Here is a 117,417-nt window from a genome sequence, read left to right as displayed (position 1 = left end):
CATTTGGAACGGGTCACGATATAAGGTTTTAAACTTAATTTATTCAACACTTCACAAACTTGTACAAAATACACAGCCAATCAGGTCCACTCCCAAGTTTACCTTGACAATGGATGTGGTTTCAATACAAAGAAAAGCCATTATGCCATTGTTAGTTAATGGTGTCCAAAATAAATGGGTCACCCCCCACTCCTGTCCCTCTACACACAAGCAGATTCTGTAGTCTATTCATGAGAGATCTCAGAAAATGATGAAAACATTTGTCCAAACGAAACATCAAACCTCTTATCTTTTGAGGTTTTTTTACTTGCAAAGTTTAAGATAGTGAAATATCTGTAAATCTGTAGATTATCTGTTGTACAACACCAACCATCCCTGTCATTATGGGCTCTTTTTATCAGCATGTAGGCCGACAGGAAGTCAGTCAACTCATTTTGAGAACTGCCATCAAACAATTCTGTCTATCAAAAGTCAAGCAAAATGAACAAAAACTGTTCCAAGTATTTTTTTTGACAGACAAGGTGACTAAGATCGAATCTAATCCAGTCTTAATCTGTGTTTCAGCCTTACGTGTGAGCGTTTGAAACAAGTGTTTAACTGCAATGACTGAAAGATATTACCAAGGAAGTCAGGAGGCAATTATTTTATGCATGTTTTTTTTTTTTTCGATGTAAAGGGCAAACAACCACAAATTTAAATGAAAATACAAGAATTGAGACGAAAAAATGGGAACCTCAGGTTTTTTAATCCCTCAATACCACTTAAGTCACCATAAAAATATAATTTACTCTCATTAAGTCATTCTCAGTAATCATTATGTGTAATTCATGACAGAAAAACAGTGTGTCCAGTACCATTGTATAACAACTTTCTTCCACATAGTTGTTACATTGATTTACTTTATTTAGACATCGAAAAAATGTTTTTAATGAATGTATAAAGACATTGCTGCACGAGGGTATCTACTCAGTAATTCATAAATTCAAGGTCAAAACAACAAAACTATACTCATAATTATTTGCATTCTTGTAGAAGGTCCAAATTAAAGCTTTTTATTTGCAAAAATATTCACACTCTTTAATACGTTGTAGAACTCTCTTCGGCAAAAGCCTTGAATCCTCTTGGCTAAGTCTCGACAGGCTTTGCGAGGCTGGATTTGGACAATTTATTCCATTCTTTCTGACAGATCCTGTCAAGTTCCATCTAACTAAATGTGAAGCCTCTGTGGACTGAAGTCTTCAGTTCTGTCCACAGACGTTAAACAGGTTTAAGTCTTTGCTTTCGCCGGATCGCTCGAGGACAGTCAAAGACTCGTCCTGAAGAATCTCTCGTCTCTGCCAGGCTAAGAAGTGAACCATCGTCCCGGTTTTAAAGCAAAACATTTAGATGCAAGGTCTCGTCTCCTGACTCCCCTCTGTCCCTGCTGCATGGAAACACACCTATAATATAATGGCGCCGTGCAATATGCTTCCCATCAGGACTGTGCCGTTAGGTATTACACAGTGTGCAGTATCTGGCTCGTAACATCACACGGTTTCTCTCTCTCATACTCTCTAGATTCAGTTTGAAAAACTCCAAGAGCCACATGTCACGTACTCGGAGTGACTCCGGTCCTGCTGTTCGAACATAAAGGCTTGATTGATAGAGTCCTACGGAGATGGTCAGCCTTCTCGCAGGTACTGCCATTTTTACTGAGGACTTCTGAAACTCTATTCGATTGACTGCTGGGTCTCTGTCACCTCGCTATTCAAGGACGGACTGGCTGTGCCACGTCGATTACCAGGACGACTGTCTGTGCTCCAAGGGACACTCAAAGCTTTTGAATCGGTTTCATGTCGCTCTGATCGCCGACTCACCACAGATTTACCATGGAAGTGTGGGAAGTACCTGGACTCCATGTTTCCTCCCTTCAGTTCTCCACAGTCCTGTCAAGTTCAGCACATAGTTTCAATGCTTTTGTTCATAAGAAACATATTATTGTCCACACTTAATTTGTAACTGGCAGTATATTGATTTGAGAGATGCTAAATTCCCTCAGTTGGAATTAAATGCATATCAAGTGTACAACAGCTGGATGACTTTACAAGTCCCAGTATGTCCTTGACAGTCATTGAAAAAAACAAAAAACACTTTGCTTTTATAATTATTCACTAATTTCCCTGCCTCCATTCTGAGCATGTTTAAAGGGTTCATATTATCCAGCTTTTCAACACTTTCACATGGGTTTCATTGGTCTAAAACCATTCTATTCAAAGTTTATTGCCCCTTCATTGGGATTGGCTGAACCACCTATGACACTATATAGAGATTGATTTCTAATTTGCTCGTTGGAGCGACACACTTAAAAAAAATAATAAAAAAAACACCAGGAAATGAGACCAAAGACTTTCTTCACTTCTGGGGCGTCATCGCAGGTATGGGGACGTTTATTACTGTTACGTTTATACCATTAGAAAGGGAATTTCGAATAATATGAGCCCTTTAAAGTCCACTATATGTTATGTGGAAAAGCTCCGAAGAAGTTTAGTCGAGATTTCTGTTGTTTGTCCGTCGTGACATAACTCTCATTGATGGGCATCCATCCAACAATCCTCCAGCTGGAGAAGGAGCGGGATTTAATAAGTTTACTTCTTTTGATCGATTATTTTTGATTGTTTTGATGATATTTGATACAAATGAAGTCCATTCATTCATTTTCTATCGCCAATATCACTTCATCTTCAGGGTGATGGGTGCTGGACCCGGTTCCAGCTGATTACTGGTGAAGGCAGGGTACTTCCTGGACATGTCTCCAGTCCATCACAGGGAAAACAGAGACAGACATTCTCCCACACAGTCACACCAATTCAGAGTCACCAATTTACCTTAAATGCATGTGTTTGGACAGTGGAAGAATTCAGGAATACCCAGGAGAAAATCTGTGCATGCACAGGAAGAACATGAAAACTCCACACAGACCGTATGTTGTTATTCTGGTTTTTGTATTTTCCTCCAGTTTGGTTGTTTTCACTTGTTTAGGTTACGTTTTCCACATTTGCAGACTTTTTTTCCGCATTTGAAATCAAATAAGTCTAGAAAGGTTTAATGGTGCGTGCCTGCGTCTTGCCCATTGAGACGAAGTGGACTGTTCCTTTCTCTTGTAAGGATCAACTTACATCACATATAGTCAAAAAAAATTCATAAAAATGTTTCCTTTACAATTTTCTATAATTTGTGAATCCAGTGTTAAACACAATTACCATATTTTGCTTTTGTTTGAAGGAGGCCCACCTCTTGTTCTCTTTCTCTCTGTCATAACATAATTATGTCACTTCCAAATTGTCCCCAAACGATTATCCATAATAATGCTGAACTTCTTCTCACCTTCTGGACTCTTGATTCGGCCTCAGTCTGAGTGATTTTCTCATCATTTCTAAGTCCAAACAGCTCATTGTGGCTCAGGTTTTTGCGCAAAACACGGTCATTATCTCCATGCACATTTTAGGTCAGGCTATTCTTCCGAATTCAACTGTTTCACTGACAACATGACAGAAATCCCTGCTGCGTATCAAAATAAAGCAAATGGAGAGGAAAATGCAGACGGGACTGATGTTGAATAATTACAGCAGTTATGGAGACAGTGCTGCATAAGACACAGTAAAAAGGACGATTGGATAGAGATGGGAGGAAATGGAGGACAGAATCTGTGTGTGTCATTTTGCGGATGATAAAAGAAGCTTTAAAGACGTCAACGAAATAAGTAGAACATTTTGAGCCACTTCGTCTCACCTGTAAGTTTAGTGGGTGTGGATTGTATCCTCTCACGCCTTCATTTTTAAATAATAAAACTTCACATTATTTTAAATCACCACTACCACTTACGTTAGCACCTCTTTGCTGCTAATGTTGCAACATTTTTGATTATTATTATCCAGCTTTTCAACACTTTCACATGGGTCTTGTTGGTCCAAAAACATTATATTCAATATTCATTAACCAAAATCCAGCTTTTCCTTGGATCATTTTCAGAATTTGGTGTGTCTGTGTGACCTGGACTGGCTCCGCCCACACATGCCCATCTTGGGAAGAGGAGGAAGTCCTTCCTCTCGTGGTCCCATGTGCCACAGCAGAACTGCCTAATTATGGGAGGAGTCAAAGGGAGGGCCTACCTTGATTGGATTGGCTAAACCCCCGATGACACTATATAGGGTTTGATCTCTGATTGGCTGGTTGGAGCAACACACTTTTTAAAACCTGAAACAAGCCAGGGAGAGAGAGGACAGACTTTGTTCACTTCCGGGGCGTCATTCCAGGTATTGGGGTGATAATTACTGTTGGAAAACCATTAAAAAGTGAATTTTGCATAATATGACCCCTCTAATTCAAAACATCCTACTTTTATGTTCTAATATTTTGTGTGTATGTTGTGTCCTGTTTTTACTCACGTTTCACACTTGCTCTAATGTTTTTATTTAAGAATTGGAGCTTCATTTCATTGAGAAAATCTGAAGTGGGCACTTCTTTTGTTTCTACATGCTCTCCCTTGTTAGAGCCTGTGATTCACTGCTTCCCCCGCTGTGGCATTCTAATCATCCAGAGCAATGAGACCTTTAAGTAATGGATAATTGAAGCACTTTATAAATCAGTAATAACAGTGGTAGAGCAGCAAGCCTGGAAACATGTAATCCAACCCCAGACAAGGAATAAACAGGCATCTGGGAGGGAGAAACACGTATCTGCAGGGATTCTGTGTTTTGTTGGGGCTCTCATGCTTTTAGGAAAGCATATTGCTGCTACAAGGCTTTACTTCCTTTTATATGGTCGCCGAGAATGAACGGGGTGATGCATTGGTGCAGGGTGCGCCTACTGTACAAACTCTTCACTTGACTTTAGAGGAACATCAGAGGTATTTAGATGAATAAGAAGTACTTTTTTTTGTATTTCGTGCCACAAGAGCACCTTGCCTCATTAGAGGAGCTCAAAAGGGAACAGGAAAAGAGAAAGAGTTGCTATCTTCTTGGAGGGGTGAAAAAAAAAAGCCTCAAATGAGTTTTTCTCTCACTTTACTGGCTAAATTAAAGAGAGGAAATGAAATGAAAGGAAAGGGTGGGAACACGTACGGGACAGTTCTGTTTTTTTTTTTTATCACACCGAAACAGAGAAACAGGTTCAGAGGGACTGAGGACGGATGAAAAGGGTGGAGATGAGAGTGGGCAAGAACTGCTGTGTGTGTGTGTGTGTGTGTGTGTGTGTGTGTGTGTGTGTGTGTGTGTGTGTGTGTGTGTGTGTGTGTGTGTGTGTGTGTGTGTGTGTGTGTGTGTGTGTGTGTGTGTGTGTGGTTGTGTGCATTTGCTCAAAGTTTGTGGGTTTTGAGGAGGGGTCCTCTCAGCACCCTCTTGTCCTCATCACGGGTTCATCTGCCCTTTCACACACACACACACACACACACACACACACACACACACACACACACACACACACACACACACACACACTCTCCAGTCCAAGTCTTTAATTCGAGGGAGCTGTCAGCAAAATGAAGGAGCGGAGACAGAAGTAATGTAATGAGTGCCGTCTCGACACAGGCCCGGCATGTCTCTGCCGCTTCACTGGTCATCACTACATCCCACAGAGAAGCAAGAGTGTTAGCTTTTATCTGACATCGCTCACCTCCTCCTCCTCCTCCTCCTCCTCCTCCTCCACTGCCGCTGCCCGGCCGGTTGCCATGACAACAGCATGAGCTCCACCCAGGGAAAGAGATGTGTATGCTGGGAGAAAGAGGATTATTGGGGTCAGTGGTCCCTGCATGTGTCTCTCCCTCACTCTCTCACGCACATGCGTGCACACACAGGCTTTCCTCGCAGCATGTGACTACGCACAAGCACATAACAATACAACGCACAAGTATTTACCGGATGCTGAGCCGGACAATTAGGGGTTGTTTTTTGTTTGTTTGTATGTGTTGTTTGTTTAATTAATTGGCCCCCTGGAGAGGCATTTTTCAGGAGGTGAGAATTTGTGTTGTGTTTCAGTGATTAGTTTTATTGTTTAAAAATTTGTAGAGGTTGTCCTGGCATTCTTTTTTTTATGTTTCACCAGGGTCTCTAAGGTTCTGTGTGTAATTTCATCTGCGTTTGCATTTTCATAAAGTTGGATAACTTTGCAAATGATAGATTAAATCCAGAATCACAAAATTGGAAGTCGTGAGGACGCTAACCTTTACTTTTAATATCCTTATAGGACTCAGTCCCATCATGCATCTTAATTGATTCTATAATAGCTATAACCGGTCTAATAAATAAACATATTCTAAATTCTGCAGCAAGTCTGTAGCACAAGATATCCAATAAAATGCTTATATTGCTAACCGTACGCTCTTGCCCTCAAATGTTCCACACTTTTACTAACTGGAGTTGTGGCAGATATGCAACATAGAAACTTGTTGTTGGCCATCATATAAGTTACTATAAAAGTTTCCAACAAATGTTCACTTAAAAGTTAAAACTCCACCCGAAACAAACAGAAATGATCTTGTACTCTTCCGTCTCTTCTGAGAAGAGGAGATTGAAGGTATACAGTTCTGGTTCTCAACTCGCCAGTTCAACCCAGACCAACATGTGCGCGTTCACATAAAAAAGGGGCGGGGTTTGCAGCGTCTGACCAATCACACCTGTAGCGCAGTCTCCAGATTACTGAAGGAGCAGTTCTCCTCTAAAACACATCCACCAAGCTAAAAGCAACATTGCCGACTTGTTGACGCGTGACTTGGTGAGATTATACCATATTAATTAATCTGTGATATAAACGGACAGCACGACACGCTGATCACTAAGTTTCACTTTATTACAGCAGAAACGTGTCGGACTGAACTTCCTCACTGATCTTCTTTTAGTTTAGATTTTCCATCCAGTTGATTTGAGGCTGAGTTTCTCTTGTGTTGGAATATTAACTTATCACTGTGACGGCACGAGTAGTTCTGCGTTCCATGAATTCATGTTTCTGCAGTTCTGTCAGGCGTGATCATTAAACTCATTATTCCAGATCAAGCTTCGTGGAGAAAAACAGACTTGGAACAAGTCAAGAACAAAAACATCCTTCAAAGCCTCAGTGACTAGGATTAATTTTATTATGTCAAAAAGGTCTCTAAATTAATTTCTCCTCTCAGCTGCAGCTTAGCACTGAATCCGTGCACCAATCACCATCATTTAAGAATGGGAGGGTCATTTTCTAAGAGATCTGATTGGTCAGGGGGCGGAGCTCTGACCGCTTATCGAGAACGTAACCTGCTCAAGCGCAGGTTAGACATTCAGCGTAAATTGGCGGTGTGATTTATCCTGGTGAGAAGTGAGCGAGCGTCGTAGTACGGAAAACCCAGGGTTAATCCTGCAAGTTATCTCCATAAGAGAAAATCCAGCATCGTAGTACAGGCCTGTGGTAAAGAATCTCATACTGAAGCTCAGTGCAAGTCGCTGTATGCGGTGCAAAACAAACAACATTTTAATGTTTACAAATCTTCAAGATGGTTGTATTGTATATTTTCCCTCCTCGTGTCAAAGATGTGTTTTTGTTGTTGTGGATCAAGGAAGTTTATTCCATTATATCGGTTTCTTGTTATAGTCATTTCTTGATTGTTTTGCAAGCTCTTCAATCTAAAACTAAGCAAAATGGAGAGACTTCCAAGTTTTCTCCTCACGGATTGTCTCAACTTGATTTGCTCATGCTAAACACCGATCAATAAAGAAATTGATAGGGCATTATCCAGAGACAAGTACAGTTTTAAAGGCATCCCCCTGCTGCTTCACTGTTTTAATAGCCATGAACTTTCCACACAGCTAACCTTTTAAGGTTAGAGATGAGGAAGACTCAAAGAAGTTCCTCCCACTGTAGCTCCTGGTTTTATCTCACTGCTGGACCAGGGGAAATTGATCAAGCTGCACTGACGCCTGTAAAGCTGAGTGGGGAATTGAGTTAAATAGTGAGGTTATTTCATTCAGAACAGAAGTGGAAGGAGTTTCCCAAGCTCACAGCGGGGATTAGTGTCCGGTCACAGGATCACTGCTGGACACATTTGCAGCTCATCCACGTTTCCGTGGAGCTGATGACTTGTCGACTAATGTGCTGCTGCTCAACACTTATAAATAGTGGCAACTCGGACTTAGAAGCACGACTGGGGGGTCGATGTTAATAACAGCTCAGACTTTCTTTATGCAGATGCAGTCTGAGCGGGCTGTTTTAGCTTTTAACCTCACACGGTTTATTCTGTACTTGTAGACATCTTTGAAGACAACGTAAGCCTCTTGTATTTTCACCGTCGTTTGATATTAGGTGGAGGATATTTACATGTCGTACGTGGAGCCTCAGCTTGTGCACACATCCAGCGCAAACAGCAAATTACCGTTGGAAGTTTGTGATTGATGAAAAACTAATTGTGCTGTCAGAGACTTTGGATTAGTGCCCTCACTGTCGGAAACTTTCCCAGACAGCTGTTTCTGTAATGACATTTCCATTTTATGACTGACATCGACGTAACAGATGGAGGGGAAGAATGTGTAATCTTATAAATGTCAGGAGTGGCTTTCTGCTCATGTCAGAGGGAACAGGAAGCACAGCTACAAGATTAAACACTTATGGATGGTGTACTTTGAAAAGAAGCGCTGACCTTTCTACATGACTCAGGCAAGAAATAGTTACATCGATTTTTTATTTTTTATTCTTTTTGAGCGACAGACGACGACGTTATCTTTGCTGTACAAACCTGAAAGGACAAATCATGTCAGCACTGTGCGAAATTTCATCCTGATTTGTGTTCCTTCATTCTGCCAGAAGGAACTTCTGGGTGAGACTTTCTTTTTTTCTCGTTTAGGTCCCCCTGAATCACCCTGCTCACATCCTGCACCTTCCGTGAGTTGATGCATGCTGCCATCTTGTGGTCGTTGAGCCACACTACAAACTCCCAGCATTTCCCCCCAGTGAGAGCTAATGAGTGCAGCCCCACAGAGCTGCTCGCCTCACACACTCATATGAATAATGCATTAATGGCACCGCAAGTCTTAATTTATTTAATGGAGGAAAAACACCTGGTGCCCATTCCCAGAGTTAATTGGATCCATCAAGCATGAGATGAAGGAGCACATGAGTGGCTGCGGAGGTGCTGGAGGAGGGGATGTATGTTCATCTCATTACAAACCGAGGAGCTGCATCACTTTGCATGTCAAACGCTGATCCATGTGTCCGAGCATCGCCGATATTTTGTACAGAGAGAGGGAACCAGGGGGGGGGGGGGGTTGTTCTGAACTCACCCCTCTACAGGTGAGAAATAAGTTAATTTAGCTCAAAGTAGGAATTTATTTTGGATGTGAAGCCTTTGAACTGTAAAGAAACAAACTGTTTTTGGTTCGTTAAGAATTTGATGGGGGAAAAGGAAACCGTTCTCAATGACGGGATACGTTGAGAAATGTCACCTTCATCGTGCTCTGACTGACGGCTAAACTGGAGCCGGATGCAGGTGACTTATTGTCTTGGAGTGAGCAGGCCGCTAAAAGAGCGAGGAGGCAGGGCTTCATCCACACGCAGACCAACAAACATGAACTGCTTTCAAAATCTAAAGCCAAACTGTTCCTCTTGGTGAAAGTCCAACCTGTTATTTCTGACAGTGTTGGGAGGAGAATGATAATATTTAGCTGTGTTGTAGAATATGAGACAATATAAGGACTTAAGAAGGGAAGGCAGGGACGAGAGCAGGAGGGTATGTGAGGACAAAAACAAGCAATAAAGGAAGTGACGTGAGAAGAAAGTGATGTGAAAATGTAAAGTGAGAAAAAGGTTAAGAAAAGAAAAAAGAAATGTAATATGATAATAAAACTAAATTGAGACAAGAAGACGTATGAATCTGTCAAAAAAGCGTAAATGCCATTTTACTGATAAAATCAAGGAAGAATTCCCATTTATCTACTGTTGGATGGACGGATGAGTAAAAGAAGTGGATGGAACCAGAGTGATGAGGTTTGTCCTTTAGTTTGCCTTGGTTTTTTTTTTGTTTTTGTTTTTGTTTTCCTGTACAGGTAAATGTTCGGTCATGAGATTAATTAAATGAATTGCCTGTAGCTCTGGATCTGTAGATATCAAGCAACATATGATTCGAAGTCAATTTCTCAATTTGTTACTGGCTAAAATCCCAAACCATGGGTTTATATCTCTTCCCTCTCCCTGGTGGGGGGTCTCAGCTTTTCACCACAATCCAATGAGATTGCTGTCGAATGGTGACCGTGATGAAGCTGGACCATACCCTGTCCTTTGCCTGGTGTCAGCTGGGATATGATCCAGTTCCCCGCGAGCCTAGACCAGATGAAATAGGTATAAAAGATGAATGGATGTCTGAAACTCTACTGGGAGGTTTTCTGTCAGAATCAATTGAAATTCTCACCGTGCTCTTGATGATGTGTCGTCCCACAAAACAATGTTACGGCAGTTATAAATGCTTTCACATGTTTTCTGCATTACATATGCAAAGTCATTTGAAATGAAACCATGTTGCAGAAGCTTGTATGTCAGTATGGAGAAACACTCCTATTTGCATTCAAAAAATAAGACGACACGAAAAATTCTTGTATTGTGGAAGATCACAGCAAGTCATCCAGAATCTTTTTTTCTTATGGGGGGGTGGGGGGGGGTGCAGTAGCTTTATATTCAACCTGCAGTTTCCTGTTGTAGATGTGGGAGGGTTACACATGTCGTCTGGTATAATTTATCACCTTCGGTTGACTTATTTGTCGTGTGTGCAAGAGACAAACTGTTTCCTCCCCTAAAGCTATAGATTATCTATATAGAAATAGAAGTTCTAAACCGAAACTAAAGACAAGCACACTCTCACATTCACACTTATGAGCAATTTAGGATCACCAATCATTGACGTGACGTGCATGTATTTTTGGAGGAAACCACAGTACCTGGAGGAAAACTCACACACACACACAAGTAACATTTCGGCTGCACACAGAAAGGTTTGGCCAGTATTTGAACCCAGATCTTCTCTCTGTGAGACAAGAGCTTTAACCACTGTATCTCCACAATAAAGGAATTCTAGGTTGTCCAGAGATAATAGCAATCAAAACTTCTACTTTGAAACTGAAATCTCGGCAGCCAGTGAACCTGCAACATTTATTATGTCGTTGCAATTCATTTTGTTTGTGATTACATTCGTGACACACATGAAAGATACTTTAATACATTAATAAAATGTTATTATTTCTACCCTAAAGGAAGTTCTACTGTTGATGTTGCTGCTTCAGTCAAGTTGTGCTCAACAAAACTAAGCACTCTGTTGAGTCCAGCAGTGGAAAACTGCTCCCCTGTCATTTCCAAATGAGCGGTTGCTCTCATGCTGCTGACATGATCTGATTCATTAGAGGGAGGCTGAGGAGAAATGTGTCTGACAGTCGCCGGCCTGTCGCGGCCTGCGTGGAGCGACTCAGCCCAAAGTCAAAAGGTCGCTTCTCTGCCGCAGAGTCCCCACGAGGAATGAGAAGGAAGAAAAACAGTCCATCCTGCGCGGCGCCGTGACCCGGTTAGTGTGGCGTGGAGAGACAAACAGAGGGAAATCACAGAGTGCTGTGGCGGCGGAGCGGGGCCTGGAGGTAGGAGGGCCGTGTTAGTTCATCAGCCTCGTGTGAGACGACCTGGAGGCACGAAGTAGACGAACTGTGAGGTCAGCTTAAACAAGCTGTGCAGCTCCATTTCAGGTTGTGATGGGAAGTCATGGATCATTTGGCATTTGACATATTTTTATTAACTACTGTATATTCTTAATTACTCCACTCTTGTGAATCCAGATTCCAGTCTGTCGTCATTCCAATGAGAAATCTCACACACTGACAGATAAACACAACAGATCCTGAAGCTCTTTGCATTTAGTGACTGAAAAAAACCCCAGAGAACCTTAGAGCTGGACGTTCCTCTACAATGAGTCACTGCTGCCACCTAATGCACAGAAGTGTCATTGTTTGAATTCTAAAAACCAATAATTACATACTCGCATTTGATGTGATTATTATTATATATAATAGTGCAGTACCACAAGGTGCCTTTCTTTGTGGAGTTTACATGTTCTTCCTGTTGGAGTTTATATGTTCTTCCTGTTGGAGTTTATATGTTCTTCCTGTGGGGCTTCCTTCCTCAACTCAAACCCATGCTTGCTGGTTGCTGTAAAAAGGCCTGTGCATGAATGATATATTAGTATTGGTATTTTGCCAGCTTCTTCCAGACCTTCTTTTTGTCTCAGTCTTGTAACAAACTAACATGCTATTGCTTCAACTCTTCAATTTGGAATCTTTCAAGACACGTGCAAATGAAGCAATATTGTATCAGGTTTAATAAACTGTATATTTCTATAAAGAGTATAGAAATGTAGTTTTTTATGGAAAAACAAAATCAAAATGATGCTCGATTTGTGACAGATTTGGAAACTTTTGGGTTGTGGAGTGCCCATATGCAAAACTTGGACTGCGGAATGCAGTAAGTTAAACCTATTTCTGCTGCAATAATAATAAAAACGACTGCGCCGTCTGTCTGGTATTGGTGAATGAATCATCTTTGAACCTGCTAATGCATCTTCAACTTTGAGGAATAAGCTCTTAAAAGCTCACAGCTTAACGTTTCACCCACGAGCACAAACTTTATACGCCAAAAACAATAAAGACAACACCTTCAACATTTAAGCAAATCATGTTGCATAAATGTTATGACTCATAGACCGATGAGTCATAACATTATAATCACTTCTATTTAATGAGCACACGCCCTTCGAGGCGTGAACCTCACTAGGTTCTGAACGTGTGCTGTGGTATCTGGCACCATCATCATGTGAGTAGCACACGCTTGTGTATTTTAGTATCAGTGGGACTCAAATGGGAACTTAGAATAACTTGCTTAGAGTGAGACTTGGTTGGCTCTGATCCTGGTACCATTCCTCATTATGGAGGTGTTCGTCATCCTAATCACAATTTCCACCCTGACAAACTCACTCAAACCTTTGCACTTTGGTAATACTGTTTATAACACCCACAAAGATAACAAAACAATATTGTTGACTTCATGTGTCATAACGTTTATGAGTGATCGGCATATCAAGTATGACTGTACTAATGCACAGGTCTGTGTAGCTTCCTGTTAACACCCTCTGAAGGTTCAGCATTACAATGCACTCCTGCTCTCGAAGCAGACCTATGTCGTATTCATTCTTGGAGCTGCGTCACTTCGGAGAATTAAACGTGAACTTGCATCTCTCACAGCTGTCACAGATGTCCTTCAAACGCCTCTTGAAGAGGAGCAGAGTCTTGCTGAGTCTGCTGGTGGGGAGCGACAGGACTCATGTGGGGTCACGGGGTCACCAGAGCTGCAGGTCTCATGACAACACGAATGCTGACGTAAAAGTTTATGTTGATCCACTGGAGTCCAAAACCAGACCAACGCTTCAAGCAAATAAGAAGCCAGCAGCTCTGCCTGTCAGGGTTGACTTTCTCCACTAATATCCAAAAGAAAGAAGCAGAGGCGGAGGTGACAGAATGTGGCAGGTCTACTGCAAAGACAATAGGTGTGATAATGCTTCCTATCACAAAAAAAAAAAAAAAAAAAAAAGGTTTTCTTGAATTTTGCCCCTGTCAAATTACAAGTCTGTCTTTTTGATACACGACAGATGACAGATTATACACTGTTAATAAATATTGGAAAGTGTTTACCCGAGGATGGATTTGAATTTTGGTGATGCGGTTAAAAGGCGTAATGGTTAACACTCTCCCGTTTATGTGACAAGGTTTTCAAGTGAAAATAGAAAACAGCTTCAAAGGTGGAACTTTTTGAAATTTGTTCCGTCCATGTGGAAACCGGAACTTTTCTGAAACGCTGCCACTGCACATGTGCACCACGGCTGTAGTAAATACGTCTTGTGCACATGAGGCAGTGAACCAACACTAACAATGGCGGCCTCCAGAGTGGCATGACTTGGCAGTTTTATAGTCGAGTCACTAATAGCGGTCCAACTTTGTCGTCCGTGCACAAGCCATTGTTAGTGTTTATAGTGTATATAGTATATAGTATTCTCTGTGTACATGTGTGTGTTTTCATTACAAAAACAATCAACAGTGCCAACCAGTGCCCTGGCAAGCTGACTTTGTTTTTAGCATCTCTGCCATTTCTATGTAAATAAATAAACGTTGTTTTCAAAGCATTGTTGTGTAAACACAAATTTTTCTAAAACTCAGAAACCAGTTAAAAAAGTGTGTGAATCTCCAATTTCAAATATGTTATTGGGTTTCTGGGTTCTCCGTGGAAGAAAAAAAAATCTATCTAATCTAATCTGTTGCTGTGACTATGAGCGTGTGTTTCTTTGTGTTTGGTGACCTGACCATTGTACACCCTGCCTTCACCCAATATGAGCAGTTATCCACTTCATTGACTCGCGACCTTGAATTGGACAAAGCCATAACCGAGATGGTTTGGACGAAGTCCTTAATCAATGTGTGAATATCTGAGGAAATAAACACAAACAGAATTTTGGGAGTATTTTTTAGGAATAATTTATTGCCAGTAGGAAAGCGTGAGCTTGTGGCAGTATTCAATAAAAACCTTAACAAGACCATAGCATTGCTCAGACACACACAGACACCTGAAAAAGTCACGTGTCCATGGATAACTCCGCACTATAAATATATTGGGTCCCATTTTCTTGGTGGAAAAATAAAGAGGTTCCAAAGTCAAAATGTACAAACAAACGAAGAAATTTTAAAAAAAAGAAAGAAAAAAAACACAATAATATGCAGTCGTTCATTGAAGACCCTTTTTGAAATGAGCAAGAGACGATAAACTTTACGAGTACACTGTGTTCAGAAAAGCCACGCTCTTCTCTTTATCTCTTTTTTTTAAGTGTTTCTTTTTTTCAGTGAATGTAAGCACAGTAAGGCTGATAATGTCACACCATTTAACTCTTTTTTGTCGAAAATAAAAGCATAGAATATCTACAAAACCTAGTAAACTTTGAAATCAAAACTGTACATTGAAATTTACACTGAACATGAGGACTTGTATAAAAACATTTTGCTTGGTTTCTAAAAACAAAAGGATATTGTTACGATATAATCTTTTATTGTATTTTCTCATGATGCTTTTATTTTTTTTCACCTGTTGTACACTGAAATGTTGATCCTTCACACAATCCACTTCCTGTGTGTGATGACAGTCACTTAAAGCAATGGCACCGCCAACTCATCGGGGCCGGAGTTGGACCGAGGAGACGCGAAGAGGCCGCGGAGTCGCTCCTGCAGCTTCTTTGGGCCGTCTCAGCCTAATGGCCGTCACAACCAGTCTCAACAACCCCTGTGTGATTACACATCTTTTTGTGTGTGCGTGTGTGTCATTGTGTGTGTGTGTGTGTGTGTGTGTGTGTGTGTGTGTGTGTGTGTGTGTGTGTGTGTGTGTGTGTGTGTGTGTGTGTGTGTGTGTGTGTGTGCGTATTTAGTGTGGCCGAAGTATGATGGGTAAGGTGTAGCTGTGGGTTCAGGCACTTTTGTTTGGATCCAGTGTCAGACTTCAGTGTGCTGTTGGGAGTCCAGCGCCGGGATGGCCAGCCGTTCAAAGTGGCCTTCGTCACCGCTCTCGTAGTCGCTGATCATGACCTCGGACTCCTCGCAGCACGCCGACATGTCCGAGCACGAGGCTGTGGACGTGTACAGAGACATGGACATGTTGTCCAGGGCTGACGAATCAAAGTCCCGACTGCACCCTAAAGGGAAGGCCCCTCTGTAGCCGCCCGCGCCCATGGTGGAAGCTGGGGTGATGGTGGCGGAGGTGGAACCGGCGCCCGGCCCCTCCGTATCGCCGCCGTCACTCGGGTAGGAGTGCTGAGGCAGATACTGGTTAAGGCTGTAGAGCTGGGGCAGGGCCGGGCGCTGCCGCACGCCGCCTGGACCGGCCGCCGGCAGGTCCAAGTCTCTACCGAGGGGCCGCAGTGTGTCGCTGTACTCCGGCAGAGGTGGCGGCGGCAGGTCATCGTTGGCGGGGAAGTCCTCTGGCGGCGGAGGGAAATCACTCTCGATATCAAAGCCGCCGGGATAGTAATCGGTGTCGATGGCACTCGGGTCGCTGTACAGAGGAGCGGGTGACTCCACAACCTCATACTGAGGGAACTCCTGGATTCCAGGAAGTTGAACACTTGGCATCCAATCAGATGTGTCCCAGTGATATCCTGTGGGAAGACGATGACACAAACACACAGTCAGGACTGTGTGGCGAAGCTCATTCATACACATTCACCAAATATTGCCATGTTAATGTTAAAAACCCACACCATGCAAGGGGAACACAGGTCAGAGTTACACTAACACAACAAGGTTGCACACTCAACTTCACAATGCTTCGTCAACAGATTCTTAACATACTGCAGACACTCGTCACACAAACTTTAAAAAAAAAAGAAGAAGAAAAACAAGATATACTCCATTCGGCACTGGCAGATGCTCTTTCTGTAGTTGTATTTTCAGGCACCACAGTAATTTGATCTGGCCGACACGAAGCTACACGTGTTATGAACTGACCATTCTGTGACAAACTGTCATAACTTGAATTTGTTCTAATGTTCCAAAAAGTTCCATTTTGTTTGAAGTTATCCATTTTAAATACTTTTATCTATGCGAATAGTTTTTTCATGTGATGAATGAATAAAATGTTTATTCATTGACACAAATCTGCGACTGAGTAGTAGTGAATATTTTCCCACGACTGATTAACATTTGGGGAAAACTCTGCTAAAGCCACAGACCAACAGCAAAATTCTCACATTTTAAGGGCCTGAAAGGAGTCCTATACATTTGGCTTTCAGCACTTAGAAGATGGGGAGGAAGCTCAACACTGTATTTGAACAGCAGAAAGCACTGTAAATGAAGCTTAAGACTTAACGCTTAAGATGATAACCAGAAGAATGCAGATTTAATTTTTACATTTAAAATGTCTTCTTATTCTGTGAAGATGTACGGAAAACTAGCACACACACACACACACACACACACACACACACACACACACACACACACACACACACACACACACACACACACACACACACACACACACACACACACACACACACACACACACACACGCACAAATATATGATAGAACAGGAATACCGTTAGTCACCGGGCAACAACGTTTTTCATATTAACCAATGTGGTCACAGCACCAAAGCCATGCAATAAGGATATTTTGGGGATCTTAACATAAACCAAACAGAAAAACGAAGGAAATTTGTGTTTGGTAGAGTAAATGTAACAATGCTTCCTCGCAGTAAATTTCACATTTTCTTTTCCTTTTGTGAGGACTGTGCATTTGTGGAGTACTTGAGTTGCACCCATAAAAAAAAATCTAATTTCTCTGTCAAAGTCAAACAGTATTCATCCCACAAATGCAGAATCCTTACAGAGGTGGACTCTTTAAAAAAAACATTGTATAAGATTTATTACTAAGAAGCATCGTAATAAGAAATAATCTACCAAACACATATTTCCTTACCTTTCCTGTTTAGTTTAATTTATGACGATACGGCCTCCGCTGGGTGCAGAGACACACCAGCTGTGGAGGTTTGGACTCGGGGACGTTTGAGTTAGTGGTTACAGCCGTGTTCCTCAGCCCTGGCACTCGAAACGCCGTCTCCCTGCTCCAGCACACCTGACTATCACCACAGATCGCCTTCAAGCTCCAGAGAAGCCTGGAGGCGCCCCGTCACTGGTGTCAGGTGTGCTGGAACATCCGAGCCACACGTGGCAGAAGAAGAGTCTCCAGTGCCGGGGCTGAGACCCACTGAGGGCGGGATCGGGGCAAGATCGGGGTGGGAACACCAGCGAACACCAGGCACACAAAGATGAATAAGGAAACGTCACCTCTTGGGTTCTTGAGATCATGAGCCAAAAAAGACTCTTATAAGGTGAAGAAGGGAAGGGAGAGAAAGAGAAAGTCATTAAAACCTGATAGGAAGTAACAATCGGTCCAGAACATGAGTGAAAATGAGGACAGCGGTGTGGTGAAGGGCAAATGATGAGGACAAGAGAGGCAGGTAACTGAACTCACAACAGGATTGCCATTTTCTTAAACAGACTTGTTGACATGTGTAATCAAAAGGTGGGAGGGGTCAATAACAAGGCCAGAAGGCAACATATAAGCAGCCTGGTTAATTCTGTATTTGCATATCTTTTTAATTAGCGGGCTGGATGTGAGGAGGGGAAGACGTCAGGGTTGGATGAGGCTTGTCAGTGTAAGATAATGGCAGCTGGTTCTAAAAACAAACTAAAAACCAACACATCACGACAGCGAGGACAAGCACTGGCAGATGGAAGCTGGAAGAGGCTCCTTCTCCTTCCACCGTGTCAACAACAGAGTTGACAAGGTGGATTACTGTCACTATGGAGGCTTGTGAGCGGCAGGGGAGTGTGTGTGTGTGTGTGTGTGTGTGTGTGTGTGTGTGTGTGTGTGTGTGTGTGTGTGTGTGTGTGGGGGGAGACTGAGCATTAGAGAAAATGCTTTTAATATTTGAAAAGAAAGAGAAATTTAAAAAAAAAAACATGAAACACATGGTGGTGGGAGTGACGCCAACGCAAGCAACACGACCACAGACGTCGTCGTCCTTCATGCGAGACACATTTGTTTTTGGTGTTGCTGCATTAAAATGTCTGAGGCGGGTTTAATGGCTGGGCACAAGACAATGACGGGAGGCAACACGGTATCACGGTTGTGTTTTTGTGTGCGTGGAGGGATTGACAGGGTGTTGTGGGGGGGGGGGGGGGGGGGGGGGGGGGGGGGTTAGGGACTGGATTTGTTCGTGCCAGATAACACACACAACAACAACATACTGAGATGCTGGCGGGTGCCATTGACGGTACAGATGGAAGAATCAGTGAAATTCCCCAGAGATATGAGCGCATTTCCCACCCTGCGCTCAGGGATGAGCGTGTGTTTGGAAAACAAACTGAGGAAAAACGGGACGGTGGAGGGAGGACACCATTTTACTTGTCCCGAGCAAATTCCAATTCTAATTCAAATCGAGCTCGAGCCTCATTTTCAGAGGAAAAGATGAAGGTTTGATGACTTATGAGCAGAACAGTCCCAGTGGTAACAGAGGGTAATTAAGTGTAAAATGAAGGCGAAATGAGAAAAAAATAAAACAAACTGCATGTATACCCCTGTGATATTCTCCTTGATGTTTGCTTTAAACATCCTTTCGTATCTACATTTTCTTTTGGGTGGGGGAAAAACAGAGACAAACAAAAAAAGAAAAAGGAGAAGAAAAGGCATGCTGGTAAATAAAAGTTAAAAAAACGTCAAAATCAACAAAGCAGTGACAACGGCTGTTTGAGTAAGTCATCAAACTCCTTTTGAAGGTGAACTCAGGTAAAACTGGGAGCCGGGCAGAACAGAAGCAAAACAAGGTTGGGATGTTTTGCTTTTGACAAAATCATCCCTGGAGAATCACACAGTGTGCAGTACAGCGATTGCTTCCGTCTGTACCGGTAGTGAACGAGGACTTACAGGTCGGACCCCCCCCTATTTAAAACCGTGTTCTGGATCTGTGGACTGATTTGATCCATATGGGAGCTGAGGCCCCGCAGCAAAAAGAAAGAGAGAAGAAGACATGACCGCTGAGCCACTGGTGGGCCGCCCGCTCCGAGCATGCAGAGAAAAAGTGTTAGCATTTAAAATCGACAAGGCAGATGTGACAGTTGCAAAGACCTGCAGGCTGATTGCACAAAACAATTCAGGATAGCTGTTCACAAACATCCGAAAATGACATCTCATTGATTTACGTGTTAGAAAATACAATGCTGTCTTGGTAGCTAAATTCATGGTTTTTCAAAGTGGGGGAGGACGACGCGCACGTTTGAACCATTCCAACTATGATACTGCAAAGTCGAAACAAGGTTATTGTCAACAGCTGTTGGGACGTAAAGGCAATTAAAAGCAGAACCGCAATTTGCACATATACTTCAATAAATATGTTTTATCGTGCATTGATTATCAAGACTTCTGGAAAAACTAAAATGTAATCGAATAAATGATACGAGAAGGCCTGACCCTCAGATTTAACCCCTGAGCGTACCGTTATCGTCACAGGACTCTGACTGGAAGGAGCTGAGCGACTGGACCTCAGACATGCTGCCTCTGGTGTTGTAGGGATGACAGGCGCTCTCCTCCACCGGCTTCTTGGTCAGGCACGAGTCCAAATCCACCACTTTAGCTAGAAGAGGAAGCGCAGCAGGAGCTTAGTGCAACGAGTCCAAAATCAATTGGCTAAATGACGCAAGTCACACTGAACCAAATCTACTTTTAAAGACCTTAAGTTCCCAGGTCAATTGCTTGCGAGGCGTGAACCAGATACATGCCAATAAAGTGTCCACATTGCATTTAAAATAGTCAAATTGGTGTTTAACTAAAGGTCGTTCCACTGCTGGAAGAGGTAACTGCCTTCACACATCAAACCCTGCAACAGTTTCACAGGGATTAAGTTTTAAAAAATAACTTTTAAGAGCAGATTTTAGTAACACTCGCCTTTAATGTCCTATAATGTCCCACAAACACGGTAACACATTTCCTGGAAAGACCAACGTCATTTTGTACAAATTACAGAGAAAGCTGCCGTTGCCACCTTGTGGTTGCAAAGTTTCGGTTCATAGCCAAGCCTCACCAGGCCTGTATAAAATATATAGTGCAGTAATAAAAAGGTATTTTACGACCTTTGATTACCAGACTGATGGCTTCATCTGGGGTGAAAGTTAACCAAGTTAGTCATTACTGGGACATCATTAAACAGACCTCCTGAAAAGCTGCAGCAAAGAAAAATCTATACGACTGCATTTTAAATAACAAAATGTTTGAGTTTCCGTGATGAGAAACTATCCGTAAATAATCATTATTCTGATCTTCAGATACACCGTTGAACTTTGAACAGGCCTTAAAGGTACATTTAGATGTTTAATAAGAAGGTTTATTTGTTTCACTCAATTTCTAAAACCCCGCATTCCTTCTTGTCGCTTAAGAATGTGCTTTCACTTCTTTGCACTAATTTTGAAATTGCTTTCATTGAAAGGTCACACTAAGTTTTTACTGGTTGCCCCAACTGAGATGAAAGAATGCTTTATGAGGCCCCTGAAGCAAAATGACTCTGACTCTCACTCCTGGTTTCGATAAATTCCGGTTGAGCCTCGTGCGTGTGTACGCATGTGCAGCGTTCTAATGTTGAAGGCACCCAATGAGCCATATTCCCACAGTGAACGAACATCTGCTTGTTAAGTGTCGTCATTATCCACTGTGAAGCAGTAAGAAAAAGCTGATTCCGTTTGCAAACTCACTGTCATAATCGTAGTCCCAGTTAGGCTTCTGGATGGAGTCGCTGTCTGAGACGGAGTTGGAGGGTGGAGGGGGAGGGAGGTTGGGCGCTACGCTGCACACGGCCACCGTCTTGCGGTGTCCGTGCACAGAGTCCGGGTTGAAGGTGCTGAACTCGGGGTGCTCCGGGATGGCCGAGCCCTCGAAGGAGTTCCTGTCCAGGTTGTTCCTCGAGTCGCTGGGAATGCTGGGAGTGTAGGAGATGGGGCGCACGGGCACCTGAGGCGGGATGTCCGAGTAGATGTTCTTGTTGAGCTTGGCGTCGAAGTAAGGCCTCTGGAGGAAGGAGTGAGGCACGTTGGAGCTGCCGGGACGCTTGTCGTCGTCGTCGCTCTTGGACCTGCTGCGGCAGGCCCTCTTGCGGATGATGATGAAGAGGAGGACCAGTATGAAGATGCTGGACACGAAGACCACGATTCCGATCACCTCCTCCAGGCCGATGTTCCAGGAAGTGGAGACGAACTCGTTGCGGACTTCGGCCCGGAGCTCGCACATCGGACCATTGAAGCCCAGTGAGCAGTTGCACTTGTAGGAGCCGTATGTGTTCTGGCACTGGCCGCCGTTGGCACACGGGTTCTTGGTGCACTCGTCAATGTCACTCAGACACCTAAACACAGTGAGGAAGGCCGGAAGATTAAAATAGCAAAATATAATTTTTTGCCAGGTTTAACTGTATATTTAGCAGTTTAAATTCAACAATAGTCAACAAAGTTTGCCATGAGTGAGAAACTATTCCTTTCTACACAAATGTCCAATTTGTCTAAAAACTAAGACGAAGAGAAAAGCTTTAAATTTACAACAAATGAGATCCTTCAATTTCTGGAAACGTATTAAAAGAAACATTTTGATTCATTGAATCCACTAAAACTGACGTACCGGTCCCCCAGGAAGCCTGGTTCACACTCACACACGGGACCGTCCAGGCTGTCAATACACTTGCCGCTGTTTTTACAGGGGTTGTCCCTGCAGTAAGGTCCCAGCTGGCACCTGCAAACAGAATCATTATAAAATCTCTTTTCAATTTCCACAAGGAAATAGGGGATAATTCACTACAAAGATGCCAAAAGAAGGACTTTGTAAAAGCCATCTCTCATCACAATTCATGCAGACTCATTTCCTTAGCAGTGCTGCATGCGGCGAGCAGCGTTCATGGAGCACTGGTGTACCTCTGTCCTGAGTACTGCCCTCTGCACTGGCAGTAGAAGTCATCCGCACGAGGCACGCAGGTGCCACCGTACAGGCAGGGGTTGGATGCACAGGGGCTTATTGCGATCTCACAGTGTGTGCCCATGAAGGAGGCGGGACACTTGCAGAAGTAGCCTGGGGGAGTCAGAGAGACGGAGAGTGACACAGAGCAGGTGGATGTTTTTTGTGGGTCTCAATTCCACAGCAGTGAAGTGACAGCTAATTTTTTTCCCCCCAAGTATACTGCTGTTCTTGAAACTAAAAACATCCTCCAGATGTTCTACAAAAAGCCTTCTGCTGATGGTAAAATAAATAACCCCCACCCCCCACCCCTCCCGAACCACTCGCAGGTCTTTAATGTGAAACAGATGTAGAAGTGTTGAGCTTGCATCAACAGCAAACAGCAACAACTGCAAATTAACACACGGTGAGAACACACGAGGGGAAAAAAAGTCAGGGTGAATTATGATAAAACATACTTAAAAAGCAGAGTAAATGAGAACTATAGGCCTGACTTCGATAGCTAAAAGCCTGGTTCACCTCTTCAGCTGAAAAATGGATCCTACTTCTACTTACAAGCAACAGCAGCTCAGGAACTGTGTAACTCAAGAAGATACTCAGGAAATACTGCAACCAGAGAAGAAATGTAACTCTAGTCCAAGTAAGATATCTTGTACCTCCATTAGGCAGTGACGTGCAGCTCCCTCCGTTGGTACAGGGGTTGCTGGAGCAGCTCTCAGCAGGCGCGAGCGCGCAGCCCGGAGAAACGTCCACGATGTCTTCCAGCACGGCGTGAGCCCGTTGCGCCCTGGTGTTGAGAGGCAGCTCCTGGCCGTTCAGCGCCATGGCTTCCATGCAGCCGCGGAGCCCGTTGGTGATGGGCAGGCTGCGGCCGTGGCGAGCGGAGGCGTGCTGGCGGACGTGACCGCCGAAGTAAATGCTGTTGTCGAGGTTGAGGGTGCGCAGCGTTCCGGGCGCTGTGCCCGAGGCGGCGTGCACCCGGTCCAGCACAAGTTTGGCGTAGTTTCCGTCCACCTCCAGTAAAACGGAGTGCCACTCGCCATCGTTGACCTGAGCGCTGTGGACTGACACCAGGCCGGGGCCACTGCCGCAGTCGAACTTGTACTGTAGGCGGCCGTTCACAATCTGATTTGAGGACACAGAGGGAAGAAAACTTAGACGAAATTGCTCGTTGGTAGTTGCTAGTAGGTTAACGCTGATTAGAGATTAGAGATTAGAGAATAGCCATCTTTTTGTTCCGCTTTGCGAAATCGCAAGAGGAAAACAGAGAGAGATGTGAGGTGGTTCTCCTTGTACAAGAATGTTTTCAAATGAAAAAGGCAAACTTGCATTGTTTTGTCTGTTTGTGTAAATGACAATAGCTGGGAGGCAATGAATTATTAGGCAGAGTGCAGTGTTTTCGAGAATAAAAACACTCCGTCTCTGTGTAAAGGGGTGAAACTTGACTTTTAGTGAAACTCACATTACTGAGGACGTTACCAAATCTTTTGGAAAATGAAAAAATGATGCGGTTTCCATTCCATCGTCATTCTTATGAGCGACAACAATCTCATACAAAAACCTTAAAAACTCGAGTTTTACACCTTTTTCAACATGTCATATTTTTTGTATTTTACAAAAAATCCATTTTATTTAATGGATACATACAGTAGGTTTACCTTGTGATGGCTACTTTAAAGGAACCAACTGTAATAATGTTCATCATGCCGGAGGCTCCTGTACTCAGAGAGCCCCCACTCACATCCCCACCCCACCACAACTGGATCAGGAAGTTGCATGATCTGATTAAAGGATGGATCAAATCTCAGGTTCATTCAGGGCTCAGAGCCTTTATGGGCAGAGTTTGCATGTTGCCTGTGCATGAGTGGGTTTATCTTCGGTTTTACTCCCACAAATGAAGACTAAATTTCAAGTAGGTGTGAACATGATTTCAGGACTGATGACCTACCCAGGATGTATCTCGCCTTTTGTCCATTGTCAGGTGGTAATGGCTCGAGCACCATCCATCCATCACTCAAGTTTGGTGGTATATATATATATATATATATATATATTTTAAAAAATGGCTCTGATACCAGTACACAATAACAATTTCAGATTAAAACAACACCGTTCCCCTTCATTTTAAACTGCTGATCCAAGACACTGAAAGCTGTATAAGGCAGCCTGATGAACAGAATCTGTCTCGTACCCAGCTGGGCTTTTCAGGCTGCTCCACCAGACGAGACGAGAAAAGGAATGTGTGGAAAACTGCTGTCTGTTACCCTCCCACTACTAAAATAGCTCCCGTGTGTGTGGTTTTTGTTTTTTTTTCTTTTTTGACCCACCACCACATTCCCATCGGCCCTCATGTGAAAGGAGTTTTAAAGTGACTCTTTTGAACCCTGCAGCACAGTCGCTTGGTACAAACTGCCAGCTGGTCTCCAGGGACTGCGGGTCAGATCCATGTTAAGCTCTTCTGATTTAGAAAAGCTGGGCAGTAATGCAGAGCTTAGAAATGAAAATTCTGATTGAATTGTTTTCAAACACACACGCACGCACACACGCACACACACCTCCAGGATGCTGTAGTCCGTCCCTTTAGCGTACATGACAGTGGCATGGCTGGAAAAGGTCCTGAGCCTCAGAGAAAGTTTCATCAACTCTTTGTTCTCGTTCTCCATCAGATGGTACTTCACATAGCCGCTTCCGCTGAACGTCAGCGATTGGCCGTCTGAAGAGGAGCAGCACGGACAAAAAGCGTTGTAAATACACACAATCAGACATCAACCACTGCCTTTTGAGCAAGTAGCGATAGATCAAACAATTCAAGGTCGCAGATAAAGAGTCTTACCGGAACATTTTCCCTTTTTGCCTTCAGGACACACACAACTGTACACAGTTTCTCTAGGATCCGCCACGCAGTCCATGCCCTCCGGACAGGGACTGCTCTCACACAGGGTGTTCAACACAGGACATCTGCCTCCTAAATAGCAAAATAATTCCACTGAGTAACCATCTCACAGAACATGAAGTGTGAAGTGTGTGAGGTGCAGTGGTACCTTCACACTGGCAGGTGGCGGCCCGTTGGTGCCGCGGCGTGACGAAGCTGAGGCGGGCCGTGCTGTAGGTGGACATGCTGTTTTTAACCAGAGAGACCACTTCGTCACAGAAGTGCAACGGGCAGTCCAGGCCCGCGCAGAGCTTCTGCACCACGCGCACGATGCGGACGCCCGTCATCTCCTCGATCACGGCGGCGGAGGAGTTCAGCTTACGAAAGACGACCTGGGGGAAATTGAAACATGAATACCAAGCGACTCCATTTTAAGGGGATTAGCACTGAAAATGAGGACTCCGCTAATCCACAGAAAATTAATCAACTGTTTTGATAAATGATGAATGCGTAAAGATATTTAAAGGGTAAAGCTGGAAGAAAAGAGGCAACTAATCAATTAAGAGGAGACCATTTTGATACTTCAGACTCTTTTCATGCAGCTATGTGTTATTCCAAAGTTTCTGCTCTACAAGTCTGGAAATAAAATGTGTCCTGGATCATGATTTCACAAGGGATTAACAGTGTTGGATTTTAGTCAATTTGAGCAATATTTGACATTTTTGAATCAATCTACTTTGCACAAGCTGTAAGTCATCAGTAAGTCTATTTCTTTAATTCATGAGGCCTTACCTCCTGGGACTGATAGGGGCTGCCCGATCTCTCAAGGGTCAACAGGACATCGAGATCTCCATGCTCTGAAGGCTGCAGGCTTACAAGCTGCACCTCACTCCTCCTCACCCCAGCTATGTTTCTGAGTGCTCGCTGGAAATTGCGCCAGTAGTCCCCAACGAATTCCTCAGGGGCGATATTAGCGAAGCGCACAGCGATGGAGTTGTCCAGGGCCTGACGGGTCACTTGCCGGACGTGCACGGTGACATCAGCGGGCGTGGTGAAGCGCCCGTCGGTCACGGTCACATTTAGAGGGTAGTGGCCCACGTCCAGCGGCCGCAGGGCGATCACTTTGCCGTCGGAGGCTGAGACCGAAAACAAAGCGGCGCTCTCGTCCGTGGATGAGGGGGAGGACGGGGCGAGGCTGTAGGTGAGGGTGTCGTAGATATCTTGGTCGGTGGCGTGGATCTTTCCCAGGACGCCCCCGGGGTATTCGTCACCAGCCGTGGACACAAAGATGTCAAGTGGAAGAACAGCCGGAGGGTACACACTCTCCTCGATTATTCGCACACTAATGAAGGCAGTGGAGAAGAGCTGAGGTTTCCCGCTGTCTGACACCTGAGTGTGAGGGAAGGAAACACAACTTTAATCTTATTACCTTTTTCCCAACAGCAGAGGGCAATCAAGCTCTTGCAGTATTCATATCCCGCTTTGACAGTGTTGGCGTGCAGTATGTACATTAGATATTAAAGCCAACCAAACGTTTATAAGATATTTCCGTCACACTTTCAGAGGGATGGTCATCGCTTCTGCAAGAAAATAAACGATGACTCAAGAGTGAGTGTGCTTCTTGTGTGTAACAAGACATCGCACTTACATTTCATATCCCATCTGCCCACACATTCTTTTTCTCTCTCTCCTCTCTCTCTTTCTCTTTCCTCCTGAGGTGACACGTGATCAAGCCAAATCAAAGCAAATGTCTTATTTAAGCTGCTCCTGTGAGAAGCACTGGTATGCAGCAGCTTCCCCATATTTTAAATCAACTTCTCATGTGGAAATGCTTGCAAGGCTTCAAGCTATTAAACATTTGGGAGATTCAGAGAGTAGAACTGCTTAGAGGAGTGCTGACTAGATTGGGAAAGGAGTAAGCATGGCAGAAAAGGTGCAGGCAGGGGAAAGAAGGAGGGCAAATGGCTCAGGTCGCTCTGGCTTGACGGCTAAATCAATACACCCCTCAATTCAGGTTTCTCATTGGCTCCGTGACTCACCTGTGCTTGAAGTAGGTACTGTTCTTTACTTTTCCTTTTCAGTGCTCCCGCTGCCACCAGAGCTCCCTGCTGATTGATGTGGAAGGCATCGCCCTCGTTCCCATCCACGATGGCAAACGTGAAGGGCGGCCCGTTGTGAGAGGCGTCGCGATCGGTTACAGTGAGGTGAAGGACGCTGGTGCCTTGTGGTCGATTCTCCTGCGCGACACGACAGAAGTGTGTTCTTCAATATTTGTGACAAGAGGAGGCAGTTTCTTCACTGAGCTGTTGAATCACTAATGCGTTTAAGGGGATTTGCACTCGCACAACACTGCGGAGCCAGAACAATGACTGGCTGATACAACCTCTTAACGGCAAACACAAAACCTTCAATCTATTTATAAATAAGACATGAAAGTGATGGAGCACAGGGTATCTCCACCAGTAAACAAGCTTTTACAGCTAAAGTATGAGATTTGCACATCAAAATCCCATCGACTTCAGTTGTTGCTTGAGCTCCCCTCTTAGGCTAGCGGCAGGTCGAAATTTTGAGCGACCCTTTGAAAAATCTCACAGTGCCTAAAAGAACCTTCCATTTTTGGGTGGACCCTGTGTAATTTTTGGAACCGAGCGCAGTGCTGCAGAGCAAGTGTGACAGTGACAATCGCACTTTGGTGTGCAACAAAACATTCGCGCCAGGATGTGTAACAACTGCCTCGCACTGAAACGCCTTAAAAGATGTGAGACTTCAATGTGAAGCTCCAAGTTTTGCTTTGAGAGAAGAAAGTAGCTCCGAAGAAAAAAGAAAAAAAAGACGACGTACTTCTGCCTCTTTTTGTAAACTTTGACCAATTCTTCTTCAGAAGTTCCTTTCTCTGGTTTCCATGGCTATGATTATAAAGGATCAAAAGTCTGTGTTTAATACAGTTTGGATTATATTAGGAGGAAAATGACCAACTTCCATGCACCTGTACGTCACGGTCTGAACGGCATCGAGCAAACAAGCTCAACAGACGATGACTAAGTCGTCATCAGCACGTTGTGTGTGAGCAGGAGAAGCCTCATTGTGGTTTGTGGTGTTTGTGAGCTGTCCTTGACCAGCAGCTTGGCCACACTGAAGCTCCTGATGAGCAACAGTAGAAAGAGACTGTCACTTTCATTGTCAGTGCTTTGTCTGTTGCTCGTCTGTCCCTGAATGGGCTTCAGATCTCTCCTTTCTGTTGACTCTTTGAAATCCCCACTCAAAACTCACTTTCATTCTAGAGTGTTTAAAAAAAACAAAAAAAAAACTACTGAGCTTCCTGGTGGATTCGTACAGTATGTGGATGCTCTGTGTGTGTTTTGTCCCATTTTAGTTAGAAGTTGTACTGTACTTTGATCAACGCTCCACGGTAGGTAAAATACAAGCAGTCAGGAGGCAGAACGATGTTTCATCGTGAAGTGCTGGCGCTGTTTGCAGTGTGTGCCATGCCTCCACACAGCATCTCTTCAAATTCTCTCTTTTCTTTACAGTTTTATAAACAAGAGAGGAATCTTGAAAACTAATCGTCTACCACCCTACCTTTAGAAATTGTTTTTTTGATCTTCAAAAATGAAATGCAGGTGAATCTCTTTATCATTCCGCATTCTCATCCCTACAGCGCTTTCCTCCACTTCAGGTTTTATCAGCTTAGTATCTTACATGGTCCCGCTCTCCCTCTCTCCTGCTTTACAGTCCTTTGCCTCTACCCCTAATCTGCATTTTCATACTTAAGATGCAGCGACTGCCTTTCAATTCTGTTGCCTTCCCCCTCTTCCTCCCTTCTCCTTACCTCTGTTCCAGCTCCATCCTCCCACTTGCTTCTTGACATTCCAGTCGCATGCTCTCCTATTATTTCCTCCTGTTAATCCCTCTCTCGGTGTCCACAGCAACCCTGCCCTGCACCTCCCTCCTCTCCTTTCGTTCTTTCCATCTACTTTATTCTCGCTCCGCCTCTTATCAGTCAGCAGCACTGACCCCTTACATCCCTCTCACCTGAATGATGAGGCTGTAGTTGGCCTGGGAGAAAAGAGGCGGGTTATCATTGACGTCTGAGATGTCAATGTTGATCACGGTGCTGCTGGAAAGCGAGGGCACCCCGTTGTCGGAGGCCACCACCGTCAAAGTGTACCCAGATGTCTGACAGGGAAGAGAGAGAGGAGAATTACCATACACAGGCGGTGCTGCTTTTGTAAGCAATAATGCAACAGAGATCGGTAAACAAGCCTCCCTATTAGGCCTGACATGACTCTGATTGGATTCTGCATAGACTGCAATTAGTTCCACGGTGGATTAAACTGTATGTGAACAGTCAGCATTGTGTCTGCTCTTCTCTCTTACCCTCTCTCTGTCCAGCTGGCGGGCGACTTTAAGCTCTCCTCTGACCGGATCGACGGTGAAGGGGCTGCCGTGGTTTCCGTCCACAATGGAGTATCGCACATGGTCATAAGAAGGCCCGTCTAAATCCTCAGCCACAACCTTTGAGTCAATCAAACATTACAGCCATCAATCAATCATACAATCAATCAATCAATCAATCAATCAATCAATCAATCAATCAATCTTTAAGACAAAGTCATATGACATAAAACTGATATAACAGGCTCTGAAAACTTATTTTGTCACTCAGTTTTTTACAAAGATCAATTGCTTCCTAAATAAAGACGTCACACATCTGGTAAATGTAAACAGAAATCTTCCTATGTCACAAGAAGAGACATCATGATTGCTTGTGTTTTATCTGGGATGACACAGTGTGCAGCTGCCATGAGTCAGTTCCTGTCTTAGTACCCATTTTCCCAGTGAGTACTTTTATCCTTCTATCTGTGATTGATATGCCACCTGTGCTCTTTCCATTTGGACTTTCTTTTTTGTTCAAGTAATATATTTTATTTTATTTTGTTACCCATGCGTCTGCATCTCGGCTCTTTCTCCTGAAACTATCATGCTGCACCACTGGCAAACAGAACTTTCTTTTTGCTGGAGTGTAACTTAATGTTTAACCTGAGCATCGTCTTTTGGATTCTCAGTCTCTGTTACATATGAAGACTATGAAGTACGCTGATGAAAATAGCTTCACATGCTCAGTATCACACAGATGTCAGCGACCTAATGCGCCTTCCAATCGACCTCGAGCTCACGTAAAGCTACACACAGGACACACAGAAAGTCTTCAAACCACCAACTGTCACATATTGAGAGGGATCCCCGGGGAAATCAGCCGACAGTAAAGATTTATAAGGATGAGGGAATGGCAGATATTAAAAACTAATTTTCTGATGGATAATTTTTCTCTAGGTACATTAGACACACAGATAAAATGGCCGTAAGCAGCGGGGGGGGGGGGGGGGGGGGGGGGGTTTATGAGGCGAGGGAAAGGGGGTTGGGCTGCCTCGGCAGATAAAAATGGATTGGAGGGAAAATTGATTCACAAAAGGTAGAGAATGCCTTATCAAGGATGGGAGCTTAATGAGTCAAGTGTCTTTTAATTAAAGTTTGAGCATGTGTGTCAGATAGTGCACGGGAACAGGCGTGCAGTGAGCATGAAGAGCATCAGTCCTCATTTAGCTGCTCCACCAGATGGTGATTTGCCACAGGTGCAGATATGCGATGGTGTATTCAGTGAGTAATGGGCAGCGAAGGAGGAGAAGCTATGAGGGAGTAAACCGACGGCTGAGTGAGAAGGTGAAGCGAGTGACAGATTTAGCTGGAGGAAAGTGAAGCGGGGGGGGGGGGGGGGGGGATAAAATATGTCTCGCCCCACATGCAGTCTTATAGTAATTATGGCTTATTTCCCCACAACAAGCACCTGCTGTATACAAATGTGTCCCGTAGTAGGCTGTTTGCATTCTCACCGCCAACACGGTCTTCCCCAGCTCCGCGTCCTCGCTGATGACGGCTGTGTACACGTCCTGGCTGAAGACGGGCCTGTTGTCGTTGACATCAGTCAGGTTGATGTTCACAGTCGCCATGTCGCTGAGTGGCGGCGAGCCGCCATCTGTGGCCTCGATGGTGATGTAGTATTCATGGGAGGCCTCGTAGTCCAACGGCTCAATCACGAAGATGTCACCTAAGGACGAAGAAACGGCAAGAATAGATGCAGGCAGACTTTGCAGGCAGCAGTGGAATTTCTAATTTTACTAATTTCTTGAACACATAAATATATTTACAGAACTATTTTGCAGAGGAGTCACTGTCATACATTTTATACTCCTACATTCAAACATTTTAAGCTTGAATGCCCCTTGAACTGCGATCCATCCGTCATCTGTCACTGACGCTTATTTGAAAATCAAAGATCAGGCCTGCCTGAGGCACACTGTCTTATAATACTGCTTGCAGCAAGAAACCCCCCCCCCCCCAAAAAAAACTAAACCTCCTTTTTTCTTCTCTCGTGTTGCATGGCAAAGCCAGAGCTAACCTATCCCAACGTTGCCAGAAAGACAGAAAGAAAGCCTGCTACCAACTTTGAATAGTCGTTCCTTTGACTTTGATTTTATATTTTAATATCTACACAAAGTTTAGGACTTCGGAGGCACACACCTGACCAACTTCAAACTGGGGATGTCACGAGAAGCAACTCCAACAATCTTTAACACAACTGTAATCATGTGACTATGTGAGTAATAGTATTTTCTGATTGATGCACGCTGTATTCCACCTCCCTTATCGCAGTTAATATTTAATAAAATGTTTTTCAGTATCTCAAAAACTGTGCAATGAAGTCTACAAATAATTACATTTTATGAGCAGCAAGACATTATACGTATTTGAGAAACAGCCACCAAACTTGGAAGTCAGAGTTTCCCACCTCCACAGGAGTTCCCAACTGTAACTGATTTTTAAATTAAATTTTAAATTGGAAACATTAATGAGTGTTTTAGGTGCATTAAAGATGAGGTGAAAAAGTATTACCAGTACGCGGGTCCACGCTGAACATGCCGTGTTCGTTCCCGCTGACGATGCTGTAGGAAATCTCCCCGTTAGCGTCGGCGTCCCTGCTGGCCGCTTGCACCCTGACCACTTGGGTTCCCGCGGCCACGTCCTCGGACATGGTCGCCGTGTATTCGCGGTGCTCGAACACTGGCGGGTTGTCGTTGATGTCCAGGACTGAGACCTGCACCTGACAGAGCGAGGACAGGCGCGGCGAGCCCTGGTCGCTGGCGCGGGCCCTCAGCTCGTACACCGACTGCACCTCGCGGTCCAGAGCTCGCTCCAGGCTTATGACTCCGGTGTGCTCGTCAATTGAGAAGAAGCCGTCTGCAGAGTTGACCAGCGAGTAGAGGATGTTGCCGTTGAGACCTGGAGTGACATCAAAAGACGACACGTCGGTTTAATTTGCAACGTGAATGTTTACAATTGCGTTTGGACGGCGGCTCCCAGTTTACGCCTTCGCCTGTGTTTCTGACCCAGCTTGTTTATTTCCTCCCACATCTCAGCCATTACGCTGGCGAGTAAAATGTTACTATCCACAATGAGAATGATGGCCACATAAACTGAAATGCCCCTTTAAGTAGAAGGCGTAAACAAGCATATTGTTTCCTTATTTTGATGTATTGATTCATGAATGATTAAAACCTTCACCTTCCTTCCTCATTCCAAAACATCCGTCTTTCACACAGGCCCTGATAAACAGGAGCTGTAAATGTCTAATCCATGCCATCCCCATAACTCATGTCCTCCCACAAGCAAGACGGTCCCAGAAACAAGACAGAGACGGATCACAATAATAATCATAATGCTTTTCCGCAGGTGGCCCCCATTTGGAATATGCTATTATATTCCCATTTATCAGGTAAGTGCCCCCATCCTCCATGGATCTCATTATCATCCTAGAGAGACTAAGCAAGGGGAACTCTGCTTATATGGTTTCTCATCACTTTCATCTGGTCTCATCATCCTTGAGACAATTGTTAACGCTGGTTAATTCACTTCTATTGAAATGTGATTGTTTATATTACTCCTTGCACATATGTTTCTGATTGTATGCTCTTTTCAATCTGCAGGTGAAAAGGCCTGAAAAAAGCTGGGACATTCAGTCAGTTTGTATATTTTGAGAAAATCTATAGTGTGACATTCTATGTCACACTATATCACCTTGAGCTACTTTTCTCATTAAAAAATGCATTTTCCCTAACTGTCGCTCTGCATTTGCACATCTTCATCTTGCGAAGGAGTTCATCTGAAGCCCTCTTGTGAAGACCAAAGCTGCCAAGGCTGATAAAACCCTGACAAAAAAATAAATAAATGTTTAACAGAAATTGTGACAAAACTCTCAACAGGTCAGAACGTAAAGGTTTACTGAAACTCCTAAAGACAGAGCATACCAACGATATGGTCGAGTTAAATCCCCAAACCGGATTCAGACAGAATATGTGTAAACACGACTCATTATCACAAGATTTTGCGAAGATGCCACATCCTCAAAAATCAAATGTGACGTCACAGAGCGGAGTGCTGCAGCAGGGGCTGACCCTGTCTGTCTGCATGAAAATTGCATGTTTTCCATGTGCTTGTGGATGTTTTCTCTACTGTGTTCTTCCAACAAGTCGAATAAATGCTTATTAATTTACTTTGTGATGTAAAATTGTCCTTAAGAGTAAGAGAGGGATCTGTGTTCGTCCTGTGATGGACTGGAGATCTCTCCAAGGTTTACCTCGCATTTTGCTCAAGTGCTCGAGGACTTCGGTTTAAATAAAGGTGGTATATATAGAAGATCTTGACCTTTCACTTCGGCAAACAAAAACCGCCTCGATTCCTCTTTGAGAACGAAATTTTATTAAACCCTCAAAAGCCACTCTCTAGAGATTAACTGCTTAATAAAAATGAAACCAACGCACGGACGGACGAAAACAGAACGTCTGCAGCCCGTAGCTGGCAAAATGTGGAGGCAAAAAAAAGCGATAAAAATTTCTCTGTGATGGAGGAAAGTGAAAGTGGGGAATAAGAGGAGTGAGGCCACGAGGAGGGCAAAGAGAGCCACTCAGATCCAGGTAGAGCGATAAAGGACAAAGCAGAATCAGAGGAGGAATTTGGAGGTTTATCATAGATCAAGGGGACCAGTCTGGGTCTGTTCCTCTGTCTGGTTCATAATCACTCCACTCTGATAAGTGCTGCCTGTCAGAGATTGCGGTGGCGGCTGGGACCTGGGAACTGCAATGTGGGTACGTATCAAACATCATAGAAGGATCACAGAGAACCAGCAGATTTGAGAATGAGTCCACTCAGACATCAGCATGGGCAAACGTGGAGGATAAAGTCGTTTCTTTTCTCTTTGGGGGCGGGTTATACATTATTCTTTGCATTTTGATGGCGGGTTGCAAGTACAGTACGGCTGACTGAAGCCTGAGTGAACTGGGTCAAATCTACGCCGAGACGCTGCAGGTCTGCACGGGACTTAAATCAAAAATACTAGACAGACATAAAAAAAAAAAGAAAAAAGAAAAAGCTCCTGCAGTGTGCAATACACGTGTGTGAATGTGTGTGTGTGTGTGTGTGTACTGATCAAATCCTCTTTCTGCTCTCACTCAGTGTAACTCTAAATAATTACTGCCCCTGGCTGCACTGCAGGGTGCACCTTTTTTTCCTCTCCACCCTTCCTTCAACTACCCTTATCCCCGATATTCAAAACTGAAGCAAACGTTGTGCCAGTAAAGCCTCCGGGAAGAAATGTCTTAATGCCAGCTCTTTCCTTATGCTATTTAGCGTGTGTTTTATTTTTTTTTTACCCTCTCAGAGGGTTTCCAGTTCTAGCATCGTTTTCATTCTGTCAAGCTGTCAGTCCCCGACCCCCCCCCAAAAAAAAAAGAAAAGGAGGAAAAACAAGATGTGGGAAATGGGAGGAGACGGTGTCGATTCTGTGCCAGCTTACAGGCTGAGATGGTTGTTCAAGCCGGGGTGACAAGTCCACTAAAAAAAACCTCTCTCAAGTAGTTTAAGTGACTGTTAAAGTGTGCCGTTTAAGCTCATGGCCTTCTTCACATGCGGGCATCTAGGAGATTGGCAAAGTTTGCTAAAAGGAGGAGACGCTGGAGATAAATATGTGGCCCTGCGGCTTTGCACCAGGCAAACAGAAAATTGCAATCATCCCTTTGGAGAATTCGGCTTGAAGAGAGAAGAATTTCATTAGAGTGTAATGGAGCTTTTAATTTGAGGGGTTGATCATTCATGAAATTTCACATTTGTTATCCCTCCCTCTTGCCATTTAGTGGAAAGCAGCTCCACAATGGAACGATAATAACCTGAGCGAGGCGAGTCAGCGCTGAAGCCAAAATGCATCAGCATCTTGATGATGCTCTTATTCTTCAAGCATGTGCTCAACGTATTGTCACTGAGCCTGGACTCACTTTCCAGTGCACTTTAAACAAAGTAACTCAGAGTAGTCTTTATTCAATCCCTCAATCGGCGACTTGCGATGGCACCCGCGTGTGAGAACCGTTGCTGGAACAATAATCTGTAAAGAGGCTGAACAACTCTGTGACACAATGTGAAACAGAATGCGGCAGCATCAGAGGAAGGAAGTCTTCCAATAAACAGACGGGTTTGATCAGCAGGAGGTAAAAGAGATGGGAGCTTTGCTTTGATTGTGAATCCGAGGAATTTATTGTGACGTCTCAGCATCGCACACATTGCACTGCTACGTTCACTCAGATAAAGATCGAATTTCATAACTCGCAATGAGCATTGATTCAGAATAGTCCGTCCTGTGGCTCAGCTTTGTGCAAATTCTTTAAATTCTGTACATGCAGATCTTTAAATTACTGATTTTATTGTCAGGCTGGGCTGCATGGTGGAGCATTAATGACAATGGCCACATCACAACAACAATGAGGAAACCTGTGGCTGATCTGTGGAGAGTTTGCATGTTCTCCCCAAGTCTGTACTCCAGGCTTTGTTCCAGTGATCGCTCTACAGTGCCCTTGAGTGTGAATATGTGTGGTTTTCTCTCTACGCAGTAACACATCCAGGTTATTCCTGCTGTCTTCTGCCCTGTCGTAGCAGGTGTAGCCTCCAGCCTCAGCCTAAGTTATTGGCCATTATTACATGATCGGTTGTGTCTAGCACCTGGACGAGCAGAGCTGGCAGTTGAGAACCTCACAAAGCTAGTATTTCACTGAAGAAAATGACAAGTTAATGAAAGAATATGTATTTTTATTTACTTATTTTCTGAACCTGAAATTTGGAAAAATGTTATCTTGGTTCCGAGACAAAGACTGCCAAAGAAAAAGTGACGCAGAACAACTGTAGCTCGTAAAAAGCTGCTTTCTTATCAAGAGATTTAACTGTAATCAAGCAAAACCCTTGGCCTGAAATAGTAGTGCAAATTTTTTATGACACCCTTTGGGAAAATTAGCTGCCCACCCCTGATCTAGTATTACTGCAAAGTGGAAAAAAGATGGATCAGTTAACAATCGAGCTGCAGTCAACTGTGGAGTACAGATAGACTCTACCATATCGTACAGGCATATGTGAGCTTGTCTTGTCATTTATTATTGCTTCAGCAGACAAAATTTAACCTGGAAAACAGCTTTTTTTTTATTTATTTTTTTTTATCTTCAAGTGCGTTAGCTTTAATAAAGGAGATGATCGGAATGTACGTTTATATTAGGGAACTCTCCATGTAAATAAAGAACATCCTGTAACTTTACATGCTGCTTTTCACGTAACACCAACAGAAAGAATGCATGTTTAAAGAATCACATAAATACTACATATATGCTCACTAACATTAATTTCAACAATCTTTAGAAACACATATGTTCAACTTCATGGTGTCAAAGGTTTAATAACCACATTACTGAAATGCTTTCTCAAACTACCACTGCCTGGTCATGCTTCAGACTTCACCCCATGCTGACACACTGCTGCAGAAATACTGATACTCAGCATTTCAAGAGTTTGATGGGTGGTGTCTTTTCAAAAACTCCTTTCAAAACTTAAGTCATAAAAGCTGATGATCCATGTCTTTTCCACAGATCACTGAAGATGAAGACACTGACTTTTTTGCCGGCGGTGTATATTCTTTCACATTAAAGACCCTTTTTTCACCGGGTTCTTTTGTAAAAACAAGTCAGCTGTGAACACTGAAAAACTTCGCAGGAGACAAAAGCTTTCGACCAATACGTGTGCGGCTTCGTAAATCCTCCTCCATGTCAAAATAAGGGACGACAGGTGACAAGAAATGAAAAATCTGCTTGTACGAACACTTAATATTAAGGACCAAGAGGTTGAAAGTGTAGTTCAGGAGGCACACGAGCATTATAATGCCAAAACTGTCACATAGTTGGTGGTGATGGATCTGAACTAATTCATCCATTGAAATGAAAGCAAGTACAGCTAAAATATTCTTCACTTGAAGTTCTGCTGCAATATACCTCCTAATTTGAATGGATTCACTGACCGCTCCATGAAAGTCAAATGAACACATTTATTCGCTGGCTTACAATCTAAATTTCCCCATTGTGCGACAAATAAAAGATTATCTAATCTGTCTAATCTAAGTCAGATTTCCCAAACCGATGCAGGTTCATCCATCAGAGTAGACTGCGCTCTACTTTCCTCACATTATATTCTAAGTGTTGGACAGGTTTAGCTCACTGATTGAGCCGAAGTGCATGTTGACGTAGAAACAATTGAAAATCAATTTCCTTACCGGTATCGACATCGTTCGCCTGCAGTTTTGCCACAAAGGTGCCCATCTCTGTGTTCTCAAAGACGGTGATGGCGTAGGGGTCGGATGAGAACTGCGGCGGGTTGTCATTGACATCCTCCACCGTGATGTGGACGTCAGACTCACAGTAGCGTCCGCCTCCATCCACTGCCCTCACTTTGAACAGGTGCTCCTCCTGCTCCTCCCGGTCCAACGGCTGCAGGGTCTTCAGCTCCCCTAAGAGTCAGACATGACAGTGAGATCGTTTCATAAATAATGCAGAATTCGCTCCTGGATTTAAAACGACTTGTATGTGGTTAATGAAAACATTGTGGTTGTGAGTAAGAGAACCGCCTCCCTAAAAATGCTGTAACCAGGCTGTCGACCATCTACTAACCAAGTAAGATGCATTCAAACAACTAATGGCTTTTAACTGAGAGGAGGGAGGGATAAATAAGTAATTGAAGCACCAGTGAATGGCAAATGGATGGACTGGAAGGGAAGGGAAGGGAGGGGAGGGGAGGGGAGGGGGGGAGAAAACATCAGAGTTGGCAGTTAGAAGCAGCCTGGAAGTGTTCTGGGATGTGAAGCAGCCAGCATTAGAACAACCTCTCTGGAAAACTCTGGGACCTCTTGGCAATTCTCATCAGCAGTAATCCTACTTGTCTGCACTGAAAAAAACAAAAAAAAGAATAATATTCCCTCTACATAACAGTTGCACTGCTGTTCAGTGCTGACGGTTGCCAAAAGACGGCAGGATGGCATTGAAGCTTTATTGTCTGTCTCAGTGTCGGCTTCGGCATATTAAGTCCGAATACTTTGGGTTTCTATGCAACAGCAGACGAGCCGAATGGCTCCCATCTACTGGTCATCATTGCCTGGCTTGGTTTGTTTTGCCCTTTCATGCCATTATTTTGTGTTTATTTCAGGTTGGCTTTGAGTAGCTGACATTGTCTTTTATTTTCTTACTTTCCACCCAAGTGGCCAGATGGAAGGTCTGATTTAGAGGATGTCCCAGCAGAAATTATTTGCAGGCAAGAAAAATAGCAGCTATAAATTCAAACTAAGTGTGCAACTCTGTACTTTAGAGCCACTGTGAGTCTTTCGTTTGCCCCGCAGGAAGACATTATTGGCTGTGTTAAAAAATAAAGAAAGAAAAGAATAAGTAAATAACAACTGGGCAGAAGAAAACTATCTTGGTTCCTCCATGGTTGACAATGATTCGCACGCACAAAAAGCAATAACGATTTGCAGAGGGATCAAAACGCTCATGTAGAATGTAAAACTGCTGTCATGCTGAGCAGCCCCTTTGATTCTGTGGCTCCAAGCGGAGGACCAACAGTCTTTTTATGCCAGACTTCAACGCCAGTGCCCCACATACCACTCCCTAATAATCAGAATAACCTCCATCTCAGCGGGAGTGAAAATCTGCTCGCTATCTGTGGACGCGCTTGGCTTCGTACAGCAATAAAGAAGGGAATATGAGCGATATTCAATACAAGAGATTGAGACGGCAACTGGAGCAGAAAACACGACACAATTATTGTTCTCTATACAAAGCGATATTTGTGTGAATGGCTATTATTGCACACATACACACCTGTGTCTGAGTCAATAACGAACAGTTCGGATCCAACTCCCTGGAGCTCGTAGGAGATTTGGGCGTTTGAGCGGATGTCAGCATCAGAGGCGGAAACCTGCAGGATGAGCCTCCCAGCAGGGGAGTCCTCAGGGACACTTTCACTGTACACAGACTGGAGGACAGACGTAGGGAAATGGAGGAGAGGAAGAAATTATCGTGAATACCAAGATCAAAAGAGAAGTGGGACTGAAATATCTCCAGAAAGCGGCAGTCTTACCTTCTCGCACACTGGACTGTTGTCGTTGGCGTCGAGCACTTTGACCTCCACCACGGCTTTGGCTGTGAAGATGCCATCACTGGCTGTGATGTTCAGGAGATAATTGTCCTTCTCCTCTCGGTCCAAGGACTTCCTGACTGAGACCTTCCATTCATTTTGAATGTGTTCGATGGCGAATTGGCCGAGTGGGTCACCTCCTGTTTCGGGGTTGAACATTAAATTCATCAATTTTAGCATGACCAGCAGAAGCCAGAAGAAACAATTTACAGCACATCAATTATTAATTACTAAAATTTTATTTACTTACTTAAACATGTATTGCTGTTCCAAAAAGGCAATGTTTAATTTGTAAACCAATTATTATTGGTCCACAAGACAAAACAGACCATGTGCATTAACTAATGATACTGCCGGATTCTGATTCCACTTGATGTTTCCAGACTTGGCATAGATATTCACATTTGCTAATTAGCACCAGAGGAAGTATTTTTCTCCAATCTATTTCAAAGCATTGAGATAATTATACATTTCTGTAGTATAATGACCTAAATATTTGCCTAGAGCTTGTGCAAATTCAGCGAGAACTCAGACTCCTAACAGATAACAGGGCTGTGTAATGTTTCAAAGATGAGATATTATCATCATATTAAGTGGCATAAATGGATAATCTCCCCCAAAGAAGTGTTTATAAAACACTGTTACACAAAGGAGTACGAGTGCAAACTCTGGGCATTTAGTTTATCAGCTACGCAAAAATGATAAAGGCCCACCTGTTATGAAGTAGTTCACTTGTTTGTTGATGTCCTCCGAGTCGTCATCAGTGGTGCTGAGGATGGCGATCACCCCGCTGGGAGGAGGGTCGTCTTCGCTGACCGTGCCTTTGTAGATCTCTGCCGTGAAGCGCGGTGGGTTGTCGTTCACGTCGGCCACCGTTACCTCCACCCTGGCGGCAGTGGCGTGCTGGATTTTGTCGCCTTGGTCCGTGGCGAGAACCTTGATGGAGTATTTGTCCATCGTCTCACGGTCCAGCTCCTTTAAGGTGGTCACCCAACCGGTTTCACTATTAACAGCGAAGAGCTCGGGGATCTCTGGCGATTCCTGCGTGGGGTCCAGGCTGTAGACAACATGGCCGTTGGTTCCAAAGTCGTGGTCGTTGGCTTTGACTTGAATAACTTGAGTCCCACTGGGAAGGCTTTCCACAATGACAGCTTCGTAAGGGTCTGACTCAAAGACTGGCTTGTTATCGTTAACATCTTTCACCTGGATGTTTATATTTACAGATGCGGCTACCTCGTAATTTTCTTGTTTGGATTGGGCCAACAAGGTGAGTTGGTACCATTTGGTCATCTCATGGTTGAGGCTCTTCTGGAGTTTCAATGTGCCACTTTCCTTATCTACAACAAACACTTCATCTTCGTTGCTTTCTGGAGTGTTGCCCCTCACAATGCTGTAAACAACGGGCTGCTCACTCTCAGCCTGGATCACGTCGATCTCTGTGCCGATGGGAAGGTCTTCAGCAATTGTGTAACGATAATGCGGCTCTGCAAATTTGGGAATGGGGATCTCTGGAGCAACAATACGTATGTAGACCTGTACAACTGACTGTTTGGGGGGATTGCCAGTATCTTTCGCCCTTACGAAGAATGCGTAGAGCTCATTTTCCAGTCCAATGAGGCTTTCTTTGGTTACAATGACTCCAGAGGTTGGGTGGATTTCAAAGTTCTCCTCAACATTTTCAACATCTGCTTCAAGTGAATACTCAATGTCAGCGTTGCTCCCTTCATCCATATCTGAAGCTCCAACTTTAACCACAGATGTTCCTCTGGGGACATCAGACGCAATAGAGGCTTTGTATTCAACTGCCTTGAACTGTGGGGCATTGTCATTAGCATCGGTGACAATGACGTTGACAATACAAAAGCCAACTTTTCCACCACCATCTTTAGCTACGAGAGAAATGGGAATCACTTTCTCAGCTGGATTTTCACGATCAAGACTTTCCAGAGTGAAAATTTCACCATTTTCATTGACAGAGAACTTGTCTTTTGCAAAGTCATTGATGATTTGGTATGTAATTTTCCCGTAGATGCCTTCATCATCATCTGCAGCCTTTGCTTCTCCTACCAAAGTACCGGCAGGGGAGTTTTCGACAAGCTCTAATAAATAGTCCTCCTGAGAAAAGGTAGGGTTGTGGAAATTGGCGCCAATAACTGTTACACTGACGAGGGCTGAGCTTCTGAAAACGCTGTCTGTGACTGAAACGTTGAGATTGTAAAGAGGCTGCATATGTGGCTGGCGGTGGTTGGAGATGACAATTGCACCAGTTTGCTTGTTGATGGCGAAGTTCTGATCTTCATTTCCAGAGATAATTGAGAACTCCAACTTGTTCACGTCTGAACTGTCGGCGTCAGACGCCTGGATTTGGGTGATGAAGTGCCCACGTGGAGCCAACTCACTGATCGTGCTTTTGTAGGTGTGCTCTGTAAAGACCGGAGCGTTGTCGTTCAGATCAGTAACGTCGACTGTGACAGTGACATCACTGGAGAGCGCTGGAACACCTCCATCCACGACACGGACTCGCAGCTTGTGTTGCTGGATCTCTTCGTGGTCAAGCAGCTGAGCTGCAGAAATGATTCCCGTGTCCCGATCGATGCTGAAATAGTCTGAACTCTTCCCTCTTTCCTCAACCAACTGAAAGAAGACTTCTTGGTTATTACCGGTATCGGCATCTTTGGCATCGACTTGCAAAACAGATGCTCCGATAACAGAAGCCTCCGAAATGTTAGCACGGTAGACCTTTGACAGGAACACGGGAGCATTGTCATTCACATCTTCCAATATGATATCAACAAACACCTCAGAGTGTGCGCCGGTGAGAGAGTCCGTGGCCCTTACATTTAATTTGTAGGCAGGGTGTGTCTCAAAGTCCAGAGGTTGAATCACATGAATCACACCTGTGTTGAAATCAATCGAGAACTGCTTGAAAGGATCCCCCTCAGAAATGGTGTACACAATGCGAGGGCCTTCAGAGTCATTGGCCTGCACATGAAGCACGGGGGAGTGTAATTGAATGTTTTCAGGGATTTCAATGCTGTAAAAAGGCTTCTCAAACACAGGCATGGCTTTGTTCACCACTCTCACTGGCACTTCGACTTCAGCTGAGAGAGCTGGTTCTCCATTATCCCTCGCCATAACAACAATGACAAAGTCAGCGTTAAGCGAATCCATCTGAAACTTCCTTCTCAGTGAGATTTCCCCAGCGGGGCTTATTTGGAAGTACTCCTGATGCTCCTTTAGGTGATAATGAATGTCTGCATTTGCTCCGATGTCTTTGTCCACTGCTGTGACTTGCCGGATCACCTGCCCTTCCTCTGCATCCATTTGAACAAGAGCGTGATAGGGCAGGTTCACAAACATCGGTTTATTGTCATTTATGTCCTCCACCTGAACGTTTACTACAACGTGAGCTCCGTCATCAGATCTGTCCTCTCTGGTGACCTCCACAACAATGTCGTATTTGTCCTGCACTTCACGATCGAATGGAATTCCGGTGGTTGAGACGACTCCAGATGTGCGGCTGACTTCAAACCTGCTGTCGGGGTTCAAGATTTTATAGAACAGAGGTTCGTTCACTTGGTTCCCGACAACGGCAATAACCGCTAGCGTTTTCTTCTCGGAGGAGTTTTCTTGAATGTAGGCTTTGTAGGATTCCTGAGTGAACTTAAGCTTGCTCTCTTTGTTTTCCTTCACGTTGATTTTCACTGTAGCCACACTGGCAAATCTGCCGTCCGAAACCCTCACCTTTAATTCATACCTGCTCCTGAGCTGAGTGATATTCTGAATCGAGATCATGCCTGTGATTGGATCCATTTTAAATTTATCACCGATATTTCCCTCGGAGATGGAGAAAAGCACTTTGGCGTTGGGGCCGGAGTCAGCATCAGTGGCATTGACTTGAATGACCTCTACGCCTTTGTATGTCGGCACAATGATAGTTGCCTCATAAAGTCTTGGCTGAAAGCAGGTGAGCAGTCATTGACATCAATAACTTCTATGGTCACATTGGCCGGCGTCTCTGCAAACAGTCGTGGCATTCCAAGATCATGGACCTGCACCGTGAAGCGGAAAACTTTTCTTTGTTCGTAATCCAAAGCCGTTGTGACTCTGATGGCTCCCGTGCTCGAGTCAATAGCAAAATAGTTAAGTGCAAAGGGTTCCACAATTTGATAAATGAGCATGGCGTTCTGGTCACAATCGGCATCAGACGCTTGAATGACAAAAGGAGTGTTTCCGTGGGTCAGAACGATGCTGTTGATGGGGGCTGACTCGCTGATTACACCTTTGAATTCCCTCTGGATAAAGACGGGAGCGTTGTCATTTTCGTCCTTGAGGTGAATCAAAAGAGTTGTGTTGCTGGCGAGTCCAGCCATGTTAGTTCCCTGTATGATCAGCTTGTATTGCGAGGCGGTCTCGTAATCTAAAGCTTGCTGTGTCACAACCACTCCTGAATTTGGGTTTATGTCAAATACGTTGTTGATGTTGCCACTTTTAATCTGATAGAAAACAGAGGACTGGCTGACAGCGGTGACCAAGCTGACGAAGCTTCCTGTGAGCACCGATTCACTGACTTCTGCAGAAAACTCCTTTTCAGTGAATCTGGGGGCTGCGTTGTCAGAAATCGTTACTACAATGTGCACAGTGGTTGTAGCTGACAGGGGAGGTATTCCTTTATCTGAAGCCTTTACGATGAGTTCAAACATGGTCTTGCTGCTGCGATCGAGCTCTTTGCCAACTGTTATGGTTCCAAGGACGGAGTCAATACCAAATGAGTTTGCCACATTTCCTGTAAGAGAGAGAAAACAAAAAAAAGTTTTATTTTATTGTTGCTAAACCAAGTAAATTGTCTAAAGGGTGTTCAAACTGCAAGTTTCCCCAGATATTCTAAATCCAAGGTTGTCCAGAATCAAAGCAGGCTACAATTCAGTTGCATTAGATCATCTCTGCGATTTCAAATATGCGTACGTCCCAACTAAAATGTAACTGCCACATGTTTCCTTTTTTTCAGACAACAGCTTATTGTGCGAGAAAAACCATCGTGGGAAAATCTGACGGCAAGCTGCGCATCTCTAACATTTCTTTTCAGATCCTTCAAAACAAAGTCTTCAATATTCTCCGACGCCTTCGTAAAGTATTTCATTCATGAAGATCCAGTGGGCAGCAGTGCCAATGACTCATACATTTTTCTATGAGCTTTATGTTACAAAGAAACGCTTTCTGCTTTCATGATTAGCGGAAATAGTGGCTTAAACTGTGAGCCACACTAAGTAAGCAGTCATTTACCTGATTCAATGCTGTAGACGACCTCTGCGTTGGAGCCCTTGTCCTTGTCGAGGGCCGTCACTTGAAGAACCGCAGAGCCTATAGCAGCAGATTCAAACACGCGGCCGGAGTACGGTGTGCCTACAAACCAGGGCGCGTTGTCATTGGTGTCATCCACATCCACAATAACACGCACGAGGTTCCTCTTCACTGGAATGTCCTGGTCTCGAACCTGCAAATTATAAAATATGAAGAAAGGAAGAAAAGAGAAAATAAAATAAGAGGCAGCGTGAAGAGCCCCTCGAGGGATACTTCATTCTTCAAGAGTGGCATAATTGAAGAGAAAACTATTCACATTTTAGAAAGCACAGAAACAAACAGGCTTATCTTAATTCCCTGGGAATTTCTCTTTTGAATGCAGCAACAAAAATAAAAAGATTCCTAATGAGTACTATTTAGGAGCTTCTCATAATCTATGGAAGAATTGCTGTTAGTGTTCACGTGTTCATTACCATGACGGTGAGGACGTGACGATGCATTGTCTCATGATCCAGTCGCTCTGTGGTGTAGAGGATGCCACTTCCAGGGTCCAGACGAAACTTCCTCAGACTGAAGGGATCTGTGCTGCTCAGGAGTGTGAAGGTCAGCTTGTTCTTCTCGTCCCTGTCCACTGCGTTGATCTGCAGGACCGCAGAGCCGGCTGGTTTATCCTCAGGGACGTTCACCATGTACACTTGCTGAGAGAACTGCGGCCGGTGGTTGTTGGTGTCGATGACTCTGATCAGCACCTAAATGAGGAAGTGAAATATGTGGATAGCATATTAAAATTTTTAAACCACATATAGTTCATTTGTACCCAAGTGGTAGTTTTTGGTTAAATATAGGACATCACTGCTCACCGCTCACTGCTGTTAGGCTCCATAGGCAATAAGAAGCAGATTTGTTAACTTTTGTAGTACTTGATAGATGTATAGAACTTGAAATAATTGGTAAGCCTTTATGCATAGTTTGGACTTTAAAGCTTTGCAGTTGACGTTATTTCATAAATTTGTGATGTTTGCAATCAATTCAGTTCTAAAAAAAGCTGCAACTTTTCATTCAAGACCCCCAACCAGCAACTATGGGTCACGGTGAGTGTGAAATCATTTAGAAGGACAAATGCTTCATCAATACTGAACTCAAGAATTGTGAACGTAAATCAAATTGTTGGTTTTAAACATGATAATGATAAGATTATCACAATATGCAACACGCACACACCGGACCATTTCCTGAGCTCCACAACAAGCAGCGCTGCCTTACCCCAGTCGAGATCGATACATATGACTTAACTGAATGGCCCCACGACACGGCTAAATGTGAAAACAAGAAATCAATGCTGAATAAGCACATAGTATCAAAGAAATTCTGAGCTACGTGAGAGTGGGTGGGGTGGGGCGGGGTGAGGTGGAGTGGGGGGTTGAATCAAGAGTGCCTGCATCGAAAAACTAAAAAGTCAGAAGTTGTCAGTTGTCAAACTCAGAGAGGTCCAATGGTCTTAAAGCAAGTTGGCTACACATATTTTAGTGTTGCTGTTTGCTGATTTATTCACAAACAAAAGTCCAGATTAAATCCATGCAACCACTTTTCAACACCATTTTTTTGCTTTGGGCAGCAAAAAAGTGAGGCTTTTTTTTTTTATTCTTTTTTTTTTTTTTTTTGTGCCTCGCATACAGAACAAACAGTTGAACATCCCCAAACTATAAAATGCCATTGGGAGCGTGTTTTATCAACACCAGCCACCCGTCTACTGGACTTCCGACAGAGGATTATGGAGAGCTGCTGGAATGCCATCTCTGCTTCCCAGAGCAGCGAGGGGCTTCTACCGTTGCCAAACATGGGGAACAAAGGGATCAGCCCAGATTAGACACCTGCATACCAGACACCAGGGGGTGATGTCCCGTAAGGAAACTGTGGAAACCGAGCTGCTGGGTGCTTGAAGGCTGAAGGGCTCTAGTCACAAAAGCTCTGACCAGGTGATGGCTCAGTAGCTGACCAGGTTTTTGTCACATCTCTGGTCAAAACAACGGCCCACTGTTGTTTTTGCCGTAATGCTGTTGGTGGAGCACGATGAGCCTACATCAGAGACAAATATAGACTCAACCTGACAGGACTGATAACATTTACAATCTGCTGTGTGCTGTGATTTTGGCAAAGCTGCTGAGGCTCACAGATGTCATCTTGCTGGGGGAGCATGGGGCCGCCGTGCTATCTGTCCGCGCCGCGATCTGGCAGTTCGCCACGAGCAGTGTGTCATGAGCGACGCATGTCACACCGCTAATCAGGACTTAATGTAAAATAAATACATGTCTAATGTGACAAACCTGGAAGAGCCTGTGAAATCGGGGCCTCCGGTGTACGGTGCACCCTCAGCGACGTGACAATCTATCTCACTCCAAGCAGATCTGTGATGCCTCACAATTCACCTCTTTACACACTCTCACACGCGCGCACACACACACACACACACACACACACACACACACACACACACACACACACACACACACACACACACACACACACAGGCTGCCCAATGCGTCTCAATCTGGCCAGCGTCAGATAACACATCTTGTGAATAGTGAGTAAGGTGGCGAGAGCTGATACCGCCGTCAAGAAGCAAAGAGGAATGGAGCCTGGTCACTAGCATCTACATCCAGCCACAATGTAGCATTTCATTTGCTTTAAAAGGCCACACAATAGGCCTTTCACTTTGCCACCACATACCCCACATAGGCAAACTTGCCGTTCCTTTTTGCAAGGAGGCGCTCCACTTCAAAGGAACTTTGCCCCAAACATCACAAAGCTGCACCATGCAGGCCGACTGCAGCAGAAACGCTGGTGCGGATGAGAAAGTCTGTATTCTCTCGTATATAGTTTCCTCTGGGAATGCTGAGCAGAAAAAAGACTTGGACTGAGACAAAGACGTGACAGATGGAGATGGTAAAGGGAAAAAATAAAAAAATATAAAAAAATATATGCTGTGATGGTGAGATGAGAGCGAGAGAGAGAGAGACAAATGACAGTTAAAAAAAAAAGGGAAATGGTCAAATTTAGAAAACATGACTTGTTTGTGAAAATCAAAAGAAATACACGAACCAAAGGTGTGACTGAGAATAGTACACTTGCAAAGAGACGAGGTTCAGGGGAGAAAAAGCCCCCCGATACAATAGTCGAAAGCAAAACGTGCAAGTTTGAGTGAATAAACCGAACCTGTGAAGGAGACATAAAGACAGCCTTTGTGTTGCTGACTGAGATAACATGAGAAACAGGAGACCACAAGAACAGATTGTGAGCAGAACAGCTTGAGGTACTTCTGCACAGCCAAAGGAGGATGTCATATAGCTGAAGGGGAGGGGGGGGGGGGTCCCGGGCTACGAGCCGAGGCTGCCTTCTTGGCACAACTCCGGGCTATGAGGTGCCCGGGCTGGAATGCAGCACCCCTCGTCTGCATCAGCTGATCCTTCAGAAACGCCTTCACAGAACCACAACGGTCAGATGGAAAGCAGGCGACAGAGTGGCTGACTGTTTTCAACGGACCTCCCACGAAACTAAATCCCTCGCGCTGATACTGGCCACTGCGGCCCCTGGTGGGTTGAATCAGAAGTCAACTCTCAACTCAAATTTTTTTATTTTAACTTAGAAAAAATGCAGCGTGTTTTCAATTGGCTCCTTCTGAATAATGAAAGACCTTTCATGTGGTTTCCAGGGCAGGGAATGAGGAGACTTTGGTTGTGCTCATTGTCCTCCTGCGCCATGTGTAGGCGAGGAAGCCCCCCTGCCAGGTGGCAGGTTTTGGGCAAAAGAAGGGCACTGGCATGGAGCGCTTCCAACATGTTCCCAAAACAGGATTAGCACTGGCCACTCGCCACAGAGGTCCAGCACCCTTGTTTGCACTTAATTCTACCCAAACAGAATAATCATCTTCCCGGCAAGCCGGGCCCAAAATGTGGACTTATTTTTTTATTTTTTTCCCTTTTCAAAAAAACAAAAAAGGGAGAGGAAGAATCTCAGAAAGAAAGACAAAAGGGGGATAAAGAGAAAGAGAGAACAAAAGAAGGGGGAGAAAAAAAAAGCATTCCTGGGAGAGAGAAAATAGGCCAGCCCGTCTGGCAGCACAGCTTCCACATGACTTTGATTTGAGGAATAGATAAGCCCAACGACTGAGCTTTCACGAGGTGCACCAATAGTGTGTGTGTGTGTGTGTGTGTGTGTGTGTGTGTGTGTGTGTGTGTGTGTGTGTGTGTGTGTGTGTGTGTGTGTGTGTGTGTGTGTGTGTGTGTGTGTGTGTGTGTGTGTGTGTGTGTGTAAATTCGAATTTGCAGTAAAGATCTGCACGAGTTGTCTTACAGAAAAAAATAACACGCTGTCTCCATACATCAAAAAGGAGTCATTCACAATAAGAAGGAGTGAGCAACTCATTACCATGCACATTTGTATTGAAGTTTTTGGATTCATTAGATGTGGCTGCGATTCAGAAACTGATTAGTCAGCGTAATCTTCCTGACTTTCACATTTACAGGTTTTAATGCCGTGCTTTCAAATATTTGATTACTCAAGTGGATTAGCTGGTTGTTTTTAAGATCTTCACCTGCTCAGAGAAACACAACAAACAGACAAACTAACAAGTGAATCACCCCCCCCCCCCCCCATGAAACGTATATCAATATATAGTCAGTGTTATTTAACACATCATTTTAAAACCCTTAGACACAGTTACAAAACAGCTATAAAAACCTGCATTTCTCAGCAGGAGGTGAGTTGACAGTCTCTGTTAAACCTCCTGCCAGCAGAGCAAATACACTCAATGCTATGCTATCGAATAAACAAGCTTGTATCCAAAACAGCACGAGCTGAAATGTGTTGAGACACACCACGCTCTAAATTCTCGGGACATTTAAGGCTCGATTCGAAAATAAAACCTAAGTCCAACCAATGAATGCTATATGATATGTCAAACCTGCGAATAACACGTGCTGCTTCTGGGGATTTCATTCTACTTTTCTGTCGAGAATATACCGGCTCTCTTTCAGTTCCAGTAGCCAATCAATTCTGCTTCTGTCCGCCGGTCACCACTTGGCTGTCAGCACATCCCAAGCAGCTGGCCCACATTGCGACGCTCAGTTCGTGGAGCATACAGATTCAGTAAATCCACAGAATACAACTGACCTGCAGTGGTCAGCCGAGCGTACAGTATCATACTCACGGGCAGTCGTCTGCCAAAAGGGCAGATCAGTCACAGCTTAAATGATACGTACAAAGTGATGCACAGTAAATAGCTGGAGGAGTCCAGAAAGATAATGCTGCCGCTGTCAAATATAAAGATGTGGGATGATTCTCTCGTCAGTTTAGCAGATAACTACTTTACTAATATTCTTTTTTTTTTTTTTCAACCACACAATCTTGCAAAGAAAACTGTCACATGCCATTTCCAAGTTGTTCACTTTCTTTGGGAATAACACAATTATATGGAACAATTACACACCAAAAAAAAAAAAAAACGGTTTTGCGAGGGGTGTTATCTCCTGCGCTGTGCTAATACAACGGGTCCCACTGAAAATCAAGCAGCTCCGTGAATCAGACCTTTTCAATGGGTTAACCTTTGAATTTGATTAATTTGACTTAAAATGTCACTGCATGCCGTATTGCAGAGAGGCTTTTAAATAAGTGTCTGTTGCCAAGCCTTTTAAGAAAGTGCTTTAAAGGAAGGGAGGGAGCATTAAAAAAAAAAAAAAAAAAACCTCATAAGTGAGAAAATAGGAACTCTGGCTGTTTTTTCGAGGCTCTGCGCTAAACTAAAGGACGTGCTGCTTCCGCGGATGAGCAGCGAAATGCCGGCGAAGGCGGCACTTCATCCAAGGCTCAGTGGAGCACAGCAGCCAGATGATGAAAGGCTTTATTCATACGGAGTGACAACAAATAGATTCTTTTCCAGCTACAGTTCTCTGAAGCTCCTCTTTGAGGACAAAGGACAAAACATTTTGAATGTGGGCCATCCCATATCATCCAAACGACCATGTAAAAACGTTCAAAATCTCATCGACAAGGCATGACCATCTTAAAAAAAAGCCTCGATCAGAGCAGTTCAGCTATGGCATCTGCCTGGGCGCAACATTATCTATTCAATATTTAGTTATTCAGCTCATTCAGGAAAAGGCCAAGCCGGTGAGTGTCTTTCTCTCTGGGAAAAGTGAGAGAGGGTTCACATGTTCAGAGGGAGACGGAGCAGCACAGGGGCGGAGGGCAGAATGCATACTTATTAAAAAAATGAAAAACCCTTGGCCAGACAGCACCATCATCACAACAGCTTGGCATCAGAAATGAGACAATGGAAGATTCCCAGAGCTCAACTGAGGAGGAAGACAGCTGCTTGCCCGCATGATGGCTTGAGCACACAGTTTAAGCAAATGTTATTCTTTCTTACAGCAATAAAGGATGCGGTCTCCCTTCGTTCCTTGTGGGGATGCATTTATTTGCTTACTAACATCAGGTGGATCAGAAGGTTGATTGCACTCTTTCATTTTTTGACTTTATATATGAAACTACAAATATAATATTGTATCATAAAGGATACAAATAAGAGACAAGATACTTTGTTGCCAATACTCATAACAGTAAAGGTTAATGAATACACACAGGCTGAGATAAATAACATTTTGATATAATTAATATGAAGTCCATGTCAAAAATGGAGACAAGCTGAACACAGCATGAATGCTCTTCCAGAATCTATCCATTTACAAACTGCGCCCACAATAAGTGAGAGGAATGATCCGACACTGACTTTGCTCCAATACTGAGTGTACCGAGCTGAAACACAGTGGGAAGATGTGCGGTGGCAGTTTTCCAGCATGCTTCAAATCCTAATTAAAAAAAGTTATAGGGGAATCGTATTCATTTAAATGTATTGAATACATATTTGACTTTTCGCAGTAAAAACTTCAGTGAGACTTCCAACATTTTATTTCCTCTCTTTGGTTTTTAATAACCATTAACAATATGTGTTACTGTAATAAAGTATGAGTGGTGTATATGATTAAAGCTAATCATGTAAGTTTCCCTATTGATTTCCCTCCGCGTCACTATGATGGCACTACTACATAGCTTTTCATATTGTTTATCCATCCCCACGGAAATCAACTGAATGCAAACCAAGTGAAGTTTGTGCGCTCTTTGATCGTTATACTCGATCAGATATTAAATTACATGAAAATCAAACACGGTAGTTTAACACACCATGACGATGTGAGCTTCAACAACTTGTGCGGACCTTCAATTTGCGCATCTTGCCAAATCATTCTGTTGTTTGACCCTTAAATAACGTCTCGACAATCCACTCGACTGACTAGCAAGCAGCTTAACATGGAGACGCGGCTCGCCCGCGAGCTTAGCTGTAATGTGCAGTTTGCCACATGTGCCGCATACGGTGCTGATTATTGTGAATGATAGTGTTGAGGGAAGCTCTGCTGGAGTGTGATGACACCTGAGTTGCCACAAACATGTTCATTATTTTCAACAGAGGAATTTCTCTATTGCCGCGTATTGGAAACATGAAGGGTGGAAACTACATCTGTGGCATATCCGTCTCAGTCAGTGTACCTCGCCAGCCGATAAATCAATAAGACAAAAGGTGGGGAGAAACATCTGGTCTTTCTGAGAGTATGACGTCTTGTGAGCATCGCGACAGTCAGACGATCCTGAAGCTCAACAGCAACGGAGACTTTAAAAAAACATAGCTGATAAGTGATCCCACACACAACCCAGGGAGAATCATATCTTGTCTTTTACAAATAAAATCCTGAAACGCTAAACATCTTCCCCTGTTTGTGTTGATGTGTGAATATTCAAACACAGGTCCACTGATGGCATAAGATGCACCCTGCACGTATTCCTTCTCATATTATCGTGCTACGCATTCGTTTGCAAAGCATCATTGCACAGTTAGAAGTCAGGTCATGCGGCTCCGTGAATTAGACTCGGACCCATCAAGTGCTATTTTTCCGCCGTCAGTTTGAACAGTGACGGCTTCACTGCGTCAGCGGCGCTCAGAACAAACAGAGCAGTTTGACCACTGCTTCAATCGTCACCCCCCCCCCCCCGGTCTCTCTCCAGAACTGCTGCGCCCGCCCGCCTCATCAGCCTCCAACCGTTTCATTAGTGTTTCAATTACCTGGGTGCTGACAGTTCGCGTCCCGTCTGTAGCTTCCACCGTCAGGTTGTAATTTGATTTCTGCTCGGCGTTCAGGGGCCGCGCTACGATCAAGGTTCCACTGGCCTTGCCCACGTCAAAACGGCTGTCATAATTACCACCTGTGGAAATGTTTGTTTGGAAACAAACAAACAAGGAGAGACAGAGAAATTAGAAGCCGTGTGTGTAGAAAGGTTACACAAACACTAAATTGGATGAACACGTGAACATGAATTTTGAAGATACAATAATGTCACATTAACAATTTATTGCTTATTTATTTAGTTTATCTCTGCATTTTTCACCTAACAGCTGTTTTTCATGCATTTAACCCAAACATCAATAGTATGTGTACACAAAGTAATAGACAGCAGAGTTACTGGACAGAATAAATCTAAAATCACAAGGATAAGCCTCGTGAAAGTGGGTCCGACTTCAAATTGCGATTTCCACAAAGTGAAGACAGAAGCTTTTTCCGACCCTCGTGAGACGTCTAATCAGGTCACAGGTTTACGGGGAGAAAGAATGTGGCACAACATCAATCCGGTGGCACAACACAAGTCAACCACAGCCAACAGGCGGCACCAACAGACAGTAGGGGATGATCTCTTAATACAGCACAGCCTATTAAGAGATCCCAGCAGCTACCTTCTGCTGTACAGTTGTGGTCACAAGCCATCTGAAGGATGTAAAACATCTGAGTATCCTCTATGCCGTCTTGCAAAAATCCAACCAAACAGAACATTCCAGAGGAAAAGAGGAAAGCAGTGAAAGAGCACAGACAAGGAAGAGAAGAAAAGAGAAGTGTCAGTCAGACATTGATTAGAGGGAAGGCAGGCTGGGAGGAAAAAAGGGAGAAGAGGCAAAGCAATACTGAAAGTGTTATTTTTAATCTTCTGGTGCACACAATGCCTACTGTAATTATAAGACATTATGCTTCAACTCACTAAAACACGAATGGTAATTTTATAACTGTAAGAAAATGAGAAGGTAGCTATACATCACACAAAAGAATATTCATTTTATTTCATTCTTTCTGAAGAAATTCAAGTACAATTCTGTCAATTCAAATGCACAATAAAGCCATGAAGCAGAAACTGCATTTTCAAAACTCATTTAGAGTCAACAGTTGTGTCACAACACACGCATGTGTGCTTCAAAGTGCTAGAAAACGCTGTTTTTCTTCTAATCATTTTTTTATAGTGTTCTTCTATAAGTCAAGACAGCACACACACACGCCCTACGTTAGTGCGTAAGATTCTCTTCTCATAAAGAAACACTGAGCATTTAACTGGCGGCCGTGCGCGCGACAACAAACATGCACATAAAAAGAGGCGGTACCTGTGATTTCAAACCACACGGGGACGTCTGAGGATTCGGTGGCGATGACGCCCACCATGTGAGCCACCGGGTCGCTCTCCATCACCGAGAAGGTGAAGGGCGACTCCTCGAAGAGCAGCGGGGCCGCGTCGGCCGACACGTTCACTTTGTTGATCCACTCCATGTGAAGGCGGCAAGTGGAGGATTTCTGAGGCCGTCCGTTGTCGACGGCTTTTATCTGAGAGAGGCGGGGAAGCAGAGTCGGTGTTACGCGGCGTCTCCGAAACATTCTTGCCACATATGAGTTTTCCGTTCGGCCCGCCATGAAATTCTCTGCCTGAAACTCTTCAAAAGTAAACTGTAAAGGCATTTCCGTGCTCTGGAGCAGCAGCGACTCGCAGGGACTGGGGATAACAAAACACCTTTTGTGTGGGTCTCTTTGTGACTCATCCTCTTTGTGAGGACTTCAGTGTACTGTACTATAAACTGTGGTGTGCAGAGTCTTCTTGCGGCAGGAAACACAGCTTTGGAAAACATAGCATTGGACAAAAAAGACTGCACTTCAATAAAACTCAATAAAATGAGTGTTTAGGCATCACCAAGAAATGGATCACAGTGTTTTGGGTTTTTTTCCTTGTCAACTGTGCAGACATTTGCAATTCCTCTCTCTTGCCTCACAGGTGGATGATTGACAGACAATGTTTATTTTCACAGACTTCGCACATCAATTTCCCGGGAATCCTGAGATCTTATGATAAAAACAACATCAACACCTTGGGAACAATGACCTCACTTCAATGGCAGACAAATGTGGCTCTTTTTTTCCCCACACTAATGAGGGAAATATACATCATTTAACTGTCTTTTTCCTAATTGGACGTTTTTGGCTCGTGTTTGAATCATACAACCAAAACCAAATAATACATTTGAACCAATTAGTGTCGAGACACTTTCACTGTATTTTTAAACATTTCAAACAACTGGGATAATAAGCGGCATACAAACTAAAAGCAAGCATCTATTATAGAAAGTCTGTGTGAAATACTTACCGTCAGGATGTCGTATTCTCCCGCAGAGGAGGACTTCTTGGACGACACCAGGCCCGTCTTGGGCTCGATGAAGAACTTGCCGTCTCCCTCCTCGATGCTGTAAGAGATCTCAGCGTTGGGTCCCTCGTCGCGGTCTGATGCAATTACTCGATACACCGGGTCTCTCTTCGTGGCGCGCTCCCTCTCCGGCCTCTCGCGCTGCGGGAGCTGGATCTTATAGATCTTCTCCAAGAACAGCGGCCTGTTGTCATTCTCGTCCAGGACCTGGACGATGACGCGGACCGTGGTGGATTTAGCAGGCACGCCTTGGTCAGTGATGGTGATCTGACGAGAAAGAATAAAGACATTCAGTCCATCGGCGTGCATCAGCGTGGCAAACCCACGCTTTAGAACACGGGAGGAAATACTACCCACAGACTTTAAATAACTATTATCATTTCCATTTGTTTTCTTTCACGTTGAAAGTTTGGGAACCGGAGGCAGTGAGTGTCAGCAGAGTAAATGAATATTAAGTACAACCATTGCAGGGATTTGTAAACATCAAGCCACTTAAAAATCCATCAAGCCAAAGGAAAAAACTAAATCAAAGAAACGATGAAAAAGGGGAAGCATGTGTTACTCCATCATCGTTTCTTTTTGTCTCCTTTTTCATTTAGCTAACAAGAAGCAAAGGAGAAAAAAATAAAGGCAGTTCTCTCTTTGATTGGCTGTCAAGGGTCTTCTCAAAAACACATTTTTCACTTAAAAAAAGCAAATGTGGAGCCGAGGCAGATGTCTGATACCCAAGTCGAGCATTCATAAAGTAAACTAAAGAGGCTGCTTATTCCACAACATCAACATTTATTGGGAGGAGTGAAAAGAACATCAGGCAGAAGAACAAAAGCAAGTCGTTGACTTTCCGGTGAAAACCGAAATATATTGTTTTTATGAAGTAAATTCGAGACCTTTCTCAGTGCAAATTTCCTCTAAGAAAAGCTGCAGGCTCCTTTTCCCATCTTTGAGTTTTCAAAACACTAAATGAAGCAAAACACAAGGATATACATCCTCTAGATTAATGCAAAAAAATTTGAGCTTTCAAAAAAAGAAGCGAAGAGAAGGTTTATCAGGTGAGCCTCGATCAGAGCAGGAGAAGCTTGAGTCGCTCTGCGATCTCTGGCGCCCTCCGAAAAGAGGTCTCTGATCCCAGGTTGGGAAGCACAAATGTAGATCATGTAGAAATTAGTAACTTGCAGACGGAGATAAGAGGATGAAAATACTTCAATTATATTTGAACTAGAAAAAAAAAGCCCTCCATCCTTCTATACACACAGGGACACAGGACAGGCATCTAACAATGGGTGAAGGCAGGGTGCATCCTGGGGAGGTCGCCAGTCACTCACAGCCAATTTGCTGCCACCAATTAACCTCTAAATAGGGTTTTTTGGAATTTTGGGGGTAAAACTGGAACCACCAGGAAAAAAATCCATGCACACACAAGAAGAACATGCACACTCCGAACAGAAGGGCTCAACTGCACTGGAACCTGGATTACCTCATTATAGGGCGGCGTGCTCGCAGCTTGTAATCACTACTCTAGACATAAACAAATGGTGAAGAGGATGACGTCTGAAAGCCCTCACATGATGAAAGTATTCCATTCATGATTTAGACAATGTTTTCAACTGAAAGCGTTTGTTTTTACGTTTTAGGTGTCCTTTCACACAACGGTGCTCGGAACCACTGAACTTCAGAAAAAAGCTCCCAAGATTGATACTTTCGAAACATGTCCGTGTACTCTCCATTATTAGTGTTTATAGGGTATTGTGCTCCACGCACGTGTGTGGTTTCATTACAAAAACAACGAACAGCACCTACTAGTGGCCCTGCATGCTAACTACACCGTTTTCAGCATTTTTGCGGACATCGTTTTCGAAAGGTTGCTGTGCAAACGCCAAGCTTTTCTGAAGCGAAAACTCTGAAAAAAATTTATTTTCACGCGAAACGTTGTCATGTTCATTTGGGCCTGTTAACAAGCTTGCATCGGGTGAAAATGATATTAAAAAAAATGGAATTGGCTAATTATTGTAGTTGATATTCTTATTTCAACAAGCAAAAGACTGACAACCGGTAGTGGATGGCAGATGGCTGCAATGCCCACAGTCATGCAGGAGTAAAACCTTGCTAGTAAAATAACATTAATGTTAGAGTCATGCAATGTGTTTTCAATAATGTGAGTTGTTCATCTTAAATTTCATGCTGCTCCAGCCTCCATTAAGAGCAAATTGTGCCATTTATGGCGCCTCAACAGCCCTGAAATCGAGAATAGCAGCTCTGTCTCTGTACCTGTTTTTTTAAAAGTGTCACTGAGCTTTTGGCTTGTCATTCCGTGTTTGAAACTGTGAATTCAGAGTTCTTCCATAGTTAGCAAATGTGAAAGCATAATTTGAAAAATGTTCTCCCCCAAAAAAATTTATAAGTCACTATGTTTCCCTGTGATTACAATAGCAGTAGCTTGAGATATGAATAACACAGCAGCGCTAATTATTTTTAATTAGCAGCACCTATTCAGTCTGTTCGCAGCAGCTGCACTGACTCTGCTGCCCTGTGTCGAGCTTGCACACAAAGATTTTGAACTGCTAATAAACATAAAGTCTTAATGCTATAAACAAAAGGCCAGCAGCTTTTCTTAAAGCCCCAGAAGTCCTCGGTGTAAAAGACTGTGTTGAGCAACGGCATCATTAATGGTGCTCTAATTTAAGTCACAGCTTCTAGTGTTTCTGGTGGCCCACAAAGGCTTTTATTTCCGGCCACAATTTTAACACATAAATGTGACTTTGGACATTCGAGCGCAGAGGTTTAATTGAAAGCAGAGAACCACAGCTTGACCTAAACAAACCAATTTTTTAAAATTATTATTATTGAGTCCCAGAAGTCTGAGCGCTGGCAGAAATGAGAGCATTTCTTAAAAAAGTCTAAACAGCAAAATATTGTAGAAGGGCAGAGCAAATGTCGGAATCATTTAAAACCATCTGCTCAGCACTTCGCTTAAAACAGTCAGGAGTCCGAGGCCTGGCGCACGCCATTTGGTACCGTAGTTTCAATTACCAAAGTAATATGTTGTTGTTTTCCTCGCCGTGTCTGCAGCTGCTCGAGTTGATCATGTGAGCAGAATTAATCAAATGAGATGACAACAAACCTGAACGTGAAGACCTCTCCAAAGAATGATTTGTTGATGCCTACACTGTGCCGTGTAATTGAGATTTCCATTATCGTCACATGAGGTAATTGGCGGCAGCTAAGTACCTGATATCACCAGGCAAAATAAAAGACTGTAGGAGTCATTTCATGTACTGAAATGAGGCATTCAAATTGTACGTCATACGAACTGCTATTAGTGTGTAACTAGATGTATGAACACTGTAGACGCCTGGTTGCTCATTACTCTGCGCGCCTCTTTGGAAATTTCATCAAAAGCCGTGGTTGGATAATTAGAAAAGACACACTAAGGACGTTGAAGTGACAGCACTCCCACTGCATCAGTTCAGCTGCAGAGACAAAGACGTCTCATAATGCTTGGGCTATCCAGAACTGGGACTTTCGGGCATATTCAATTCAATTCAATTCAACTTTATTTATATAGCACCAAATACAACAGTCATTTCTACGAGCTTTTTACAGAGAGAAACCCAACAGATCTGATCCGTTAAATGTGATACCTCTTTCCAGTCATCCTCCGACCCTGGAGTTTTGAGTATAAACCGCGACAACTTTGGGGATCGGCAATAACAATCCAACCTTATCGTCTGTCAATACGAATGTCTGTGTACTCACCATTGTTAACATTTAAAGCGTTTTGTTCTCTGTATTCACGAGTGGTTTCATTACAAAAACATACAACAGCACCCACTACTGGCCCTACATGCGAACTACATCATTTTCTGTTTTTCTGCCGTTTTCATGTAAAGAGACATTCCTTTTAAAACGTCGCTGTATTAATGCAAAACTTTTCTGAAATGGAAATACAAAAAAGTTCACAAAAGCACCGTTTCTGAATCCCAAGCTCAAACAGCATAAGCTTATGTAATTTGCGATAACATGAGGAACAGAATAGAGTGCACATAACTTTTATAAAAGCAAAAAGAATCCATACATAGCAAATGTTCACTATCTGTTTATTTTAAGCTCATATTATCATAAGTGCAGTGAGTATGCTTCCCCTCCTGAGAGCTTGATGAATCATCACACATTTAACACCGTTTTCCTAAGGAAAATGGAGCAAGTTCAATGCCAAAATACAAGAATTATATATTTTATTTTACTATTAAGAATATCAACATAAAAACTGGGGAAATGTATTTCCTTTCAAGGGGTTTTAGGTGATCACTGTGTCATCTTGCCCCAGCAAACAGCAAAAAAGAACATTCCACTGCTTTGTTAACGCCAACCTGTAAAAACCATGTGGTGGTGGACTGAGGAGGTGCATTGTGCTTCACTGTTCTTGTGAGCGCTGAATTGAAAGCAATGTCATGGTAGTTTTCCAGAGGCATCGCCATGACAACCAGCTAAACAGAGCGGGTATTATCTGCAGAAGAAAACACAAGTCCAGAGGAGTACCTGGCACCAAACATGAAAAGAGCACCAGCAGTGAGAGGGGCGAGAAGTCCCCGTTACAGAAGCGGCCCGACCCAGCAGAGCAGGCACTCAGGGTGGAGTCTGCATGGCAACACACATGAATGTGCCAGCAAATACAAAGAACAAGTGGATGGCTTTGTGCCACATGCTCTTTAGAAAAATCAACTGTAATTGTTGCGTCGGTTGGTAAATTTGCGACCAGTCCTTAAAACGAATCAACCTCCTCGACGCGCACGAGTTAATAGCGTTCAGGACCTCCTCTAATGGTCCAAATCACGAGCTGGATTCCCATCTCCCTCATGCTGTGATTAGGCAGCTGTGAAGAGGAGAGAAAATGCCTACATATGTGCACCATTATTCCTGTTTAACTCAAATGTATGGCTATTTCTCGCCGTCTGATAGATTAATCCGAAAAAGTGAACTGGGCTTCATCTAATACGGTACAAAGGCCAGAGTGCATGCTGGGATAGGGTTCAGGGAATAGACACAAATAGCCCATTCACCTCTGCCTTTATAATGCCTTTCCTAAAGGCCCAGGCCTGGATCCTGAGCATGTTCTGGCATGTCCCACTTTTGCTATTTACCCACCCCCTCCTCCTCCTTCCGCCGGCGAAGGCCTCTGATCCTGCCGCTAGAGCTCACGCTCAGACCATCAAGAGCAGCTTTGCCTTCTCTCAAATTCCCCCCACTGCCTTTGCTGCTTTGAGCTCTCATTCTCTCTCCATTTCTCTCACAGGCACACGACAGCAACCAACCCCCATCCATCTCGTCATAAAAGCTAAAGCCCCCCGCCCCAGAGCTCCCTCCACCTCTTCTTGGCATTTGGCGCAAACAATGCTGACACAGCCCCCACCCTAATTGCTCCACATGTTCCACATGGCCCCACATGTTTCGCCTCTTCTTCCCCTACAACAAGCCGCCAGCACAAAAAAATACTTTGGACTTCACTTTGATTTGTTCTGCTCGCACTCGGCCACCAACTTGCAGGCTTTAAGGGCCTGCGCTCCTCCGCCAACGTGCAGGCCAATAAAGAACTTCCTGCTGAATCCCCAATAACCTGCGACCGGCGCACACTCTTAAGTTGCCATGGTTAGCCTCGCATTTTAAAAAAGATGTGTTCACACACCCACTTTGCACCAGATGCAAAAGTTACTCGTCTATACTGTCACTCTAGTTTTACACTTTCATGTAGTTATTATTTTCTAAAGACTGATTAAAGTGTATTAATAAACTTTACAAAAGAAACAAAGGAATACTAGTATGGGGAGGATATGGGTGTTTAATCTGGCTTAGCACTAAAGCATTCAGCAGTTGAACTTGAATGTTTAATGTGGTTATTAAATGTGTGTTTGGGTGTGTTTGTATTTCAACAGTTTTCACCAACGTGTGGAAAGAAGCTGCTCCATCTTCTCCAGCACATCCCTTGGTGAAAAAAATGCTGGGTCTTCTTTTTGTTTGTCACCCTGTCAGTTTGTGTAAATTCAACAAATATTGTGCAAAATATTCAGTTGTTTGTCTTTATCGTCCAATTTCCCTCATCAATTATGTATCCCCTAAAGGATTACAACTCCCACTTTTATCCTGATCATTTACTCTCAGTCCTGTAATGCAATTAGTGCAGTGAAATGTACAATCAGAATATGAAATACGACACTGCGCTGGCACCAGATGCACCGGCATTAACTGTCGGCCAGAGATCAGTGAATTGTGTAACTTCTAACAATAATTAAAAGGCGTCCAATCTGCTCCCCGTCAGCACCGGAAACACAATTAAAACGGCTATTATCAATCTCGGCTCTGTGGAAAAAGGGACGGAGAGGAACACAAGCAGGAAGGAGGGCATCAGAAGAGACCGCAGCACCGGAGCTCAATTAGAACTCCGCAAGTTTAGACGTTGGCCCGTTGGTTTGACAGCAGTTTCCTGTCCCGGCTTGTTCAATCCATGAGATGGAACAGTGGGAAAGAACAAAGGAACAGTCACCGGGATCTCCCACATGCCCCCCCCCCCCCGTCCGGAAATGAGCACAAGGAGAAATTATTCCGAGAGGATCTTTCTTGCACATACAAGAAGACTCCTTCAGTCGGCACGTCGCCAAAGTCGGTTGGAAATGCCGAAACTCAAGAGACAGAAAGTCCCTACTTTGAAATGTATTTATTCTCTCTCTCTCTCTCTCTCTCTCTCTCTCTCTCTCTCTAAAAGCCTGATACCAGAATACGCAAACCTCGCCAGCTTTTGGTCATCACTTTTACAAATGAATGTTCACACAAATAAAAGACTGTCTAAGTCAAGGCCTTACCTCAAGAATGTGCTCATCCTGCTGCTCTCTGTCGAGTCTCCTTGAGGTGGTTGTAACCAGACCTGTTGGAACACAAAGGAGAATAACAACATTAGAATTTCGATTCCACATGAATTGTTCATTCATTCATTCATTCATTTTCTTCCGCTTATCCATTTCCAGGTCGCGGGGGTGACAGTCTGAGCACTGTCACCCAGATCACAATGCACCATTTAAGAACCTTCCTGCAGGTGGTGAGCCCACGGGAAGGTGGCGCCCGGCGTGGGACACGAACCCACTACCCTGAGATTGTGACTCTCATGCTCTACCAACTGAGCTAGCCGGGGGTAAACACTGTTCATTTTTCCATTTTCAGAAAAGGATCAACCTAATTGAGATATCTAGACGGACGGATGGATGGTTTGCACCGTTGTCTTTCTCTAAACTCTGGCTCCTTTTGTCTGTTGAAAAGAACAACCATCTTCTACAAACAAGAAAACAACCGCAAACAATCCAAAAACCAACGGTTTGGTGTCGTATTCTGAACCCTGCTGGTTATGTCATCAGTCACCCATGAGTGAAGAGTGTGTATCTGCAGGAACGCTCTCCCTGTGGTCTCCCTGCTTTCTGGTTGACCCTGTTACCACACAGCCTATTACGCTCCCTCACATACATAAAATATCACAAAGGCCTGCAAAGAGTGCCCAAACAGCAGCACAGCCTTGACACCCTACTTTTAGGTTCTCCACAAGCTGAGTAAACAGACGGACGGTCAGACATCACCTGCAGGTCTGAGCACTTTGTGCAACAGAAGGAAAAGAAACTTTCTGGGAAAAAAAAAAAAAAGGAACTCACTCAAGTGTTTCAAGGGTCTTTTTGAGCTCTACTGTCCAGTTTGAGTGGGTTGATTGATTACGCACGGGAAACTTTGCTAAGCCTTACTCTGACAAAAGTAAAAAAATAAATAAACTGAGCTGGAGCCTGGAGGTTGTGGCCGATCCGACTCAGAATCAAATTCACAAACAAGCTGAAAACGGGGGGTTCAGGGGCAGGAAGGGTACGGTTACATTGCGACATTATAGGCAGCATTCTGTTCTCACTCCCAGTGTAATTGCAACGTTGCAGAGACACTGAGTGTAGGGGAGGCATTGCCAACTTCAACCGCACCAGAGCTGTCTGCTTGCCACACTGCGCCTGATTAGCATAAAGCAAAGGATTTCCGAAACCCAAACCCATCAATGGCACATATGCCTGCAACGAGAATAGCAGGCCACAACTTACAGGGCCTGAAATAGCCATTCTCCCCCAAGCACACTGCCATGGAGGCATACGAGCAAGATGCTTTTTTTGCTCCTTGTTTGTTATCCTCTCTTTCTCGGGGCTTTATTTAATCTTCACAGCAAAGCTGCAAAGACACGACTCCGCTGATATTTAGTGAGGAGTAATAACACCTTTGCTGAAGATACAACTCCTTTGTTTTTCTCTGCTGGTTACACACTGATGGGAGACCCAATTTGTATTTCACCTAAATAATTGGTTACCAAAGAATAAAAAGAAAAGCAGCTTCTATCAACTGATTTCAGATGATATCAAATCTAATATGTGTGCAGCGCCACATCAGAACAGACCACGCTGACTAATTATTCATGCGCTTTGGTAAGGCCAGAGATGATGGATGATAATGTTTCTAAGCTCCCCTGTGTACCGCATTTCGGTAACTCTTCCCGCTAACATGCATCGTACAGCAGAATACAGATAACAACATTAGCCGAACCCGGTCTCGGTGTCTCCATTTAGGACTTCTGTACAAATCTGTTGCCTAATCACAATGGTGCGAGGGAGCGCAACAAATACACAATTTGTAACGTACACCGTGTGCTCCCCATGCTGCGCTTTTTATGCAGCCACAAACACAACATTAGGAAAACCGATGACACTGGCTAAATGACTGGCCTCCCCCCCCCCCCCCCCCCCCCCCCCCCGAGCCCGCAGTGGAAAAATAGAAATTTGGTTTTTGAGTTCCCCCTTGCAGTGACTGCAGGGAACTCCCATTTCACAAACACAATTTACACCTCAATGCTGCCGCAGCGGGCGCCCTGGAAGATGAGTTAATGACACAGGATATTAGTGGTTTCCTTTATTTTGATTGCCAGAGCACGTTCAAAAACAATCGTCGATATTTGGATTCGAGTACAACGTTTCTACAACAGACACCACTTGCCACGTCCACTTTAAAAACAAAGACAGGAAATTGTTTGAAAACTGACTTGGAAGGTTTGGACAATTTAATGAGCTGGCAAGAAACACTGGGAAGCGTCTCTTGTTGGTGGTTATTTAATATGCTTTCTGTCTGGAGTAAAATAACAACTTACCCCCGGTAATGAGCAAGCACAGATTCAAAAACTTTTCTACGTCCACTCGACGCGTCAACTCAGGATTCTATGTGCGTGATACAAAGCCGCTGTGACGGTGAGATATTGTAGTTTGGTTTGAAGTGAGTCTGTGTGACTACATTTCCTTTCGCAGAGGACGCATTCCCTGACAAACTTTCCCCCAATCATCATAATGTGATGAGTCCTTCCACTCTTTCACAGAGAAGGATTAGGCCGATTTTCATCTATTGAAACTTAATCAAGTCGTGTGGTGAAACTCTCATATGCATTCATATAGTGGAGAAATGTACGACGCTTTCAGTTTCTTTTATCTTTTTCCTCGGGATTGGGAAGGGCACTGAAGGTTAGACTTGCAGGAAGTGGGTAAAATGCACACCATGAAAAAGTTTCCAGACTCTTACAGGGTTAATGTGGAGACACAAGCGTCAACATAAGAAACATGTGACTGAATTGGAGAACATGCAAACTCCACACAGACGTGCAATGACCCTGACATGAACTTGTGTGGTTTCGCTGCTGCCCACTGTGCGATTAGCAATATAATCATGAAATCATTAAATTTGCAACAGATTTCTCTTTCCTTCAGCAGTGCTGAGTAGCCTCGGGTTACAACTAATGACCAGTTAATATTGCATTTGAATTCCATAAATAATCTATAAAATGACAAAGATGTTTTTAAAGTCTTAAAAAGGATATCTCAGTTTAGCCTCAAGTCCAGAATCCAAAGACATTTGTTTAAAGTACACGAAGACAAAGAAATAAATGTTTGGACCAGAGAAACTCTTATTTTTCTGTATTTTCTCTCAATTAACGGCATGCCAGAGCACTCATCGAGCATTTGTTTCTGCTGGCAAACGGATCAATAATTTAGCTCTACAGTGGTCAGGCAGGTCATGTCAGGGCAACGCTTCCAAAACAGTTCAAACCACAAATTCAATGAAGTTTTTCTAAGATCTTTCTTTCTTTTTTTTTCTTTTTTAAGTTTTAGCATTGTGATGGAGCGTGAAACTAGAATCCATGTTGAGGCCTGAAAGAAGCTTCAGACATTGGAAAGGCAAAAGAGAAATGTTAATTCTGCTGTGGATGAGTGAGTTAAGTTTTGTTTTTTTTGTTTTTACAACCCGTGTTCTGTTGTGGCTTCAAGTGCTTTTGTTTGCTTTTGTTCCATTCGTGCGTTGACACGCTGCCAGTTTGCTGCCGGGTCTCGGACCACAAGACTCGCCGCCCACTCTAATATCCAAGCACTGATATCACTTTCAGAAAATAGCGCATAACAACCTGTTTTCCCCCCTAAAAATCTAACGTACTTCAGCCCGGCCGACGAGGCCGTAAAAGGAATGGCTCTTTGACATAGAATCTCTCCTGTCAGTAGAGGTGCACACCTCAGAATCGCTACCTACATTCTAAAGAACTGTGAAATGATTGGGCAGCCAGCCAGAACTGAGCAATGAAGTCTGAGATTCTAACCCGCAGCCTTTGTGACCAAACACTACAAACGCACGGGCACAAACGGCATCCCGAGGCGCGGGCTGGACCCGGCCGACAGTAATTACAGCCGAGCTGTTTTGAGAGGGGGAGGAAAAACAACAGCAAAGCAGCAGTGGCACTCTCAAGCATGACCTTGAGTGCTACAGCCGCCGCTCCAAAATGGAGGCCTGAGGGGAGTTAAAGAGTCCAGGGGTGGTTCAGATCCAGGCGCTGCCGCTGTGATTAGCAGTCTCCAGAGCGACACACACATATTTTCGTGACACACATTTAGCTGTGACTCCAGACGACCCGGAATGTGCCGTTGTCTGCAGTGGCAGGATATTTCAAAGTCCTCCAGATATTTTGCATCGCTGATGATTCATTATTTAGGCGCCGGCTAGTTTTCTCTTGGGGAGGACAATAACAAACACTAGAAACGTTTCTCATCTTGAGACACGACGCTCAACCCCCAGACAGTTATATCAATATTCGCAGCTTCATTGCGATTTGAGCGTCTGCCACTCGAGCCTAAAACAACACCACTGCTTTTGCCCCTCACGATGCCATCAGAGCTCACAAATGCAAACTGGGGTACAATATAATACTGATATCCAAAGCCGACCCAAAAAGGCAGGAGCTCTAATGAGGGACTGCGACTTCAAAGTGGAAACTAAGAACAAGAGACACTGACAATTCTCTTTTATTCAGCCGGAAAGCGACGCGCAAGATGTCATTTAAAAAGTCTGTGTAGTCCGACTTGAACACACTTTAACAACCAGTCGAGATATCTCAACAGCTCACAGCCGCAGGGCTCTGTTGTGATGCATAAAGTCGAGCCCGTCATGGAAAACTCGGGCCTGCCGAGGACTCACGTTTCCAAGTGCTTGTGGAAGTTAATGGCAGTAAATGAATTAATGTTGTGGAAGTGGCGCAGACCTTCAGGAAGGACTTAGGACCCTTGCTAATCCCTCCCAAAAAAAGACAGGAATATCACGAGAGGTGACGAGAGAGCTGGCAGATGCTTTCACACCGTCAGAGGCATTGTTATGTTGTCGATTCTTGTTCAAGGAGGGTAATTTGGTATCAAATTTGTGCCTGCATTTAAATGATATATAAAACCAATGACCTCCAAGTAAAAACTGCCTACTGTACTATAAGCAATATAACCAAAGAAAGTATATTTCAAGCTGAATTGTCTTCAAAAGGACAGCATAATGATTATTATTATAATTATAGCAATTATGATTGTTTTGCAGTCACAATCCACATTATCTTTTAAGTTGCATGCCTTCACAAAACTTAATTTGTTTTGCAAAATTAGTGTTAACTGCTTATTATAAATCTCAAAAGATTTTTTGTTGCAATGAAAATGCCAACTTTCTTCAGGTGATAATTTAGCAGCGATGAACTGAGTCTATGGCATGAAAAGCCTTTTACATATAATAATGAAGAAATGACAAGTTTGCTTCCAATTGTTTCATAATTGCAGCTTTGTTTTGTTTTGTTTTTTTCAATATACTTTCACATCTTCCCCATCTGAGATCCTTTCATGAATTTCACTGGGAACGTTGTTTAATCTGCTCTCTTATGCAGTGCTGGTAAGCTTTTGTTTACTTCCCACAACCTCCTTGTAATAGTGGCAGTAATGATAATGCAATCTGTTGTGACAGACTCCCCAACACACTGTCGGGACAATAGCTTTTGTAAAACACTGGCTGCCAAAATATGACCAGCAAATCAATCACAAGGTTAATTAAAAGGCGCCACTTGATGGTTGACATAGTTACTGTGCTTCAATTTACAGAGCACAAAGGAGCCTGCTGTGTCAAGTCTTCCTTTGTTCCTACATTGAGGTCACAGGAACAGGTCATCTGTTTGTAAAGTCTCACCCTGAATGGAATAAACCACGCCTGTGATGTTTTTTTTTTTTTGTTTAGTTTTTTCCCAGGAAATCTCCACAATTTTAAGAGACGTTTAATCTTGATTTCAAAGGTATGTCCGGGGAAATTAAAAAGTTTCAAAGAAATTTTCTGCCACCTATGATACTGAGGTTGTGTCTTTCATTACTCTTCAAAAATAAGACGCCATCCCACATTTCCACAAAGGATATACTGGATATCGCCACTGTGGTTCCAGCTGGGATTGGTTTCAAAGATACTGTGTTTAGACGGAATCTCGGCACAGCAAGCTACCGTGACATGCTATTCTAAGTTTAAAGAGGAAAATGTGAAAGTTTTTCATTTCCACCTTTATTTCTCCTAATCTCTTTTGAGAGCTGTGACAATTGTTTGACTTCAAATCACCGGAAACATCAGGAAGCTGTTGGGGGAATCCATTTCCTATCTCACTTCCCCTGATAGGGCTAGTGGCTTTGGCAGACCACTGATAGCACCATTGTCGTGTGTGTTTGCTGGATGGGACATAAATCTGTTTACACACTTAGATTATTGGGACTTGGGGACTCTCTCCGTCTCCAAACGAAGTCCCCATAAGGAGAAACAATTATTTTTAGGTGAGACAAAGGTTAGGTTAGGTTATAGGTGAGATGAGTAATAGTTATGGTTGAGGTACTTGGAGAATAAGCACAGGAAAAACGGTATAGGAAACGGTCAATGCAAGGTCCCTGTAGGGCAGAGGTGTCCAAACGTATTTTTTTCTTACTGGGGGCCACATGTAGAAAATCATAGAAACAGCAGGGTCACTCAATAGAGCTGATGAACATCCCTGAAGTCATCTTAGCAGCAACCGCTTTCTTTTTGTTTAAGACTGAGTTTACACAACATTTCAGGTGAAAATCCATCATTTCAAGCAACTCATTACTACAGCCGTGCACTAGCAACGTTTCTGAAAAGTTGTGTTTTCCTACGTTTCTGAATTGACGGAGTCGGGAGCTGTTTTCAAAAAGTAACTTTTTCAGTGGTTCCGAGTACCGTTGTCGCGTAAACAGACACCCACTGCACAACAAAAGTTTTCCGTTTTGCACTCAAAAAAGTTGTTGTATAAAAGAGGCCTCAGTAACAACCTAATTCAAGGTTTTCAAAGACAATCTCTAACATTAGTGATTAGTAAAAAAATATATTATATGAAGCTGTAAGTATTCCGAAGGTTTGTAGTCAACCAGAATTTCATATTACTGGTTAGGATCAAACGAACACTTCGGAAATGAACTCTGAGCTGTCTTTTTTAAGCTTTGCTGTTCAAGCTTTATGTGTGGGCCATGTTATATGTATTTTTAGAGCTACATTAACATTAGGCTGCAGTTGGCCTGCGGGCCATAGCTTGAATACACATGTTTTTTGTCCATGTGCAAGCATGTGTTACTGTCTTTGTGGGGTCTGGGACCTGGAAACAATGGGACTTACATTATGGGGATGAGAGGTAATGCTGCACCAGCTAATGTGTGTTGTAGAGATATAATGCACATCAAGGTATAGAAAGTGTCTTTTTTTTGTTGTTTTTGAATGAAGATATATTTCGAGGTCAAATTAAGGTTATGTTACAGGTAATGATTAATGCTAGTAGTAGTTATAACTGAGTTTAGAGCACGTCTGGAGGAAATGCTTTTAATACATGCGTTTGCGGTCTCCAAACAACAATAGTGGGATTAAAATAGTGGCTGAGACAATGTTTACCACACTTTTGAGGTTAAGTGCATTAGTGTTGACCTCAGGTTAAAGGTTTGATTAGCTTAAAGTTAGGATTAACCACTTAAGCTTAGGGTGCGGGGATGGAGAATGTATTATATTATTATGTTTGCCCATCAATTAATGCTAAAGAACCGAGTGTGCGTGTGGGATTTTTTTTCTATGTAAAAGAGAAGGTGCTCCTGTTGATAGGAGCAACACAAAGAAGTAGATGATTTGTGGCTGCAGATCCCACCGGCTGTTTCCCGTTACCTTCTCACTCAACCCCCAGGATGACAAATGCACATAAAACCTGTCAAGAGGTATCCAAGCTTGCCAAAGGTATTACCTACAAAATTCTCTTTCAACTGATGACAATGAAACACTGGCTTCAGGCGAAGAAAAAGGGATGGGCTTAAAAAAAAAAAAAAAAAAAGAAATCACTAAAATACCACGCCTGCAAGAATGCTTCTTCGTTTGGATTTAACCACCAGAATGGAATACTTTATTAAAAGGCAAAAACAATCATGTATAAACAGCCATATCCTATTAGAGGCCTGCTCTTTTCAGCTGGAACCACATCATTGTCTGGTGACACGTACAGATAGGCACCATTATTACAGGGTGGAGTTCTCAACAGGGTTAGACGCTGCGAACAGAAATCTCATGTGTCAGGTTTACATAGACTAATGACACCCCACTCTAAAACGCCAATGGACAACACGGGAGCAATTAGGGAAGCCTTAGAAAGTACTAATACTACACGTAGGAGGATTGTATACACACAACAGGAAGTACAGTAATGAGCATTCAACCAGATAAGAGAGCTATCGTAAAGATCTTTGCCCCCACACTCTCTCCTTGACTGAGAAATGGAAAACTTCCTGTCTGTGTGTGGCGTGAGCGTGTGTGTGTGTGTGTGTGTGTGTGTGTGTGTGTGTGTGTGTGTGTGTGTGTGTGTGTGTGTGTGTGTGTGTGTGTGTGTGTGTGTGTGTGTGTGTGTGTGTGTGTGTGTGTGTGTGTGTGTGAGAGCTCGGGCTAAATGTTCTGCTCGGTTGCGCTGTACTAACACACGCATGTTCTGGCATAAAACCTGTGTTTAAAGTCCACTAAGGCAGTCATCACAGGCCAGATACATTTCCAGGGAGGAGAGGGGAGTGATTCAACGCTGCTCACTCCCCCACTGAAAATAGGTGGGCAACGCAAATCTACAACCTCTGAACTAGCTCAGGGCACCGACGACTCATTTATAAAGGGAACAGCTTGTGCGCTACCTGAATATGGCAATATGTGGGGACAAACTATTAAAATTCAGAATTTCCAATACGTAATATGCAATTAAGAGACTTTTTCTCTGCCGATTACGCACATAAGCGCATGTATCTGCAGCGCATTGTGTTGCAATCTGCTGACAAAAAGCCTGAAAGTCCTTATCCAGGAAATTCAATTCTCCTTAGCTGCCAAATGAAGCCCGAGGACGCTGGAACAGCTGTGATTGTGTCTGTGGGTGGGATGAGATCTGTGCCACCAGACAACCGAGCACTTGGTTCACATTTGAAAAAAATCTAGACCCGAGCAACATGATTCAAATTTGCTGATCTCATGCTGATTTAGAACGCATAATTCATATCTAGCTGACTGGAACAATTTCCTCCCCGCGTTGCTCTGCCTTGTCCTCACTTTCTTTTCTCCAATCCCCTTCCACAAAAAAAAAAAAAAAAAAAAGCGAGGGTATATGAAGCCGTTCGTTTCTGAGCTTTCAGACGTTAGGATTGCAAAAGTGTCTGCCGGAGAGCGGAGCTGGCCTTGCACTTTAATGACAAACTAAAGTCGGGGGAACATCCTAAACAGCGGGACTTGTTTACTTGGCAGAAATAAAGTAGACCTAAGCCTTTCATCCTGGGCTTTCCTGAGCCACTGTAGCTCTGTGCATGGAAGAAAGGGGGCAAACAACGCCACCCAAGGCGTCAAGTGAAGTTTTCATATATGTTGGAAGCTGAAAAGGCAGCTTCCAAGCAGAGGAAGAGCTTGCAAGACGTTAGCTTGGAACACAAGCCAGTGAAGTTCCATAACCCACACACAAGAAAAAAAACAACAAAAAAAAAAACCGCAGGCCTGAACGTCTTTTCCGGTGACCCACCCCTTTGTGGAGCTTTGTTGATGTGCCAAAACAGGGCCTATGCTCCCAATGCAATTTTAGAACATGTAATTACAGAGACTGGCATGTTGTAAATTTAAACATTTTCAAAAACCTGTAATATGCGGTGAAAATGTCATATTGAGTTGATATTGTGGAGCGATATCAGGTTATTTCAATCTATGTTTGATGCCACAGGCCTAAATGAATACAATTTAAATCGCCTTGGTTATAGCTCCTTTTTTTTTTTTTTTTTTTAAATCTTATTCTTTAGTACACAGTGCAACTCTTTGTTTTCTCTCTGGTAGTGGGCTCCACCTTTATCTCTGTTCTCTCTCCCTACCTACATCGCTGCCTCCACTCAGAGCCTCAGAAAGAAAAACATCAAAAAAATCAAAGCATAGAGCTGTGAGTCAATGAAGTTTTCTTTGTCCAAAGCACTCTTTGTTGAACCTGACGCAGAGGGCTCTGGTGTCCCAGTGATAAAAGTTTTAACATGCTGTCATATGCATGAATGGGTCTTATCCTTATGCTTCACTGTTTTGTTCAGTGAGCTCTTCTAACCGAGACGCACATAAAGAAAAAAAAAAGCCACAAGGAGATACAGCCAATATTTTTTACTATAAAGAGCTTCCCACTCTGGACTTGACCATAAGCTTCATAAATACTCTGTAATCCCTGGAATAGGAAATGTTTACTTCAAATATACTCAGGGACTCAGGGAACTTCATAAAACTGCTATCTAAGCCATAAACTACAAGTTTACCACAACAACTTTGCAAAAATTCCAAAACAACAGCATGTACGCTGAAATGGAGGTGTTAAGAGGTATTCATCAGAGTTTAAGGTCGTCTTCAGTGGGAAAAGAATAAAAAAACAAAACAAAGTCAAATAAATAAATATGCTGCCTTCGAACCGATGGAAACACCAGAAACACGATTTCACTTGGCTCAAGATCAGCTGCTTCTGTGTAAATATTCCTTCCCAGTTATGGAAGGATATTTATCGCAGGTTACTCATCTGTTAGAAGAACAAAAAGTGAGAATATATCTAAGACATAAGCGATTGTGAGATATTTCCTCTACCGCTCCAGATCCGCCCACGGTGTTAAAGCCGTGTTATTTATGACGACTTTGGTGTGAGATAAATATTCAATTTCATACCACTTTCCTTTTTCAGCGTCCAAAGACTTCTTATCACCGTGCGCAGGCCGATCTTGTCGGCAGACAAAACATCAGCATGCGGTTACCCAAAGTTATCTCTTTCTTTTCTTCTTTTTTTCCATCCGCATCATTTATTTTGTCTTTCTGGTCCTGTCTGTTGGGGAGTGCCCCTGCGCTGCTGCGGGGCTTGTTTGGGAGGCATGCTACATGATGAGGCCTTATTTGGTCAAAAACTTCACATTGCCACTTCCAACCAAAATAACTCCAGTTTGTTGATGCGACTACCTTGGGAAACAAGACCACACACGTCAGTGAGGACAAACTGGGGCAACTGCTGCGCTACCCACTCCTCGTTTTAGTTCAATGGTCACTTGCACTCTAAGCGAAAGGAGACCCCCAGTTTACATTTCCATCTCATCAACTGTACCTTCATTGTACAATTCATTCCGGACAGCTTTGTTGCATACATTCAGAATTTCACAGAACCTGTAAATTCACAGAGAAGCTCTCTCCATACACCAAGCTTCACTTTGCACCTATTTACAACCCCCCCCCCCCCCCCCCCCTTCCTGCTATTCAACTAAACATAGCCTGCTCTAGCAACTTTAAAAGAACCAATGAAATATTAATCATCACACCATTTCCAGAGTACCATATGAGAAGGCACTTTAGAGCGTTAGAGTGGAAAAAACCCCAGTGGGCTCAACCCACTCCTGTTCTGGGTGAAGGGAAATAAAAATAAATAAATAAAAAATGGAAGCCCTACAAAAGCTTGCTACCTTTATCAGACGTACACTACACGATATCTGACAGAGAATTTGATGTGTATTGGCTGCATTCATGGCGAGCAGTTGACACGGTGCGATGAAGAAAAAGCTGAAACACTCTCCACCATTTATATATTTATACACAACAGTCAGCCAGGACATTTAAAATTATATGCAAAGCATTAGCTGTAACCTTAGCAATGTAAGACCATATTGTTGTTAATATTTAATCATTGTGATGTAGATAGACATTAAGAAGAAAGGCCTTCTGTTCATGCAGTACGAGCGGATTCCTGTGCTGTCATCTAAAAGCTCCTTTCAGAAGTCAAGATTCTCCTGTAATCCAATACAAGCTCAGGGTTCAACAGCAGGAACTTCCTGGTCCAAGGATGCAATTTATAGCAACATGAATCTCCCGTCACAGCAACAGCGGTCTTACCTGTCTTGGCGTTAATGGCGAAGAAGCCCTGGGGATTGCCGCTGGTGATCCTGTAGGTGAGTTTATCACTGGCTCTGGCGTCCGGATCGACCGCATTTATCTGGATGATGGACACGTCTTTAGGGGAGTTCTCCATAACGGAGGGGTAGTAGACAGGTTCCGAAGTCTGCGGCGCGTTGTCGTTGACATCCTGCACTTCGATGTAGACCTCGATGAAGGCGGAGAGGGGCACCACGCCGCGATCCATCGCATAGACGGTGAGCCAGTAGTGAGGCGTCGTCTCGTGATCCAGCAGCTCCTGCGTCCGGATAACACCTGCGAGATTGAAAAAGGCGAAAAAAATTCATTCTTACGAACATTTTTACCTGCGATACGTGTTCTGAGTTATTCACCACCGCCTGCTTAATCAGCGATCTCTCTGAATCGATTTCTGACAACGAAGAGAACAAACGTTTGAGCAGCCATCGGCAGGTTGAAGGGCCCAAGGTGGTATATTAACTACAACTAGCTTGTGCTTCTCTGTTTACATTTCACTGCCGTGTGGGGGCTGTAACCTTCAGCTGAGCAAACAAAACAAGTTTTCAGAAACAAATGCAGGTTGTATAAGTTTACAACAGCAGTGTATTCTGCAGTGGAAGAGCACAGAGACGCATTTCAGCGAGTTTTGAGTTGTGAGTTCTACTCTATTGATTGTCTTGGGGAGATTATGTCTCTGGTTTACTGCATCACAGTCGTAGCTAACCTCAGCTACACATACCAGGAGCAGCACCTGAGGTGCCGTCAAGGAACTAGGGGACTCGTCTTTAACCTCCTGACAACCCTGCCTCCATTGTTCCACTGATATCTAATGCACAGGCGTTGTGTGAACAAGCTGCTGCAGTAAATCAGTAATACCTGGGCAACTTCTCAATAATCGTTTACAAGTGAAGCTAACAGCAAAGTTCACAGGAGTAAGTTTACTTTAGTTCCTTTCGTCTGACCCCACTTGCAGCCATCCGCCAGGTGTTTGGCAGGCACATTGTGCTGAAGGAAGGGATAAGTGTGAGAAACTTTAAGCAAGGGTGGGTTTTTAACTCTGGGAGAGAGCGCTTGCGCTAAAGCTCATGTGATACCTTAATTTACGGCTTCTCTCGTATGCAATTTGAATGGATTACTTATAGTTCGGGAGAGTCATATTTGCAAACCTGTCAGTCAACTGTAACGTGTGATACTTTGGGCTAATTACTTGCTGTGTTTTATTCTACACAACATAAAAGTGATTTCAAAAAAAAAAAAAAAAAAGGCTTCTATAAACAGGGAGTCTGCCAACAACTTAGAGGTGACAGTCCTGCGTAAGACAACAAATCTTCCCCGAGTTTTCAGGTGGGTTGTTGTTGTTTTTTTTGTTGACTCATCTACTGCATGACTTCCTTGCGATAATCACACTCAAACATACAGCAATGAAAGCAATTTACTTAGACGGCTGTTAATGCCAGGCTGTGACCGATACTTTGATTGTGGTTTCATTCAAATCAGGCTTCACTGCGAGTATAAAACTACTGATTGAAGCGAAACTGCTACGGCGCAATCATTTCCTTTGTGTGTTGCTTTAGCAGAGTTCAACGTTTTGTAGAAGAATAAGAACAAAAACTCAAATCAAGGATTTCCGGTGGAGGAAAAAAAAAAAACAAAGTCGTTGCTACTGATGAAACAACAGAGTGAGAAGAAAACTTGCACACTCGGAGGTCCAATCATCTCCACATGTACAAAACCTGTGGAGAGCAACAACAAAAAAAAATGAATGTCCCTCGCAAAAAAGAAACACGGCGCCATTTACCAAGTCTGTATTTTGCAATACTTTCATAACAGTAATAACTCAGTGGAAACATATTGTTATATTTCATGCTATTATTACCTGAGCATACCAACGGTGTTTCATTGCCACTCTCATTACCAGGTATCCATTTACTGCTGTGACACTCACAGGTACTGGTGGCCCCGATAAGAATCCATCACAAAACAGTTGCAACACGTTTCAAAGGTTTTGAAAAGTTTACACAGGCCGCCTTTGTGTTGCCGCTGTCTTTGTGTGTGTGCTCAGGGTAACTTGATAAACAGCCATGAATGAGTGCTACTGAGAGCAAGCGTTGGGTAATCAATGATTTTACCCAGAATTCTCACATTTGCCATGGGACCGGAGTTTGTTTGTTCTCCCGCCATTCCTGCAATTTTGTCCAGAGATCTTCTCTTGTCATTAGTCATCATTACAGCTCTCCCACCTTAGCTTCAGGCATGTAATAAGGAGGTTCAGGGGAAAAAAATAGGTAGGCCCACAATGTTTCCTAAAGCCAGGAGTCCCACTGACGACACAACACTGGCCAGTAGATCTAGAATGCAAATTAAGCATCAATGGCTAGTGAAAGTAATGGTTTACATCCTGAAATCACAGAAAAACATACGAGGATGCATTTAGAATTGAAATCTGGTTTAATAAAAGAGCAAAATGATGACTAATTCATGCTTTTACAGAGGCTGACAGCTTGTAGTGGATATTAAAGACCACTACAAGGAAGAATTGTCTGCAGGAAATTGCACTCGTTGGACATAAATAAGAAATGCAAATGCAAGGCATCCCGAGCAGAGACACGAAATGAAAAGATAATAAATGTTTCAGAAATCTGTTAAAGAGACGTTGTGGTAATAGGAGCAGAAAACAGAGAACAGTAGATGAGACTGTGTGAGCAGGGGACGCGAGGAGGTGCAGCGTAGTCATGTATGCACATGCAAATGCAAATGCACTAATAAGAGAAAGTGCAAGAGAAAAGAGCTGACGATACAGAAAGTATGAGACATCTATGTTTCTGCCAAGAAGATGCCCTTGCTTGAGTGCTCATGCGTTTGACTGGCAGAGACCAGTCTTGCAGAACAATCCCACTTTTACCAGGGTCACGCTTTTTTGCTCTCGGTTCTTTCGGCTTGTAACCACCGCGATGCGCGAGATAACTTCCTCTTTTGAGGTCAAAACACTCGGCAAACAACATCTTAGTGCTCACACTTTTTTTTTTTTTTTTTTTTATCATTTCTAGCACGCTTAAGAGATTTCTGCACAACAACTTGACCTTAAAAGTGTAAACCAGCAGATATGATAAGATATCTGCCACAGCTTTATAGGGAATAGTTGCTAACAAAGCACTTGAAAGGTGAACCTGAAGAATTTGGTCGCCACACCCATTCCATATACCTCGTCTTCCCAGTAACACTGAAGCAAAACCTGCCCTTGGGCTACAAGAAAAAAAAAAAAAAAGAAAACAGACCTCGCAAGCCAGATTTGCTTTCCGCCTTACTTTTCTTTTTTTTCTTTCCCTGCTCTTTTTCTTTTCCCTCTGGCTTTGTTCTTCAAAGCTACTCAAGGTACACAGTGGCAGTGAGGTCGAGTCTTCAGCCAGCCAACAGATTTTAAACTATCAAGACCAGCAGGTATTTTATGTAGAAATGTGCATAAATCCACATCCTCTGCGGACACACAATACCTCTATTCTATAAAAACCTCAACACGGGGAAGATTCCTTTGAAATTATCTCCGGAAAAAAGCCGCGCGAAACTCTTAACCACATGTCACAAGTTAAGTCAAGTTCTAAATATAGCTTCATGATGTCAATAGGGGATGGAAACACATAAACTGGAGTTTATCTCCTGTTCCGACACCAAATCTGGTATCCCAACCGTCAGCCTCAGAAGTGGTGATTATGCGCAGCTAACTCAACATAAGGCAGCACTTCCTTGTGGATCGTGTTTGCTTCGAACGATCTCGGTTAATTTCGCTCACCCCTTCCCCACATTCCTCAGCCGTCTCAGGCCTCCAGCTCACATGCTTGCATAAACTTTCTCAGTGCGCACCCCCCCCTCTCTCCATAGCCCTGGCAAAATGCTTGAAATTCCTCTACCTAAGTTGTTGAGCCGAGTGTAATACCAACCGCAGTACCGGAAAAGTTAGGACGCTTTGTAAAAAAGACATTAAACCAAGAATCTTCCACTTGTTAAATTTCCTGAACCCTTAATTTACAGAGCGCAGATAAAAGACTGCCAGTGTTTTCCACTGACTAACCTTATTGCCGTTTGCATTTTCATATTAATTTTGAACTTGATTGCAACGCAGAACATTTAGAACAAGTTGGGACGAAAGCGTGTTTAAGTCTGTGTTGCATCATCTTTCTTTTAAGTGCCGTTTTTCAAATTTGTGATTGTGATTTTTACAGTTTTGCACTTGGAAGTTCTTTAATTATTTAAGCCCATTCTGAGTTGATGCAAGGCCTCGGCTGCTCAGCAGACCGAGGGGGCCATTGTCTGACTCCCCTACTCATGATACATTTTCAATAGGACACCGATCTGCAGGCAGGGCAGCCATGCACACACATTCTTTGTGTTTGAAGCTACACTGCTGGAGCACGTGCAGAAAGGAGCCTGGGGCTTTCTTGCTGATACGACCATGGACGACCTCAGCAAAGACACATCCTGGATGGGAACATATGCGTCTGTACAATCCCAACGTCAAACATTTCTATGCCCACATGCCATGTGAACGATGGGAGTGTGCATCATCGCTTTATGAGTTTTATTGTATTCCTATAGGTAATAAATATTTGATGATTAAATAATTGTTAAGTATATTCATGTAGATGGCATTTTAGAAATTGTCCTGTTTTTCTGAATTTTGGGATTTGTCCAAACAAGTCAAAACTAAGGTTTCTGTTGCTCTGCAACTTTGTTTTCAAGTTCATAAATAATCTGAAGCCACAATCTGTGCTTCAGGGATATAAAACTTGGAAATACATTTGTATACTAACTAGGGACAATAAATTTGTAGAAAACATCATCCAAACTCAAATTGTCATCTCTAAAACCTTTTGCAATGTCTCAAATCATTCAAACCAGTTGCTAGAGAAACCCTGAAGTGCTATTAATGTAGACATTTACTATTATTTACAGTCATATTTTTTTTTTTCCTCCTGCTTTGAGTTGCTAAGGGTCTTCATTGTAAATCTGTGCTCAGCTTCTCTTTCTTCCATGTACTACTTGTACGTCCAAACATCCATAATTTAACAGTCCGTGACTCACACCGTTTCACACAATACAGAGGGAATAAGTCTTATTGTAATGATGATAAAGCACCACAGAAAAAAAGCAGCTTCATCTTATCTCCCTCAACACACTGGACAAAACTTTTACAGCCTGTTGAGCCTGTGAACCATTTCCACTTGTTGCTCCACTGAACCCGTTATACAGGCAGAAAAATCACTTTCAGCAGCTGGCTTTACAGAAAGTTTCTTTACAAACATCTCACTGTTGTGTATACAACAGCAGCACAATCAGCGCGACGTGAAGAAAACATCCGTCCAAAGAAAACATGACAATCTTTAGACTGAAAATACGTATCTTTAGTTCCACTGGTTCCATATTTTTCATGCATGACTGAATGGATATTTCTTCCCCTATTTAAAAAGAGAAAAATTCCCATTAATTCCAGTCGAGATAGCTTTTGGGATTTAGCTGACGGTACAAAGCTGCCATTGTTGCTGGGAACAGTGTTGTTTCAAAGGCCTTTTCAAAAAGTCCTCAGAGCCATATTCCTTGATTCAATATCACAGTATTATTTGAACAGATACGATATCCTAACCCTAAAAGGCCCTTACCCTGCTCATCTGACAACAATGAGTCCAACTCCATTTATTTCTGTTCTCTCTGTAACACTCCGTGGGTGTCGAAACCTCCTCATTCACACCTGTATTGATCTATTGTTCAATATCTCTTCATCTATAAAACCTGTGTATACCTTGTGCTGCAGACATTCTTCTGAAAGCAAACAATGACCTAAGAATAGAAAGAAGAATATGCATGAACAGCCATGCTTTCTATTCAGGAGCCGTGGATAATCCAAGAAAAGTAATCTAGTTCCACATACGTACCTGAAGACAAAGTAAAATGATAACGGATCAATACTCCCTTATGGTTGCAGCAAGGGATTGTACAATGGCCCATCACAGTACAAGATAATAAGGCTGCATCAAGTCGGTCTGATCAGTGACGAAGAAGCAACATCAGCCATGGTAACATTTGTTTAGTTTTTTATTTTAGGATCTTAAACAGAAGTCCCGAGATGCTCACCTGTGGCAATTGGTTACAGGACTTCTTAGCAAAGGAAGAACAATGAACAACTTTTACTTTTTGGCAATGTAAATGACGTTCAATTATCGACAAATTTACACCTGGCTATTCTATACTTTAGCCATGTCTCCACCAGAAAGATTGGAAATGCAAATTCTCATATGGTATCAGCGTACCCTTACAAGAAAGAAATTAACACTTCATAGTTACTATTTACAGCAACATTATAGAAAAAATAAATTCCTAATGCTGGTCTTGTTGACGGTCAGACAGGAGGATCAATACCACTGTCATGACCGTGCTGTAAATATGAAGCTCGGCAGCTCACTAATTAACATTACCTCTCCTGAGTTTCTGCTGGCGACCTCGCAGCGACAAGACTCCGACGAGCCTGAATGCAGCCGAAAACAGTCCACATAATTATCTCTGGGAATATATCTTGGTACTTTTAATACTTTAGGTTTTTTCTATGAATCCACAACAACAGTAGAAAAAACAGGACAACGTGTTAATGAGTTAACCCCAGCTGTGCTGCTGAGTGTCTTCAGTTCACACCTGTTGGATCATGTAAGAACTTTGCATTTAATATACAGGCGATAGAGTGGTATTCTCTCATTTTTTAGTTTACGGTATAATATGTGGAGAATCTACTTCGGTTCTAAATATATTAACACGCCACAAGCTCATCGGTGATCAGCAAGCACAGAGAGAATTGAATAACATTGGTCATAATGTCCTTCAGCTACATACTGTAATGTTTCACTATCTTTTAGATTAAGAAGAGCAGCATGTTGGTCAACATGCTTTCACCACAGGACATTTAATTTTGCATTTACAAAAGGGGAACAGACGTGTATTCGGAAAAACATGATTCAACTAACTAAGGCATTTGACTGTAACGGCTAAATTTAGAGCTCAACCAATAACAGCTGCAAGTCAAGAGACTCTATGTTCCAAGTTTATCCAATTTTCATCTATTTTTGATGTTTCCTTGTGAATATTTAGACACTCCTAAATGAGAGAATGTCCTCAAAGTATAAATAAAACAAAAGAAATATTGAAAACAGACGTCAAGCTAAAAAAGTTATTCAAAAGAAAGAGAAGGGCCATTTTCACGGAATCCTTCAAAAAAAATCCCATGATTTAAACTTCCAGATGGGAAATTTTAATACCGGCCGATAAGATCACCCAATTTCAGGCTGACGGACAGGCAAACGTATTTTCACAGCACTGCACTAGAGTGCATTTGCAGTCACGGCTGTCACTTCTCAGACAGCATGAAATTGCCTGTAAATGCTTGAAATAGTTGCTGAAAGTTGAATAAAAGGATAAAAGCATGTCAATAATTAAAGAGGGCGAGAGAGTCGCCGGTAGAGATGGTGGGCCGTGTCATTTGGCAGGATGCAAATGCTTTCAGCATCACTATTGCACGATGCACTGATTGGAAGTATCAGTGACTCAAAGTAAATAAATATTTCTATGAACTAGTTTTGGGTTGGTTTTTTTCTGAACTAAGTGAATGGCCGGCTTGCACCAGTCTTGGTTTTCAAAGGTTCTTTGTAGTCAAATGCTGGAAGACAAAGCTTTAGAAATGTCAAAACTGCAGTGCATCAAAAAGAAAAGAGGCAATAGATCTAACCCGTGAGTGAGGGTTAGCATGACATGAATAAACAAACAATGGAGCACATCCTGTGCATAAGACAACTCAAGGTTTCTTTAAAAAGACGCAATGGACTGAGAGAACAACGCACTATAACGAGGGAAAGTGTGTTTTTCATTTAGCAACCTACAATCAACTGGGTCGCTCCGCACATTCCTGGTCCCATCGCCACAGCAACAGCGCTCAAGCAAAGACTATTTGGAGTCATGTGCCACTTAGCAATCCAACTTTTATCTCAGACGTACAGAAAATTCACGACAAGAGGGCAGCAGCTCCCACTTTCAAAATTATACACCATGCCAAGAGACTGACCACAAACAAGTACGAGCATGCGTCTTCTCAATATTGCTAAGAGTCTGTTTGCTTTGACATGGAGACGACGGGAAGAGAAGTGAATAACCGGCAGCTTTGTTTTTTTCCTCCCTGCTGGAAATGGAACAAGACTTTGTCATGATGCATCAAACTGTTTCATTTGGTTTCACAATGGAGCCTTTCACAGCACAGGCTGCAAACAGCTTCAAGTGAAAGGGCAATGCATATTTTATCCAACAAGAAAGGGCAATGCATACATTATAGAATCAGCATCTGCGTCTCATGTAGACGCTTCACTCTCTGCTGTGGTCACCTTGTACTCGGGATCATTTCACCGCGAGACGAAACACAATTTGCTTTGAAAACACCTTCAAATTGAGTTCTGTGTCTCTGTGCTTCGTCAACAGAGAGGAATCCGCTTCAGAGGGGGGTTTTCATGAGAATTGAGTTTAGTGTCAGGTCAAAACCAAACTTTCAAACTCAAACCAGGATCAGAATAGGAATCGTTATATAACAAACCAAAAAATCTTTATATAAAAATGTATTACTGAAAAATGTAATTAAAGTACAAAAAAGCATATTCTGGGCCACGTCGACTGTCGAAATGTTGACACTATCACGTTTACGAGCCGCACAGCCAAATTTACTGAAGCAACTCTTTGCCCAAAACCAACTCCATGTTGTTTTACTGTAGAAATTCATTATCTAAGCTCCAGTTACAATGAGACATCTGTACAACCACAACTATTTTCGTTGCTTCTCCTTGGGTCATTTAGTTCAGTAGCCCTTTGGTCAGTGCAGAACAGGAGTAAAGTATTTCTACCTCCTATCGATGGGTCACGTCAACCGAAAGTAAACAATAAATGACTATATATGATTTATAGAGACACATTCTTGTTGGCCAGGAATAGAAACTTTACTTGTTGATACTTTGTGACTTTTGAGGCCTCATTTACGTCCATTTTTCGAATGAAAATGAAAAACGCTTGTTGCATTTTGGGTCATTTTGAGTTTCCGTGTCAATGAACATTGTTTTCAAAATATAGACAAGCAAACGTGAAACTTTTCTGAAGCAAAAATGCAAAAACCCCAATTAGTTTTAACTTGAATAACTCTTTGGCCACAGTCCTCAATATCCAAACTATTTCATTTAAAAAACAATAACAAATGCTAGATCAATGGGCTAGATTATCTTGGGCTCACCACCTTCCCGTGGGCTCACCACCTGCAGGAAGGTTGTTAATCGGTGCAATGTGATCTGGGTGACGGTGCTCAGACTGCCAACCCCGTGACCCGGAAATGAATAAGGTCAATAAGGATACAGCTTCCTGATTTGCACAATCGTTCTCAGTTATCGCAGATGAAGGGAAATGAAAAGACGATTACTCACTGACAATAAAAAAAAAAAGTCCCTTGACATTTATGGACTGTTACCTGAATTAAGGTGCGTCAGGCTGAGTCAAGTCTACTTTGAGGAGTGGAGACTTGCTCATGCGCTTCATGAATAAACACTGGAGCATTCATTTGAAGTTCTCAAATGAATAAAGTATTAGTAGTGGTAGTGTGGAGTTTAATTGGGTTATTTTGTATAGTTTTTGGTTTGGTTTTTACTAAATGATATATAGTTACAACAAACGTGTCTCAATATTTGGTTACATAAAGATCATTCCCTGGTAAGTTACAAGGGTGTGAAATTTGAGGAGTTATAATACAACTTGTTCCAGTTCTGACCTACATACAGTATGTAGAGCTTCAGTAAATTACTTTTCAGGCTGAGTAACATGTTAAAGAGTGTGTGTGTGTGAGTGTCCAGCCCAGGAGAGGGGCGGCAATCGCCTTTTGAAAATATCTAACTTTATCAGGCATTTGCAGCGCTTGTTTATGGTTGGGTTATTATTTTTTTTAATTGGCACCAGCACTTTAAAACTCATATCAGCTGACTTCTTGGGCTCCAGCCTGCTAAGATAGAAGCCACAAAGAACTTAAAAGCCTTTACAAGTAAGGTGTCGGTTTCTTTATGAGCAACATAGCTGAAAAACATAGTATGCTGGTAAACAGCAACCTCTTATAAATTGATATGGTGGATATTGTTCTCAAAGTTCAGGAGCACAAACCTGGATAAAAATCTAATACTGGCCTTGGATTAGGAAGCAAGAAGCGTATCTTGCTGTACTTCAGCTGAAACTCTTTGGCTGTCCAATGTGTAACGCTAAGCAGCTTTATATGAAGTTCAGTTCTGTTGTTCTCAAGCTTTCCGGTTTCTTTTGGTCCCTATCAGTCAAACTTTGCTATTAGCGGGCTTTCCCATTACAGCGATGATTGGACATTTTTAGTATCCAGCATGGGAAAGGCCCCGGAAAAGAGTCCTGATAATAAGAGGTATGTTTAAATTGAGATGGCACCGATCCAGTGACCACAGAGCTTTTAATAACACTGAGAATGTCTGCACAAACAGTTGCCATGGACTCCCCGAGCAGTCAGACAGAGAGGGACCAAAAGTGAGGAAGAGGAGGACGTGGCTTGAATAAGAGCCCTTCTTTAACCTAAGGTGAAGGTAAATAAGAACAGCGGATGTCTCAAAAACAGCAATTTATAACAATTTTAGAAGTTTCTACTGGATCTTTGGCTAAACATGTGTTTATTCCTCACATCCACATTAGTCAAATGGGCAACAAACATGAGCACTTTACATGATTTAAAATACATCCTTTATTCAGTGTAAAGAGATTTAACTGAATGAATGTGGGTTTGGGATTAGAGGCATTGAGTAAAACAGAAAAAGACTTCCGTAGTCCTTTCTCGCTCTGTCCCACACTGAAAGAGTCATTTTGAATCTGAAGGTGTGCGGCTCCTGGCAGTTTTCCTCACACCACTTTCTCATTTGTTTTCTAATTTTGAACCTTTTTAAAACACTCTGGTTAAGATTCACAACATGCAGCTGCAGCACTGGGTATATATGGTGGAGTGTGCTTATATTTTCCTTTTGGAGGCTTGATATTCTAAATGCATATGGTCGCCTAACACGCCACACCCTTCATCTAGTGAAATCATAGGAGGGGCATTACCACCTTGGCTGTATTTAGTTGTCTACTGACCTCAGATGAAATCCATAATAACAGGACCCAGCCCAGGACAATCCTATCATTGCACCTCCTGATAATCACTTAATATAGGCCTCTGGGATTAAGTAGAAGATCAAACCAGGCTCTCAGAATGAGTGCTCTACACAGGATTTGGAGTCAAACTGTGGATGCCAGTTGCAGGCCTGCATGTGACTCCATCAAGACTAATACTGCAGCAAAGGATTGGCTGGTATCACTGCATATTTGAAAATCCAGGCAGGATCAGTCGACAATACACTCCTTGCTATATTAAACTGAAACAGAGACTCCCTCCATTTGGATCCTGTATTGTGGTACATGTCCTGTATTACTACAGCAGCTGAAAACAATTGGGACTCCCATTTATTCTGGGTTAAGAACTGATGTCAGCCGGTTCACACAAGCAGAGTTGTGTCCACTATTTACTGACAGAAAGTTGTGGTGAAAGCAGTAACACGCCAGACCTTTATTGCCCAGGGTGGCCCGTAAATACCTCCTCAAGTGTAATTCAACTGCAGCATCTAAAGGAATATTCTGCTCAGTGGGGAACAGTCAGCCTCGCAGCGCTCCCGGCTACAACCGCACCAAGTAAATAAACTTGTCTCATTGGCAAAAAAAAAACCTAAATCATTAGGTCCACTAGACTTATAAGGAAGCTCAAATGCCACTAGGAAGGTTACACTTGGAGGTCAAAGACTTCAGTTAGCTTTTTTTTTGCTTCCATGAACAGTGTACTGAGCATTGTGACATCATGAGAAGAACTATTTGGGCTGGTCATTTTGTTTTTAAATTGTGTGTATTCACAATGCAAAACTACAACATGCATTAGAGGTGTTTATTCCCAATTAGACAAGCTCAGATCCTTGGTATCAGACAGTAGAGCATATCTGACAATATCATACAGTCACGAATCACACATGTGACAATGACTTCTTCTTTGTAAATTTTTAATTTTTTTTAATCTACTGTGACACACAACAGATCCTGGTAAAAGTCGAGTTCATCATGTTAAGGTTGAGGAAAGAACAGCTTGCCAGCCAAGCTTACAACACAACTCCAGCTCCTCTTACTTATTTCACAATTGTGCTATTATAAATTCAGATTTTATTCAAATCAGTTTCTTGTGAAATGAGGCTGAACCTGAATTAAAACAGATTCTCTGCATATGAATGCAGTCACTGGTTTGAGCAGAAAATCACAGTATCTCTCTTCATAAAACAAAATCTCATTACAAACCAGCAATCCAGGCACTACCACAGAAACAATCACAAACACACCACAGGTGACAAACAGCCTTGGAGGATGCAGCCTTCATAAAGGCTCATCTCCTCATGCAAAATTTACCAGGATAAGCAAGAGAAAAGTATTTCCCAACAGGTTCACTGTTCAGACTTCCTGTCAACTTATTAAATAATTCACATATATCTGGTTCTCAATCAACAATAACCTATACAAAGAAATAGCTTTCACAACAGAAACAAATGCCACAGAATTGTAAATCACAATTCTATCTTTGTTATGTAGATATACACCTCTGAGGTTACATGTTATGCCAAGAGAAATTAATGCATTATGCATCACGCTTCACTCGTTCATTTAGACATTAACAATGTATGGTGAGAAGAGAGAATTTTTCATATCAAATGGGGAGAAAGTCACATCAAGCCCTCCAACAATGTGGTTAACAGGTTTAAAAGGGAGGGCACAGAGCCAGATCCCAAAGCATCCAGCTCAGGTGATTATTAGGTTTTTGGACAGGAAGTCCTAGAATTCCAGACTGCTTAATTTCAGCTAATTTGAGTCAGCTGCTGAAATGACTCTGGGCAGCTGAGAGTGTATTAACATATTTGCTGCGGCACAATAAGAAAATCTACCAGTAAATCCTTACCCTCAGTACCACACTGCAAAATATGAACCTATTATCAAATGCCATTAGAATATTTGAACCTCTGGTCGATCAGATTTGACCATTTTCAAAATTGAATCTGTTTTATAAAGGATTTTCCATGAATATGGTGAGAGCGTGGCTGGCGGTAGTGGGGGTTGAAATCACACAGAATCTTCTTAGTGTTGCAGCGACTACTCTGGAATGTCCACAAAAGGTCTGAGAGACAGCTGGACCATCTGTTCCTGTCGTCAATTCTCCCCAAGAAGAAAAATGAGTGGAATCGGGAACTTTGCTCATCTCTTAGAAGACAATCTTACCTCATTGTTCCACTCAGTGGAACATGTCTGAGTAAACTTTAGCGCCATAAAACTTTCCTCATACAAGTTTTTGTATGCCAATTCTAGAAAACCACAGAAGCTTTGGGCTTCAAAGCCTAGTAGTGGTTAGAACACCTGCCTGACAGAGACTGTCATGCATATTCTCATGTGTGTGTGTGGGGGAGTTTTCGCCACGTACTTTGGTTTCAACATTCATGTGAGGTCAATGTATGTCTGTCTCTCTGTCTGCCCTGTGATGGACTGGCTCATCCATAGTTAGGTTAGCTGGGATCACCTCCAGCTCCCCACCACCCTTAACAAGTTATAAGAAGGCGAAAAAATTAGCACAAGCTTCACATTAGTCAACTGAATAGAGACTCACCTGTTTCCTCATCAATGGAGAATATTCCCAGCCCGGACCCGTCTCGGATGGAGTATCGAATCTCTCCATCTTGTCCTTGATCTTCATCTTCAGCTGTTACAGTCATCACTGAAGTCCCAACAAGCACATCCTCTTTTATATATCCCTTTCCGACAAACGATCGGAACAACGGCCTGTAGAGATTCTCATTAACATCCACCACGTCCACTTCAATGAAACAGGTCGACGACAGAGAGATGGGCTTCCCTTTGTCTTTAGCTTTTGCTGTCAAGTTGTATACCTGTTTTGTCTCAAAATCAAGATTCTGCACAATGCGCAGAGCACCGCTGAGTTTGTCAACTTCGAAATTCCCGTCACCATTATCGATGAGGCTGTATCGTACCTGACTGGAAGGTCCAAGATCGGGGTCGTGGGCCTCCAGCCACATGATCACAGTACCGATGGGAAGGTCCTCCCTCACCTTTACGCGGTAATTGGGGGGAACAAACTTTGGTGGATTATCGTTCACATCTTCAAGGGTGATTTTAAGTGGCACCATGGACACTAATTGAGGGTCATTTGTTGCCTGGTCACGTGCAGCAATCTTCAAGACATAAAATGGATGAAGCTCACGATCCAAGGGCTTTGTCACAGTCACCACGCCAGTTATCTCATTGATCGCAAAGTTTTTTGTGCCTCCTAAGATTGAATACTTAACGACTCCATTGTCACCTTGATCCTTGTCTGTCGAATCCACCTGGATAATTTCAGTCCCGACAGGTGTGCTTTCGCTTATTTCAACTGCGTACGACGCTTGTAAAAACTGGGGGCTGTTGTCATTGGCATCTAAGATTTTAACATCCAAGAGGCGCGATGACGACTTCTGTGGTATCCCAAGATCATAAACTGTCACATTGAGGGTGTAGTGGTCCGTCGTTTCTCTGTCGAGAGGAGAATAAACCAAAAGCCAACCAGTTTCCATATCAACTATAAAACGGCTTTCCGTATCGCCACCCGAAATAACATACACTAGTTTTCCATTAAAGCCACTGTCTGAGTCTGTGGCACTTAAATGAACAATGCGAGCCCCAACAGTGAGGTCCTCTTTGACGTCAATAACGCTCGGGAAAGACTCTGCAAACTGAGGAGGGTACCGGTTGACTGAGTGAATGTCCATAAAGTTGTCGTCCTGCTCAGCTTGCGTGTGGATTTTGCTGCCCTGAAGAAGCTTTTCAGCCAACATGGTGGCGACGCCAGTTTCCACACATTTTAACTGGACAGGCTTGCGGGCAGTGATGACAGTTATGTTCATGAACATGGGCCGGGTCTCATGTTCGCCGTCAGTTGCCACGATTTGTAAACTATGAAAGGACACTTTAGCTGCCTCTCCCTCGCTCAGCGTGTGCTTCAGTGACAGCATGCCAGAGTTTGGGTTCAGTTCAAACAGATCCAGATCATTTCCAGCTTTAATATTGTACCGTACAAGCTGCAGTTCATCAGCATCTATGGCAGATGCCGTTGTTATCTGCTCTCCCACACCGTGATCTCTTGGCACAGTCACTTCACAGTCCACATTTTCAAACAAAGGCTTATTGTCATTCAGGTTATTTAATGTTATGGTGACTGATGCCTCTACCTCTCTGCGGAAAGGGGATCCCCAATCGGATGCCCTGACTTTAAGATTGTAAATCCTGGGCATGAGCTCATAATCTAGGACCTCTGAGATACTGATCACACCAGAAAAATAATCAATCACAAACGGCTGGGGGTTTAGATTGGTAATACTGTAGGTCACATAGCCGTTCTCCCCTCGGTCTAGATCAGTGGCTTTCACTGTTAACACACTGGTCCCTATGGGTACATTCTCATCAACGCTGGCCTTGTACGATGTCTGCTGGAACTCGGGGGCATTGTTGTTCACATCAATCACGCCAATAATCACTTTTGTGGCTGCTTTTTTGTCACTGGTGATCACATCGAGCTCAAATTGTGAGGAAATATCAGCATTGATTGGTCCTGCGGTGCTGATTAAGCCAGTATCTGGATTTATGGCGAACCTGTTCTTGTCAGATTTGTGTTTAAAAGCATACTTTATCTGGGGATACTTTGGCACAGCTGTTACCATAGTGACAGGTGTGTGGAGAGGAGCAAATTCACTCAGGTTGACTCTGTAAATGGCCTTCTCAAATATAGGAGGGCCCACTTTGAACTGAGCAGAAGTGACATGTACCAATTTAGCAGATGAAAACTGAGGGGGGCTGCCTTTGTCCTTTGCCTGCAGAGTGAGATTGTATCCATACGGCTGGCTATCCCAGTCCACATCTTTGACTGCTTTAACTTTATACTCCTTGCTCCCGGGGCTGATTCTTACAGCCTTGAACTGCTGAAGAGGGTCACCGGCCACAATACTCAATGATGCTATTTCTCCATTTGGTCCCTGGTCGTTATCCTCGACTGTGATGATGGCGTAGGTGGGATCGTGGTCGACATCAGAGGGGGCCAGCGTCACTGCAGTAATCACAGGCGCATGCTCATTGGCCTGCTCCACCCTCACCGTAAGTTTGGCCATACTACTGAAACCACTACTGCCATACAGCTTCATCCCTCTGTCCACTGCCAGAATCTCCAACTCGTACAGCTTTGTCTCGGAGAAGTCCAGTTTGCCGGTCAGTGTCACCACACCGCTTGTTGGATGAACCGCGAACATGTCCGTCCACTCTCGGAAACTATAGTAGTACTCTCCATTCGTACCGATGTCTGCGTCAGTTGCCGTGACCTTGGCCACACTGGTGCGAATGGCTGTGTTCTCTGGCAGAGAGACGCTGTAGGACGTTGGTGAAAAGAGAGGTCTCAGATCATTAGTGTCCAGTACCTGCACCTTCACTCTGGTGCGACACTCAAAGTTGGTGCTCCTCTCCGAGGCTTTGACAGTCAGAACGTAGTGGTCTTTCACCTCCCTGTTCAGAATGGCAGTGCTGCCTCCTTTGGTCCTTATTCGCAAAAAACTGAAATCTCCCAGCAGGTAGTCCTCCGCTTTGAACAAGTTCTCATTGTCCCCGGAGATGATTTTGTACCGTATCTCCCATGTAGGGTCTGTGATATAGATTCCCATCTTGGTGTGACTCTCCAAGTAAGTCTTAGCAGCAGAGTTCTCGTATATGGTGGCATTGTAAACAGAGTGCGTGAATTGCATGGAGGCAGCCCTCACCAGCCTTTGGTTCTCTGCGCAGCCACAGGAAAGCTGCAGGAGCAGCACAAGCAGCGGAAACAAATGCTTCCCCATTATCGTACCGTGATCTTCACAGAACCACCTGGCAAAGAATAAAAAGAATATTTAGTATCACAGATAAATGACAGTTATTACTTTTAATTGTAATCAATACAATGATAGTGGTATGCTGCATAATCATTCCCTATATGAACAAAAATCCAGCCACAATGCTGTGAAATCCTGCTTTTTTTGCAGTGCATAATTCTAGACTCCTTGAAATGTCATGACAAGTGATAGCGAGGCTGAGAAACGGCTAAATGGGCTCCGTGTGGAAATAGGATGAAGCAGAGCAGTCAGTCAGGTGTTGAGATCTAAGCCTGTGCTGCTCACAGGTCTGCACAGCACCAGATGCCAGGTTGATGCACATCACTAATATCATCAGGATGAGTTCATTAATACATTTACAAATGAATCTAACACGAAAATGGTGTTTCATCTGGGGAAAAAAAATTCAGAAGGTTCCTGATTTACAAATTAGAACAAAAAAATAGTTACACTTTAAATGAATCACTGAAAATTATATTACATTGAATAATCTATGACTGACACTGCTGCTCGAGCTATAAAAAAAATCATACGATTATAATTGCACTTGCACAATTACAAAGAAATACCGGCGGTGTGGTAAATCGAAATAAAAAAGTGCGCTTTACAATGTCATCTGAATACAATCAGGGATCAATCCAGCACAGAGATGACTATAGAACTGCTTTAAAATTGCACATTCATTCGTTTACAACCGCTTTACAGCTTCTCGGTGTGGGAGTCTGTACAAAGGCAAATAAAAACCCAAGACGTTGCCATGTCTGCGCAAGAGCGCTTGGCAATAAAAAAAAAAAGAAAGGAAAAAAAAAACCCTACGCTATTTACTTTTGGTGTGTCCAAATGACCAGTGCACAGGTTTAGTTATTCATGCTTTATTGAGGGTTAAAAAGTAACCGCGTGAAATGGCCAAAACTATCGCCTGCAGGTACAAAAGAACCATCTGCTGACTGTCGACTGACTGAAGGGAGAAAAAAAAAAACTAACTAACGCGCAAACTTGTGTTTCATTCAGATACTGAGAGCGGACAATCACTGCGCGTCCTGGATCGCGTTTCTCGGCAAAACTGCGCTGACTTTAGCTCTGAAAGAACTTCGATGTTAACAGAAAATAAGTTGGGCACCTCGAGACTCTTTCATTTCAAACCCCATCCCCCAACTAGAGCCATTCACTTCTTTAAACGATGGCAGCCGAGCGCAGCAAAGACTCGCTCCGAGGAGGAAAAAAAAACCAAAAAACAAACCCACACACATTCCAAACTCCTACTGGAATAGAAAAAAAACACATATACAGCTTTGAAAAATGACACTCGACCTAGATTTTTTTTATTACAGCTAAAGTTCTCCAAAGCAGAAAGCGGCGCGTTTCTTCCACAATAGAAGAGCTGAACTTTTTGAACAGAGATGCGGCGCACAAAGCGCACGAATCCTAACGATCCACCTACCTCTACTATTAGTAATCCTGTAGATTGGGAGGTTTTGCATGTAGTTTGTGTAGTCCAAACCTCGGCATGGTAATACGTGGACTTCTCTCTGCTCCACTACTCCATCTGCCACCCGCAGGCAGCCTGTTCTTTCTCTCTCTCTCTCTCTCTCTCTCTCTCTCTCTCTCTCTCTCTCTCTCTCTCTCTCTCTCTCTCTCTCTCTCTCTCTCTCTCTCTCTCTCTCCCTCTCCCTCTCTCTCTCTCTTTCCAGTCCTCACCGCTTCCCTCTTCCTCTCCCACACTGGAGCTGCCCGGTATCTCTCCGCGCTGCGCACGTCCGGATCTACTTCTGGCAAGGAGAGGATCAAACCTTTCCGCTGTGAACCCACGACCAGGGGGCGATCTGATTTATTTTCACATAAAAAAAAATAAATACTTCCCCCTCTTCAAAAAAAAAAAATACTTCCCCCTCTTCAAAAAAAAAAGTGAGATCTGTCCTTTAGTGAATTACTTTGTTTTAATCTGCAAGCTACTTCTGCCTCAGGGCAGCGGTTGTTTATTAAGCACATCTCCACACTGAAAATACTCAATCAAAGTTACCAACCACAGGGATTCACTTTTGAGGTCAAGCTGATTATGATTAAAGCCTACATGAAGAATATAAAAAGCCACTTGGCCATTTTTTCCCCTTCAAAATGTACATTGGAATCTTTTATTCGTGCACATTTAATCCGCATTTCATTTAATATTACAATGAGCCCAGTTTTATGAGAAATGCAGCCATGTCCTCCAATAGGCTGATACCCTTGATTACAAAGGACGAAAGCTTTGACAGAGCCAACGTTCACCTTTCCTGCTGCAGCGCGGCCACATATTATTTAGGCTACTTTGACAGGTTATTTTTTGCATGACCTCTTCCCCTGGCTGACAATAGACACACTATAAAATTTTAAATTGAACTATAATTTATGGTCGCTTTGTTGGAGGGAAACATGAGACCAGAATTTGCATCATAATTTTATTGTCGCCATAAAAAAAAAGGTATAAACCAGTTGTATTTCAGTGTCACCCTGATGATGACGAATAGGCTGAAAATGCTTGCAAATGCAACATCTCTCGCTGCACTTTATGTGCTTGAACGTAAGCTCTTGAAATTGTCTTCTCGTGCCTTTTACTGATTTTTTTCAGTTTTTTATTATTATCGTTATTATCATTGTTATTATTTGTTCTGGATCAAGCTGAAAATAAAGTGGCCCGGTGTGTATATGTTTTGGCATTAGAACGGGGTGACTGATTGTAATTGGCACATATTCCCGAAGAAGGCTCTGATCCCATCAACCCCCCCTCTTCTCTCAGCTCTCCTGACTGCTTCTCAGACTAAAAGCCGCACTTCTCTCTCTCTCTCTCTCTCTCTCTCTCTCTCCCTCTCTCCCTCTCTCTCTGCCTTTCGCGCGCACACGGGAGTGTGGCTGTTCTACGATTGATGGCGCTGTCTCACTGTTCTTTCCCGGACTGCAGTGATCCAGCTGGTGCGCCTGCAGAAAGCCTGTGCTGCATGCAGCTTGACAACTTGTCAACACGCAGCGCTCCGCCGTGTATGCGCCCGCGTATGTGTGTGTGCGCGCGCGTGTGTTCAGAGTGCGCAAAGCGTGCGTATTTGCGCGTTTGGTTGTTTGGCACAAGTCCGACGGAAACGCTCACTTTTCTTCACGGATGCGCTGAGTTGAGCTCAAAGTTTTAGCAGTCGTGCAAAAGGAGGTGAAAAAAAAACTAAACGAAGCTATGAGAGATATTCTAATACTATTCAAGTCTACTCACCGGATCAGCTGGATGATCGCTGGCTGTCGCTCCAAAACTTCCAATCACATAAATTCCATCAGTTTGTGATGAATATTTTTTTCGAGCATCCTTCTGATGGTTTAGTCAGTCACTTTATTCCTCTTCAGTCCCTCTCCAGTGTCAGATCCTTCAGTTGTGATCCGCTCAGGCTTCTCACATGGTGGCTCGGTACAGTAGAGCTGTAGGCGACGCTTTGCCTCGCTCTTCTCCTCCACAGCGGTTCAGGTGGGGTGGCATAACTGTTGTTGCCTTCAGGTGATATCGGAAATACCGCAATCCTGAACGCGAAGACAAGAATAGTAGAGAGAAATGTCAACGTCGTGATTTTCTTGCCTACTCCACTCCTCCTCGGAAAAGTAATGGGACTACTAAAGGGGGCGGCGCAGTGAGAATAAATCCCATCAACAACTTATGGTGAAAGTGATGCATTCTGACCTGCAGGTTGTCACACAGATAAATCCCACTTCCGCTTAATGACTTCATTGAAACTGCCTGCAGAGCAGGCTGAAAATGCATTTCTTGGACAAACAACAGACATTCTTTGACAAATACCTAATTTTTCATGAACCAAATACTCAAAAAAGCTTTAAGTAGAGACATCAGGTCTCCTTGAAGGCATCTAGAATCTGACCATGACACCAACAGGGTGAGAACCTCTCTGATGTCACAGATTCCATTCTCATTCTCTGCATGCATACTGCTGAGCCACGTTTATCCTGCCCACAAACACCCCAAAGCTTCATCTGTTTGTCCATCCTCGTTTTTTACTCATTCTGCTTATTAATTGAGTTCATTTGACCTTCATTAAGCCACCGTCTCAGTGAAACCGCAGAATGCACTTCAGAGCAAGCAAATGTCTTCATGCAGCTCCTTTAACATGTGGTTAACAACAAAACCCAACACTGTGCTGTGAAGTGGCTGCCAAAAAAAAAAAAAAAAAAAAAATGCCAGTGCAGAGAGGGGCTGCAGGAGCCGGTGCACCAGTGTGAGAATCTCTGCCTAATGTCCATTCAGCACTGGCTCATTAAAGTCACATATGCCCACAGGCTGAGTAAACGAACGAGACCTATGGGCTTGGTGTGCCTATGTGGGAGTGTGTCAGAGGGAGGAGGAGGGTCTGAGAGTGAGACTGAGCTTCTGTGTCAAAGAGCAAGTGTGCAATGCTTCATCTGTCTTCCCCCCCTGCCGCCCCCAACACACACACACACACACACACACACACACACACACACACACACACACACACACACACACACACACACACACACACACACACACACACACACACACACACACACACACACACAGTTTTGTCCTAGACCATGTTAGGTATCTGCTTTTCTCTTGCGCGCTTAGCCTCCCTTCTGATCTGCCTGTAAAGCTTTAATTGAATTCAGGTCAGGTGATGCCCAGGGCTGGTTCCACTGCTTTGATCTCACCAAGTGTTTGGCTGCTTTGGGTCGGGTCAAGGTTCCTTATAGACTGTATGGATGTATAGCGTTAGCCATTGGGAACTCCTCTTTGCCCTTTAAATAACAACTTAATAAGCCACATTGAAAGATGAACAGATAAATAGGAAATCAGTGGGCCCTGGGGGGGGCAGGGATTCCATACGAAGATGTGCCTAATCTCTTTGTAAATCCAAGCAGGAAATGGTGTTACGGGTGACTGAGTGTTGCAGATGGCTGCCAGCAGAGACGGCAGGCATATCCCTCTTGACCTGCGTGTCAAACACATTCATTAGATCATGGAGGTCTTCGGGGGCAAGTTCAAAAAGAAGAAAAAAATATAAAATATTCGTCATTCAGACATTAAAGGCAGCTTCTATGTAAAGGGTTAACGTTTCAAATCGATTAGCTTCGGGCAACTTATCCAGGTCACTTTCACTCAGTTCAATTCTTTGTCAATTTCCAACTAATTACTCATGTTTCTTTTTATTACGCAAATGCATACTGCTTCAAAAATGATTTGTGGTCAGATTTTGTACATGTGTATTGTATTAATCAGCATACGATACAGACATTATTGACCACTTAAAATCACAATTTGACTCAGTGAAATAGAATTTTTGGTTATTCATAAGGCTAATTGTACCACAACATATATGCATTCTGCTTGATGCACACAAGGATTTTGCCAAATATTATCACAAGTTGCAGTTGTGTTTCTGAGAATCATTTCTTCTCACTTTATCAATTTTATTTGGCATCATTTTTTACCAGTTACACATGTTGGATCAGTAACACTTATTTTCTGAGTGCTGATATGATGACTGGATTGATCCAGCTCTGACAACAGATAATTCCTACTTTTCTTTATTTCAGTCATGTGAGCTGTTTGTGACACAACACTGTAAATGCACCTCAGTTTTGTGAATTGGAAATAGGATTTTATGTTTGAAGTTAGCAGTCTTGTCTCATGGTGACAAGGGTTAAATCTGGATTTGGGGCCTTTCAGTGGAGAGTTTGCATGTTCTGCCTGATCATACGTGAGTTTTCTCGGATTTTCTCTCTGGTTCAGTTGAATCAACTGTGACACCATTTGGAAGTCTTTGGTTGAAGGTGGACCAAATTGCATTTACAGGGTAATGCAGTTCCAACAGCTGCTCCTTTGGGCTGCTCTTCCCCAAAATAAACACTGACACTGAAAAAGGCACACGGAAAAAGAGAATCCAACCTACTGAATGACCAGGACCAAACATGGAAATCCTATTCAGCCCCCACCCCCCCACCCAAAAAAAACACTCACACACAACAAACACTGTTCTTGTGGGTGGCCACAAGCAACTGTTTCATACAGCGATCTGACTATCTTTTGATAAGTTCCTGGAACTTCTTCTTCGGCTTCCTCCGACTAACTCTACCGACTCAAGTTTTTCTTCTTAAAATGCACCACACGCTCTTTGATTCACTTCCTGTATTCGCTCTGCTGGACAGTCAGCAGGAATGAAATGTAGCAGAGTTCACTTGCAAGACCCAAGTTTTCAAGCAGAGCAGAGTTCGCTTGTTTGGTCACAAGCTTTCCCACATGGACAACTGAAGTGGACAATCTAACGGAATGAACTCGGGTCCACTTGAAGTGGACCACACAGTTCTCCTGTGAGAGCCTCCTTAAACTGGCCCTAGGTGTGTGTGTGTGTGTGTGTGTGTGTGTGTGTGTGTGTGTGTGTGTGTGTGTGTGTGTGTGTGTGTGTGTGTGTGTGTGTGTGTGTGTGTGTGTGTGTGTGTGTGTGTGTGTGTGTGTGTGTGCGTGTGTGTGTGTGTGGTTGGGCAGAGTGTGCCCTGCTTCCACCCACAGCCAGCTCAGATCAGCTCCTGGAGTCTGATCAGCATAGAGGAGGGACGGACGAATGGATGATGATGTAATTGAAGGACAGATTGTAAGGCATCTCATTTTTACTTAGTCTTGACAGATATGCATATGCATGCATTCTGCTGTGGAAAAAACACAATAATTCAGTCTTCAGCTTTAACGGCTCATTATGAGTTTAGAGATTGCTTGATAGATATTTTCTTTCGATTTCCTTTTGAAATGATATCAAAAGTGCGACAGCTTGCCCACACGTTGTTTGGCACCGACTGGCTTGCTGAGTGAGTTACTTCTCCCTCTCCCTATGACTAATGTCTTAAGCTGTAGCTTCCATGCAACCTGAAACTGGATAGAGATCAAGAAGAGATACAGATGATTTGTAGCGCGCCTGCAGCAATAGAACAGCCAGGTATCTGTTTCTACCACCACCCAATCGGTGTACAATCTGAATCCTGAGGCACAGCTTAACTGTAAGAGAGATTAGAATAATTCAATATCCATCCTGCTCAAGTGTCCTTAAGTAAAGACACTGACCCTGCAAGAGCCACTGCGAGTCTTTCTCAATATGACCCTTTGTGCAACAAGAGCCAACATTATCACAAAATGAACGCAGCTCGAGAACAGATGTACGTGTTGAGCTTCATTCGGTTACACAGTGTACCTGCCACTAGTTACACACGAGGAGTTTAAAATAGAAAAGACATTTACGAACATAATATTAATAAACAATTGACATTTAGCCTGAAGCTGGAGACAGACTGCTGTGCCCTGAAAATAGACTTCTGCTGCCAGCAGCAAACCAGGAGATTATCTTTGCAATGCCCCATGGTTGTAGAAGCTTCCGGAATTACCTACAAAAAAAAAAAAAAGACACAAGAATGCACTTTGCTAAATCTGGAACAACCAGTTTGGAGAGTTAACATTTCTGCATTATTTATTGGTGTTGTTGCTTTAAAAGAGCATGAAAGTAGGAAAAAAGGAATGAAATGTGTGAAATAGATTAGTGCTCTTCTTTCCTTGTCTGTTGAAAAGAGCCATACCACGTCCTCGGGGAAATCAATAAGCCCTCTTTTTCTCTGCTTATAAACTCTACGTTTGACTCAGTGTTGCATTTTCCAGCGCTTTGTTATTCGCTGGTTGATAATCCAAATTAGACGTCAGTCCCCGGAGACATCCCCAGGTGGATCACAGGAGCACATTCAAAAGGTATCGTAAACACACCACTTGCCTCATTAGCCCAGAGAACAAAGTCCACCCAGTCGCCTAAGAACAGAAAAGACACTGAGGGTGATTTTATGGCCCGAACGTGGGAGGGTATGTTTTCGGAGCAACTCATCGGTCTGCCTGCCTGTCTATTTTTTTTATTTTTTTTATTTCATGGGATCAATGATAGACTACACGTCTGATTTTAATTAAAGTACTGGTGCAAAGAGTTTAGATGGTCCAGAGAAGAAACCCCTTTACATTTTCAATAATTTACTTGGCAGTCTCTGCTTTAATTAAATTAAAAATAGCAATATATATATAATCACTTAATGTCAATTAGATACAATTCATCCAAAGATTGTTCTAGGTGGTGGCTGAGTTATGACACCGTGAGACAATACTGGAGAAATGGGATGACTTTGTGTTAGCGTCCACAATAACAGATATCACGCGTCATTATCATCCACCTTCAGTAAAGTTTCAAACAACAAAAAGCTGCATTGGGCCAATCTTAGTTTGTTATGGGTGAATGCAACCTGACAGGCCACTAGTCCATCACATGGTCCCAAACACACACACATTCACCCCTCAGAACAATTTTAGTACACCGAATGAACTCAAATGCACGTTTTTGAACTGTAGGTGGAAACCAGAGACCAAATCCATGCAAGGGAGAACATGCAAACTCCACAGTGGAAGGTCCTGAAGCCCATAATTTGAACTGAAGATGTTCTTGACGTCACAGGCATAGGTTAGCGCTCATCGGCATCCCTGAACTATATATTTTGATCCAACGTAACAGCTGTGCTATAAATTCTAAACGAACAGCAACGCAAATGTTTTTCAAAGGGTGTCAGAGAGGTTTCAAGTTATCACCATTTTTATTTTTGAGCTATAAGTTTCCGAAGTTCTTTTAATCTTTTGGCAAACATAAGAAAGGGACAAAATATTGTGAATCCGATGAGATAATGGGATTCGACTCTATAAAAATAATATATCAAGGCAGTTCAAAAAAAAGTCGGTATTGAATGTTTTGACTATTGATGCTCAGAGGTTGATACCATCTATCCATCTTTTAATACGGCTTTATCAAAGTCAGGGTCGTGGAGCGCTGCGGCGAAGGCAGGTTACACCCAGGACAGCTGTTAATATTGAAGATGACACTTGCTGTTGGCTTATAGTAATACGTGATTTTTCTCAGAGCTGATCAATATGCTTCCTGAAAACACAGAGTTTCTGTTGAATCAGTGATTTATATATAAATCTACAAAGAGAGTTGGTTCAGTATTGCAGTTTGCTGACCTGAGAATATCAACTTGTACATTTTTCATCTAAAGTGAGCAAAACACACTAATCATTGCATGATTTTCACTTTTGGTATAAACAAAAGTTTGCTTACATTAACAACCTTAATTGACGTGCTCTTCCATTTGCTTACTTTTAGATCAAGCCTTATTTGCTGTTCCCCATTTTTATTTCCCCACATTTGTGTTTTTGTGTACAGATAATTGAAGATCTTTTCATCTAACTTTCAGTGAGAGAGATATTGAATATATCACTGTGTTGTATTAATCTTATTTATGGAACCTGTGCCATTTGGCTTGTTTAATCACAAAGCTGTGATGCATTAAAGCTTTTTTTTTTTTTTGTTAAACATTAAATGCCTCACATCTGTTCTTCCACAAAGCCTGCACACTGCAGTACGATATGACTGCCTCATATAGAAAATTACTTGGAAGGATGATATCTTTGAAGACTGTGAAGCAAATCATGGCGACTCAGTGTGTTCGGGGCGCAGTGTGTATAGGCGCGAGTGCCTGGCCTGATGGAGGCAAAATAAACTGTTATGACACAAGGTAAAAGTCATTTAATCTGCTTTCACACACAGACTAACTCTCAGGTTCAACCTTCCATATGTTATTGTCACACTCATGCGGCACATCAACACGCAGAGTTTGGCTGAAGTACGGCTGAAGCAGGCCTTCTTTCATAGGCCATCTCCTTGATGGGCTATACTGTAAAAAAAAAAAAAAAAAGCATGTGGGGGATAAACAACAAATTGAACACAACACGCACTGATATTTCTGATGTACTGCATTCCTCCAGTCATCCCTCCCTCTTGCTAAATCCTAATCCCACAGAAATTGTGTCGGGATTATACACAAAAGGCGCATTTTGGACATGGATTTGCATGGATGGATTAGCAAGGCCTTGTAATGGAGGCTCGTGTTTGCAGAGAAACCTCCATCTCCTTGTTGTTCCGCATTAAAACGATGCCGTGCTCGGCTTCGTATTAACACACATTACTCATCGCCCTCCCCGGGAAGCCAGATAATTTCGCACTGCTAAAAAAGTTGGGAATTTGTATGTATCAGCAAGAAACAGATGCCCAATTCAGAAAAAAGAAAGAACTCTGCTTCACAAGAACATTTTCACACGTCAACAAGCCACTCAAAACAACAGACGCCACATGCTGTATGTTCAGTTACAGCTAAGGGCTTTCAGACAGTGATACAGAGGATTGGGAGTGCTTTGAACCCCCGAGGATGATGTTGCCTTTCACTGTCACCCGGCCCACATTTTCTCTTGAACAAACTGCTGCTTACAAAACCGAAATTTGCAAATACAAGAAAATCATTAAGTACTTACTATATTCGCTCCTCAAGACCTCACTTTTCCATCCCCTTCTTTACACAAACACAAGCCAATCATGGTCCTCTCACAGTCATGTATTATGTATTTACATGCACATTTGCTTATCTAATAAGAGCCATATCGCATTTCAGATTTAGACAGCTTAGAGAATGCCCCGGGGGCCTCAAGCTGCTTCCTAATCCCAAGATTTGGGGGATGTCAGATCACTCCCGGGAATGGATAAAAGGCCCTTCAAGGAACAAAGTTTCTCTCATTCTTGTTTTCTCCCATCTTGTATACAAAACAGAGGACATTTGTGTGACTAAGTGCTAGAATAATATGCACTCGTCCTTGGCACAGTCACAGCAGAGGATGTGTGCTTGGTCTTTGCCTGCAGACAATATTTTGAATAATCACATCTGTGGCAAACAAGCAACCCACTATGTTCGGGCCATATCCCTTTTCACAGCAGGTACAAATTAAATGTGTAATTATAGGTGTGTTGTTGCTAAAGTTTGCGAATCGCCGGTTCTTTGTCATTTAGATTGCTACCTGCGACGGTGTTGGTGTTTGTCAATTATGGGTGCTATTGCAGCATCAAAAGTGAAGTGTGCAGTTTGAAAATACAAACAATGAGGCATAATTTTCAAACATCACCTCTGTGTTACTTGGTATTTATGCAGTGTGTATCCGGAAATTAGCCATCCATTGTTGGAAAAAATAATCTCATGAAAGGGATCAATTTACATTGTGTAAAAATCTGAAAACTGTACCAACACTATCAAAATTTAACTGAGACATCCTTTCTTACATCTAACTTTATCTATTTCAAACCACTGGAGCCTATCCCATCTAATAATGGGCGAAGGCACAGCACACCCTGGATAGTTCATCAGTCCAATGGAGGGTGAATGGACGACTCGTCCACAAAACTGCAAACCCTAACAACTCGTCCATGACTATTTTTTTCAACATTATTAATTTAAAGAATTGGATTTCAAAGTATATTTGACACATTTGAAAGGATTATCAATTGTATTTGATGTGCGTCATGTGCGCAAAGAAGATCATTCTTCGCGAGAAACAAAGCCATATGATACCATACTAAATATATATGGACATATACTAGATATATAAAACATATATTAAAATATCAATTAGAAAACATATGTAAAACTACATTGTACAGGATTTATTTTCTCCCAGAAATCCTGAAATCTCATCCGTGGACGAGTTGTCCAGGGTTGAAGTTTTGTGGACGAGTTTTCCTACAATCAACACAAAAACACACGTGTTTAGTCTTTGCTGCTATTTAGAGTCAACAATAAGCCTCACATGTATGTTTGTGGAGTGTATGAGGAAGCTGGTCTCTGGTAAAGCCCATGCTCACAATGGGAGAGTCTGCAAACTCCACACAGAAAGACCCTCAAGCTCAATCTGGACTTGAATCTGAAACCTTCTCTCTGAATTCCAAGCTGCTACACCACTGTGTGGTCTTAAAATTGAGACAACGTCTATAACAATAACAAAAGCAGTACATCCGTTTGTGTTCTTGAAGTTGAGGTTGTCAGAAGATGGAGCTGATCCCAGCTCATTGTGGACAAGGTGAAGTTGCCAGTTCAACCCAGAGATACAATCACTCAAGAATGCAATCATGCCTGCAGCCAATTTCCAGTCACCAATAAACCTAACGATCACTTACTTGGATTGTGGAAGGAGATACGTTTTTAAAATTGTTTTCTAAATTGCGTTGATGCCTGCCTGCAAACTTCACTAACACATTTGAGTAGCACACCAAGTTCTCGACATTTAGAAGTAAGGTTCACACAGGAAAGTTGGAAAACTTCATTGTCTTGTGCCAATTGTCATTATTTCCAGAAATAAGAAGGATCCAACTGGATTTTTCCACCAAAACTCATTTTAACAGCAGCACAGGCAGAGGAAGAACATACAATCCCCAGAGAAAGACCCTGACTCTGAGCACTCGGTTGGTGTGATTGCAAATCTTGTTCAATACATTAATCCTGACCCATTAGTCAGGTGTTTGGTTGCGCCATTAAAACAGAGTTCAGGTTATACAGGCTCATTGTTCTTCCCCAAACAGATCCAGAACATTGCAGTACAGCTGAAACATTATCAGTCTGACCCTGGAAGAAGAGTTTGCAGCCATAACGAATAAAAGAGCCAAGTTTGTCCCCAATGACACAGCTTGAAAACTGCAGTTTTTCGCTATGTGTGCCAAATGGTACATAATTAAACAACCACAAAAAACATCCACTGATGTGTTGATTTTGTTCAGGTTTGTTCGATTCTATTCTTGTTGTTTCTGCTCAATAACTCAGACATTTATGTTAAGCGATCTAAAAATACAAATTCCACTGTAGTTTTGCAAACGCTTCAAAGATCCAATACAACAAGATGAATTTACAAGGTAAATTCAGAGCTTATAACCTCAAGGTCAGTGGAAGTAATGTGTGTTCACACCTGATCCGCCTTACCCTCATTGATATGGATGCAGCGTGTCCTCCCTCAGTGAGCGCCGCTGTCGGGTGACGTCCTTTGACATTAAGGTGGGGTCCTCTTATGAAGAGTCTCGCAGACTCTTAACACCGAATATGTGCATAAAATTGCAAATGTGCATGTCCATGTGTTCGCAAAAAAAGCGTGTAATTCGTGTCCCGATACTGACAGCGTGACTGCGCCGCAACTTGCTTGTGCATGACAGGAACAGTTTTTCAACTTTCTGATCCCGCCGCAGAAGTGGGGCAGAGTTTAAGAAACCATCAGTGCTACGGTGATTTGGTTACATTAGCATGCAGTCGGCTGCTGATTTCTAGACTCTCATGCTTGCTCCTTCCTGTACAGAGGGGAGATGAAAAATGTATTCTTATGGGTTATTATGTGTGTAAAACTGGCATGTGTGATGATGGACATTAGATGTGCTGGAGGGAAAAGGTGGCAAATAATCTGCCCTCAGGATATATACGGGGGGAGTCCGAGCATCGCTGCCATTGCAATGAGGCAAATGTGTCTCTGTGTGGGTGTGGAATACTTGCCTCCTGTCAAAAGAGTCACACTTTTATATAGATGACCTGGCTCCCAGATACCGAGTTTAATTGACATGCTTCTGCATGTTAAAGTCCCTTCCTGCAGGACCCAGAGCTGGAAATCAGTGTCAGGACAGAGATGCAAATCAGTGGAGCAGCAGGCCGAGAGTGGCATTCATCAATGTTTGATGGGCTTCTATCTATCTTAGCAGCAGTCTGGAGAACTCACAACAGCGCGGAAAGATTAGCAGGAGGCAAACTCTCACAGCCGAGGCGCAGCACAGAGGGTTATTACCATGTTGTGGATTTTGTCTAAATCAATATTCCATACGTAGTAAATATTTAAGAGAATGAAAGCACACCCGAACCCGAACCATGAGATTTTTCATCCACTTTTTCCATCACTGCTTGTCAGCTGCTCAGTGAGTGAAAGCCCTTTCTTCACTGTCTGTCATTCAATTAACTGCAACAGGGGGAATTGTGGCTGCTCGCAGTGTTCAGGGTTGTAATGCAGTTGTAATCCCATTCAGGCAGAAGTTTGGATGCTTTCTTATCAGCGAGCCAATTCATATTTACCTTCGCCAATGAAAGTTGGCCGAGAAGGTCATATTTTCACCTCAGTGTATTCATTTATTGGTTTGTACAAATGTATGTATGTATGTATGTATGTATGTATGTATGTATGTATGTATGTATGTATGTATGTATGTATGTATGTGACCAACTTTTTTCAAAAACTACCTGAATTGCATGACATTTTCAGGGATGATTTGTCATCATCCAAAGACCAATTGATTAGATTTCGCTAACTGTTTCCCAGTAGATCCTAAAAACTGCGAAAAAATTTCCCATACAAAGCAGATAGGAGAGCCTCATGGAGGACATCAAAGGAGATCAGCGTCTGTTGCCATGGAGACACTCCCTGCTCAGTATCTCTCACAGCAAACAAATATGGCGTTGGCGAAGGTCTGCGCTCTACCGAGTGTAGTTCTAGTTAAATTTTTTTATGGACAATGTCTATGACTTCTATTTCCAGATTTGATTGACATTAGCTGATTGCAGGTATTTAAAGTTGGCTAAGCTGCCGGTACAGAAGAGACACAGGTGAAGCAGCTTTTGAGTTTTTATTAGATGCAGGATGAAAAAAACATCCTCCAGTGCAGAATATTTAACATTGCTTTGCGGGAAGAGAAAAATAAGCAATTTGACAAGATAATCCCAATATTTTATTATTAAACACAACCAATAGAGAAACAGAGAAAAGGATGTGTTCTTCAACATGTTTTGCACCCTATGAAATGCCTTTCATTTGAATACCCTGTGCGCACATGTGCTATTGCAGTCGTCTTAAAGTATCATCCATGAGTTGAGGGATTAAGATGACAGCTTGCGAAGCCCTCTCATGACTTTTTATCAATATTATGTTTAGATTCAGCTCAGTGGGACAGCTGTTCACATCTGTCATATACCCACACAGTGCTGGTTTGTGGTGCCGCCTGGTAATTTATTAACAGAGATCGAGTTCAGTTTAATTTGCTTGTTGGCATCTTGGCAGGGAATGTCTGGGAATTCACACGTGGAAATGAGAGCAAGCAAGCAGCGAGTGACACAGTGCGACAGGGTGTGATGTGTGTCAATCTAAAGCCAATACAACTCAGAGCCTCTCCTGGGCTATTTCCTTTTTGAAACAGTGATTTACAAAGAGAAATTTAAATGAAATGTTTGGAGCTTAATTTACTCTTGTGATGGACTGGTGATCATGTTTGTGCCCAACATTTGCTCGGATTAACTACATTAATGGATCTTAATGGAATTAAATTCAAATGTATTTTTTTCATATTTTGCTGACAGGTTACAAAGCATTTCTTTATGTCGAGATAGGATCACTCGAAGCTTTTGGTACAAACACGGAACGGGACCTGAGGGCTGTCTGTTGAAGAACGAGGCTGCATAACACAAGATACCGTTACCTGCCTATTGAACAGGTTATGCGTGATAAATTATTTATATTTTCTGGGCTGTAGTTCCAAAAAAAAAAAGAAAAGAAAAAGTGTGATAAAAGAAGAAGCAGACATAGATATATAACAGACATTGTTTCTGAGATAAACAAATGTCAATAACAGTCTGATCCGATCACCCAGTGGGACTATACGGCGATGCAGACTTAAAGACATCACACTGAAGACTGCTTGAAGAAGTAGATCCATTCAGTTCTGGCTGCCTTCCCTCTGACTGTACTTATTAGCTATTTAGCAGACATTATGCTGGCCCTCGTTAGCGAATGACCCGCCGCACACAGCACAACTGCTGACTCGGCACAGATGTGCTGCCAAAAGCCGAGCTGAAGTACAGTACAGGGAACTGCACAGCGATACATGTGCATGAAAGGAAAATCAACCACCTGGGTTGAAATAATAGCGAGCTGGTACAATTAAATGTCATTGTCTGTCGTGATTGCAAAAATGAAAAGTTCATGCAGTGTTTTGTGGATTTTTATTTCATTTTTGTTGCTTATAACAATCAACTCTCGAGTGCGTGACCTTTTCCGGGAACAGGGATCAATACAACTTGCCATGATGCTGCAAGCAAACCACTGTTTACTTTACCTTAGCGTATCTTTCAGTCATTTAAAAAGGTCAACAGACTCTGTTATTCTGATAGGGCGAGAACCCTGCCCTTTCCTTTACGGATTGATCTGAAGGTTCCTGCAAAATGGACTGTACGCTCTCCGGCCATCTGTCTACTTTCCGTGCCGTTCTGTATGTACGGCCATGTGTCAGTGTGTGTTTGTACGGACTGTGTGTGAGTGCCGAGGATTTTTTTTTTTTTTTTTTTGTACAGTTCATGTATTGTAGCATTCTTCAAAGAGATGGGTCAAAACAGTGTTTTATCATCAAGCAGGTCTGGCTCCCCTTTGAAGGTCTAACGAATGTTTCTGGCAGCTCGGGCCCTCTTTGGGTTTGTGTGCAAAACACTACTCAGGCAGTTGTTGTGGGGGAAGTGGCAACGGCGGCAGCGATTGAAGTTTGTGAAGAATGAAGGCTGAGGATTAGGGCGTTCAAACATTGCTGTCCTGTGCAAGCCTTGATATGACTGCACCTGGGAACAGGCTGTTCCACACAGTGACAGATTCCCAGAGTCCAGTGGCGGCGGCGGCGGCGGCGGCGGCGGTGGTTGTCACAGCTACAAAACAGCCTCAGAAGAGTCTGTGAAATGAACTCAAACTGTGAAATGTACTCACAGTGTGTTACAATATTACTATCCTACAACACTGTGTGCAGGATTATGAGTTTTTATAAGTTGGAGGAAATATTTTAACCTTGATTCAGACATTTGAGAAGAGAGTTTCTGAGGGTTTATGAACATGACAACTTCACTTACAGTGAGTTGAGCAGCAATAATGTGAAAATATGTATCTGCTGCATATATGTGTGTGAGAGTGTGTGTGTGTGTGAGTGAGAGTGTGTGTCTTTGTGTGGTATTCCCCTGCAGCTTCACGTTCTCCTGTTCCAATTCAGTGCAAACTATTGCCTTTTTCCCAGGTGCCATGCGCTGTTATCCTGCGAGGACTGGGAAGAATTATTCTGTCATTTTCCATCCTCAAGGAAGGTTAACATTTTAAGATATTGTGCCCATTTCATGAAATTGCCAGAGAACAGCCTGGCCTTTGTAGTCAGACAGCTTCAGCTGGTTGAAATACTGTGTATTGCACGTCTATGTCATGGAGAGGATACTTACTGGTTGAGAATGTGAAAATCGGGGTCTTCTTTGATTCTGAGACAAGCGAATTAAATGGAAACGGTAGTAAAATGCTCTCCAATCATGAGCCGTTTAGGTGGCTGTACAAATAATTTAACAGGAGAAAAAAACCAACATCATTACTGGTTCAATCATGATCTGTTTTTATTCAGCCTTACTTAAATATTACAATCTAACAACTCCAAGCATCCCCACCATTTCCTGTCATTTCTGTTTGATTGTTGAGTGCAAGAGAGATCAGCTCTGGCAATAAATGGACAATTTTGCACTTCCATCCTTCCAAATGTTGACGCATTTTGACAATGATATTCTGTGTATGCAGCGCTTATTCCAAGATATGCTTGCAGAATGTTTTATCACGATGGCCTTCATATCTAACATAAAGGAACGCTTGTACGCTTTACTTTGAATATAAATAGTCTGTGAAACATGATGTTTTGTGCCTCCATGTACAAGAATTGTTCGAACACCATCACTTGTTGTTAAGCTCTTTTTGATGCAAAAAAAGAGAAAAAAAATTGCTTTAAGAAAGTGACTGACTGATCTTTACATGTAAAGTTGTGTTGAGTGTTGTGTAATCGAATTACAGTTTGCAATCATAAAAATGGGGGGAAAACGTATTCGTAAAACAGTGGTGTTAATTAAACTGTGCATTAGTATCAAACCGAAGCAAAGCAGGTTGAAAAACAAAATAAAACATATCTTCTTACTTTTGCCTTTTAAAAAGTATATTGCTGTCCTGTAGTCCTGTAAATTCTCTCAACAATCTAATTCCAAGTTTGCCTTGGGTTTATCTTACAGCGGAAATACACAGAGCTTTGGATCGATCTTTAAATCACACTTTTCTTTATCAAAACAATCCAAAATTACAGACAAATGTAGTTACCTTCTCGTGAGACTAAAAATATCTTTTCCTCATGAATAAATTCAGCCTCCATAATATTGTATTGACTTAATTTTCTGCACTGCCCGTATCTATAGATCTGTTTAACGTGACTGATTATCTTTTTCCACAGTGTGGTTGTCTGTTCATGTGCATATTTCAGAATTGCTATTGGTTAATGATCAATACGTATTAAAACAAGTGTAAAGCTTGTTGGTGTTAGTGTACAAACAGCACACTGTTGTGTAAATAGTATTTAATAAATGTAGTAAGTAAATCAATTTGGATATTTTATTGATGATTTTTTTAATGCCTTTATGCTTGTCAGCAATTCAGGGTAAATTGATTTCCATATGTTATTCTATGACATGAGTACATCCAATGTGAAATATTGTAGCACTTTGACATTTTAAATATAAAGTATGCTTTAAATGCAACTATTATTATTAAATGTCCTACTTGTATTGTTCAAGATTGATGTTGGTCATGGGGCCACGAATTAACTTACATTTCAACCTCTACAGCCTTAATCTGTTCAGTCCCACTTGGATCCACTCCTGGATATAATTTTATGCAGGTATCCAAAAATCACTTTAAATGTATTGGCTTTTTGTTGAGATGAACATATCTATCTATCTATCTATCTATCTATCTATCTATCTATCTATCTATCTATCTATCTATCTATCTATCTATCTATCTATCTATCTATCTATCTATCTATCTATCTATCATCCATCCATCCATCCATCCATCTATCTATCTATCTATCTATAAGACTGACAGACTGACTGACGAAATGGATGAACTATGATTTTAAAACACTGGTTTCAGCATTGCAGCACGATTAATTTTAAAACCACAACTTTAATGTTGACATCTGGCAAAACCACTGTCATGAAAAAAGCCCAGCCTGCTTTCCATCTATCACAGAAGAGATAAAGCATATCAAGACCTTATAGTTTAGAGTGGTTTTCCCGTAACAATTTTCCCAGACAGAAATAAACAATGGAAAATAGTCTTGCTCACAGTAAAGGACCAAAAGAAAGGTTTGCACCTTACAATTCTACTAACTGTAATTCTCTTTCTTACCTTACACATGCACATTCCTTATGACCCCCTGTAGGAAAATGTGAAGCTTATGATAGGAAGAGGATTTGCACAGTCACACTGCCTTTGTTGTCGACACTTTTAAAATATTTAGAGGCCTGATTGAAACCGAGGTGATGCTCGCGGGGATCTGTAAAAACACGCTCCATTTCTCCTAAAACCACATCAGACTGGTAGAAGAGCACTTGAAAGGAAAACAAAGCTGAGAGAGGATGGGAGTCTAAGATTCTGCCTCGCAGCTACACAGAGGAGATTTTGCCTTCCCAGATAACTAAATTCAATATTTTCATAAGGGATCAGATATTTATATAATATGATCAGGGGGACCTGAAGGGGGAGGGAAAATGATACAGTAACATAAGTACAATTGACAGACTGTTGCCTGTAATCTCGGGGAAAGCGTTCATCCGCTGCTTTTTAACTTGCAGCATGTAAGAGGAGAAAAAACTATTTTCATTACATACATTTTTTTTTTATTTTTTAGGGGGGGGGGGGGGGGGGGGGTCATAAAAAGAAAGTACAGGGCGTAATTTTCTCCCCCTGAAAGAGTGCACTGGGTTTGTCAAAATTTCTCATAGATATTTAATGACACAACACAAACAATTCGCGGCTCCATGCTGCTACACAAACACATGCTAACTGAGCACAGCGAACTCTCCCAGGAGAGTCAATAAGTCTGCACACTTAGTCTCTGAGCATAATTGATGATGCGCTGTTGTGCTTGTGGATTTAACAGTTTGATATGGAGCTCTATAATTTTTCTGCCTGCATTAGAATACCGTTATAGTCGACTCCCTGCAGAGAGAGGCTGCCCCGTATTCCTGTCAAGGTAAAACGGGGAAGAAGAAGAAGAAAAAAAAAAAGAAGAGGACATTTCTTACTCTGATTTTCCCCAGACGAAAATAACAAGGGGAATATTCCATCGCTTGTCTCATTTTCTTGGTATGCTCCTCGCAGACAGGAAAATGCCAATAGGAGAATATTGAACCAGATAACACAGTATGACAGTGTTGCTTTAGTGAGGCGTCAGTGACATTACAGAGGATTGCTCCTGAAAGTGGAAAATCCAATCAGGCGGTGACTCTCCGTGGAGCGAAAGGCCCACAGACTACAGAATGATTCATTCAAATTCTTTGATCAGTCGTGAGTTATCAAAGTCCCCCGGGATTGAAGTCAAATCCGGGCGATCTGGGCCTCGGGGAGGGAGACGGGAAGTCATCTGTATTTATTGATAAAGTGTGAGACTGCATTTTAATTGAATGCATGTTAGATACTGAATTCCTGCAGGCACATGCTGCAGAAATGTTAGAATTACATTGGTCATTAACACACAATATAGTAGAGACAATAAGTTCAGCCGTTGCACCACATGCAAATGTCTATCTTTTTGGAATGAACCATTGAAAATCATCAGCATGGAAGTTAAAATATTGATGGGAAATAATATGACTTTTCTATCCTAAGCAGGAAGGAAATCATGAAAGTTGCAGCAGCTTTTCAGATATAGTTAAAAATGAAGCGCATATTCTATTCTTTCATTTCATCAGATTTCATCACAGCTGGACAATGAACAGACATGAGACTGGGCACCAGTGACCAGACTTCATATTGCCTGAGTAGATACGAAGGAATCAAAAATACATTAGATGGGACAGAAGTATTTTATACGACTGCAGGGGTGACCCAGGATGTTATTATCATCATCATTCATTTAGTTCCAGCTTGAAAATTGCCCTTGGCCAGCGAGACATGCAGTCCAATCTTCGACCTTCTAAAGTCCCTGACATGTTTATGCCTTTAGTGTTTTTTGTCCCCCCCCCCCACTTCTTCATTGCGTGAATAGCTGCAGCTCAGGCATCAAGGCCTGTCATTAAATGATCATGAGCACATGACCAAGGCTTGTGGGCTCATGGTTAGACATGCAAAAAAAATAAAAAGAATTGTATACTTAAACGTGCATTCATTTGACAGATGCTGATGTTGTGACCCAGAAGTCAATAAGGGGACATTGCTTCTGCAGTGACATCTGGACATTATGCTCAGCCATATGGTATAATGCTTCTTTTGTCCAAACATGCTATTCATTTTCTGTTTTAGAGCTGCTGGATAATGTGTATCTAGAATGTATTTTTGAAATACAAAAGATCTCACTTATTCCTAAGTCAGAATCCTCAGATGTCGTTTTATTGATATATTTGCAGACTGCAGCACAAACCAACTCAACTGGCATGACTTCAGTCAACTTCAGATTTCCCTCTGCAGCCACTGAAGGTTTGTACTTAATACCGTGTGCACTTTACTGTGTGAAATCAGTGTTCAGGATTTGGAAACAGCACCTGTGGTTAACCTCGGTCACGGCTAGTGAGGTTTTTTAAGTCCAGTTCCTGTTTCCGTATCCACATTGTCCAAAAGCAGTCCTCACCTCAGAAATTATGCTGCCACAAAGCTTCACTCTCAATTATGTTTAAAGAGAAAGACATTCTCTTGGAGATTAAAGCCCAGGTCATGTGAGGTTGTGTAAAAATAGAAATCTGCACGTTGCGGCAGAGGAAAGGTGTAAGAATGAGTCATTTAATTAATAAGAAAGTTCACATTTTAACACAAGCCATGGTGTTTTTGTAACCAGAAGTCTTGGTGGTTAAACATAAGTGACTCTCAGGGCGACCAGGGCACATATCTGAGAAGCTAAAGGTCTTTGACAAAGTGGCAGAGCAGAATGGGAATGAGAAGCTTGTTGTTTTGAGTTAGAGTCTGCAGCTGTCAGAGGACATGGAAACCTTTATAATCCCACCACAAACTCTTGTTGGGCAGCAAAGTTTGTTAGAAGGACAACAGAGGCCTGACTGGTGTCTCTAGTCACACAAACCCAAGTAATAAGATGAAATACTTCTGCTATCCACTGAAGTTTCTGAAGGTGGTCAAACCAAAAAGGAAGTAAAACAGCCTTTTTGTTGTTTACAGTCCGTGCTTCGCCTCTCTGACGGCCCCTTTGAGCCAGGGGTGTCCAACTCATTTGAATTCAGGGGCCACATACACCTTAGTTTGATCTCCATTGACCAGTAAATAAACCCAACTTCAAAGTTTTTCCTCGGGTTGCAGTGCAAAAGAAAACAACAACCCTGAACGAGAAACCCTGCCAATGTTTCTCTCCAGAATAAAGTCTGTCACTTATCAGAACATTAGATTTCTGCGGACTCGAGTACGTAACTTTAAACAAAGCAGTCCTTATAACATGGTTTTAATGCCAACGATTAAGTAGCTCAATGCTGCAATACTCTCTGTTCCTTCATTAAAAATTGCAATTCATGGTGTGTAATGTTACACTTTGTAAGGTCATCCTGCAGGTCAGTTTTGGGCTACAGACCACATGTTTCACACCACGCCTCTAAGCGTTTTGTGCTTTTTTCAAAACATGAATCACAAGTAATTTAATGTGAACTAACGGGAGATGGGAACACTGTATATGGTACAAATGTGCATCTTACTATCAAGATAAACCGGTAATAGTGAGCGGTAACATCAGGCTAAGAGTGATTCTGGATCCCCTTCATAAACAGGACTCCTCCAGTACCAATATGAAGCAAACGGCTTGGAAAATGATTCATTTAAATGGTTGTGGGCTGGTTCTGCTTTTGTCCCTTTAAGTTGTAGCTAGAACAACGTTTAATTATCTTTCAAAATGTGCAAACTTTTTGAAAAAGGGCAAAAGATAAAGTCAAACTTCATGTACAAGCCATGTGACAGAATACCACAGCTGCTCCCATAAACTTCAAACAGTTTAAACATTAATATCGATACATCATCATGCTTGTGCTGCTTGTTTTGCCTCCGTTGCTCTGGTGAAGCAGCATTTCCTTCAAGTCAGTTCATCTGAATCAAGCTTTTACTAAAGCTCAAGAATAGAACTATGGAAATCTGTGTATGAACAAAGTTTTAGACACATAAAAGTACTGCAGATTTTCAAACGCATGCCTAATGTGTTCAGTATCGGGGCACTTTACTGCAAGTGATACAACCAGCAGCAGGGCAACGGTACTCGATAGCAAGAAGCCAATCATATAGAAGTGTCAGAAACTGGATTTTATGCGTGATCTTTAGTGAATCTAATGCATTTTATCATGCATGCATGGTATTTCAATAAATGGTTAAAATGGTCTGCAAGTCTTGATCTACATCCACAAATCACAGTAGAATCCTTGTTGCTGTACATACAGAATCACACCGCCACCAACACTTACTCTAACTACTTCATGTGGGCATTTCAAATTCACTCAAGCCCCTCCCACCAGACAAATTTATTTGTTATTACAAGTATCTAATATGAGCATTCAAATGAAGCAGATTACCTTGACAATGAATGTTTATATTTATGAGTTCAAACATGCATTGATGTGCATTTTGCCAACAAATATTCATCTTTACTAATAAAAGTCAGAAAAACTAAATCTTCTGTCACATTGTGTAAACACATTACCATTCAACCGTCTTCCTTACGGTATTTAACAAATGATTTGGATGCACACATACACAACCTGAGCAACCTGAGAGCAAATGAGGTGAAAATGGAAAAGATTTCATGGGATAGTTAGTGTGCCTTTAGTATCCTACCTGCCAAACCAAATACACTGTAGTGAGCGCTCCATGTCAATGTAACCTAACAAGCAGTGTACAGTGTGTGTGTGTGTGTGTGTGTGTGTGTGTGTGTGTGTGTGTGTGTGTGTGTGTGTGTGTGTGTGTGTGTGTGTGTGTGTGTGTGTGTGTGTGTGTGTGTGTGTGTGTGTGTGTGTGTGTGTGTGTGTGGGTGTGTGTGTGTGTCAGCGCCTCTTGTAATCATTGACGGGGCCGGCGTCACATGGGTGTTGTTAAAAATTGCAGACTGTCTTTGATGGATTAGATTTATTTAAGATCTTAACCCTGTTGAACATTACATCACAGAAACTCCTTGTGAGTTAGTATTTATGTGCTGCCAAAGTGAATATGTCCCAAAACCATTAGTCCAGTTGGCTTCTTGCCATTTATCTGTCAACGTGCCCCTATTATGAGAAATAATAGTAACCTATAAAGATGAGGTCATCGACTGTTCTATCAGTAATATAGTGAAGCGGCCCGCCGGCTACTAAATGAGTAGTAATGTGAACTCTTGATGTACTTTGTACCGGTTATGTCCCTTTTGCACAAACTGTTTATCTTGAAAACGGAATTGTCTTGTCAAGATTACATTGCCTTTATCTACTGTCTGAGTTTTATCTACTGACTGGGAAAAAAAATCGAACAATTAGAGTCTCCAATTCTGTCCTATCAATGATAAGAATCAGAAATTACAACTTTCTATTTCCAGAGACGGGTAAAAATGATGTTGCCTCGCAGTGGACAATTGCTACAACACAATTAGATTGTCACCACCTTTATTGTCACCACATCTGTGAACAAAAGGTCGTGCTTCATTTTTTCCCCCTCCGACTCATTTATTCTTAAGATGGTGCTTCCACCATAAATCTTTGCCGGGCTTTTTTTTTGTATTGATCTCTTAGGTTGCTAAGTAGCCTTTTCATGCTGGGACCATTTTTAACAGCAGAATGAAAGAAAATAAACTGAATTGATTTTGTTAACTACAATTAGGCGTTTATCTTTTGAGAGCATAAATACAATATCTGCAAAATTCAATGTCTGCCTTGGTGGTCTTGATATAATTGATTCAATACATTTTTAGTATATCATATCAAAGACAGTCATGGAGAGGTTACTTTTGAGTAGCAGGGGTGTTTAATGTGTGTAAGAGATGGTTTGTTATTAAAAAAAAACCATACATCACAGTCTGTTGTGAGAATACTGAGCAAGAACCCTTATGGAAATCTCATCTATTTTCTTTTGAAATGGGAAGTTGCATTTGTGGGACGAGCAGCAGATATAAGTATGTCAACTGTGCCTATTAAAAACTCTCCAAACAGCTTATTATACAAATATTTCTTCTTTTTTTTCTTTTTTGGTAAGTGTGGACAACTGAAGTCTGAAGAGACGAGACGGATTGATGATTTAACGTTTCATTCATAGATTCCTTGTCAGGCGCTGACCTTCAGGTGCCTGATCAGGCTGGATAAACTGTCTGGCAGTAGAGAAGCGTTGGAAAGCTTTTACTGGGGTCATCCCACATGCTCACCCATACAATTGTATAGTGTGCTGAGTGTAGTTTACTGTCTCCCTGTCCAGCCCACCATGAAGCGAGGTTGAAGAAAGTGAGACAGTGTGAAGTTTCACCACTGAGTGATTGGATGGGGAGCCATGTCATCTGCTGCTGTTGGTGC

The 117,417-nt window shown here is 42.8% G+C and overlaps 1 protein-coding gene across 1 annotated transcript; it reads right to left on the bottom strand.

Annotated features, from left to right (window-relative positions):
• Positions 1 to 14,534: 14,534 nt before the first annotated feature.
• fat1a (FAT atypical cadherin 1a) lies at positions 14,535 to 95,249 on the bottom strand. Its single transcript, XM_080464650.1, is given in 29 exon segments — positions 14,535 to 16,213; positions 20,114 to 20,251; positions 21,363 to 22,006; positions 22,276 to 22,386; positions 22,566 to 22,719; positions 23,262 to 23,730; positions 25,161 to 25,318; positions 25,439 to 25,570; positions 25,647 to 25,869; positions 26,270 to 26,866; positions 27,517 to 27,714; positions 29,510 to 29,653; positions 29,855 to 29,992; positions 31,369 to 31,583; positions 32,429 to 32,815; positions 38,166 to 38,399; positions 39,763 to 39,916; positions 40,022 to 40,218; positions 40,792 to 44,028; positions 44,031 to 44,864; positions 45,362 to 45,572; positions 45,853 to 46,128; positions 53,550 to 53,689; positions 54,909 to 55,125; positions 55,937 to 56,260; positions 62,845 to 62,906; positions 74,813 to 75,127; positions 88,614 to 91,903; positions 95,147 to 95,249. Coding segments are annotated over 28 exon segments (13,833 nt in total). The 5' UTR covers positions 91,876 to 91,903; positions 95,147 to 95,249; the 3' UTR covers positions 14,535 to 15,551.
• Positions 95,250 to 117,417: the final 22,168 nt, after the last annotated feature.

Source organism: Lipophrys pholis (genome assembly GCF_963383615.2).
Source record: "Lipophrys pholis genome assembly, chromosome: 5".
In the NCBI taxonomy this organism is placed as follows: Eukaryota; Metazoa; Chordata; class Actinopteri; order Blenniiformes; family Blenniidae; genus Lipophrys; species Lipophrys pholis.
The sequence above is the reverse complement of the archived record's forward strand: the minus strand, read 5'-3'. Positions and strand labels throughout refer to the sequence as shown.